General features: G+C 40.8%; 3 protein-coding genes and 1 long non-coding RNA gene across 4 annotated transcripts; 3 read left to right on the top strand and 1 right to left on the bottom strand.

Annotated features, from left to right (window-relative positions):
* Positions 1-5864: 5864 nt before the first annotated feature.
* On the bottom strand, positions 5865-6641 carry LOC307269619 (putative nuclease HARBI1; the record flags this gene model as incomplete). Its single annotated transcript, XM_080052617.1, has 1 exon — positions 5865-6641. The coding sequence occupies one exon, from the start codon at positions 6639-6641 to the stop codon at positions 5865-5867; it is 777 nt and encodes a 258-aa protein (XP_079908743.1).
* Positions 6642-8661: 2020 nt separating this feature from the next.
* Positions 8662-15609, top strand: LOC307269667 (uncharacterized protein). The gene is made up of 2 exons (XM_080052670.1): positions 8662-8782; positions 12467-15609. Exons 1-2 carry the CDS (start codon positions 8699-8701, stop codon positions 12749-12751), a joined length of 369 nt encoding a protein of 122 aa, XP_079908796.1. The 5' UTR covers positions 8662-8698; the 3' UTR covers positions 12752-15609.
* A 14627-nt stretch (positions 15610-30236) lies between these two features.
* On the top strand, positions 30237-132490 carry LOC307270126 (uncharacterized protein). The gene is made up of 4 exons (XM_080053292.1): positions 30237-30328; positions 81786-82097; positions 118933-119153; positions 131065-132490. Exons 2-4 carry the CDS (start codon positions 81797-81799, stop codon positions 131515-131517), a joined length of 975 nt encoding a protein of 324 aa, XP_079909418.1. The 5' UTR covers positions 30237-30328; positions 81786-81796; the 3' UTR covers positions 131518-132490.
* Positions 132491-134518: 2028 nt separating this feature from the next.
* Positions 134519-135804, top strand: LOC307269774. The gene is made up of 4 exons (XR_013845513.1): positions 134519-134703; positions 134821-134857; positions 134937-134978; positions 135717-135804. It is a non-coding gene; the product is annotated as an uncharacterized lncRNA (long non-coding RNA).
* The last annotated feature ends 8375 nt before the right edge of the window (positions 135805-144179 follow it).

The raw sequence follows: 144179 nt of genomic DNA, 5'->3' as shown, positions 1-144179 counted from the left end.
TCTCAACATAAACTACGGTGACGGAGACTTGCAGAACGTTTTACTGGTTTTTATTCAAAGTACATGATATTACAACATCATATAACAGAAAGACAGAAAAGGTTATAAGCCTACATACTTTTCAAATGAGGTATTTCTATTACCCATTTGTTTGTTGACTTGATCTCTTTTCCGAATTTTTGTAAATCTTGAAACGATACACGCATTTCCGCCTGTATGTCACCGAGTTGTGAAACCAACTCCCGTCTCTCCCCGCCGATCCCTGCTTTTTAAGCCAAGAGGCGTCTCTATCCTGAGAAAAAACTCATAGGAAGAGCCTACCTCGTCAGTAGACGCACATTCACCCATCTCTGGCTCTACGTAAATACACCCTGTCACTATCGTAACCTATACAAACAAACACACTTCCTTTGGTTTTTCACAATAAACCCGGAAACCAACTTTACTCACTCCGGACTTCGTGATAAAACAATTTTAGACATGAAATATACGAACGGAACAGTTTTATCATATACAATAACCATAATACATTACAAAGCATGCCAAGCCAATAGTCAGCGGTGACACTTAGCCTAGTAGATAGCTCTTCCGGTACAATTTGATGCATAAAACCTTACTGTAACCGGAAATTAATGCCACTAACGTTCATAAAGCGGTTGGTGTAAGCTTTGGGTTGCAAGTAATGTAAATGACAAGCTTTCTGTCCTCTTATTTCACCGCATTGAACTCGTGAAAACAGAAGACATGCTGATAGTGAAGGGGCTTTGTGAGCGGCTACCTTCCTGTTAGGCGTACTTCAAAATAAAAGTCAACTCACGTGTGTCCAGTGAAATGCTATTAATGTTTAGCCAGTGAAATGCTTTTACTGTGAAGCCGTAGTCTTAATGCTCCATTTGTTGAACAGTAGCCTAACTTAACCGCTGCGCGTTGATAGTGTTTTTTAATGTAGAGAGAGCCGTGTCCCTGGCATATAGAAGTGACACACGTTTATTTTGCTAGAAAAACAGGCAGCACAAATCTTTCCCCAGCCAAAGTGGCGGGTGGTCTCAATAACTTACTGCGGTAATCGCTTGGACTAAATTGGCGAGTGTTAGCCTATATTTTAGCCCTGCACGTCACTCTCCGCTGATCACAGTGATGGTGCCGTGGAGACACCGTGCATGTTGTCTTCTAACTTTATAACTCGCGTGTGGGTATTTTGACAGCAAATGCTATAGACTACGCATATGTGAGGTTGGAGCCGTGACGTCAGCGTTACCAGGGAAAATGGTTTCGGTGTTTACAAGAAACCAAAACCGTTGTGTTTTCCAAAAAATCCTCCCTGGGAGGTGATCTCAAAGACCTGCGGTTTCATGCCTGCGTTTGCTGTTTTCATGTAAATGATATAGTGCATCCGCGAGAATATTTTCGCGTATGCACCGTTTCGTGTTGTCGTGTAAAGTGCCCCTGAGTTTGTTGGAGCCTCTCCATGTTGCATTCATCTCTTCGGACTGAGACAAGTCCAAAAACATTGACTTATAGTACAGCAATACTTTGGTAACATGCCAACAATAAACTGGTTATATAAGTGCAATATTTGGAGTTAGAAATGATCCATGGTGATATTAATGTAGAAATAACTTGATGATAATGAGGTTATGTAGGTTGATATGTTCAACATATTATAGGCTACTTTAAGTGCAAATTAGATGAAACTTCATGGAAATACAAATAGTGTTTTGCCATATTATGCTGACATTCTTCCAAGTCTTTTGTTTTAAACATTTAATTTGGTTTTAATGATACTGTAAGAATGATGTTATTTTCTGCAAACCCTGGACTACTGCTGACATGAAGGCTCTTCTTCAGGACAAACAGAGGGCCTTTAGGTTTGGAAATACAGCTACATGAAGCCTGACTCCCAGCCCATTGTGGTCCTAAAGTGGGTCAACGACCAGGGCCCGGTTTCCCGATAACGTCCTCTCTTAGCGAGCTATGAAGACTCCTACGTTATGACTTACCAAAGTTGTTTACCTCTGTAGTCGTGGTTCCCGAGCGGTGTCTTAGGAGAAACATAGTCATACATTTTTGTTTGTTGAATCATCATCTGTGTTTTGGAACTCTTGTTTTCTAATCTAAGTATCTTTAAGAACACTAATCACGTTACTTGGTGGGTCAGTAATGAAACTGAAAGTAGATATAATATCGCCAATAGCCTATATAAATAAAAACAGACGGCCCAAACAGCGTCCAAATGAGCTAAAATCCTAAATACAATAAACAGTAACATGGCACACTTATTTTAAGGTAAGCTCTAATTGATTATTCATTAATTTTTTTGCACGTTTACATGTTTTGAGGCGGAGGATCCGACGCACTCTGCCCGGCTCAAGCTGAAACCTGCCGGTGTGGAACACAGTGCAGAGGTTCTAGTGTTAACCATGTCAAACATACTACCATAGCCTATACTGATTTTAAAAAAGATATAGAAAATATAGAAACAGCGGAGGAGATGAAGATTGTTTACAGCAATTATTTTCGTCATGAATGACTTGTGGCAGTTCCATGCGCAACAGGGATGTCACTCGTGTCCGTTTTACGCATGGTGCTTTACGGAAGGAAATGTGGGGGTTTGTATCTCTGGCGATGCCACAGCGATCGCAGGGACTTTCACTTGTGTCATTAAACTTATAAATCTGACTGTATTTCATATCACAGGGACACAGCGATGACTGTATTTAATAACAAACTGATAAAAACGATCCGACTGTAGGCTATAGTGTATCACGTAAGTATTTTCATATTGACGGACATCACATCCATTCAGTTAATGCTGATTGTCAAGTCAGTTAGATGACTAAAAAGTAAGCCTACTTTAAATATACGTGATATACACTATACAGTTGGATCGTTTTGAACAGTTTGTTATTAAATACAGTCATCGCTGTGTCCGTTTGATATGAAATACAGTCAGATGTATTAGTTAAATGACACAAGTGAGAGCTGAAACATCCCTACGGTAGAGCTAAGAAGCTTACCAACGTATGACGTACGAAAAGAGATTCGTAGCAAAGAACGTTTCGGGAAACAGGCGAAACGTTAAGTAGGAACTCTACGTAGGGGTTACGAATGACGTAGCGTTAAGAAGGCTCTAAGGGCCTGTTCTCACGGTGAAAACGTGACAGTTTTCCCGTTTTTGGTTTAAAAAAAAAAACCCCCGTTCAGACACAATTTATCTGACATCTTCACCCGTGCACATGTTTTCAGAGGAAACGGGACGAAATCGATGTAGTAAGCATGCCAGGCCAGCAGTGGGCGGTACAAGGTAGTAGTAAATAGCATTTCCGGTGCATCCGGTGTCGGCTGTAAGAATTGAATAAAAAGGCGCGCCTGCGCAAGAACGATTATTTTTCTCAGCTCTGAGAAAAACAACAACAAACATGGCGACCAGTTTTGTGTGGACCGACGACGAGGTGGAGCTGCTTTTAAGAGTGACCCTGGACTACACGACGACGAAATGGCAAGAGAACACTGACTGGGAATCGTGCCAGTCTAAGTATGTGGACATTTTGGCGTCCTTTTTGGAGCAGTATCCGCCGGGCGAAGTGGCTGGAGAGAAAGACTTCCCCCACGACAAAGGGACCATTTCAAAAGTCCAGCTAACATCTAAGCTAAAGGCCATCCGTGGTAAATATAGGAAGGCAGTTGACTCTGGTCGACGGAGTGGTAATGGACGTGTAGTTTTACTTTTCTTCGAGCTGTGCGAGGAGTTGTGGGGTGGTTCGCCTGCAACACGCCCCATAGCGTCCGGCATTGAATCGTCCGATCTTCAGGTCAGCTCGGACCTCCAAATAAAGAGGCAGATGTTGGACCTTCTTAGGGAGTCTGAGAGGAACAACACAGAGAGGTTCAACAGACTAGCGGACAATGCTGCCGCCATGACTAGCACCATCAACAACGGCATGGCTCTACTGAGGCAACTTATTACCCAGCCACAACCCCCCGCTGCATTTTCTCATGGCGCCGGACACACCCATGGGAGAGGACTTCCTCCCGGGCTGGTGCAAACACCTCAGTACCACACGCCTGCACCGTACACACATGCACAGTACACACCGGCACAGTACACACCGGCACAGTACACACCGGCACCCACTCGCACTACTCCCACCTCACCAACGCAATATTCGTACAGACGCACACTAATGGCAGAATATGATGATGTTGTGAGCCAGTAAAACTGTATGCTCCAGGACTCTGACAACTCTGACCAGTCAATGTAAACTCCATTGGCTGGTGCACTGACACTTTTTAAACTCCATTGGCTGGTGCACTGACACTTTTTTAAACTTGAAACTACCTTTGTGTTTACTGTGATGGCATTGTGATACATTGAATATGCACTGTTGTAAAAGTGTAACTATTTTTCACGTACATATATTTAGAGACTTATGCTGCAGATGCTTCTTTGTAAAAAGTGATCCTTTCAATAAAAAAATTGGAACAAGTTCGTACATTTTATTTCACCCTCGACACAGATGTATCTTAACCACTGATATATATACCAGGTGTTTAATAAAAGAAAACTGCAGGGCATTAATTACACCTGCAACAATAACCTGACCTACAAAAAATAATCAACTGCCTTCATAAACCACCTCATGTTTACTGTCCTGGAATAGCAGCACATGGGGATATTTAACTTTAAACTGGATTAAACTGTTTTGCACTGAGTTGGGTCAGTAAATGCTCCACACACTACTGTTCCAAAACCGGATTTTGTAGATTGGAATCAGCTCAAGTAGTCTGGGATGCTGGACAGTGTGTGAATGACCACTCTCTTTTGCCTTTCTACATTTGAAAAACTGCACTTGAGATCACATAAACCACCTGGTACTAACATCAACATCTCAATGGATAAAAATGTGTCATAACTGTTCAGGCTGGGCAGAAGTATGTGCTAACTGTCCTGTGGATGTCTCTCCCCATTCTCTCAAAAGTGCAGCTCAAGTACAAGCCATTCACACAGTAAAGAGGCCAATCAAAGGTTCTGGAGTGATCAGGAAATTGTACCTAAAATACCACTTATTACAGCTAGAAAATATATACAAAATAAAAATATATGATGCTGCAATTCACTGGGAAGTAAATGGTGAAAAAGTTGAGACATGTAACATAGGCTATCTGTACACAATGATCCATATTGACAGGCAAAAGGCACCTGTCAATATGATTTTACAAGTATAGAGTAGAAATACTTAAATGTTACCTGAGTGAAAATAAGTTATCAGGGAAAATGTACTTAAAGTCAATACTCTCACTGATATTACTTTGAGTACTAGATATAATGTCCCATTACATTAGATTACATTAAAAAAATGACTAACTTCAATGGATTTCATGTGCACGTAGGCCTCTACTGTTGGTTAATATACAATATTGCTTAACCTCATGTTTCATGTGCAAAATGTTTTAAATTAAAGTAACCAGTAACTTACATAATAGATTTAGTGGAGTAACAAGGACATTTCTCATTGAAAGTAAAGTACTAGTGTCTTTTAAACAGTACTAGTATAAAAGTGAGTATATGCAATGCCCCTCTGGCATCAATATTGCAGTTTTCCCAGGATATGTCTTGCTTTTAAAATGATATTGGGAAGAAAAGACTGATGCTTCAGATGCTCATTTGAAAATCTTTATTTTTTCTCCAAATGAAAACAAGTTAGGATGTTGCAGTGTTTTCAACATTTCAAAAAAATCCACACAAATAACATTCAAATTGTTATAGATGTCATGTGTTCAATAATAACAAAATCACAATATTCACCATAACCTTAGAAAAAAAGAAACGCAATTATGTTGCTGTTTTTGCAGACTCATAACTCTTAAGGGTCCAGGAACTTGGTGAGGATTCTTCTGACTCTCTTGCCACCGCCCTCGTTACAGCCGGTCAGATAGTTGTTGCTCTGTGCTGGGGGCTGGTAATCTTGATCACACTGTATTGCTCCCAAAACCCTGTGTTCATCCACAGCCTCCTTATTAGCCTCACAAAAATTGTGAAGAACAAAACAGGCACCTATTACATGTGGCAAGTCATCAAGGTTTATGTCCATAGGCCGCCTCAGGCATGCAAACCTGGCCTTCAGGCGACCAAACGCACACTCAATCACCATGCGGGCTCTACACAGACAAAGTCCAAAATACTGTTCTTGAGGAGTAGATCCACCACTAGCATATTCCTTCATCAGGTAAGGCATTAGCTGGTAGGCAGGGTCTCCGAGTAGAAAAATGGGTATGGCCTCCTCGTCATCAACAATTTGCTTTTCTAGTTCAGGGATCTTTCCAGTCTTGAAATAGGTATTCACATTTGAATTGGCAAAGACTCGTGCGTCATGAACACTCCCAGGCCACATCAAATTGATATCCATAAACCTGTACTGGTAGTCGCACACAGCTTGGACATTCAGGGAAAATTTCCCCTTCCTGTTTATGTAGTTCACAGAGCCATGAGATGGCTGCTTTATTTCGATGTGTGTCCCATCAATGGCTCCTAAACACTGAGGCATACCATGAGCACGTTCAAATCCGGACACTAGCACCTCGGCCTCGGGCTCAGTAAAAGGCAGCTTCATGTATTTCTTCACGCGCCAAGCCGAACGCATTAGCAGTTTTGCGTAGTCTTCCTTCGTCGCTTAAATAATACAATGTGCACGCCACATTTTTAAGGACTCCAACTGGTGTTCTCATGTTCGTAGTTTCCCCCTCGATGTAAGGACGAAGTTCTTCGCTCAGAGCAACGAGGCTGGCCTTGGACATTCGAAAGTTTTCCATCCATTCACTGTCGTCAACAATGCCATCCACAAAGTTATCCCACCACTGGCTTGTTCTCCCAGGTCTTGTCCAAAAGCGCCTTTTCGTTGCCCTCCTCCGACGTATAGGTGGATTGAGAATTCGGCCCATGTGTATATTCCGTGTCCGCTGTTCACAGCATTGGTGCAGCCATTCCATATTTTGTTGTCGGAGCGATTGTAGGCGCGATAATAAAATCAGCAACAGCACAGCGAATACAGCTCGGTTGTTGCCGCCATTGTTGTTGTTGTTTTCCAACTGGCGCACATGGACCTACAAAGACGGCGCATGCCCATTTATCTCCAAACGCAATGCGCATGTGTGAGGGTGGAGCCGTGACGTCAGCGTTACCAGGGGAAATTTTTCGGTGTTCCCATGAAACCAAAACCGTTGTGTTTTCCAAAAAATCCTCCCTGGGAGTAGATCTAAAAAATTTGCTGTTTCATGCCTGCGTTTGCTGTTTTCATGGACATGATATAGTGCAACCGCAGGAATTTTTCCGCATTTGCACCGTTTCGTGTTGCCGTGAGAACAGGGCCAAAGAAGGCTTTGGGAAACCGGCCCCAGAACTGTTTCTTCAATACATTTCATCAGTCTTCCACCCTTCCCCCTGTCCAGCCCCCATTGTCTTCACTCTTTTGATACGGCCCTGTCCTCACCTCCACACACCCCCTTGTCTCAACACCTTTCTCTAACTCTCAGCCACCCTGTTATTACTGTTAAACTGTTTGTTTAAATAATTATCTATTATATCAGACCATCCGGTGCTTCACTTTTTATTTTGTTCACAGTTATCTTATTTACCTGACTTTTTTTTACACATTTGTTTACTTTATTTATTTTTATTTTTTACTATTTTACTGTACACCTATGAACTTATTTTATTCGCCGATTTAATTTCATGGACATATAAAGAAATGGACACCGGACTGAAACACGGCGCTCATTCATTCCTATGAAACTGCTCATTGGCGCAGGGAAGCCACAAGGAAGTGATATGCGGAAATTCATGCGGTCCATGGTTCATGGCGATAGGTCCATGAGCATGACGTAGCGGCATTATGGACCTATCAAGAAAGAGGGCGGCAAGCGTAGCAATGACGTAGCGGACTGGTAGCGGATGTAGAATCATTCTCGTTCTGTAGCATCCGTAGCATCTAGCATTGTAAGCTAAAGGTCTTTATTATACTATCTATGGTCTTAGCGAGCAAAGTTGTATTGCTTACCGACCATGGTCGTATAAGTCACTAACCCCCCGATGAACCGCTATATGTGATCTTTGAATTACACTCCGTTTTTGTAAAGTAAAACAGTGGTGAATAAGTTCTAAACTACGACTCTGTTCAGCTGCCCACGGCTGCCCCCTCCCTCCTCCTCCCTCGAAAACAAACTGAAAGCCGTTAAAAGCCGTTGGGCTAATAAGACGCTTGAGGTGGCGTTTTGAAATGAAAAAACTTCAGTTTTAATAGTATATGGTCTAATGATAAGTATGAGCCTATGTTTGATATTCAGAAAAATTTTGCGGAGACACAATCTTGTTCGCCGCTTGTATTGTGTGGACGGGGAAATCTACCTCAGGACAGCATGAAAATAAGCTCCACCCCCCAGCCCCATTCACAGCATGCAGTACTAATGGTTTGGCCACTTGTCCATGCTGGTTGCTCGGAGAAGGCAGTGTCCTGGGGCCCTGTTTAATTTGCGGCATTGTTCCTTTTTTGCCACGAGCCAATCATCTACACTCATTGCAACAGGGGCGGGGTTTAGCGAAGTGGCCGCGAGACTTACTTCGAGATCTCGCAGTTCATTGTGACCGTCTCGTGCTTGAGAGCAGCAGCCACAGAGGAGAACTGCTGGATCTCAGAGAGCAGCAATGGAGGAGGAGGACAACCAGGAACCGGTCCACCGCAGCACCGACGTCCCCACGAGACAAACAGCAGGCTCGCGCGACGCTCAGGTCAGTGATCATGACGTCACACTACAGACACGAGGTACACTGGGTCAGCTCCGGACTGCACCTTTTGTAGCGTGGAGTTAGCGGTTAGCAGTTAGCTCTAACAACAAGTGACACCGACCTATGATAAAACATCATGAACCATCGATAGTGTTTCATATTAAAGTCATCCATATATGAAGGGGAAATAGTGGTGATGTGGAGATGAGGAAGATTAAATCCCTCGTGCAAGACGTTGATTCTTAGTTGAGGTTTGTTTATTGGCCACGTGGACAGAATGAGCATGAACACGAGTACAAAAGAGTAAAACAAGAGAAACTGAACATTCGGAGTGGTCTCTTAATTTTTTTCCGGAGCTGTATATATACAGTCAAAACAGAAATTATTCATACCCCTGGCACATTTTTACTTAGTAACATTTATGAAACCAGCAAGCTTTTTCTTGATTGGAAATGACACAGGCTTCTCCCAAAAGATATTAAGACGATGTACAAGAGGCATCATTGTGGAAAAAAACGTTGAAAAAAAAAATTTAACAAAAAGTGGCATGTCCAAAATTATTCATACCCTTCTCAATAATCAGTAGAAAAGCCTTTCTTTGCTATTACAGCAATCAAACGCTTCCTATAATTGCTGACCAGCTTTTAGTATGTCTCCAGTAGTATTTTTTTCATCTTTAGCAATGAGCTCCAACTCTCAACCCAACTTTTCCACAATGATGCCTCTTGTACAATGCCTTATTATCTTTTGGGAGAAGCCTGTGTCATCTACAATCAAGAAAAAGCTTTCTGGTTTCATAAAAGTAACTTAAGGTCAAAATTTGCCAGGGGTATGAATAATTTAGGTTTTGACTGTGTATACATTATATAGGGGAGCTTTTACAGGAGGACAATTTGAGGCAGGATACCCAAAGATTGTTAAAAATTAATGTTGGCATGTTTGTTTCTCTTTCCCCCCATATACACAGAGTATACACTAACTGACATTGTCTATACCCACTGTCTGCGCATATATTTGATACCTATATCATTTATAACGCATTGTCTAGGCCTATGTATTGCCCATCATAGAGAACAGTATTGTAGCACACATATTCACTTCTACATCAAGCTTTACTCACCGAGAGACTCTGGATTTACTTGACAAAGGTGGAGGAGGAGGTGGTCTCATCGATCGGTGTTTCAAGTGTTGAGGAATTAGCCTTGTTGTCATAACTATAAAACAATAATTAAAAAAAGAAAAACATACACTGCATCAGCACATTTTGAAAAAGCCAATACTAAAATGACACATGTTCAGACGCTGACGACCACATAACATTAGACTAATAATATAGTTAGAAAGGAACATTATTGGCAACATTAGCTAATGCAGCTTGTAATGTGCCTACTAGCCTAGAATGACTGGGGAGCTAACGTTAGCATCGGGCTAATATGGCTAACGCAACATAAATAGCTTCCTTGGCTAGACTTCGCCATAACACACATTTTACAGGAAACAAAACAAAGGCTTACCTGTCCAACAAGAGAAAGATTGCAACCATTGCGTCACTTTCCAAGCCATACAGCATCCTCAGCTGTCGCCATCACTGAACAGTGATTCCAATGTTGACTCGCGTTTGTCCACCTCGAGCTGTATGTAACTGCTCTTTTCTCAATGTCTTTCTTTCTTTTCTTTGCCTTTTGTAAATGGTGAGCAGGTGCAAGTAACGGTGGCAGTGGTAACTTCTGTCTAGGTTTCTCTTCCATTGTGCAGGCTACCTCAACTAGGTCTAGCCCACTGTCATGCACTACTGTCCATGATTACTATGGCAACAACGCTTTCTCTGCCCTCCGTGAACGCGCTCAGGCTCGTACACAGATAGGCCTTTCACACCAAAATTAACCAAGAGTCAGTTCCAGGCTGGTGTTGGGGTCAGTTCAAAACTGGTTACAGCCTTATCCCAGTTATGAACCGGTTGGTTTCACATCGACCGGAGACAGCCATGGAGCCGGCAACGGCAAGAGAGCAACGTCATGACGTCACAGTAAACGTGTGTGTACGTCACCCGACGCCGCTGCTCTTGTGGCTAACGCTAAAGCTACCGCTAGCTTTAAGCACAACAACAGCGGCGAATACATCTTATTTTTACACGTGTTAGCTCTCGCTTTGCTTTCTTAAGCAAACAGGACCCATACAGCGTATTCTCGCCGGTCAATTTGATCGCTACGTTCGGTAATTATGTTATGTTTACGTCTCGTAGTAGCGGTGTTTTTAAATATGGCGGGCATGAGGTTTGAGTTGGTCTGGTTGGTCAGGATAATCCCTCCCCCAACCGTTCGCGCAAGCAGTTCTTATCAAACCCTGCTCAATCCTGGGGTATGAGTTCCCCCGGTTTTTACGGCCCGGAGCAGGCTCTCTGGCGGTGTGAAACCAAAACACTGGCTCTAACTCCGAACAAGCCCAGAACTAGCGCCGATTTTGCGGCGGTGTGAAAGGCCTAAGAGGGGAGAGAACGCGCATGCTTGTGATTGGTTCTTTAGACTCGGGCTGCATGCTTCTTATTGGTCAGCATTTTAACAGGTTTATAGAAGGTACAGAATTTGGGGGGTTTTCGTTTCTTTTTAATTTCCCATAAGTTATTTATTGCTGTTGGGGTGTAAAAAACACTTTTCACAATATATTAAAAAGTGCATATTGCAGATCATTTCCTATGATGCCTTTTAAGGCCTTTACTGGCTAGCCATGCAATTGAGTACTTCGATACATGTGATGGAGCATTGTCCTGCATAAAAATCATGGTCTTCTTGAAAGATGCAGACCTTTTCCTGTACCACTGCTTGAAGAAAGTATCTTCTAGAAACTGGCAGTAGGTTTGGGAGTTGATTTTGAGGCCATCTTCAACCTGAAAAGGTCCAACTAGCTCATCTTTAAAGATACTAATAGTTGCCTTTTAAAGATGAGATGAAGATGAGAAAGATGCTGATGTATTTGATTGTAAATGCAGGGGGACATTGTCTTCATTCAGACTGCTTTTTTTCTTTTCTGTAATTAGACAGCAGTTGTTAAATAAAGTGCATTGAATATTTGTTAGTCAGATTTAATGCAACCCTTTACTGAGTATACTGTAGTGTAGTTTGTCGATTTATGTTACCGCGGTATTGGTATTATTTTTTAATTTTAGAGGTCTTAAAAAGGTATTAAATGTCTTTAAATTTGAACTTTAAAAATGTGCAGATAGCATGGTTACACCACTAGTAATCATTTATTTTGTTTATTTGTTAAACTTTATTTGTTTAGCACCTTTCAAAACCCAAAATGCAGCTCAAAGTGATTTTCAATATAGAAATTACATGTGGGTATTACATTAAAATAACTAGAAACTTGATAATTTATCTTCATTTGGCGAGAACCCGTTCTGTTGTGACCAATATTCATATTCTGAAGATGCACAGACTCTCTGTGTCCAGTCGGATTCTCTGATCATATGTGTGTATGACGTTAAATCAATTCATTACTAGATAAGTGGTTGTATTTGCACGTTGCAGGGGGAAATATCTTCCCTTGCACTGAACAAATCATTCAATGACACACAGCTGCTGTGATACGGACGAGCCCAGAGTAGCTCTGGGGTTTAGCTGGCTTCGCTGTAACATCTCACTAACTGTCTCTCTGTTTCTCTTTCTCTCTGTCTGTCTGTCACTATAGAAACAGAGAGGAAGAAATAGAGTCAAACGTCACCACTGTCAATTCTGTGACACATCCTTCACCATACCTAAAAATTTAGAGGTTCATCAGAGAGTTCACACTGGAGAGAAGCCGTTCAGCTGTGACCAGTGTGGTGAAACATTCACTCAAGCAGGAAACCTCAAACGCCACCAACGTATTCACACTGGAGAGAAGCCGTACAGCTGTGACCTATGTGGTAAAACCTTCACTGATGCAGGAAACTTCAAACGCCACCAACGTATTCACACTGGAGAGAAGCCATAGAGCTATGAAGACTGTGGCCTGAGTTTCAACGAGAGTAGTTGTTACAATCATCACAGAAACTTGGACACAAAGGCAAACATCTACCCCTTGTCAGCATTGTGAGAAAGTCTTTAGTACCTCCAGCGCACAGTGGCGACATGAGAGTATCCACACTGGAGTCAATCCACACCAATGTCAACACTGTGACAAACGGTTCTACTCACCGTCTAGCCTCTCAGTGCATGAGCTAATCCACACAGGACACAAACCGTACTGTTGCGTCAAATGTATGAAAAGCGTCACCACAAACTCCAACCTGAAGGGGCACAAGTGTGTTTAAACCTAGACCCCTGTGTTTCTTTAGTGAGTTGGTAAATGAAATGAAATGCAGAGAGGGTTTTACACTAGGGGTGTGCACGTGTAACCGATGAGTAAATCATAACCTTTTAGGAAAAATCAAAAACTGAAACCTATTTTTTTTTTTTTTTTTTTTAAATGATTTCAATATGTTCGGGAGAGATGCATTCATTCATTTAACATCAGAAATAACACTAACTATTTGGGGAAGATCAAAGCTAGTCTGCAGAATCGGTCTGTCCCTGTGTGTGTGTGCGTGTGTGTGTGTATCAGCCAGCGCTCCATACAAGCAACAGACACACATGCGCGCGCACACACAAATACACACACGGCGTGACGCCGTCGGGCTCCAGTCAAAGCTTCGGAGAATGATGAGATGTAACCTAAACATTAAAGTTACCTAGTTGACGTGAACTACGCTCGTTGGTAGCTTCAGTGCAATAAAGCCGAAAGTAAGAAGCCCACACTTTATAACACCTGTTTAACCTGCATGCACATGGACAAGTAGTAGCGATAGGCTATATTAATATGGAAATTAATGACGGCGAACATTAAATCTTGTATACATTCATATTTAGATTTTAACCATATTTATATATGTTTATTGTAGCCTATATATATACTATACTATAATATTTAATTAATTTCTAACAATTTAACTATTAAATAGCTTAAAGCGGCTACGAGTAACATTTGAATATCTTTTAAACAGCCTCTCATGTTTCCTCTGATAATCATAAATTACCTATAACAGCAAACGAGACCATCAGTGCAAGGAAAGACGTTTTTATATAGTTTTTATTACTGCTTTTGGTCTGGTCGCACACCCAGTCCGATTTTCGGTTTGCTCGTGCAGGTTCTATGGTCACATATCCGTATTGGTCGCAGATTTCAGTGTGGAGCAGCAACGCGATTTGAGAAGCCTATCCCTCCAGGTGAGGGAAGGGGAGCGGGAGCCTTGTAAAAAAATACTTATCAAACCAGCCGGTTAACGCTATATACCGATCAGATGATAGGCAACCAAACAAGCTGGCTGGAGGCTGGTGTGTGATGACACATCATGTCTGGTTTAGGTGGATGTCCATGGCTGACTGACAAGTCCCACCCATTTAGGTGTTCATTTTAATGTTTCATGTGAAAAAGCCAAAGCCCATTGTCATTTACTTTGGTTGGCTTAAACCAGGGGTCTCCAACAGGTCGATCGCGAGCTACCGGTAGCTCGCGGGCGGGTTTTCAGTAGCTCGCCTGATAGGTTGACCGACTTGTAAAAAAAAAAAAAAAATTTTTTTTTTTTTACAAGTTAAAAATCTGATGAAGGTAAATGCACCTCTTCCCATGGTCAAAACTTTGCGATTTGCGGTAAATAAATGTTCACATGTGTCTCAAAGCGTTTCTCTATCAGCTGGTGTGTGTGCTGCTCTGCATGCGGCCATGCATGACTACGGCATGCACTGTCTTTGACCTTTGCATAAATGTATTTAATCATTTTAAGGGGAAAACACATTTTATTTATTATTTCAACTATTGAGTTATTTGTAAAACTGCCTGCTAGTGTAGCCATACAAGATGTATTTTCTGAATTTTCAATGCTGCTTTATTTTTACGTTTTAAATTGGGAAATACATGTTCCAAAACGACCAATAACCTCTGTATTTAAAAAGAAATCAAGCAAGTAGGCTAATAATAACCATTAATGAATTATAGGTTATCACAGTAGGCCTAATTGTCCACAATAATCTCACAACAACCCCCTATCCAAAAAGGAACTTTAAAAATGTACAACTGTAAGGTCAGTTGTCTGTTTTATTCAAATAAGCAGTTGTTTATTTCTGTAGTGCGTATTGGCATCTTTGAGCAAAATACCCCCAAAATTTTCAGCACGCCGCGCCGCGCCTCCTCCACACCTGTGTGGTGACCACCTTCACTAAGACATTTCCTGGGGGAAACACTGTTGCGTCACAATAAGAAGTGTAATAGACATTGATGTCAATTTTCAGTGATATGTGGCCCACAAAAAGTGTAAAGTAATGTGTTCTTGGACCTTTGATGGGAAATGATTTATGAAAAGCATTAGGTAGCAATTTCACACGTGTACAAACAGAAGCTTAATTCATTTGATGTGTGCTATGTAAATAAATATAAGCGATTTGATACAAGTAGCTCTTGGCCACTTACATTTTTTCAAAGTAGCTCTCAGTTGAAAAAAGGTTGGAGACCCCTGGCTTAAACGCTAAACTAACTCCCTCGTGTAGTCTTTTAGCTGTTATATTCAGTAATGATTGGAATATAAATGTAGTTTATTGGAAAATACACTGCAGACTATAGTTAGGCGCACCGGATTATACAGTGCTGTTTGAAAGTTTGTGAACCCCTTGAGCATTTTGGAATTTGATTGTGTTTAACCATTATTAATTGATTTTTATCAATACCAGTATTTTGTATATGAAATAACAGATGTTTGTTTATCAATTCAACATTTTTCCTTTCCAGAAATCAATTGTTAAGAGATAAAACAAAGGATTTGCCAACTGTTGTATCTGCAAAAGTTTGTGAACCCTGAGCTGCATTGCTTAAATCGAGCAGGTAAAAACAATCAGGTGGTCCAAACTGATTGATGAAATAGACCAATGTAATGAGAGATCTTTAGGGAAGAAATTGGGTGGCACAAGGTAAAACAAAGAATAAACCAAGTCAGTTTAGGCTCACCAAAGTGAACCCATACAGGTCAGACATGCTAAAAGGAGAAAAAAATCTCAGAGGATCTCAGGAATAGTTACGATGTTGCACATTTGTCTGGGGCAGGGCTGTACAGTGCGACAGTTTTGATCGCATTTGCTACTGAAATTGATCACGTGCGATGATGAATACAAATCCATTCGCACTCGTGCGACAGGTTGCTAATGAGGAGAGGCTGTCTTGAAACACAGAGGAGCGCTGCACAACACTGCAGAGGGCTCTACATTAATACTCCAAATGGGGGTAAATGTAGACTTAGGCAAGTAAGTTATTGAGTCCACCCTCCACTTTGGCTGGTGAAAGATATGTGTCCTCGGGATCTGTGCTCGTGCAGCGATTCTAGCCCTGCGTTCCAATACCCGTTCAACATGCCCTCGTTCACTTTCCTTAGGCACTTGCCCTCGGGGGAATCCCCGCCGCCATCTTAAGTGTCGTTCCAATTGTCTGGAAACTGAAGTGAACTTCGTGATATAGACCCTCGGAGGGCTGAGTGATCAAGTGAACATCCATGGTCACTCCGAGGTGGATATCACCCACAGTGCATTGCAGTTCGTCTTCTTCTTCTCCTTTTATTTTCCGGTAGACTGTATGCTTTTAGGGACATCGCGGCCACCCGCAGGACAAATATACAGTCATATGAAAAAGTTTGGGAACCCCTCTCAGCCGGCATTATAATTGACTCTGCTTTCACAAAAAAAAGATAAAAGTGGTATGTCTTTAATTTACCAGGAACAGCTAAGTACTGGGATGTTTTCCAAACAAAGATTTTTTGAAAAGCAGTATTTGGTTGTATGAAATAAAATAAAATGTGAAAAACTGGCTGTGCAAAAATATGGGTACCCTTGTGGTTTTGTTGATTTTAATGCCTGTAACAGCATGTAAAACTGATGACTTTAAACACACAGTTGGTTGGATTATGTTGTTAAGCCTTGAACCTCATATAATTGTCTGTTTAATCATGAGAAAATGTATTTTAGGTGCCTAAATGCAAGTTGCACTTCTCTTTGACTCTGCTGAAGTGAAACAGAATGGGATCATCAAAACAGCTCCCAAAAGATCTGAAAAACAAAGATTGTTCATTGTCATGGTTTAGGGGAAGGCTACAAGAAGCTTTCCCAAAGGTTTCAATTGTCAATTTCGACTATAGGGAACGTTGTCAGGAAATGGAAGGACACAGGCATAGTGGCAGTTAAACCCAGGCATGGCAGACCAAGAAAAAAACAGGTGCGGCATAGGTGGAGGATTGTGAGAATGGTTGCACACAACCCACAGATCACCTCCAAAGACCTGCAAGAACATCTGGCTGCAGATTGTGTATCTGTACATCGTTCAACAATTCAGCGCAATTTGCACCAAAACATCTGCTTTTTATAAAGACCAAATAACTTAATTTTTGTCTCATCAGTCCAAAGCATTTTCTTCCAATATGAAGCTGGCTTGTCTAAATGAGCTTTTGCATACTCCATGCAACTGTATCTGTGGCGTGGGCGCAGAAAGGGCTTCCTTCTCATCACCCGGCCATACAGATGTTTTGGTGCAAATTGCACTGAATTGTAGAACCATGTACAGATACACAATCTGCAGCCAGATGTTCTTGCAGGTCTTTGGAGGTGATCTGTGGGTTGTCTGCAACCATTCTCACAATCCGCCGCATATGCCGCTCTTGTACTTTTCTTGGTCTGCTAGACCTGGGTTTAACTGCAACTGTGCCTGTGTCCTTCCATTCCCTGACAACGTTCCTTACAGTAGAAATTGACAATTGAAACCTTTGGGAAAGCTTCTTGTAGCCTTCCCCTAAACCATGACAATGAATAATCTTTGTTTTTAAGATCTTTTGGGAGCTGTTTTGATGATCCCATTCTGTCTCACTTCAGCAGAGAGTCAAAGAGAAGTGCAACTTGCATTTAGGCACCTAAAATACATTTTCTCATGATTAAACAGACAATTCTATGAGGTTCAAGGCTTAACAACATAATCCAACCAACAAAACCACAAGGGTACCCATATTTTTGCACAGCCAGTTTTTCACATTTTATTTTATTTCATACAACCAAATACTGCTTTTCAAAAAATCTTTGTTTGGAAAACATCCCAGTACTTAGCTGTTCCTGGTAAATTAAAGACATACCACTTTTATCTTTTTTTTGTGAAAGCAGAGTCAATTATAATGCCGGCTGAGAGGGGTTCCCAAACTTTTTCATATGATTGTATATATATAAATATATTCCAAAACGCCTCAATTAGGCTATCCTATTTCCATTGTTGCTGCCCTACATGCCACTAGGCATAAAGGGCAGTAAGTAAGTAAAACAAATGTTTTTGGTTGAAACTAACATAAATAAGAAAATATGTCGGAGCAAACAATTTTCATGTGTAAGTAACACTATCTTGATAATCTGAGTTACCGTGTCGAAATTCAATGTTTATTATGCTATGGAAATGGCTTTCTGCAACATAGGCTACCTTAGCAGAATGTTATAATTCTATATTATTTGCATTCAGAACTACCTATGTAACTGACGGTCCATTGCGACTACAAGGGCAAGTGGGTTCCATTTAATTCCCCCTCTCCTCCCCCGCCCAGTCTCCCTCCGCGCTCCAAGTTCCCTCCGTGCAACTACATGCTGTTACGTCATACCAAGGGCTGAGGGTAAATGAACGAGGGGAAGTGCAACTACTATTGGAATGCAGCTTAGGTATAAAAACTTCACCAACGGTAATTACCGGAAGGAGATGGCACATTACCACAGTTAAGTTAGCGCGTGTACAAACAGAACATTTCCTGTGCGCCTTCACATTAAAAGCCTGTTACTAGCCAAACGTGAGTTGACTTTTATTTTGAAGCCGGTAAGAACAGGAAGTTAGCGCTTTTTTCTAGCTTGAAAGGCAACTCCTTCAGCTGCAGCGAGCAGTCAACAGTAGCCTAGTCTATTTAAACAAAGTTTTAAATAAGCCATTGAAAAGCTACTCCCAACACATTCACAACAACCTATTTAATTTATCCTAAATTGTACCAATATGTAAACTTATTTATTTAATAGGCTATGTTTAATGTTTTAAAGTTTGGTTTTAATTAACAGAAGGACATAATAATAATAATAATAATTCTGAATCAGCAAAAAATTGCAATTGGCAGGTTAGATTATTTTGTCTAAATTGCAATCGGTGCACCCCTATTAATTTTTCCATAATTATTACTGCACACACTAGGATATGATATTAATTGAGAATCTCAAATGAGACCAAGATAACATGCTCAAAAGGTAATTAGAGCGAAATGCAAGGGTTAAGGTTATGCAAGTTTTTGATCATACTTTGTGTGCTACCAAATCTATTTTTGTGCTAATGAATTTTTTTGCTTGCTAGCACCAGTGCTACCACCTAAAAAAACAAGCGTACACAGCCCTGGTCTGGGGACAGCTATAAATTCATATAAAAAAGTTTGAGCTCCATCGGTCCACCATGAGGCAAATCATCTACAAATGGAGAGCTTTAAGAATGACTTAACATCTGCCTAGAAGTGGACTTCCTTCAAAAATATCCTCAAGCGCCACAAGAAAAGTGATTTTTCTGGTAAAAGCCAACCCAAACATTACATCTGGAGATTTGCAGACTATTTGCCACCACCGTTCTTCACTTGGGAGAAGGTTCTCTTGGTGGTAGGCAGAGTTGCGTTTTTGCCCAAACATGGCGGTTTTGGTTAGGACCAAACAGTTAAATTTTGGACTAATCTGTCCACAGAATAAGACTTCAGGTATCTCCAGGTGCTCTCTGGCAAAGTTGTGACAAGCAGTTTTGTTCTTTTATGAGCGCAGAGGCTTCTTCAGCAACCCTCCCATGAAAGCCATGTTGACTGCGTGTTCTCCTTATTGTGGAACCATGCACATCTGTCCCAGATGCTGCAAGAGAGGTCTGCAAATCACTAGATGTAATGTTTGGGTTGGCTTTTAACTGAAAAATCACTTTTTTTGTGGTGCTTGTGGATATTTTTGAAGGAATTCCACTTCTAGGCAGATGTTCAGTCACTCTTAAAGCTCTCCATTTGTAGATGATTTGCTTCACGGTGGACCGATGGAGCTCAAACTTTTTTATATGAATTTAGAGCTGTCCCCAGACAAATGTGCAGCATCACAACTCTATTCCTGTGAAAGTGGAGGGTGGACTCAATAACTTACTTGCCTAAGTCTACATTTACCCCCATTTGGAGTATTAATGTAAAGCACTCTGCAGTGTTGTGCAGCGCTCCTGTGTTTCAAAGACAGCCTCTCCTCATTAGCAACCTGTCGCACGAGTGCGAATGGATTTGTATTCATCATCGCACGTGATCAATTTCAGTAGCAAATGCGATCAAAACTGTCGCACTGTACAGCCCTGCCCCAGACAAATGTGCAACATCATAACTCTATTCCTGAGATCCTCTGAGATTTTTTTCCCCTTTTAGCATGTCTGACCTGTATGGGTTCACTTTGGTGAGCCTAAACTGACTTGGTTTATTCTTTGTTTTACCTTGTGCCACCCAATTTCTTCCCTAAAGATCTCTCATTGGTCATTGGTCTATTTCATCAATCAGTTTGGACCACCTAATTGTTTTTACCCGCTCGATTTAAGCAATGCAGCTCAGGTTTCACAAACTTTTGCAGATACAACAGTTGGCAAATCATTTGTTTTATCTCTTTTAACAATTGATTTCTGGAAAAGAGAAATGTTGAATTGATAAACAAACATCTGTTATTTCATATAAAAAATAGTGGTATTGATAAAAATGAATTAATAATGGTTAAACACAATAAAATTCCAAAATGCTCAAGGGGTTCACAAACTTTCAAACAGCACTGTAAGGCGCACCTTCAATGAATGGCCTATTTTAGAACTGTTTTCATATATAGGGCGCACCGGATTATAAGGTGCATAGAATAGAAGATACTGCAGTCAAACGTTTGACTGGGGTTGCGTTATGCATCCACTAGATGGAGCTGTGCTAGAGGGAATGTCAACAAAACAGTCAGATAAAGTCAAACTTTATTAAGCGTTCTGACAACAGTGGATTCCACTAAATCAAACGTTAGTGCAACTCTCGAAATTGTTCAACTTTGTGCATTCACAATGACTCAACGATTCAAACGTTAAATGTGCATATTCACAATATCTCAGAGCCTTGTTCGGTTGTAAACACGTAAAAGAAACACAGTCTGATACCGCTAATTAAAACGTTAGTACATAACTCAACATTGTTCAGTTACGTATAACATGTAGATCTCACTTTTTCAGTTCATTCCCCGTCCACGAATCCCTCGAATTCTTCTTCTTCAGTGTCCGAATTGAACAGTTTGGCGAGTAGGCCTACGGCATCCACCATGCCCAGCTCCCTGTCGTCATTATCCGAGTCAGTGTCGCTGCTGTTGCCTGACAGTTCAGTGATTATTCCTGCCTTTGTGAAAGCTCGGACCACAGTTGAGACTGATATATCAGCCCAGGCATCCACGATCCATTGGCAGATAGTGGCGTAAGTCGCCCGGCGCTGTCTCCCCGTCTTGGTGAACATGTGTTCGCCTTCTGTCATCCACAGCTCCCACGCAGCTCGCAGTCTAGCTTTGAACGCCCTGTTGACACCAATATCTAGCGGCTGGAGTTCTTTAGTTAACCCACCCGAAATGACGGCAAGCTCCGAATTAGTTTGCTTCACTTGTTGTTTGACAGCATCGGTGATATGGGCGCGCATGGAGTCGTAGATCAATAGGGACGGAGCTGTGTGGAAAAAGCCACCCGGTCTCTTGACGTAAATTTCTCTCAGCCACTCACTCATCTTTTCCTCATCCATCCATCCCTTCGGGTTTGCTTTGATGACGACGCCGGCTGGAAAGTTTTCTTTTGGCAAGGTCTTCCTCTTGAAAATAACCATGGGTGGAAGTTTCTGGCCATTAGCCTGGCAGGCGAGAACTACAGTGAAGGATGACTTCTCATTCCCTGTGGTGCGTACAGACACCGTACTTGTCCCTGTTTTCTCCACAGTGCGGTTCACGGGAATATCAAAGGTGAGTGGAACCTCGTCCATGTTGGTGATGTGCTCTGGCCGGATCTTCTTTTCAGTGATCTTCTTTTTGCAGTATGCGCGGAAAGTGACCAGCTTTTCTTGGTAATCTTTTGGCAGTTGCTGCAAGACGCTAGTTTGTGTGCGGATGGAGCGATTACGTCTTTTCATAAAACGAAAGCACCAAGAAGGACCGCCTCGAAATTCATCGATGTTCATGTCCCGTGCTAGCGCTGTTGCCTTCATTCGAATAGTGACTGTAGAGACGCTTCTGCTTGCTGCTCTCTGTTCAACAATCCACTGTTCGAGTTTGTCCTCTAACTGTGGCCATCTCGCTTTGTTCCCTCGGAAACTCTGTTTAGTCTTCTTTACTTGGCGCAGGTCATCTTCTTGCTTCCTCCACTTCCGTACCATTGATTCATTAATGTTGAATTCTCTCGCTGCTGCTCTATTCCCATATTCTACTGCGTGACTGACAGCCTTTAGCTTGAACCCTGCGTCGTAAGCGTGTCTCTTGAAAGGTGCCATTTTGGGGTCTTTATACACACACAAGTGGTGTGGGACTGTGAGTAAGCACAGTCCCACACCACTTGTGTGTGTATAAAGACCTAAAGGTCCTCCACTGTCCTCTCCATCAGCTGCTGTTTCCATCTGTTCAGTTAGTCTTTGATGAAGCTGTGAGGACCAAGGACCAACAACCTCATGTGTTTTGTTGAGCTGACATCCAGAAATCCAGTGGTATTTCAAGGGCTTTTCTCCACCGTCTTCAGTCTCTTCACAATCTTCACTCTTCACAGTTACAGGAGTGAAGGGGAACTTGATGATATCTTGAAGCTGCTCTGCCTCCTGACTGCTCCACACTTTCTCCTGTTCTTCTTTAATGTGTGGGGGCTCTGGTGGTGGCTCCTCCTGGTCCAGACTGGGGCTCCACTCCTGCTGCTCAGGGGGAACCTCTTCTTTAACCACCACCAGCTGCTGGACGTCTGCAGGGAAAAGTCAAACACAAGGAAAACCACATGAGTTTATGTTGAAGACAAACTTAACATGGAGACTCTGATGCAAGAAACAGCTCCTACAAATTCAAAGTGCCGTCATCTGTCTGCTGGGAAATGAAAAGCTAGAAGGGCTGGTCTGAGTATTTCAGAAACTGCTGATCTACTGGGATTTTCACGCACAACCATCTCTAGGGTTTACAGAGAATGGCCTAAAAAAGAAAAAATATCCATTTGTGTGGACAGAAATGCCTTGTTGATGTCAGAGGAGGATGGGCATACTGGTTCAAGATGATAGAAAGGCAACAGTAACTCAAATAACCACTTGATACAACCAGGGTATGCAGAATACCATCTCTAAACGCAAAACAATCTTGAAGCAGATGGGCAACGGCAGCAGAAGACCCCACAGGGTGCCACTCCTGTCAGCTAAAAATAGGAAACTGAGGCTACAATTCACACATGCTCTCCAAAATTAGACAATAGCAGATTGGAAAAGTTTTGCCTGATCTGATGAGTCTCAATTTCAGTTGTGAAAGCATTTGATGTAAACATGAAAGCATAGATCCATCCTGCCTTTCACCATCAACCATGCCACGTTAAAAGTCACTTGAATCCCCTTTCTGATGCTCATTTTTAACTTCAGCATGTTGTCTTGACCACATCTACATGCCTAAATGCATTGAGTTGCGGCCATGTAATTGTAAGACTAGCTTTTTGTTTTTATAAGCTATTGAACAGGTGTACCTAATAAAGGTTTCCGTTTCCCCTCAATCTGTCGTATTGCATTGCTGTGTGTAAAGACCCTTCCTCGTTAATGTATTGTTTTCTTTAGGAAATTGGGCCATTTATGTTGCATCTTTAGGTGCATATTACTATATATTAATACCGCTACATTACCCAGCCGTTTGGTTTTGACTGTAAATATAAGTGTTGTAGACTGTACACTAAATCTTTTCCTACACTCCATCAGCTGCTGTTTCCATATGTTCAGTTTGGTTATTATGAAGCTGAGAGCACTGAAGGCCAACACACTGTGTCTTATGTCTTCTGAGTTGATCTTACCAAGTGAATCTTTGCTCACAAACATCACAGCTTTTGAGTTTTTTTTCCAGTGCGGATGACTATGTGTTCTGTCAAGTGTCCCTTTCATATTTAATTGTTTCTCACACTCAGAGCAGCTGTGTACTTTCTCTCCAGTATTACCTTTTATATCACTCTTTAAACCCAACTGAAGCTCTCTGGTCTCCTCAGACTCATCACCCCTGTCTTCAGACTTAGAGGAGTCTTCAGGCTGGTCTTCAGTCTCAGGTTGTGAATGTGGATCTTGATGGGAGTTCCTGGCTGGTTCTGGTCCGCCACTGTCCTCTCCATTAGCTGCTGTTTCCATCTGTTCAGTTAGTCTTTGATGAAACTGTGAGGACCAAGGACCAACAACCTCAAGTGTTTTGTTGGGCTGAGATCCAGAAATCCAGTGGTATTTCAAGGGCTTTTCTCCACCGTCTTCAGTCTCTTCACAATCTTCACTCTTCACAGTTACAGGAGTGAAGGGGAACTTGATGATATCTTGAAGCTGCTCTCCCTCCTGACTGCTCCACACTTCCTCCTGTTCTTCTTTAATGTGTGGGGGCTCTGGTGGTGGCTCCTCCTGGTCCAGACTGGGGCTCCACTCCTGCTGCTCAGGGGGAACCTCTTCTTTAACCACCACCAGCTGCTGGACGTCTGCAGGGAAAAGGTCAAACACAAGGAAAACCACGAGTTTATGTTGAAGACAAACTTAACATGGAGACTCTGATGCAAGAAACAGCAGCTAAAAATCCAAAGTGCCGTCAACTGTCTGCTGGTAAATGAAAAGATTCATATTTCTAAAAAATGTGCAGTAGACAAGATGTACAAGAGATGAGGGGGGTGGGCAATAGTTAATTATTTTAAAGACTGATATAATGACGGTAGTTTGGAGGAGGAAAAAAGAAGATAGTTAGGGTTGGTGGGTGGATGGATGGATGGATGGTGATTTGAGTGGGTCTGTGGGAAATTCAAAAGGTCCCAAATAAAAAAAACTGATGGAGAAATTGTAGTGTTCCTTTAATGTTGGTGTGATATGGTTATAATTTGTATTCATTTATGTTGATATAATCTAATACTCAAATGAATTGATCAGATTTCAAATTGTATTTGTTTGATCTGAAATCAAACAAATACAATTCTAAATCTGAAAAGTTTATTAGACTACAAGAATGCATTCAAATCTACAAAGTTATATTATTCAATGTACAGAATGATATAGCCCAAAAACATTGTTTTTTGTATTTTCCTTTACATTAGAACATAATACTCATACCCTACTTTTAGTAATTTCTTTGCTTTAGTTTATTTGATAATACATCTCGTCATAACTGCATGCATTGTGAATAAATAAATTATGAAGACGATGAAGTCCGGAGAAGTCTACCCCCTCAGTGGACTCAGTGGAAGTATGCAGTGAACTAGATTAACGCTTGTTTTGGACACAAACCCTGAGGACTCGCAGACTTTCCCGGGGGGACACACGCGCAAAAGCTGTGTTATTCTAGGCTGTGGATTCAGCCTAGATGTGATTTCCTGTATTCTAGTGCCCTTTAAAGCTGGGGTATATAATTTGGGGAGAAAATAGCAGTTGGGATAGAGATTTGAATCCAAATATCTCAACCGCTCCACTTGTTCTCTTTGTTCCCTCCCCTATGGTCCCTCCCTGACAAGCTCCACACCAACAACGTCGGTGCCAAAGTGAATGGGCAGTCCCAACAGCCAATAAGAACAGAGAATCTGATTTTCTGATTGGTCAAAGTGTACCGCTCATGTTCACTTTGACCAATCAGAAATCATATACCCCAGCTTTAACATGTAGTTAGATTATTGGCTGGCTAAAGCAAAATAAAAAAATAAAAGGGAGGCCATATTCTGTAATTTCATCCAAAAAGTGACGCGCGGCTCTCAGAAAAAAATAGGCGAGCCTCCTGAGGTAAAGGGGAGCGTCGCTGAGGTTGGATGTGTGCCCGCTCTAGGTTGATTACACGGTCAGTGACAAAAAGTCAGACGCAGACGCGAGGTAGACGCGCAGTAGAGGTAGGATGTGTGTGGGGGCCGTTAGGCGACGCGCTCCAGAGGTAGACGCAGGATGTGTGCAGAGGCCGTAATGCTGTAAATTTCAGATGGGCTGCTTTATCAGATACGCTCCACTGACATGCTCATGTTATACTGTATGTCTCACAACAAGCCCGGTCTGAGCTTGGAAAGACAGCTTTTAGTTTCAGTGCCGCTGACTCCCGAAACAATTTGAATTCATAGCATTAAAATAAATACGTTCATATCCTTTAACAAATTTAGACATATTATCTTAAATCTGACAAACTCTACTGTAACTGTTTTAATGAGGCTATATTGTACTTTCACTCATTTCATTTTAATTGCAGCCATTCTACATCACTGTCTAAATGTTTAAATTGTTTTGTCTCTCTATCAGTTGATATGTATTTGATGTATTTGCATTTCTTGTGTGTATGCATTGTTGTGTTTGCTTTGCATTTATTTGACTCGACATCATTGCAAATGAGGGTCACCCCCATAGATCTCTCAAGTTTAAAGTTAAATAAATAAAATTATCGAACAAAGTCAAATAAAATCCAGCAGCTAAAAAGGCCGGTGGCCCTTATTCAATTTGTCAATAGACTACATGAGGGCTACATGTTTAGCATTAGCCGTTTCGTTTTGAAAACACAAATAGACAGTATGCCTATTTCCACAGATTACTCTTTTCTTTTTTCCTTAATTATCCAGACACGGAAACGTGTAGGAACCCTGTCCATTGGATGAAAACTACAGTGATAATATGTTTCAGTTGGCAAAAAGCTAACCCTGATGCTAAGTAATAAGTTTCTTATTTCTTAAACAACCATGTCGGAAGAGATACAGGTCGTGGAAAAGATTTCAGACGGGTCAAGGTATTGTCCTGCATCAAGCAAAGGAAACTACTAAGACACTATTTAGGCTTTACCTTCTACACAAACATGGTGTTGGGGGATTAGCCTGATGCTGTCCAGTTAGCCTTTTCACTTCACGCTCACATGTGTTAGCCAGTGATTTCTCTGATTGACTTGTAATGTGGAACATACCTGCTAAGTATAACCGGACTTCAGGCTTCCAAACAGCGTCCAGTAGTTTTTGTTGTCGCTCGTTCTCCTTCTTTAAACGACAACGTTCCTCCTCGTGCTCTGCTATGGTTTTTTCAAACAGCCCAAATATCTCTTCAGCGGCCGCATTCAGTCGCTGCTTCACCAACGCTCTCACCATATCCGCTTTAGACATTTCCCCCACAGTCACGACGACTCTGTCTCCACAAACTCCGTCACAAACTCTTTATCAGTATCAAATCTCCTCTCTCAACAAAACAACTGGACTGTTCTGTTTTGGTTTTGCTTACGACCCGAATGCAAAGAGAAGGACATCCGGTTCCGGGGCAACAGGTTGATTAACATTTAAAAAAAAAAATCGAGGATGTCCACAATGAAGCACAATTTCCTTTTCATGTCCAGTCATCTTATGACTTATGCTAAAGCTGTTTCTTCCATGGACCTATTATAAAAGGTTTCTTGAGTTCATTCACTCTTTGACTCTTGTCTTCCTCTTTGAGTAACTATTGACTCTGAGCGGCGCTACTGTCCTCTAGTGGTTCATTTGCTTAATGTCCATTCCAACATAAAGGACGCATGGAAGTATGAGGGCAGTGACAAAATAAAACGTTGAAATCATGTCTCTATTTACGCACTCAATGGGAGCATAACTGAGCGTTTAGCGGGGAATGAAACAAAATAAATGTACAGAAGGAATCAATTTTTTTTTTGCCTATCGCATGCATGCGCTGGGATCTGCTATTGCTGAATTAATTTTAAAACAAATGATAAAATATTAGATGTTTATTTTAGATACATATAGGCCTATTTTTAGAATGTTTTATTTAATTTTTTCAAACCATTTAGACAAACCATACAATGACATTACATACAACACATGAACATGTTTACTGACATTAAAATAAATTGAAACTTGAAAATACTAATAAACCCTTCTAACTGCAAAATGTAACTGATTTGTACAACTAGCACACACATTACAGACAGGTAGCAGATTGTGAGGAGATATTGACTGGTGCTTGGCTGGATGCTCTTGGGGTGCAGATAGGAACGTGATGTTAATGATTTATAAAGGTATGATGAGAGCAGTTTTCAATATGGGTGTCTTGCATATGGAGGAGCAGCTAAATCCACGCTTTATAAGTTAAATGCTGTTCAGGCTACGGCTTTGAGGGTATATCCCGGGGCATTCTGCTGGTGAAACATAGTGATGGAAAGAGTCAACTCAGGGGATATACGCAGGGGATAGGAGACTGCTGTTTGTGGGGCTGGGCAAGCTGGGAATTGAAATAGTTTTCTCCTAAAACTCTTATGGGTGACAGGCCTTAACCTAAAGAGAGAGCAGTGTAAATAATCCATGTACCTATAGTAGGAGAATATAGGTACAGGAGGAGCATTATAGTGTAGCTGACCAAAAAGGAAAGAGTGAGGATAGAATTCTCCTGACAGTGATATGGACAACCCATAGATAAAAAGAAGAAGTGATGAGGGGTTTAAAGCGCTAATCAAGCTGAAGGGAGGGGCAAGGCTATCTGCTGCTAGTCCCCTTAAATTGACCAATTAAAAAGAGTGATTTGATGATGTAATGCATGCCTCTGGTTTGCAAAATGGAGTGACATCTGTAATATACAAGTCAGCAATACAAGAATCCAAGGTGCTCAAGATAAAATAAATAAAAAATACAATGTGCTGGGTAAGGAAGTGGGGGTGTTCAAACAATGCAAATTAATACGTTTTCTTGTTTACTTTTTACTCTTAGACTTGTTATGTTTGTTATATGTGTTCCAACACTTCCGATATTAAGCATTGTTTTATTGCAGGTTTACTGATGTTTCATTAGATGGAATTATTTTAAATAAAAAAAACATTTTGCCCAATTGTCATTTTATACCATTATATTGGCAATAAATGGTTGGCCAGCTTCAAAACAAATGGGTGTTTCAATTGGTACAGTTCAAACTAAAATAATCCTTACATTTATGAGCTTATTTTTGGAAAATATAAACTAGGCTACTTATGGATATAATTGATTGATAATTGGGCAGCAGCATGCTGCCCAATTATCCCAAGTAAACTAATCGCCAGCAAAACGCCAAAGTCTAGTCTAGTCTACCTAATAAAAGAAGAGTCTTTCATTTTGAAACAGTTACCCAAGTGCTCTTGTTGTATTTCCTCTGAAAATACGAGCGGCGCATGGACATACGGGAGTTCCTACAGTACCGATGCTTATAATTCCACCTTGGATTTTGCCAAATGCTACAGTTGATGTATCATTATTAGAAAACACAAATAAACAAGTAATACAGGAGTACATAGACAAATTCTTTAGCTATGTTCAAATTTATACAGATGCGTCTAAGGACTCAGGTAATAAAGTATAGGGGTAGCTTTTACTGTACCGGAATTTCGAGTGAAAATAGGGAAGAGGGTTAATTGAGGTATCAGTTTATACAGGTGAACTGCTGGCAATATTGTTGGCAGTGCAGTGGGTGGAGGACAACAGGCCATCACGGTCAGTTATTTGCTCAGATTCCAGTTCAGCATTAAAGAGCCTACAGTACAACTGTTCCGAAAGCAGACTAAATATTTTGATTGAGGTTCAACAAACATTATACCGTATTCAAATGATGGGGCCTATAGTTGTTTTTGTATGGGTTCAAGCACACATTGGGATAAGAGGAAATTAAATGGCATTTGCGCACACAGGTCTGAACAGTACACCGTTTTTAATATGAAAACCCGAAACAGGCAGATGTGAATGTGGGCAAGAAGAGACCGTAGAACATGTTCTAATGCAGTGTGAGAGATATGAGGAAGACAGAAGGCAGATGAGGGGAAAATTCAGAAAAGAAAAAGTAAGTTTTGATTTAATAGACATTTTACAAATGCGTGTTATCAAATTATATTTCATTTTCTTAGGTTTACTACTTTGTTTTTGAAAATACAGGTTCTAAAGTATTGTAATAATTTTTATTTATTATTATTATTATTATTATTATTATTATTATTATTATTATTATTATTATTATTATTATTATTATTATTATTATTATTATTATTATTATTATTATTATTATTATTATTATTATTATTATTAATAATAATAATTTATTTTTGAAGCGAGGTTGTTATTTATGCCACACTCCATACCAGTAGATGGCGGTAATGCGTCTTTAACTTGTTTGCCAACCGCCAAAAAACAATACACAAGAAGAAGAAGAAGACCATAGCGGAGCACGAGGAGGAACCGAGGAACGTTGTCAACAAAAACTACTGGGTGCTGTTTGGAAGCCTGAAGTCCGGTTGTACTTAGCAGGTATGTTCCACATTACAAGTTCATCAGGGAAATCAATGGCTCGCACACATGAACCGTGAGCGTGAACTGCAAAGGCTAACTGATGCTAAACTATGCTATCTAATGCTAAACATGTAGCCCTCCTGTACACTGTTAGAAATTTCCCTGTAAAAAAACATTAATCAACTGGCAGCAGGGTTTCCATTATAATTTGTTATGTTGCTGTATGCACCGTGAGCGAAGGAGATGTTATATTTCATTGGGCAGATGTGTTTCATTGCATATAAAAGTTTACTTTGTCCCCTATTTGTTCAAATGCTAAACATAGAGAGCAGCTTCTGTTTGTTACTTCAAGAAACTTGTTACAATATATCAACTTCAATGGAATGATTCATTTCTATTGTAAATTGTCTCCTGAGTTGAACTAGGGATCTGGCTTAAGATGTCCACAAACCGTTTTGTTATAACCAAAAAACAACGGTTATTTCACAAAGAAATGTTTTATGTAAACAAAATGCATAGTGAGGTAATGGAATGAAACATCCCCTTCACTGAGGGTCCAAATAGCAACATAACAAACGTTTAGTCCACTGCAAGTCATTGTGGGAAAAGGGGGCGTCTCTACACTTTGTTGTGCTTACTTGATTTATCTAAGGCAGGGGTCCCCAAACTTTTTTCACTGAGGGCCACATACAGAAAAATCTACGAAGGGCCGGGCCACTTTGCAAAAATAACACATTTATCAGGACATGTAGCTGCTCTGATGTTTAGTTTCATAGTGTCTTCGTAAATTGTAATCCTTCTTCACGGCAACACTTTCCTTGCACATTAAACAGACACATTCCCCCTCTTGTTTATATGGCAATGATACACCCAGTATTTTCTGCCTTTGCGTCCAATGTCCAGCAGGGTGAAAATAGTATCCAGCCGAGGTCCCGACCCTCCTAGGGGGGTCCGGGGGTATGCCCCCCCGGGAGATTTTTTAAAGTTTTTAAAGCGAAATGCATGAATTTGGTGCACTTTGAGAGGGAAATTAAGAGGCTAAATCTGAAGAATTTTGTATGAAAAAAAAAATGGAGACACTGTGTCAGATGAATTAGAAGCCAGTGGCGTGCACAGGTAGACCTGAAGTGGTGCTGAAGCACCTGCCCTTTTCCCCTGGCCCAATCAAGTGCCCTTTTGAAAAAAATAAAAATAAAAAATCTGAAAGTTCGTTTTTTTTTTTTTTTTTTTTTTTTTTTTTTTTTACAAAAAGCCCATGCCGACATTATCATCTATAAATGCTCAACGTTTAAAAACGTTTGACAATAATGCCCCAATAAATATGCCCCCCCTCCTCCTCCTCCGCACACACTTCCTTTGTCAACGTGAACGCGCAGAGTGGACACAAACGGAGGCGCGTTGCCGCAGCAGTTCCCAGCTGCTGCACACACACACCTACTCCCCGGCCTGCCCTGCCCCACCAGCGAGGTAACACATACATGAATGGAGTCAAGAGTGTATTGTTTGCCCCCTAGGCCTCAGTTGCCAAGCTATAACTTGCATTTGCTTGTCTCTGTTATAAAGTAGCCTCTATCATGCAGCGCCACACAGCTGAGCATAAATTAGCCGACTGTCCTGCTTAACAAGCTAGCCCAAAAAAAAAAATAGATATGACGTGATGAACACAACTAATGTTGGCGGAGTTTGTCATTGGTACAGCATGTGAATCTATCAGTATGCTGAATATTTAGTGTTGTTTAGGTTTACTTTAGGCTATATAATTAACACTTGCAGTAATTTATTTGCTAAATGACAAACAGGCAATTCCCAATTGCCTGCAGAAAAAGTAGCCTTGTGCCTTGTTGTAATGTATCCAGTCTTATTCATATGGTTGGTTGGTCTCTTTTTATTTACAAATTGCAGTATAATGCCTAGAAAGGAGAGGTTAAAAAAGGAAAAAGAAAGGGAGCTACAGCAGGCAGCCCAGGGGAGCAGCTCTCTGCTCTCCTGGATGAAAGCATCCACCAGCAGCAAGGAGGAAGATGAAGATGAAAGGTCATAGTCAAGACCAGAGTCATGTTAACTGTTCAGGGCCTTTTAAAGCTCAGATTTTAATGTTGAACTGTTCCTCAAATGTTATTGAAATATCTTAAAAGCTGTCCACACATTTTATTTTAACTACGCAACGTGGTTTGGTGGTACTAAATCAGTCATGAAGCTATATAACAGGGGTGGCCAACCCGCGGCTCGCGAGCCGCATGCGGCTCTTTGCCCAGCTTCGTGCGACTCTTCAGTTCATATCAAATTATGTGATTATAATTTTTTTTTTTTTTTTTTATACTTTTTTTTTGTGGGCCTATGTGTGTGCATGTTCGCAAACGTTTCATGCGGCTCTTACGTTCGTTTTACATGTTGTCTATTATTTAATTTTTTATTGTATTAATGTGTAGGCCCTATGTGTATGCCTGTTCGCAAATGTTTAATTGAGGACGCAACATAACGTTCGCAAACGTTTGGTGCGGACGCAACATAAAACTGCCCGCTCAGCTTGGAGGGAGGTTTTCCCTGAGTAAACTATTTGTGTCAAGTTCGCTCCGAAACAGAGTGGGAGAGTTCATATTTTTTGTTGAACGTTATGCCAAGCCATTCTGCCTTATATGCCAGGTGTCATTTGCGCATTTCAAGGCTTCAAATCTTCAGCGCCACTTCAACTCTCTCCATGCTAAAAGTAAGTCCCACAAAGCAACATGCATAGTAAGAGAAAAACGCTATTTTAAATTGTTATATTTTTGTTTGTGGACTTGGTTGAACTGAGAGTTTGTGTGTGAGGCAGTGCACACAATGTTCATTGTTGAAAATGACTGCCCTGTCGTCTTTAGTCCAGTCCTGTCATTATCACAGGGGCGGCCTTAACGATCTGGGGGCCCGTTTCAAGTCCTAGTGTGGGGCCCCCTGTTTTTTTTTGTTTTTTTTTTAATAAATAATGCTTGTGCATGCATGTGCAAGCTCCCCGCGAAAATAAAAACGCCCCCCCCCCCCTGAACTCTTACTGGCCACCCCAGTGCCCCCCCCCCCCCCCCCAGTTCAAATGTTATTTTTTATTTTAATTTTTTTTTTTTTTTTTTTTACATGTATTTTTATTGCTTGTTAGACAAGATGTACGCTGTCACACATGTTACAATATTTCACAGTAGTTACATTTCTTTTTGCGACAATGTACAATGAAACAAGAGTTAACAATTTACATTTTTATATTTTTATAAACCCCATCCAACCCTAACAATCCCAGTGCCATAAAAAAAAAAAAAAAAAAAAAAAAAAAAGAAAAAAGAAAAAAAAAAAAAAAAAAAAGGGGGGGGGGGGGGGAGTTCTCCTAAGATGAAAGTGATTGCGCTTTACATTAAAGCTTATATACTAATGAGAGGGGAGAGTGACAAGTTTGTCAAAATAAACCAGTAAAGGGTCCCAGACTTTGTTGAATTTTTCGGTTGATCCTCTAAGAAAGTATTTCACTTTTTCAATTTTTAAAAACATCATCATATCAGAAAGCCACACAGATGCCTTCGGTGATAATTGGGATTTCCATTCCAAGAGAATTCTCCTTCGAGCAATTAGAGTTGCAAAGGCAATAACATTTTTCTTGTTAGTGGCTGTCGCAGTGTCGTTATCTCTTACACCAAATATAGCCATTAAAGGGCTAGGTTGTAGATGTAGGCCAAAAGCAACATTCAAAATCCCAAATATTGATTTCCAAAACTCTTCCAACTTGGAGCACGACCAGAACATATGAGCTAGGTCTGCGTTGGTGGCTTTACAGCGATCACACGTCTCATCTAGTTCAGGGTATATTTTAGCAAGTCTGACCTTACTATAGTGAGTACGGTGGAGAACTTTAAATTGAATAAGATTGAGACGTACACAAGAAGAGGTTCCGTTTACACAGCTAAGAGCCCTAACCCATGTCTCATCTGAAATGACTGTTCCTAATTCTTCCTCCCATTTTGTTTTGATCTTTTCTGTTGATACACTACTAAATGACATAATTGAATTATATAAATTAGAGATTTGGCCCTTCAAAGTTAAGGGAATCTTTAGTATGACATCCAAGTTTGAACTTTCAGGTAATTGAGGGAACGATGGGTTGTACGTTTGAATAAAGTGGCGTAACTGAAGATATCGGAAAAAACTGGATTTAGAAATAGAGTGTTTTTTGGCCAAATCTGTGAAAGTAGGAAAAATATTATCTATGAAAAAGTCCTTGCATGTAGTAAGACCCATAGTGTCCCATTGTGTGAATGTGACATCGAGTTTAGCAGCTGGAAAGAGGTGGTTATTACATATGGGACTTAGCATAGAAAGGCCAGACAATTTAAATGTTTGCCTGAATTGTATCCAAATTCTTAGGGTTGAGCGCACTACTGGGCTTGAGGAAAACTGTGATGGGGAGAGAGGAAGTTTTGTTGTTAATAGTGCAGGAAGTGATGACAGATTACAGAGCTTTGCCTCCTCACTGCACCAACCCGTGTCTGGGGCCTGAAACCAGTACATTATTTTTTGCAGATTCGCTGCCCAATAATAAACCCTGAAATTCGGGAGAGCAAGCCCACCCTCTTTTCTTGGCCTTTCAAGCAATGTTTTACGAAGTCTTGAAGATTTACCTCCCCATATGAAACTTGAGAGTAGGGCATCAAGTGAACGGAAGAAGGATTTTGGCAGGAAAACTGGGATGCTTTGAAACAAATATAAAAATCTAGGCAACACATTCATCTTGACGCAGTTGATTTTTCCAGCTAAAGAAAGGTAAATAGCACTCCATCTCTGGAGGTCAGATTTTAGTTTCTCCATTATAGGTGTGAAGTTGGCTTTAAACAATTCAGAAAAAGAAGGGGTGATATTTATTCCTAAATACTTAAAACCGGAATGTGATATACAAAATGGCAAGTCTGTGTCTGGAATCTGCTTTGCCTTATCATTGATAGGGAAACACACACTTTTTGAATAGTTAATTTTATAACCTGAAAAACCACCAAAGTCAACCAGAATCTTCAAAAGTTCAGATTTACAGGATAGCGGGTCCGTTAAAAATATTAAGAGATCATCAGCATACAAGGAAGCTTTATATTCCATCTCCATCCTTCTAATGCCATGTATGGATGGTGTAGTTCTAAGTTTAATTGACAGGGGCTCTATCGCTAAAATGAACAGTAATGGGCTAAGTGGGCAGCCTTGACGCGTGCCCCTAGATAAAGGAAAATAATGTGAACATAATTTATTAGTAACTACTGCAGCTTTAGGAGATGAATATAATAGACGAACCCAGGACATAAATTTCGGCCCAAACCCAAATTTGCCCAGTACAGCAAAAAGATACTCCCATTCTACTCTGTCGAATGCCTTCTCCGCGTCTAGGGAGACCACCACCTCTGGTCCTCCCCCAGACGCTGGAGAATGCACCACATTCAGGAGTCTACGAATGTTAATGAATGAGTGGCGGCCTCTCACAAAACCGGTTTGATCATTTGAAATGATGTCTGATACTATGGTGTTTATTCGAGAGGCCAGAATTTTAGACAGTATCTTAACGTCCACGTTCAGTAAAGAAATAGGCCTATAAGAGCTGCAATCCACCGGGTCTTTACCAGGCTTCAGTAAAACTGTGATGAGAGCCTCTGTGAGGCTCTGTGGGAGAGCTGTCTGTTCAAACGAGTACTTAAACATATTGAGAAGTAAGGGGATCAGTTTTAAGGAGAATTTTTTATAGAATTCGACTGGGAAGCCGTCCGGCCCAGGGGCCTTCCCGCTCTGCATGTCCTTAATTGAGTTATCTACTTCCTGTCTGTTTAGTGGTCTTTCCAGGTTGTCCCTTTGTTCCTGTGCAATTGTTGGAGTATTCAGGGTTTCTAAAAAATTAACCATAGAAGAAGTGTCCTGAGGAAATTCTGAGGTATATAACTCAGAATAAAATGTTTTAAAAGTATTATTAATTTCTTGGGGATCTATTGTCAATTCTTGAGGCGTTTTCCTAATTGTTGATATGAGTTGGGCAGACGACTTAGCCTTTAACTGGTGAGCAAGTAGGCGTCCTGCCTTCTCCCCATGTTCATAAAAGAATGCTCGTGATCTTAACAAGTTATGTTCAGTCCTTCCAGTAGACAATATATCATACTTTGCTTTCAGATTTAATTTTTCTTTGTATAGTTCAGGTGTTGGAGTTGTTGAGTATTGATGATCCATTTTAAGAATAGAATCAATGAGCTCCTCCTGTCTTTGTTTTCTTTTCTTATTACGTGAAGCTGAAAATGATATTATTTGTCCCCTCAGTACGACTTTTAATGTTTCCCATAATATGGATGGTGATACGGAGTCATTCTGATTGGTTAAAATGAAATCATCTATTGCTTTAGACATGAACTGACAAAAATCTGCATCTGAAAGTAATGCCGTGTTAAGTCTCCAAGCTGGCCTTGGTGGGTAATTAAGTGTAAAGCCAATGTCAAGAATAACAGGTGCATGATCAGATTCTACAATAGCCGAGTAGTCTACAGATTTCACTGAGGGAAGAAGACGCTTATCAATGAAAAAATAGTCTATTCTTGAATAAGACTGATGAACATGTGAAAAACAAGAGAATTCTTTTTTGTTTGGATACAAAAATCTCCATGGGTCAATACAGCCAAGGTGCGTCATGAGACTTAAAAGAGCTCTGGACATTTTTGATGGAGGTGCAGATTTGGGACTTGACCGGTCTATGGCTGTGTCCATCACACAGTTCATATCACCGCCAAATATTAGGTGATGAGTATTTAAATCTGGTAATAAGGTGATTATCTTCCTGAAAAAATCTGCATCATCCCAGTTGGGGGCGTAAATACTAACTAAAACCACCGGGGTGTGATAGAGACGACCTGATACTATAACATAACGTCCCTGGGGATCTGAAATTATTTTTGAAGCAGTGAAGAGTACTTTTTTATGGATTATAATTGCAGCACCTCTAGCTCTGTTACTAAAGGTTGAATGGTACACCTGACCTATCCAGGCCTTTCTAAGTAAAACTTGATCTTGTACTCGTAGGTGCGTTTCCTGCAGAAATGCAATTTCAGTGTGCAACCGTTTTAAATGTGAAAAAATTCGCGCCCTTTTCACTGGGCCATTCATGCCTCTGACATTCCAGCTAACAAAACGTACTGCAGACCCTCCAACTAAAGTTGTGCTTGCTCTATTCATAGCTTAATAAACAAGCGGGTTGGGTAATGTTACGGCTGAAATGGATGGTGCTGTATAGCCAGATCGGGAGAATATAAAATGGAGAACGGGAGAGAGAGAAAAAAAAAAAAAAAAAAAACCCTAACCTTGGAACATGTGTGAACTCTAGGTTCGTTCTCTGAACAGTAACGAACCGCAGCTATCTTACTGTGACTAAACTTCCAATAGCCCATACGTTATTTCCCCTACACAATGCTCCCCACTCTCACTTTAACAAGTATACACACTCAGGGCATTGACTCTGAACAGAGATGAATAACATTGTAGTTCCCAGTCAACATAAACAACCGCCATTAATATAACAAGTAGGCAGGCTAACTTTAGTTCACCTCCCATATCACACTTAAGTATGCATTATTCGAACTACTGCATAGACAGGATAGATGGCTAAATGATAAATAAATGCATCTGAACCATAGGATCTGAACAAATAGGCAAATAGTTTTGCTTGGGCTACGCCCCTCTCAGGCTGTAACGTAACGTTAACCAGTTGTCAACAAACATTCTGCTATCGATTATGAAAGTGATACAGACTGATATTTGCTTCACTTAAATTCTAACGGCTCAAATTAACCAACCTTCAGACATATTGATCACTTCAGCTCGATGAAGTTCTGTCGGTCTCGGATTAGTCCATTTGAGTCAGAATCAGTCAATTGGTCCGGCAACCCGACGGTCAAAGAACACCTTGGCAGCTTCTGGTGAGTGGAAAAAGAGAGTCTCATCCTCAAACTGAACTCGGAGACGTGCAGGATGTAGCAGACTGAATCTTATCTTCTTCTCATAGAGGAGCTGCTTGACGTTTTTAAATGCAGCGCGTTTCTTCGCCAGGCCAGCAGACATGTCCGGGTAGATCCTCAGTTTGGAGCCGTTAAACTCCACGTCGTGCGTCCGGGCCCACTGCAATGCCTTTTCTTTCACCTGGAAACGATGGAAACACACCACAAAGGGACGGGGCGGCTGTCCTTCTCGGGGTCTTTGGCCGGGAGAACGATGAGCCCGCTCCAACTCCGGTGGGTTTTCAAAAACCTCTTCGCCCATTGCTTCCATTAGCAGGTCGGATACAAACTTGACGGTGTGCTGGCCCTTCTCGCTGTCCTCCGGGACGTTCAGGATTCTCAGGTTTGCTCTGCGAGAGCGGTTCTCCAGGTCATCCACGCGTTCGAGCAGTGCGGCATTTTGCTCCTCTAGTCGTTTTATTTTCCCGTCCGCTGTGAAAATCGCACTGAAGTTATCCCCAGCCAGAACTTCGGTTGCGCTTAGCCGTGCTTGAAAGCTAGTAACCGTCTCTGTCAGTGCATTCACGGAGGACTGAAGCGGGGCAATTGACTCTTGAATTAAAGCAGAGATGTCCTCCTTGAGCGAAGACCGTTGTTTCGACAACTCGGCTACAAGCTGGCTCACGGAAACAGCCTCCACGTTTGCAGTCGTTCCACCACTGTGTGGGCTAGCACTAGCCATAGCAGCAACCTTGCTAGCTATACTAGTTCGGGTTGTTGGCGGAGTCCACGGCGGCGCACTGGTCGGCTTATTCTTACTCATATCGCCAAAGTTGGTGACCTTTTGTCTGTCTTAGACTGATTTAAGCAGTTAGATGCCCTGAGCGGCGTTTTTAAAGGTTAATATTGATAAGTTGGGTGGGGAGCTCTGCCTTTGCACGTCCTACCCCTGCATGGCCAAACCGGAAGTCCTTAATTTTATTTTTTTAATTACATTTTTTTCCTGATATGTATCCTAGTTCAGAGATGATATGTATTTTTTTTTCTTTCTTAACTTTTTTTGATAGGTAGTTGCCAAGTTCATCACACAAACACTCCAATCCACTGATATGAGATCAGTGATCAGAGATCAGTTTGCAATTTTCAATTACTAAATTAATGGTAGGACTGTGGCCACTAGAACTGGTCTCTGGTCAGCTAAGGTCTTGAAAACAGCATAAGTGTGCTTGTGACATGCGTGCCACCCATGCATGTGTATAGGCACGTGTCCCAGCAGATTTTTGAAATCTGAATAAAAAAATTAAAGTTTGTAGTTAGCGAGTGTAACATGTTCTTAGCAAGGGCAGATTTCCATAAATAAAGGTTTATTTGGTAACACTTTACAATAAGGTACACAAAATTGTAGTAGCTACTACATACCTACTACATAGATATGTGTTACCTACTACATAGGGTTTTTTTTTTGTGCTACCTATGTGTTAGGTAGCACAAAAAAAAAACCTATGTAGTAGGTAACACATAGGGTTTTTTTTTGTGCTACCTAACACATAGGTAGCACAAAAAAAACCTATGTAGTAGGTAACACATAGGGGTTTTTTTTGTGCTACCTAACACATAGGCAGCACAAAAAAAAAACCTATGTAGTAGGTAACACATAGGGTTTTTTTTTGTGCTACCTAACACATAGGTAGCACAAAAAAAACCCTATGTGCTACCTAACACATAGGTTTTTTTTTTGTGCTACCTAACACATAGGTAGCACAAAAAAAAAACCTATGTAGTAGGTAACACATAGGGTTTTTTTTTGTGCTACCTAACACATAGGTAGCACAAAAAAAACCTATGTAGTAGGTAACACATAGGGTTTTTTTTTTTGTGCTACCTAACACATAGGTAGCACAAAAAAAAACCCTATGTGCTACCTAACACATAGGGTTTTTTTTTTTTGTGCTACCTAACACATAGGTAGCACAAAAAAAAAACCCCCTATGTAGTAGGTAACACATATCTATGTAGTAGGTATGTAGTAGCTACTACAATTTTGTGTACCTTATTGTAAAGTGTTACCGTTAATTTTTTTAGCAAGATATTTGGTCAAAAGCTAGTGGTCATCCGTCCCTCTGTCCAGTTGTTAGGCATCTGGCTGCTAGCAAGTTATGTTGTCTTGCTAATTTTACTATTCATCTGAGCTGAAATAAATATTGACTTTTTCCTTTATTATCTTCGCGAGAATGCACCAGAATGCTTAGATTACATGTTAAAAACACAAAAAAATCTTCTGGGGGGGGGATGCCCCCAGACCCCCCTTCAGGGGTTTAGTTTTCTGACAAACATTACAATGGATACTAACATGATTTGGGAATTTGGGATTATAAATCATCTTTGAATTGGTTGTACAGCATATCACATTCTATTCATTCAGGGGTGGATGGCCACCCCACTCTAACTCTGTGGCCCACCTTGGCCACCCCCAGTCAAAATGTACCCGTGTGTACCCGTGTGTACGATGTGGCTCTTTGCAGTAACACAGTAAAAAATGTGGCTCTTTGTCTCTGACTGGTTGGCCACCCCTGCTATATAAGCTAATTATATTATTTACATTTAAATTTTTTCTTTCTGCTTTTTGGTAATTCTGTGTCTTCAAATTATTCCAGAAAATAGTACTAAATAGCCCACATTAACACATGTGATTTAGCCTTAGCTTTCTTCTCAAAATGCACCAGATTGATGAATTTTACTTTAAAAGGTTAACATTTTTCTTCTAGGGGAGCACCCCCGGACCCCCCTAGAAGGTCCAGGGTCAAAAACACAGTCTCCAAATTTCCTTTGAGAGACACTCTATGTGTGGCCGGGTATTAAAAGTCATTAGGCCAGGGGGGGATTTAAGTACCCTTAAAATGATTTGGTCATTCATCGATAGAATATATTGTGCCCTTTTTTTACACTGAGCACCTGCCCCCCAAAATGTCTGTGCACGCCACTGTTAGAAGCTATTGGAGAAGGACGCATAGATTTTCCATAATAATATTAATTTAAAATAAAATATTATGCAGGGTCCTCTGGGATGGGCTTGTTGCTCATTTTCTTTTATGGGACATATTTGTCTGTAATATAATGAGTGCATTTAAATTATTTAAAAGCGCCATATTACATTATATTTTTAAAATGTGCCACGGGCCAATCAATCAGTGTTTGACACCCCTGCACTAGTGGGTTAACTAAGAAATGCAAAAAAAAAAAAAAAAAAAAATTACATTATCTTTTTAAAATCGGCCGCGGGCCAATAAAAAGCGGGCCGCGGGCCGCATGTGGCCCGCGGGCCGTAGTTTGGGGACCCCTGATCTAAGGCAATCCGTGTCCTTAATTCTACTGCGTAAACACCACTCTTCAGTTGAGTAAGACTAACTTGGTTTAATTACGGTAACTGCACTTTCCATTTCCAAGTAAATATAACTCAACTTTAAGAATTAAGAATTTAGACAGTGATGTACACTGTGCACAATTATTAGGCAAGTTGTATTTTTGAGGATTCATTTTATTATTGAACAACTACAGTGCTCTCGGTCAATCCAAAATGTTAATGAACCTAAACCTGAATGTTTACGAAAGTAAAAGTGAGGTTTTGTCTTTCTTATGAGAATATATATATGTTTTGCTATTATTAGGCAACTATTAGTATGCAGAATTATTATGCAACTAAGTAAAAAAACGAAAATTTTCCCATCTCACTTGTTTATTTTCATCTGTTAAAGTGAGAATAATAAAACAACTCAAAATTTACAAATAAAAATTTCCGACATGTAAAAAAAAATAATCTGTGACCAATATAGCCACCCTTCTTTTCAATAACTGTCACAAGCCTTCCATTCATGGAGTCTGTCAGTTTCTTGATCTGTTGACGATCAACTTTTTGTGCAGCAGCAACCACAGCCTCCCAGACACTGTTCCGAGAGGTGTACTGATTTCCTTCACTGTAAATATCCCATTTAAGCAGGGCCCACAGGTTCTCAATAGGGTTTAAGGGGCCACTCACACTAGGGCCGCGGCCCCGTGCCAAAGCTCATTAGCATACTAAAGTCTAGAACGTTTGGCTAGTGTGACCACGCCATCCGTATTCCAGCACGGAACAGCCCCTTGGCCACGGCACACCTGGGAGAGGTGTGCCGTGGCCAAAGTACAGATGCTAATGAGATGACACGCGCACAAGCAAGCGCACAGGCGGCGTTCCTGACGTGAATTTATTAAGGATGCATTGTCCGTTAACGTCCGCTGCCTTACTAGTCGGCACCAGAATTGCCCACCACTTGGACTTGTAGCTATAATGTGTGAGAATTAACGTGTGTGTAAGCCTAGGTGTGGGCTAATAAAAGAGGGAGAGAGCTAATTAGGTCGGCTCAGAAAGCACAGCAAAAAGGTTTTCGTGTTTACTCACGTTCGTCAGATGATTTTTTTTCTTTTTCCTCCCGTCAGCTGTCATAACTGCATTTACGCATGGCGGTGGAGACGCACCCAAAACAACACACCGCAGCCCGGTGATAAGGAAACAGTAGCCTACACTAAGGTTTAACAAGAAACTTTATAAAGACACTTAAAAAAACGATCTCTGCCCATACAAAAAGTTCTGACTTGGATTTGATGGAGCGATCGATGTGTACAAAACCATCCGGATACATATGGTCTGATGACGGGCCGTTATATTAATAATAAACAGCGTGCTGCACAAATATGAGACTGTCCACCGCGACCTATTACGTCAAGACTACATTTAAAAAAAAACAATAGCTTAAGGATTCTCGTTGCTCTAATGTGGAAGTGGAATATTTGATGCAAATTTGGCCGGATGAAAATATTCACAAACAGTCGTATAGCCTACAAGTAGACTAAGCTCCAAATCCTAAACGTGCACGGTGACGTAGGCAAGGTGCAAGTGTGCCCAGGCCACGAGCAGTGTGAGCACGGGCCTGCGGGGGGAGTGGGGAGGGGGGGGAATCGTGCTGAATCGTGCTGAGCACGGAACAGGCAAACGGCACTAGTGTGAGTGCGCCCTTAGTCAGGTGAGGAAGGGGGTCATGTCATTATTTTTACATCCTTAAGGCCTTTACTGGCTAGCCATGCAATTGAGTACTTCGATGCATGTGATGGAGCATTGTCCTGCATAAAAATCATGGTCTTCTTGAAAGATGCAGACTTTTTCCTGTACCACTGCTTGAAGAAAGTATCGGTAACACTTTATAATAACTATCCGTTGTAACTGGTTAATAGATCATTAGTAAACTCTTAATTAATGATTATTGATGATTCGTTAAGTGTTTGTTAGCAGTTTGTTAAGGATTTATAACAATGGTAGATAGTTAATAGCTTAATAATTGAATCAGTTCATCTGGGAGGTAATCCGAGATTAACTGATCACGTCACGTTCAAATCCATGGCATGCACAGTGTGTATTGAGTTTATTTAAAAATATTTGAAAATGGGGCTGCCCTCAGTTGCCCATGCACTGTGTATAGTCTATAGCCTATTTCAGCCTCGTCCCAGATGAACTGATTCAATTATTAAGCTATTAACTATCTACCATTGTTATAAATCGTTAACAAACTGCTAACAAACACTTAACAAATCATTAATAATCATTAATTAAGAGTTTACTAATGATCTATTAACGAGTTACAACGGATAGTTATTATAAAGTGTCACCAAAGTATCTTCCAGAAACTGGCAGTAGGTTTGGGAGTTGATTTTGAGGCCATCTTCAACCCGAAAAGGTCCAACTAGCTCATCTTTAATAATACCAGCCCATACCAGCCCAGTATCCCACCTCCACCTTGCTGGCGTCTGAGTCGAAGTGGAGCTCTGTGTCCGTTACTGATCCAGCCACGGGCCCATCCATCTGGTCCATCAAGAGTCACTCTCATCTCATCAGTCCATAAAACCTTTGAAAAATCTGTCTTCAGATATTTCTTGGCCCAGTCTTGACGTTTCAACTTGTGTGTTTTGTTCAGTGGTGGTCGGGTTTCAGCCTTCCTTACCTTGGCCATGTCTCTAAGCACTGAACACCTTGTACTTCTGAGCACTCTGGGTAGGTTGCAGTTCTGGAATATGGCAGAACTGGAGGATAATGGGTTCCTGGTAGTTTCACGTTTGATTCTTCTCAAATCTTTGGCAGTTAATTTGCGTCTTTTTTTCTCAATACGTTTCTTGCGACCTTGTTGGCTATTTGCAACAAAACGTTTGGTTCTGTGGTCACGCCCCAATATCTTAGCAATTTCAAGAGTGCTGCATCCCTCTGAAAGACTTTTTAAAAAATTTGACTTTTCAGAGTCCGTTAAATCTCTTTTTTGGCCCATTTTGCCTGAGAAAGAGAAACTGCCTAATAATTATGCACACCTTGATATAGAGTGTAGATCTCCTTAGGCCACACCTTAACTCTAGATACTAGATCTGCAACAGCAGGACAAGTTGTGCTCCCACACTGTAGGAGGAATGCAATGAGGAGGACATCCTTCTGTAGATCCATTTCTTTGTGGAACGTACTCCCTTCGCACATTCGTGTTATACCTGTGAAGAGGGAATTCAAGAGGCAAATTAAATCCTATTTTATTTATGGTAAATAGGAACTCGGGACTCTGGCTTGGCTTGGTGCTCAATGTATTGTGTTTTGATGTGGGTGTTTGCGCGCTCTGAGGCGCCCAGATGCCCATTTATTTTTTTGTTTGTTTGCAACTGTTATGTATTTGTAGTCTTGTAACTGTACTTTTTACTGTATTTGAGTGAATGTGATGATTTGCTGTTTGTGTGTTCAGATTTTAATTGGACCCCAGGAAGACTAGTCTGCCGCTTCTGCGTCAACTAATGGGGATCCACAATAAACAATAAACTCATTACACAAATACACATCACCTGGTATGCTTAAATCCAATAAGCACTTAGGTTTATACGGCTTGAAGTTGGGAAATATGCATAAAAATTATGATATGTCCTCAGTTGCCTAATAATTGTGCACACAGTGTAGAATGACTGCTATTAAAATTAAATGAGTGAAAGAACAATATAGCCTCATTAAAACAGTTACAGGTAGAGTTTGGCAGATTTAAGATATGTCTAAATTTGTTAAAGGATATGAAGGTATTTATTTAAATTCGTTGTCATTTCTGTAAATTGTTCCAGAGGGGTGTACTACGAAGCAAGATTAACGGCTGAGCTAGGTCTGTTGAGTCTAAAGCCAGAGTTTTCTATACTATGAAAGGTAGCTCTCTTTTTACCTAGCTAGATCACCGTGGTAACAGAGGCTGCACAGCTAACCTGCTGTACCAGTTTTTGTTCCAGAGTTTGAGCTTAAATTAAGCTCTTAAGGTACGAACACACTGCACATCGCCGCGCGGCGAGTTCACATAGAAAGTCAATGTATTTCGAGCGCCGCCGCGCGAATCGGCGGCCGGCGGCGAGCGGATCACGCGGCGCGGCGCGAATGCTGCGGCCGCCGCAGAAGTTGAAAATATTGAACTTTTCGCCGCCGGCCGCGATAGCCAATCAGCGTTGAGCTCCTCCCGACATCACTCGGGTGAGTCTGCTGAGCTACAAGACACGTGAAACCTGGCTGGCGGTGCAGTCGGGAAAGGAGGGATGAAGGGAAAAAAGAAGGAAAAGACAGAGAGAGAGAGAGAGAGAGAAAGTTCCAACACATCGATAAAATGTATGACAGCAGTTTAATGAGACACCTTTTAGTAAAAGGAGCAAGGAATAGACTCACATTATAGAAGAGAGAAGGAGAGAAAGCCAGGGAAGATGTACTGCAGATGAGTGAATATGCAGAGACAATAAAAACTAAATACGACAACTGACACTTCCAAACATTTCCCTAAACATCTGAAAATCTGTTTGGGTTTTCTCTACATGTTGATATGCCGGCGTGAATGTGTAGCCTATATGCACGGCCATGGATACATGTGTGCGTGTGTGCGTGTGTGCGTGTGTGTGTGTGCGCATGTGCGGAACACGCGGTGCGGAACCTGCGATTCGCGCGGCCAACCGCCGCGCCGCGCTGTGCAGTGTGTTCGCACCTTTAGAGCGCTGCCCTTTAAGGAAACTACACCTTTGGAAATCTCGATATTGTCTGAGCGATAAATTCTCACTGAGGAAACCCGTTATAATATCAGTAAACTTTTTGATCCATACGTTAATGTACGGAACAAAGCCGTGAACTTACAACAGAGTGAACAGCATTGCGCTGCAGTTTTTATTTTATTTTTTACATGTGTTCATTTACTGCAGAAAATATAAAATAGCCATCTGTATGCAAAGTTGTTCTTGCTCTAACTCGGGGCTCTAGACTGGGACCAAATGCTCGCATTTTGCAACCATTTTTGGAGACAGTGTGAGTGCCATTTCACAACTAGGGGCACGCGCGCGACCGGAAAATTCGCTGATTTTTTTAAAATTATTATTATTAGTGCTTTGAGAGAGAGACAGTGGACAGTCCGCGAGTGATCAGCGACACAATCAACTCCGCGGATCACGTGACTTTCTCTCCTCTCAGTGTCCCGCTGTCGTCACGTCTTTAACATGTTGCCAACTGGCGACTTTCCCTGCTATATTTGCCGACTTTCCGCCATAGTGCTAAGGCTGGTAAAGACCAGAGACATCTTGTGACTTTAAAAAAAAAAAAACGCGGTCACCAGAGCCGAGTACAGGGTTCGACATAACGTATAGCCCGATGGCCCGGGGCCAGTAAAATCATATGCAGGGCAAGTTGATTGGCCAGTCACTGTCCTGCCCGGGCTAGTGACTGGCCAATCACAGTTCAGTATCTTTTTGTAGACTACATCATGGTTCATTGAAATGTGCGTTGAGAGTCGTAATGAAAGCAGTGTATATATACAATATAATAAACCTAATATAAAATATATTTTTTAATGAAAGGCCAGTGGACAACCGATGCGTGGGCGTTTTGACAGGCGGAGCAACAAGCGGGTGCACTCTCGCTCCGTTGGCAGAGCTGCCTACCGTCCGCCTGCGAGTCGACAAATTAATCGACTTGCTTTGCCCCCTTTCTTTCTTCCCACAGCAGAGGTTGAGGTGCAGAAAATGATAACTGCGCTTTTCCATTATCTGCCGCCGTAATGTTACAGTATTTGCATCCAAGCCCCAATGGTAATACAAATGAGAGGCGTTATTTAAACGCTGTGAATGCGTCTCCGGTGATTGTGTCGGTTGTAGACAGAAACGAACGGAGGGACTCCGCTCACTGTACAGTTCCTATAGTCGCGCAGTTTGGCACTGTGTTTTCAGGCTCGAGACATTCAATCAGATCGCGGAAGTCTTTCCCATTGAAATCGCTAACGGGGAGAATATCCCCGGTTATTATTTTAGCCACAAACCACAGTTCATCTGCGCGGCGGCTCACTCGCTGGCGAGATCACACGGTGAAACGCTGCTGTGATCGGACGAAGGCATTGTGTGTTTCTAAGGTGATTTAACGTCATAGTCTTAGACGAGCTTTTAACTTATGCTGCATATTTTGCACTGCATTGTTTTTTATCAATAGTTTGAAAAAATGGTCCCACACCGGACTCTTATGTGAAGCTGACACTTCATGGAGAAGTGACACTCCTGCAGCGCGCTCAAGATCAGACGTGAACTCACATACACGGTCTATTCTATTTTTAAAGTCAACTTGAGCGCAAGTGGAAAACCGGTCATTCGGTCGACACATTCACATCCCTAATGCATATAGAGAAAGTAATAAAAACAGCCTACCACACCACAAAGAATGATCAGACCTTCATCTCTTATTTTTTTTTTTATGTTTGAACATGACTTCTGCAGGTGAACTATTCATTAAACTGCCCAAATTCAAGAATAAAAACAATCATCAAACTATTGGACTTTAAAATACTGGCCGACTCTTTCAACATACTTTCAGTTGTAGGCTTCTAATTCAATATGTTTGCCTGGTTTTATATTATGTGTATGAGCAATATCAACATTTCATATAATTAACTAAAAGAAAAATAACCAAATCTAAAGGGAATATCTATACTGTTACAGTATAGATATTCCCTTTAGATCTGGTTATCTTTCTTTATTTTTCTAATACAGGTATTATAATTATTGACACTAAATTATGAAGAAAAAAAAAGTGTGTGCTGTGTGTCCAGCAGACAGACAGCACCATGTCCGCTCCGTGCAAGAGATGCCAGGTGGTCAATTGTTTCATAGGTCCACATTCAATAAGCCACTGCATTCCTATAAAACAGCTAACCTTATAATTATATGGCAACAAAAAAGTTTGTAAAGTGAGTTTGTAAATATGTTAATGGTCCAAGTTAATTTGTTAACTATCTGGTCAGCATTTTGTATTAATTTAGCCTCTTTCAGAATTGCATATTATGCAAATTAGTTGATAAGTTCATCTAGCTTTTACTAGTTACTTTTGGGCCAATTACTACAGGAAGCAGAGATAGAGGAAAAATCTGAGGGCTCAGATGTAGAAGGGATTGTTGTGAAGATGGGTAAAAAAAAAATCCCTTTTCCTAAAGGAATGTCTGAAGGATTTCACATGGTGATGCTAAATCAAAAACACAATGAACTGTATCACCTGTTGTCAGTGTGCTCCAAAACATGCTGGCAATACAATATCAGTAGGCCTAATAAAGTTAAAATTGGGAAACATTTGAATAGATGCGTTGCAGGTGTGCCCCTAAATTTTCTGGATGCGCCTCTAAAAAATCTGAGTTGGGGGCGCCAGTGCTCCTAGTAAAAATGGTTAGTCTGGAGCCCTGCTCTAACTGAATATGGTTGTAATGTTACCTGGCCATTTACACACACACTGGGTATTAAATAAGCATAAATTCACAGGTTGCAATTGCATCCAATTAGTAGCCTACACTGTGTTTATTTTTTATTTTTATTTTTTTTAAGTAGCGTCAGGTTTGGGACTTGACAAGTGACAGCTGTCACATAAGACATTGCTGCAGACTCACAGGTTCACTGAAGCTCATATTTGTCCGAAATATTTACAGACAGCACATGCTTTATATTTAGGCTCATTAGTTTATTGTGTATTTACCACAAATAAATCAAAATAATTTAAATTTTGATTTGATGTGGCCCAAAGGTATTCCCTGGGCAGTGTTTCCCCTACCATTATACAGGCCTGGCGGGGCCGCCAGGCCAACAGCAGCCTGACTTAAAGAGATCCTATTATACTCCTTTTCTGGTCTTAATTTCTTGTTAACTGCTATAGAGCAACCTGACATGAATCACATCACAAAAAACTATGTAGATTTTTGGGACACTCTTCCTAGCGAGCACAGCAGTCTCTCTCTGCTCTCTACACACTGCTTTGAGCTTCTCCGCCCCTCCCCCCCTGCTGCAAACCCCACTCCGTTGTGATTGGTTACCTTCCTTCCAGTAGCGGGAAATTTCAGAAAATTTCCAGGAAGGTGGGGGCATGCAGCCGGAGCTTGCCTGAGCGGCAGCATTACCATACATGGAAACATGACAGAAACGATCCCAGCGTGACTCACACATACCGGAAATTTGAACAAGTTCGGCTCGACCGGCTGCCATAGTTTTTAGTGCTCTGCATAGCCACCCCAGACGGTCAGCAGGGAATACGTCGAAATGCATGTACGTAATTATTTGATACTCTAGTATGGTTAAACATGACTATAAATCATTATAACAACTTTTATAGGTCATAAAAGTCGAAAAGTATCATAGGTCCTCTTAAAAAAATAAAAAAAAAAATAAAAAAAAATGTATTCTATTTTTCATTGATTCCGTAATAATGATTTGCGAGCGTCTGCGCGGCACTGTCGGTCTACCCCTCGTGTGCGCCTGTCTTTACAACCTCTCGTTTGATCATCCCATCATCTGATCTGTGTGTCTGCGTGTGTGTATGTGTTCTGCGCGCGGCGCGATGCGCGTGTGCATTCGGTGCGCACTTTTTGACACGGAAGCCAATGAGCAGTAGCATGACTAGCCAGCAAACGTTGAACTAGTGGCGAAAATAAAACCAGCACCTGCTCTATGGAGATATTAAGGACTCAGTCGTTGAACAGGAAAAAGTGCTGAGCAAAACGTAGAAAGTTTATTTTCAGGCGACATATTAATTAATGTATTGTTTTAACTGTTAAGTTATCTTAAACAGCAGGCCATAGTAGGCCTACAAGCTTTATTTTTTTGTATTTTCAATGCTAGGCCTAGCCTACTTTATTTTTATGTTTTTAAATTGAGGAATAGGCTAGATGAAATATAATGGTCGGAATAGGGAATTTGCCTTATGTGCGCATGTTGATAGGCTAATCATGATGTGTAGCCTATGTTAATTCATTTATTTTCAACAAGGCTATTTGCATAAAAAAATATAAAGAAATGTTTTCAATAGACTAGCTTCAAGTAGAGCTGAAACGATTCATCGATTGATTCGAGTAATTCGATTACAAAAAAGGATCGATTAATTTTGCTTACCTCGAGTCATCGTTTATTTAATTTTACAGTTGAGGTCACGGTTTTCCGCACGGACCATTTTTAGTGTGACACAACCCACAGAACGGTTTTCCGCACGGACCATTTTTAGTGTGACACTGAGCAGACAGACGCGGCCATAGACGTTATACAGCTGCTGCGAACGGCGAATCGCGACCGTTTGATAACGTGCATAAATTATAACTTATACAGCGATCGGGAAACCCCATGCACTTACTCAAACAGGTGATGCAAAACAAACTCAGGGGAAGCACGTTTCAACCGTGGAATTATAGTTTACTGCGCCAACTTGCATGCGAGGGGAGAAGGAAAAGGAAACTTCACCTAACAGACGCTCCGGCTGACTGACAGCTATAATGTCATCCGCACTGAACAACTCACATCTTAAAACACTATACGAAAATAACAAACACTGTGACCTATAAAGAGCAATCAGTTTTTCATACTGCGACCGTGAGCGTGTTGAACACTGGTTTACGCGCGCCTCAAGACGGTCGGGCTCGTTCTCGTCACTCACAGCCCGCTGAGAAATGCTCCTCGCGGTGTACAAAGAATTGCATCCGCGAGGGGAAAAGCTTCATCCAGTCATGACTTAAAGAGCGACCAGTCTGACAAACTACAAACGTAAGCGAGTGTTGAACAACACTTGCGCGCGCCTAGAGAGGGCCAGGCTGCGCTCCTCACTCACAGCCTGGTGAGAAATGCGTCCTCGCGATGAAGCTTGTCCACTCGCGGAAACTGTTCTGTGCGCGCAAGGTTTTCATGTCAGTTTTTATAAAAAATAAGCACCACACAAGGAGTTTAAACTGAAATGAAAGTTAAGAGATGATAGAACCATAAACCGATTGTAAAAGAAAAGGCAGCCACCAGAGCATCAGCAGCATCCCCAGTTAGTCATAGTCAAATCAAACTTACTATATAGAGTCATTTTCATACACAAAAAGTCAGCATAGAGTGCTTTACATATAAAAACATATTGACTCCCTCCCATACCCATCCACAGAGCAGAACATTGCAGATTGCACAATTAATGTTGTTTAAATCCATCTGTAGGGGAGACTGGGGGGCAAGTGTAACACTTGTTTTTTGATTAGTCAAAAACATCTTGAACAATTTGGATAATTTATTCTGTGTTGTGTTACTGTGCTCTACTAGTAAATACAAATTGTATTTATTTTATAAGCAATAGATGTCCTATTAATACAAGAGTATAGGCCTATAGTAATAGCAAGTATTTTACCTCTTCACAAGCATTCATTTAAAGATAAATGAAAATACCGTGATATAATACCGTTACCGTCTATGCTTCAAATTATACCGTGATATACATTTTAGGCCATACCGTACAGCCCTAGGTTAAGTCCTCAGACATGGAAGATGATATACCCGAAAGCTTGTTTTAATCGGAACCACAGTCTTGCAGCACTGACGCGTCATTCGCCAAAAAACATCAAAAACGGACCTCATTGTAAGAGCCAATTTTAGTTTATTTCCTATTTGTAAATATGTGTTATTATTCTTGCTATATTTATATGTAAGGAAACATTTTGAGTAATATTTATAGTTTTGCATTTAGTCAGTTTACGTTATCTATCATTGTTTTACGACCTATCATGCCGTAACTGGGAGCCATGCGCATGACTGATAGGATAGTTCCTGCTACGTGTTATTGACAACAAAAAGAAGTTTGTCGGGCATGGTTCGATATAAGTTTTTGAGCGTAGTCGTCATCATGTCCATTGTTGGACTAACATGTTATTGGAAGGACATGTGAGAAGCCAAAAAGGAACATACGATCATGTATATATTCGGTATTGGACCGGAGGAACTGTGAATGTGGATTACTTTTGCTTTTAGACAATAAACCCTTAAAAGCTATCCTGCCTCTCTCGTGGATTTATGGGTTTTTTACAAAGAACTGGATATGTGACACACGCGTCAAGGCTTCGAGTGTAGCAGCCTACAAGCTATACGGCCATTAAGGTTGGTTGGCCATAACATTAAGTCAAAAACTTTCGAAATGGACGGACGGCGTTTGGATAACGCGCCCGAGGGATCAGGCTAATTATTGGAGCCGTTGGATAGCGCGCCTGACTACTTTGGATTGCCGACAGTGATCAAAGAAGAATACAGGAGTATAAAGCGCTAAATGGACAGTGGATACATTCTTACCTTTTGTGGCTGGACGTTGACTGTTTGCACGTAAGTTGCTGTTTCCAATATTCATAAAAGAGCAACTGCCGTGAGCTAATTGAAGCCGGCTACGTCATGGCTGAGAAAGGTGCCGGCGGTGAGGCAGTTGCAAATGGTGCAGTTGCGTATGATGACCAAAAGAGGGCGGTCGAAGACACAGGAAAGGATGTGAGTAAAAAGTTACATGACTGTATTAATGCAAGAAGAGGAAGATTAAGGCAATTTACTGGAACATCTAACAAAGTTGAACAGTTAATGGAAAATGGCCTTAACTTGGAGGAAGTTAAAGACAGGATGGAATATTTCAAAACGCTTTTTGAGGATTTCAAGGAATGTAACAACGCAGTTCTGCTTTATCTTAATGATGAAGAAAAGAGTGCCGACCAGGATGACTGGTACACACCTAAAGCAGATACATTTGAGAGCTTTATACAAGCAGCTGATGTGTGGATTATGGATGTTGAACTTACTAAAGCATGCCCTCAAGCATGTGATGATGGAGTTACTCAAATGGACAGTGTTTCTTTGGTGACACGTTCCAGTGGTTCCAAGTCTGGCAGTAGACGTTCCAATGCATCATCAGCATCGTCTGCACGCTTAAAGGAAGAAGCTAAGCGTGCAGCTCTGGAAGCCAAGGCGGCTGGGCTTAAGCAAAAACAAGCTTTGGAATTAAAAGAGGCACAGCTCAAAGCAAGCAGCAAGAGGAGTTGAAAGTTAAAACAGCTTTGGCTATGTCTAATGCTAAAATCAAGATTTATGAGGAATATGACGCCCAGGAAAAGGGTGATATCACCAACATGTATGCTGATGCTGCCAACAAGCCATGCATTCCTGCAGCCAGGCAAGTAGTGCATAGTTCCCCAACGAAAACATTGGATGTAAAGCCACCAGTCAAGTCCTATACATTTGCTGGAGACCAAAGGTGCTAAAGGTGGACAATACTTACCAATCAGCCAGCGGGCTCCCTCAGCAACAAAGTAGCGCTGCAAATGACATCTGCAACGTCATGAAGCAGCAGAACGATATCACAGAGCTGCTTGTAAAAAGTCAGCAGTTGGCTCGCTTGCCACAACGGGATGTTCCTGTGTTCAGTGGCGACCCGCTTGACTTCAGATCGTTTCTGAAAGCGTTTCAGCACACAGTGGACTCAAGAGCTGACAACAGTGCAGATAAGTTGTACTTTTTAGAGCAATATACAAAAGGTGAGCCACAAGACCTTGTAAAGGGCTGTCAGCACATGCCTGCTGACCATGGTTACCAGCAAGCCATGGACCTGTTGGAGGATCGCTATGGCAACCCACTGAAAATCGCCACTGCGCTATTGGAAAAGGTGTTTAAGTGGCCGCAAATAAAGTCAGAGGATGCAAAGGCACTCAACAACTTTTCAGTTTTCCTTCTGAGTTGCCATCATGCCCTGCAGGATGTGGATTATATGGATGAGCTTGATAACCCCACAAACATGAGAGTTATTATCTCTAAGTTGCCCTACAAGTACAGAGATAAGTGGAGGTCGCAAGCTTTTGACATTCAGGAAAGGAACCGGCGGAGAGTAAGATTCAATGACCTCGTCGCCTTTGTAGACAAGCAGGCTAAGATCGCCACAGACCCTCTCTTTGGAGATTTACAAGGCGCCTTAAATGAAAAGAAGGAACAAACAAAGTTTCAGGAGGGAAGAAAGCATGAAAGGCTAAAAAGGAGCAGCTTTGCTACTAATGTAGCTGCATCAAAACAGGAGGAAAATGACCATTCAAAAAGGAATGGAATGCCAATCTTTGCTGCTCTCAATAGGCCATGTTTGTTCTGCAAAAAGAATCATGCACTAGTGGACTGCCATGGTATCGCAGAAAAACCGCATAAGGAAAAGCTGGATTTCATCAAGAAGGCTGGTCTCTGCTTTGGATGCCTAGTTAAGGGGCATGTAAGTAAGGACTGTAAGAGGAGAATGACATGTCAGGTATGTTCACAAAAACATCCGAACATGCTGCACATTCATAGAAAGGATGCTGTTTCCCAACTGGCAGGTGCAGAAAGTCAGGAAGCCACCTGTTCAGAACAAACAGTAGTGTCAAGCGCACTGGTAAGTCTAAATCAGAAGAAAATTACCTGTGATGGGGCCGGAGACAAGTGTGTCCTTGCTATTCTTCCAGTCTATGTCAAAGCAAAGAGAGGAAGCAAAGTTGTGCAAACATATGCATTTGTAGACCCTGGGAGCTCTGCTACATTTTGCACGGACTCCTTGGCAAGGCAGCTGAATCTTCAGGGAAAGAGTACTGAGCTCGTCTTAACTACAATGAGTTCAACTAAACGTGTGAAAAGTTGCCTTCTCAGAGACTTGGAAGTCAGTGGACTTCAGGAAAATAACTTCATCGACTTGCCTAAGGTTTTCACCCAAAAAAGCATCCCGGTAACAAAGGAGCACATTCCGTCGCAGGAGGACGTGGGAAAGTGGCCATATCTTCAGGAAGTGAAGTTGCCATGCATTGATGCTGAAATAGGGCTCCTCATAGGTAATAATATTCATGAAGCTTTTGAGCCATGGGATGTTATCCACAGCCAAGACAGCGGCCCATATGCTGTGAAAACCGTTCTTGGTTGGACTGTTAATGGCCCGCTTAGAGAACACAGAGACAGTGAGTTAGACAACAGTGAACTGCATCCAGTCAACAGGATTTCCCTAGAGTCAGTGGAAGAACAACTCATCCAACAATACAATGCAGATTTTCCTGAGCATAATTGCAACGACACTCTGGAAATGTCGCAAGAAGACAAGAGGTTTATCGGCTCTGTGTCCGGGTCAGTACGTCATACAGATGGGCATTATTACATCAACCTCCCCACGAAGAAGCCTGTGATCAATGTGCCAAATAACAGGAGTGCTGCAGTGCAGCGTGCGCTGAATCTCAAGAGGAAGCTCAGCAAAAACAGTGGTTTTCACCAAGAATACACAAGCTGTATAGGTGACATGCTGAAAAAGGGGTACGCAGTCAAGGTACCAGAAGTTCAGCTGACCCGACAGGACGGGAGATTGTGGTACATCCCGCACCATGGGGTGTACCATCCACAGAAGAAGAAGCTGCGTGTGGTCTTTGACTGCGCTGCTAGTTTTCAGGGGACTTCACTAAATAAAGAGCTGCTTCAGGGTCCGGACTTGACTAATTCCCTTATTGGAGTGCTGGCACGCTTCCGTCAGGATTATGTCGCTATGATGGCTGATGTGGAAGCCATGTATCACCAAGTGAGAGTTCCAGAAGAAGACACAGACCTTCTGCGCTTTTTGTGGTGGCCGGAAGGGGATCTGGAGCAGGAGATGGCAGAGTACAAAATGGTTGTCCACCTCTTCGGGGCCACCTCTTCTGCTAGCTGTGCCAACTTCGCTTTAAGGAGAACTGTGGAGGAGAACAGATCTGGGGCCTCATCCGAAGCAGTGGCCACTGTTCTCAAGAATTTTTACGTCGATGATTGCTTGAGGTCAGTCAGTCACGACGCTGACGCCATCGCACTGTATAGTGACCTCACAACCTTGTGCGCCTCAGGAGGTTTTCACCTGACAAAATGGACGAGCAATAGCCGCACCTTTTTGATGGAAATTCCAGAGGGTGAGAGGGCCAAGGAGGTAAAAGACCTAGATCTGGCTAAAGACGTGCTTCCTGTCGAAAGAGCGCTAGGCGTTCTCTGGTGTATCGAGTCTGACTGTTTCAAGGTCAGAGTCAACATAAGCAGGAAGGCAAATACAAGAAGAGGAGTCTTGTCAGTCGTAAGCTCCATATACGACCCACTAGGGCTCCTTGCTCCAGTTGTGCTTCCAGCCAAGATCTTTCTCCAGCAGTTGTGCAAGGAGAAGCTTACATGGGACGAGGAAATACCAGACCACCTTGCACGTTACTGGAACGCTTGGATTAACAAGCTGTCTCAGTTTACCACCTTTCAAGTAAGGAGATGCATTAAGCCAGAGACATTTGGACCTGTCGTTACTGCACGGCTGCATCATTTCTCGGATGCAAGCGAGACTGGCTATGGAACAGTGGCATTCCTGAAACTGATAAATGGTGAGGGACGTGTGCATTGTGCCTTCATGATGGGCAAGGCGCGGGTGGATCCGCTAAAGCAAACCACCATTCCACGCATGGAGCTAACTGCCGCTGTGGTAGCTGTCAACATGGACAAAATATTGAGAAAGGAGCTCCAGCTGGAGTTGCAGGACTCAGTCTTCTGGACCGACAGCGCCGCTGTGCTGAAATATATAGCAAATGAGTCACTGCGTCTTAAAACCTTCGTTGCCAACAGGGTTGCTGCCATCAGAGGGGCAACTGCAGTGGAGCAATGGCGGTACATCAGCACCACAGACAACCCAGCCGACTGTGCCTCCCGTGGACTATCTGCAAAGCAGTTTATGGCCAAGCAGTGCTGGATTGAAGGGCCGTCAGTCTTAAAGGTTCCAGACGCTCAATATTCAGAAGCGCTTGACTCGGAGAAGCTTTCGGAGGATGATGATGAGGTGAGGAAGGCTGTCATCGTGCACCGCACTGCGGTCACCGAAGGCTCTGATACTGTGGACATGTTAATGAACTACTATTCCAGCTGGCATTATTTAAAAAGAGCTATAGCATGGATGCTCCGACTCAGAGATAATCTGCTGCTTTTGAGCAAAAAACGTCAAGAGTTGGAGGTTGCAGCTACCCAGGATGATGCTGGCTCAAGCAAACATGTGAAGGATAAGAAAACCAAGATGCAACAGTACAAGTTGTCATTGAACAAAGGGCCACTTACAGTGGAGAACTTGAACAAAGCAGAAATGGAGATCGTCAGTTACTGCCAACGCCGCAGGTTCCAGACAGAAATCTCCGCACTGGAACAAGAGAAAGGGCTAGTTAAAGGGAACAGCCCAATCCGCAAGCTGGACCCAGTGCTACAAAATGGCATTCTGAGAGTCGGGGGTCGCCTCGGTAAGTCAGCTATGCCTGAGGAATCAAAGCATCCCATTATCATGCCAAATGACGTGCATCCCACAATGCTGCTCCTGCGGGACATACATGAGAAGATTGGACATGCTGGGAGAAACTTCATGCTTTCTCGCCTACGCCAGAAATTCTGGGTCCCAGCAGCTAACTCAGCAGTGAGAAAACTCATATCCAGGTGTGTCACGTGCAGAAGATTGCAAGCAAAGGCTCTTGGGCAAAAAATGGCAGATTTACCACCAGATAGACTGCAAGCAGACAAGCCACCTTTCACCAATGTGGGCGTGGACTATTTCGGGCCTATGGAGGTCAAAAGAGGTCGCAGTATCGTTAAGAGATACGGTGTGCTGTTCACCTGTTTGACAACCCGTGCTGTGCACCTAGAGGTCTCTCGCACACTAGACACAGACTCCTGCCTCAACGCCCTACGTCGCTTCATGTGCAGGAGAGGTCAAGTTTCCATCATGAGGTCGGACAACGGCACAAACCTAGTCAGTGCAGACAAAGAGTTGAGGGTGGCTATGCAGCATTGGAATCGAGCCAAAATACAGGATGCTCTTGCGCAAAAGGGTGTGCAATGGATTTTCAACCCGCCTGCTGGTCCTCACTTCGGAGGAGTATGGGAGAGGCAAGTAAAATCTGTAAAAAAAGTCATAAAGTCAGTGTTGCATGAGCAAACAATAGATGACGAGTGTCTACAGACACTGCTATGCGAGGTCGAGAGCATACTTAATGACAGACCACTGACTACGTCCTCGGGAGATCCAAATGATCTGGAAGCGCTGACGCCAAATCATCTGCTGCTACTAAAGAAACAGCCCTTGCTTCCCCCAGGACTGTTTAACAAAGATGACAACTACTCTCGTCGCAGATGGAGGCAGACTCAGTATCTTGCCGACCTGTTTTGGAAGAGGTGGGTGCGTGAGTACTTGCCCAGCATACAGGAACGCCAAAAATGGTTTAAAGTCAAACAAAATCTTGTGCCAGGAGACATAGTGATGATCCTGGATGACAACGCACCCCGGAGCTCATGGCTTCTGGGAAGAGTGGTACAAACCACATCAGACGCTAAAGGACTTGTTCGTCGAGTGCTGGTCAAAACCAAGTCCAGTACATTGGAAAGGCCCGTGGACAAGCTTTGCCTTATATGTGAAATGGACAATTGATTGGTGTGCTAAGTTACAGTACACTTTAGGGGGTTAGGCATATTGCTGCCTCATATGCAAATGTATTTTGAATTTTTCAATGTGTAAAATGGCTCTTGTTGTTTGTGTTGCATTTTGTATAATTATCAGTCCTATTGCCTCATAATTAGGGGCCGGAAATGTAAGAGCCAATTTTAGTTTATTTCCTATTTGTAAATATGTGTTATTATTCTTGCTATATTTATATGTAAGGAAACATTTTGAGTAATATTTATAGTTTTGCATTTAGTCAGTTTACGTTATCTATCATTGTTTTACGACCTATCATGCCGTAACTGGGAGCCATGCGCATGACTGATAGGATAGTTCCTGCTACGTGTTATTGACAACAAAAAGAAGTTTGTCAGGCATGGTTCGATATAAGTTTTTGAGCGTAGTCGTCATCATGTCCATTGTTGGACTAACATGTTATTGGAAGGACATGTGAGAAGCCAAAAAGGAACATACGATCATGTATATATTCGGTATTGGACCGGAGGAACTGTGAATGTGGATTACTTTTGCTTTTGGACAATAAACCCTTAAAAGCTATCCTGCCTCTCTCGTGGATTTATGGGTTTTTTACAAAGAACTGGATATGTGACACACGCGTCAAGGCTTCGAGTGTAGCAGCCTACAAGCTATACGGCCATTAAGGTTGGTTGGCCATAACACTCATGAACCCTTTAATTAATCATAACTCAGGCTGTGTTACACCTAGATGCACAATATTTCATATAGCGATGTAAAATCCCAGGACAAACAAAAAAGCCTCTTGAAGCCCCACCCCAAAATTAACAGGAAGTCTTTTAATGTGAAATATTCGCCAAAAAAACAGGAAGTTGGCCTGAAGCTGAAACCCTCGTTCAACATAAGAGGTTGATAACCGCCTTCGTAGTACCGGTCAGCTCTGAGCGAGGTTTTTTTTATGTTGAACCAGATCGAGAAAAGAGAGCCGGGCTCTGTTGAGTTTGCTTCGTAGTACACCCCTCAGGAGTCAGGGGCATTAAAGCGAAAAGCTGGCTTTCCGAGCTGAGACCAGAGGGGTATACTACAAAGCAAGATTAAGGGCTGAGCAAGATCTGTTGAGTCTAAAGCCAGAGTTTTCAGTATCACGAAAGGTTGCTCTCTTTTTACCTGGCTAGATCACCGTGGTAACAGAGACTGCACGGCTAGCCTGCTCCGACCAGTTTTTGTTCCAGAGTTTGAGCTTAAATTCAACTCTTAGAGCGCTGCCCTTTACTGATACTACACATTTGGAAATCCAGCGGACCTGACAATATTGTCTGATCAGTAAGGTAATGAACAAAACGAAGCTGTCACATTAGGCTTACAGCAGAGTGAACTGTAACATTGCGCTGTGGCTTTTTACCACATGCATACAGTTATTGATGCAGAACATTTTAAATAGCCTAGACCTACTGTATGCAGCACAGTGTTTCCCCTAGAATTTTTTTTAGGCCCGGTGGTAAGAGCTGATAAAGAGTATGTGCGTACCAAATTTCTAGAAGAAATTGACCAAAACTAACCCCATTTGGGATGAGCCTCTTTTGATAGCCCGTTAAAAATGAGGGCATAGGGTTATGCTTTCACATTCAGTACGTTTGTACATGTGGTGTTTCTCACAGGATTTTTAGATCCTGCTGGGTGAGAATGGACCTTCTAGGGAGGTCTGGGGGCATCCCCCTGCAGAAGAAACCTTATCCTTTTAAAGTTAAATGCATCAATCTGGTGCACTTTGAGAGGCGAAATCTGATTAATTCTGTGCTCTGTAAACAACATATGCCCTGCCTATAACTATTTCCTGTAATAATTTGGAGACACAACCCATATAAACTATTGAAGAAAAACACATGGATTTCAATAAAAAAACAATAAACACTCAGATCTAATATAGACAAGTCCTGTCTAGGACTCATTTCTGGAATAATCTGAATCACCTCACCTTGAAGCTAGCCTATTGAATTTTTTTTTTATGCAAATAGCCTTGTTGAAAATAAATTAATAAAACATAGGCTACACATCATGATTAGCCTATCAACATGTGTGCTACATAATGCAAATTCCCTATTCCGACCATTATATTTCATCTAGCCTATTTCTCAATTTAAAACAAAAATAAAGTAGGCTAGGCCTTGCATTGAAAATACAAAAATATAAATCTTGTAGGCCTACAATAGCCTGCTGTTTTCAAGATAACTTAACAGTTAAAACAATAAATTAATATGTCCCTTGAAAATAAATGAATGTTTTTCTGAGAATGTCAAAGGCAGTAGCAGTGTGGCATTTCTGTAAACTTACTGAAACGAGTGCATGCCTTTTTTTTCAGCGCTGTCTCTGCTGTTGATACAGATTGGTTGTGTTGCCACGGTGACGTAGCGATTTTAACTTTCTAAACTTTGCGCAGCACTTTTTCCTGTTCAACGTCCCTGTTACTGAGTCCTTAATATCTGCATAGAGCAGGCGCTGGTTTTACTTTCGCCACTAGTTCAACGTTTGCTTGCTAGTCATGTTTCTGCTCATTGGCTTCTGTGTTTTAACAAGTGCGCACGCAGACACACAGATCAGCTGATGGGATGATCAAAGGAAAGGTTGTAAAGACAGGTGCACACGAGGGGTAGACCGACAGTGCCGCTTAGACGCTCGCAAATGATTATTACGGAATCAATGAAAAATTGATAATAATTTTTTTTTTCTTTTTTTAAGTTAGGCTGCTGTTGGCCTGGCGGGGGGTCCCGTTGGCCTGGCGGCCCCGCCTGGCCAACGGGGCCCCCCGCCAGTGGTGCTGCAGTGTTTCCCCTACCATTGTACAGGCCCCTACTAGGGCTGGGCGATATGACAATATCATATCGTGGACGATATGAAAGTGTCTACCGGGAGAGATTTGGCCATACCGTTTATATCGCGGAGAAACAAAGTTCATGTGGCGGGAGCTTAGATGGAGCGGGAGGCAGCTGTTCCTCCGAGTCCCTACAGTTACACTGCAGTTATACCGCCGCGCCACACGGGGGCTCTGCAGCAGAGATCTGGGCTGCAATACAGCTTCTCTACCCGCAACAGAAGAAGCCTTATCTGTTGCTCTAGCTGTCTAGCTCATGGTCTAGCTTCGGTGCGCCGTCACTAAAGTAAACAAACCAACTCCGTGTCACGGTGGCAGAGCAGCTGGTTTTAACGATCAAAAATGTCATCGGGCAAAGGAAACTTGCTTGCTGCTTCAGCGTGCTGTTGCCGTGACGCAGAGTTGGCTTGTTTTAAGCCGCAAACTACATGGGTTAGCTCTCGTGAGCTAGCTGGCTAATAATGACATCTTCAGCCTACTCGGGGCTTCACCCCTGTGCTGTTATTGTTGGAGCAAGGCTGGTTTTATGTAACTTTAAAACATGTCAAACTTGAAAATATTATTTGTGTTGAAGCTGGAGTTAAAGTATTACCAGACATTTGCTCATTAGTTAATGTTGACAGCTTTTTTAAATGAAGATGAGCAAATAGTATACTGCAGGAAAATTCAAGTCTTTCATTATTTTGATATAGGCTACTATCAATTGGAAAATGTAGGCTCTTTGGTTGATGCTGTCATTTTTATTTTGCACTGACTGACTAAAGCCAGACTGGTGTGGTATTTTGCACCAGTTTTTCTTTTGTATGGAATTTAAGTTCCAAGTGAAATATGAAAATAATCTAATGTGATTAAAGTTCAGTACAGTTATTGTAATCCATTGAATTTTAAGGAAAAATACTATATCGTGATTTATATCCATATCGTGATATAAAATTACCTATATCGTGATATAAGATTTGGTCCATATCGCCCAGCCCTAGCCCCTACCATTGTACAGGGCCTGTACAATGGTAGGGGAAACACTGCAGCACAACTCTCACATCAAATGATTTTACCTGGCGATCTACACACACTGGCTCTTAATGAAGTAGAATTCTAAGGGGCCCTTTACATGGTGAAAACGTGACATTTTTCTAGGGCTGGCCCGAATTATTCGAATACTTGTTCGGAAAATTAGTATTCGGAGCTTAAATTAGTATTCGGAGCTTAGTTTTTTAATTTTTTTATTATTATTATTATTATTATTATTATTATTATTATTATTATTATTATTATTATTATTATTATTATTTTATATTTTTTTTTTTTTTTTTTTCAAAAAAAAATTAGCAAGAAGCTAGTACTCTAATATAATGTCATCAAATAATTTTATATTCGGATATAAAAGTTAGTAATATTGTAGTAGTAGTAGTATTGCTCATTTAGGAGGATATTACATCAGTGTTTCCCCCAGCGCTTTAAGGCCAGGACACACCGACCCGATAATCGCCGTCGTAGAGTCGGGAGGGAGTGGGGACACGAATCTGTTTGGTGTGTGCCGTGAAATCGGTCGTCGTAGATGTCGTCGGGCTTCTTTTGAGCGGGCAGTCTTTCAGTTGGAGCAATTTGATTTGTGGAGGGCTAGCGAATCAGTCAGTGCGGTTACATGGCACAACTAGATTGGATTATCACATATATCGAACAAGACACTCGAACGGACCGTGTCACTTGTCTGAGTATACATGGCCTTTCAGAAATCGGATAAATGTCCGATGCATGGTTGTCTCCACTATGCTAGGTGGCGCTGTAGCCCTTTCAACCATGCTTTCAACAAGTGGTTTTAGAGCCACGTCCGGTTCTCTTCCGCGATATCCGATCCTTGTATACATGCAGAGAGAAAGCCGACAATGAACGAATTATCTAGGTGTTCTTATCCGACTTCTCTTGTCCGTTATTGTGCCGATTTGTGTCCGAAGTAGATCGGATAAAGGTGTTTACATGCAGTTTAAAAGTCCTGTTGAGGTCTTATTCGTTTAGTTATCCGATTATAAGTCTGCATGTAAACGCACTGACTGAAGCCCGGAAGTGAGGCGGGTAGCACAAACAGCTAACAACAGTTAGCCATCGTTTTAATGTGTTTGTTTGTTTCGTTCAGCGAGTACTCACATGCATCAACCCTTGTTGACTGCTCGACACCATGCTTGACACTCTCTGCTAAAAATGGTGCTCTTTATGGTCCATAAATATAAATACGTAGTTCTATCTATGTTTATGGTCTAGAGAGCCGTCCCATCATTTCCAGCTTCTGTATTTTTTCGGGCCACAATACAGATTAGCGCCGCCTGCTGTTATGGAGACATTACGTCCCGCGCAAGCGCAGAGCGTACGGAAAGTCAGCAGTCGGTTTGGTGTGTTCTTTGCACTTTTTCGGCCGTGACAGGAAAACTGGAGCTCCCTGAATCGGCAGTCTCCATTTTCGGGTAGTCGGACTGGTGTGTCCTGGCCTTTATAGTTAAGGCGGCCGCCTTAGCAAAACCAGCCCCCCGCCTTGACTACTGACCGACCAAAAATAAATAAAAAAATCTTACATTTTTTTATTTTTAGTGCTGCACAATTAATGTACTAGCAAGCGCGATGTGTGATTTTTCATGGTCAGAAATGCGCGAAAGGCCGTGATTTGCGGTAAATAAATGTGCACATATGTCTCCAAGCGTTTCTCTCTGCTCAGACTATCAGCTGCACTGTGTCGGGGGCTCTTCGCCCGACATGTGCCACGCTGCGTGTGACTACGGCATGTACGCGGGAGGGTAAACGAGCAGCAGCAAACCGACATTTAACCGGTGGCGATAATAAACGCAGTGCCGTTCTATGGGGATATTTAGCTGAACAGAAAGAAGTGCTCTGCAAAACTAGACTAGTTTAAGACTCCACATCACCGTGGCAACACAATTTATCGGTTCATACAGCGCAGAGAAAAGTCTGATACATGCATGAGAGTGATGGCCCAGGCACCTTTCAGTAAGTTTACAGAAGTGCACACTGTAACTGTCTTTGAAATGCATTTAGTCATTTTAAGGGGAAAACACATTGTATTATTTCAATTATTGAATAATTTTTCAAACAGCATGCTTGTGTAGGCCAACAAGATTTATTTTTCTGAATTTTAAATGCTGCTTTATTTTTATGTTTTAAATTTGGAAATACATGTTCCAAAACAACCAATAACCTCTGTATTTAAAAAGAAATCAAGCAAGTAGGCTAATAATAACCATATATGGGGGCGCCTTTAGCTCAGTTGGAAAGGCGTCCCCCCTCCCGGGCCGGGCCCAGCAGCAGACCCGGGTTCGATTCCCACCCGCGGTCGTTCTCTGCATGTCACTCCCCTCTCTGCCCCATTTCACCTCTGTCTCTCTGCACTGTCAATAAAGCATAAAAAAATGCCGAAAAATATCTTAAAAAAAAAAAAAAAAACATTGGGGCTGTCAAGCGATTAAAAAAATGTATCTAATTAATTACAGGCTCTGTGATTAATTAATTTAAATTAATCGCACACTTATATGACACTTTTATGCCTGTTTATAAACAACTGTAGGCCTATAGGCTACCGTTCGTCTCTCTCTCTCTCTCTCTCTCTCTCTCTCCGTCTCTCGTAACTTCTGTCTCCTCCCCTCAGCCAGGCTTCTACATTAAATATATTAAGGAACTACTAGCGCCGAAAGAAAAAAACACAAAAAAACAAGCAGGCTAAATGACGCACACACACACACACAAAGGAGGAAAAAAGACAGGCATATGCTAGGAAGAGTGAGAGGGGGCAGGTGTTCCGTTGGGACGATCGCAACTAGCTAACAAAAGTGAGACACGAGGAAGATTGAGAGATAGGCCTGCTGTTTTGAACCTACATTGTTAATTAGGCACCCACTAAATCAATAATGCACAGACACTGCGAGAATAGCATAAAACGTATTCCTACCTTCATGCTTATTTGCCCTCGGCCCCTTTCCCCTGCTTCTTTCTTTACTCTTTAATCCCGTGCGGGCCGTGTCCGCAAGATACAGGTGCAGCTCCGCTATCATCTCACCTCTTTTGCACCGGGTCAAAGGGCAATATAGAAGTGCGATTAATCTGCGTTAATTTTTTTAATCGCGTTAATTTTTCTGTGATTAATTAATCGAAATTAACGCGTTAATTTGACAGCCCTAATAACCATATATGAATTAATCGCATCACAGTATGCCTATTGTCCACAATAATCTCACAACAGCCCCCCATCCAAAAAGGAACTTTAAAAAGCACTTTGATGTGCATACACATGTTAAGTGTATTTTTATTTAGTGTGTCTGCACCAAAACAGTAGAATTTTTCTTTAATTGTATTTTGTACCGTCTGCATGTTTGCACAAAATGTGCACATAGCAAACAAAATTGCACAACTGTAAGGTCAGTGTCATTCAAATAAACAGAACTATTTTGTGCATCCCTGGCAATAAAAACTTTGGATCTGGAATAAACTGTTGAAGAAATATAGCTTTCGGAAAAAAAGTTGTCTTGATGCACAACTTGCCCCTGGTGTGGTGTAAGTTGTGTGGTTGGAGAGAATACCATGGGGTGAATTGTGCCATTGATATATATCTCATAAACTGTAATGCAAGACAAATCCATTAGACAATCACTTATTTAAGGTGTATTTAAAGTAAATAAAGTAAATAGTTGACAAAGATTGAAGGACAATTTTCTTAAACAAGGCCTAGCAGATCTAATGGTTTTACCTGCAAAGCTCACAATGACAAAGTCACCATCATCATCTTTCTGGCCATCTGAACTCTCATCAGTGGTGTCGTTAAGTGGAATTGAGATGTCACTCTCTTCTGAGCTACTGTAGACAATCACTTTCTTTTGGTGACCAGCGTATACAGCCATGCCACTGGCACAACTCTCAGAAATGTACTTTGCACTAGTTGCTCCGTGCTTGTGGAACCAACTGCCACCTGACAAATGTGATTCCCCTACATTTCTGCCTTTAAATCAAGGCTCAAAACCCATATATACACCCTGGTGTTTCCTCCCCATTAACTATCTTACCTCTGCACTACTATCTGTGTTTATGTGGATGTATGGGCTTTACGTCTTTTATTTTGGTTATTTTTATTTTACCTTCATTGTTTACCTACTGAATGCACTATGTACAGCACTTTGGACAGTGCAAACTGTCATAAATGTGCTTTTATAAATACATTTTACTTACTTACTTACTTATAACTCACCCAGGCCCTTTGGCACAAATCACCCCAATCCCAGAAATTTGGATAATAAGCATGATGCATCAATGTAGGGCTGACATCGTGCTAACTGTATAGACTCAAAATGTAGCATACCAAAGCACTAAAACATGTGTCAAATGTTTTCAAACTTGTCTATAATTGTTCAGACACAATAATCAAAAAACCTTGATCATGGAAATTTTACTTTGAAAGGCAAAACACAGTTTTTTGAGCTTAAATGTGCTTATATCTTATTCCTTGTGTCTCCCTTCTTTACAGGATTAGTCAAATGGATGGCTCTTCTTAAATATGTGGTCACATTTCCAATTTCTTCCACGGTTTTCTAGAAACAAGGGGTGGCACAACTTCCAAAATGCACAACTTAGGCCACTCTCCCCTATCTAAAATTAAGGCCTTAAAAAAGTATTAAATTCATTAAAAATTTGATGTGCTGGTCTTAAATCCATTACTCAAAGGTCTTAAATTTGTCGGGGCAGGACTATTCACTGTTGTATCTTTTTTTTCTTCCGCGACTTTCTGAGAAGGAGATGTAGAGAGGCTACTTTCTAACTAACTGCTCATATAAAAGTCCGACACTACGCTAGAGGCAGTACGGCCGTGTGTGGCTGTGATCCGCATATAAACGTAGCATAGAAGAAGTGTCCCCTGCCTCCGAATTTGAAGTCGGGTCGCGTGAAAGCAAGAAAGGGGAGAACGACCCAGCGAAATACATGCCCTGCCTTTATATATTCAGTGAGAGGTGGAGGGTGGACGACAAATATGGCTGGCTTTATTCACCCCGCGACCACACACTACTGCTACTCCGTAGGTGTGCAACCACCCGCCCGCTGGCGATGTAGGTAGGCTATGACCCAAACGCAACTCGCACAGAAACAAACAGATTTATTGTGTTTAATAAAATGTTTTATGTATCTATATTTATTAATTAATTGCTGCTCATCAGACGGTCATTCGGGTCGCGTGGCCGTGAGCTCACAGAGTGAGACGCGAGTCGCTGCTTCTCTCTCTCTGTCGCTTTCTTTCTCTCCACTCTGCCCTCCCTCTCTGACAGCTAGTTAGGAACTATTGCCGATTGTCCCGTCAATTGCAGACAGTATGCTATGCTTACTTTACAGTAGCCTATTTCCCGATTTTAAAAGTGCAAAAACATTCACCTGTGGAACCAATTTTTAAATAGTTTCTGCCATAAGTTCTGAAAAATAAAGTTAATGGACTAAGTTTGTTGTTTATTGAATAAGTAGGCTAATTAAAATTACCAGGTTTTTGTATTTCTTTCTAATAGGCCTACTGCATGCTGCAGCTAACACATTTTCTTTATTGATTAAACTGTTCTTGTGACTCGATTAATCAGAAAATGTAAATCAATTGATATAGCTCTATAATAGGTTGAAAAGGTGGTAATGATGGGTTTTCACGTTGCCTTTACAGTGATCTTATATTTATTTGATGTTAAATGCGGGGGGACATTGTCTTCATTCAGACTGCTGAAATTTTTTTATTTTCTGTAATTAGACAGCAGTTGTTAGCTAAAGTGCATTGAATATTTGATATCCAAACTTAATAAAACTCTTTACAGAGCATATACTGTAGTGTAGTTTGTAGATTTGCCAAGGTATTGGTGTTCATTGGAGGTCTTAAAATGTGCAGATACCCTGAGAGGCTACTTTCTTCCTAGCTTCTGATATAAATGAGTATCACTTTATGTTCAATAAACAAAGTAAACTTGAATGAGTCTCATTGAGTGACACACAAGCTATGCTTGGGTTGTAATAGGCCTACAGCTAGACCCTTCAAATATCGCCTATATGTATTGTGTTTTAAGTCTTAAATTTCATTCAAGGTGGTATTAAAAAGGTCTTAAAAAGTATTGAATTTGACATGCTGAAACCTGCAGATACCCTGTGATAGTGAAGGGGCTTTGTGAGCGGCTACCTTCCTGTTGGGCGTACTTCAAAATAAAAGTCAACTCACGTTTGTCCAGTGAAATAATATTAATGTTTAGCCAGTGAAATGCTTTTACTGTGAAGCCGTAGCCTTAATGCTCCTTTTGTTTGAACAGTAACTTAACCGCTGCGCACTGATCTGTAGAGAGAGCCGTGTCCCTGGCATATAGGTGGTGACACTCATTTATTTTGCTAGAAAAACCGGCAGAGCACAAATCTTTCCCCAGCCAAAGTGTCGGGTGGTCTCAGTTACTTACTAATCGCTTAGACTAAATTGGCGAGTGTTATATTTGAGCCCTGCACGACACTCTCAGCTGATCACAGTGATGGTGCCGCGGAGACACTGTGCATGTTATGTTGTCTTCTAACTTTATAACTCGCTTGTGGGTACTTTGACAGCAAATGTTATAGACTACCCATGTGTGAAGTGGAGCCGTGACGTCAGCGTTACCAGGGAAAATGGGAGTTGATCTCAGAACTTTGCGGTTTCATGCCTGCATTTGCTGTTTTCATGTGAATGATATAGTGCATCCGCAAAAGCAGTTTCGTGTTTTCGTGTAAACGGCACCTAAAAAATCACAGGTTGCAACATTATTTCACTGTGGGCTTCTGTCTTTTCATCAGTAGTGTATGATGTTTAACATATGAAAAGGGGCTATACATAGGCTATCACTGGAACATCAGGGGGAGATGAGGGCGATGAAATAATGAACACAGTTGGGAAGTGATAGGTGACAGCTGGCACAGTTCGGACATCGATGCAGACTCGCAGGTTAAGCTTCTCACAGTAGATTAATATTTGTTCGAAAAATACAGACTACATGCAGTGTTTCTCGCAGGATTTTTTTCAGCAGCGGTGCTGCCCCCTCCACCCAAATTTTTTTTGTGCCCTGTACATTGGAATCCATGAATCTGGTTCACTTTGAGAGGAGAATATGCACTTAAATCCTATTCACACAGCAGGGTTTTTCCTGGCTCAGAATGGGCCTTTGGGGGGGTCAGTACTAGGGATGTAACAATATACCGTAAAACGGTCGTTCGCGATATGAAAATGCCACGAATGTCAACCGTAAGTTTTTTCATGTTATACCGTGTTGCGGTATAGCTGCGAGATTATATGGTAAATGCGCACTGTCATTGTGGGGTGTCTGGTGAGGGACATAGTCATTAAAACGTTGCACTCAACTTAACACTGTATGCCCAGGCAGCCCACACCACACAAAATAATAAAGCATTGACACAACACCACCTATATATGACTCCAAACTTGAAAATCAACAGTCCCCTCTCACGTGGATCTTTGTTTGTAAACACCAACCAGCTCAATGTTGCAGTGTCCGTTACAACAACATTACGCACATAGCAGCCAAGAAGAGAAAACGCAAGCAGAGATAAAGAGAAAGAATAGCGATTTAAACTAGCTTACCTGTTGGAGCAGAAAGTGGTTCATCACGGGTCAGTAATTATGAATCCAGGCGAACTAGAAATTGCAGAAGGAGAGGACGCATCTCCGCTATTTAGGCCAACAAAACGGACCAGGTCGGCAGTGTGGGAATTTTTCGGCTATCCAAAGGATGAAGATGGCAACATTCTTGAAGATGGAATGCCGACTTGCAAACGCTGCAAGAGAAAAGTGACTTGCAAAGCGGCAAACACGTCCAACATGGCATATCATCTCCGTGAGAAACATCCACAAGACCATGCCAAATTCGTCAAATCTACGGTAAGGTTGGTGAACATCCGTGACAGATGAAATACATATGTCCAATGATCCTTGATATGTTCATCATAACTTTACGTTAGCTTGTTTACTACCAGTATGAATCATTACTAGGTCGCACTTAGGTGACGTTGCCCACCTCCGATAGTGAGAGGGAGGGAGGGGTGAGAAGAGTGCCCTGTAAAAACGTACATTTTGAGACATAATTTTTTAAATAATAATTAACGAATAAAAATACCCCACTACTTTTTTAATTTTATTTAGTCAGAATGTATTAAGATAAAAACAGTGTTAAATAAAAATAGATTTGATGGGATAATAGGCCTACATAGATACATACACATTATAACAACACTATTGTTAAGTCATTTTAATTTGAAAGATAATTTTTAAATCACAGACAAGTGCCTAAATTAAGTTGCATAACCAAATTGTGCTAATAAAGGCATACCTTGTTGAAATTGTATCTGTAATATGGGCTTCTGTTTTGTTTTTCTATTAGGAGAAAGCAAGTCCTTCAAGTGCGCCATCAATCAGCCAGCCTAATATAAAAGAATCCTTTGCCAAGGGAGCAAAATATGCTCCCAAATCAAAAGAGGCAAAGGAATTAGATGAAGCAGTGGCATTTTTTATTGCAAAGGATATGATGCCTTACCAAGTGGTTGAAAAGCCTGGATTCAAGCATTTGATGCAGAAGACGGCCCCACGCTACAAGCTGCCATCTCGGGTTCACTTTTCGGATTCACAGATTCCCCAGATGTATGAAAAGGTGCGTGCGAGTGTTCAGAAAAAACACTGTAGTGGTAAATTACAGAACCAAGATCCAACATTTTAATTTTGTGAAGTTGTCGAAGTCGAGAACGGTCTTTGCTGTCAGTCGTTGCGGTGGCTGCCAAAAAGTGATTTCAGTCCACAGTCTCAGCATGTTACCACTATGTAGCCATTTGTACTGATGCTTTATTGGACCAGAGCCCACTTAGTCCCATTTACGTTCTGAAATCATGGACATACACTCAACAAAAATATAAATGCAACACTTTTGTTTTTGCTCCCATTTTTCATGAGATGGACTTAAAGATCTAAAATTCATTCCAGATACACAATTGTACCATTTCTCTCAAACATGTGTGATAGTGAGCCCTTCTGCTTTGCTGAGATAATCCATCCCACCTCACAGGTGTGCCACATCAAGATGCTGATCTGACATCATGATTAGTGCAGAGGTGTGCCTTAGACTGTCCACAATAAAAGGCCACTCTGAATGTGCATTGGGTCTGGGGACTCAGAACCAGTCAGTATCTGGTGTGACCACCATTTGCCTCATGCAGTGCAACACATCTTCTTCGCATAGAGTTTATCAGATTGTCAATTGTGGCCTGTGGAATGTTGGTCCACTCCTCTTCAATGGCCGTGCGAAGTTGCTGGATACGGCTTATGGTGGAGAAATGAACATTCAATGCACGAGCAACAGATCTGGTTGACATTCCTGCTGTCAGCATGCCAATTGCACGCTCCCTCAATGCTTGTGGCATTTTGCTGTGAGACAAAACTGCACATTTCAGGGTGGCCTTTTATTGTGGACAGTCTAAGGCACACCTGTGCACTAATCATGATGTCAGATCAGCATCTTGATGTGGCACACCTGTGAGGCGGGATGGATTATCTCAGCAAAGCAGAAGTGCTCACTATCACACATTTAGACAGATTTGTGAACAATGTTTGAGAGAAATGGTACAATTGTGTATCTGGAATGAATTTTAGATCTTTAAGTCCATCTCGTGAAAAATGGGAGCAAAAACAAAAGTGTTGCGTTTATATTTTTGTTGAGTGTATATTGGCTTAAATACCTTTTGTTATTTGACTGAAAGACCATTTTGGGAGGATCACTTTTTGGCAACATACCAACATACTCAAACTGTAATCTGGCAACCTAGCAATATTGAAAATCTCTGGTCATACACAAGCTCAAGAATGTATTTAAATATATAATATCCAGGCATACATTTATACATATTGTTATAATTCAGCCCGGGGAAAAAGGGGTGCAAAGGCTGTATTTGCCCTTTGTTATTCTTATATGTTTCTTACATGTAGTGTGTGTGTGTGTGTGTGTGAAATAAGTTATTAATTAGTAACCATTTCCTACATCAAGACCTATTGATTACCATTATGGCATTTTCGACCGAATCACAGCAGCACTGATATAGAGTGACAATATGGTCCATCTCATGTGATATTGCTCAAGTATAGTCATGTTGTTATTAACCTGATAGATGGTCATTTTGGGCATATGAACGAAACTGATAAAGGTCTCCTTAGGGCCATACTGCAATTTGGTGATTGTCTATACACATTATATTATGAACACTCGCATTTTACAGATAAGGCAATGTATGAAATCATAAGCATTTATTTATATACTGTATATATTTAAAGCTTCGGCTTCCTGTTGTTATCTTGATAGTGCTGGAAAAGTGCTTGAATTTTACTCTTAAAAAGCTGTACGAACCCTGAGTGGGCTTTAAGCTGAGGGCCCTAGATTTAGTGTCACTTCAGTTGCTGCTTTAACATTTTTTTCTCAGGTAAAAAAGCAGTAGAGAATCAGTATTTTTTTTTGGTAATTAGTTGTTTGAATAATTGTTGTTAATATTGTTAAATGTTTAAATTGTTAATAAATATTTTCTTCAGAGCAAATTCTTTTTTGTATGTCTTATTTTAATCAGCAGTGCTACATCTAATTGACAGCTAAAAGTTAATATCGTATCGCAATATCGTGATATTAATTTTGATATTGTATCGTATCGTACTAAAAATTTCATATCGTTACATCCCTAGTCAGTACGCGACCGACTTTTTTTGGGGTCGCGACTATGTGCAACAGTAAAGGCAAACGGTTTGTGTATTTTAAGAGGGTGTGGGGTTGGGAGAGGGCAGTTTCTGTCCAGATAAAGAGCATTTCAGTCAGCCTGTCAATCAATGTGTTACCATGGAGCTCACTGACGGTTATGAAATCACAATAAACAACCTGTAGATATGAAGTCAAAATACTAATAATGACTAGGCCTACCTATTTAATACTTGAATTGTTTCTAATTTATTCTAAACCATGGAAATTGCAAGAAGGTAGGGCTGCTTGATCATGAAAAAATCATAATCATGGTTATTTTGAGTAATCACATTGTGTTATCACGATTATTAAAGACAGTTAATCATTGATTTAAAACCATTATGCATTTATTTAACTTTTAACAAGGTTTTTTCTAATAACACCATGACTGTGGACTTTAAACAAAGGCCTAATTGAACTGAAAACAGGGAGAATAGAAATAGGCTAAATAAGTGAAACATATTTTTAATAATTGAATAAAGTAAATATGTCAAAATAAAAATAACCAGTTGTAAATGGTGTTGATAGGGCACGTCTTTTGATAGCATAATGTAAGGGCATGATTTATTTATGTCAAGGAGCAGGGTGGATAGGCAGTTGCATTGAAGTGTTGACAGTTGTGGTGGCAGGAGTCAAGGAGCTTTACCTCCTTTGTTTTTTATTCATTGATTGCTTGGTCATAGACCACTATGATTCGACTTAAAGTGAATAAAGAAATTGGTCGGGATGTTTAGAGGTGCAGATCAGGTCGTATATGCCTTTTTTTTCTCTCTCTGTCTCTCTCTCGCGCGGTCACGTTACTCGCGTGTCCACGCGTGACATATCTTGCACATTATTTTAGTTTGTTGTGAGTCTGAAGTGTTTTCAGACAACACAATTAGTTTTACCTTTATTCTCGTCATCTAGAAGTTTTTCAAAACACCCGGCAATGCGTAACATCTCCCTCGTACTATCTGGACCAGCCGATATAACTGTCAGGTGAGGGAGGGGCCGAGCGGAGCGCATAGCAGAAGGGTTCGCTGCATTTACAAGCCTGCATGCCCCGGCGTGCGGAACAATGATAGTTTAATAACGATTATTTTGTTTTCATGATTGAGGGAAGCCGTAATAGTGTAATCGAAAATGAAATGCAAGTTATTGCCCAGCCCCTCAAGAAGGATGACTTAAATTGGGCTGAATTTGGAGAGGTTTTAAATAGCTATGTTATAGCTATTCTCAATCTTCATAATTTTGGCGCTCCTGATTTTCCTTTGGCGCTGGATAAATCCGCCTTTGCGCGCGCCAAAACTTTCTCTATGCAGGAAAAACCCTGAACAGTCCTGTGTATTACTGTAGATAGGATTATTGGTGTTGTAACTTTGCCTTTTGTGTCTTCATTTACAGATTTTGACATTTTTGTATAGAAATTAATAATTAAACAAAAAATGCCACAACGCAAACATTATTTGCACAATTTATTTACAGATTTTTGCCTACTGCTTAAACACTAAAAGTGGTTGCTATGCCCAAAGCATCACAACCTCTAACTTTGGTGACCATGCCCAAAACACAAGCACCAACCCTACAAACACAATGGCCCTCATTTATCAATCTTGCGTAGACCAGAAAAATGTGTGTAAGTACATTTCCACGCAAATCTCGGCATTTATCAATATGGACGTGAGCGTAGGGTACGCTCAAATCCCACGCCAGCTCTCAGCTCGTGTACGCAAATTTGAAAACAGCTTGGACTCGCAGTGCAGGCTGTGCCGGGTAGCCGATGACTTTGTTGGACAATTATTAGAAGATAATACAAATGCAGTGCAAATAAGACCGAAATAAAGATATTAATCACTTAAAAATGAGCAGCTTATGGTGTGCAACTGAGTAGGAGAGCTGATTCAATAGTGCGCACACCGGCCACTTAGGAGGGCTGCATGGGACTGCGTAAGGGCAGTTGTCTCCGTCTTGGAGCAGCTGGGGGGACACTGAGGCACGGGGGCTGCATTCATTCAAAATGTTATCTTAAGTATTAAATATGTAGTAGACATACACTGCTCTTTATGATACAAAAAAATACACGGCACAACATTCAGCTTAACATTTTATTTAATTGATGCACTTTGTAGATGTTAGTTCCTCTTTTAATGTGTCATTAATGCTAAAGCGAGCAATGTATTTCCACCATTAACCGGCACGTTGTTCCTATCTGCTGGTGGAGCAGGGCGGTGGGCGCTCTCACAGCTGATCGCTGCCGGGTCGGCTTGTGCAGCTGACGGCCGGGCTGACCACTCGTGCCAAGCTCATGCTGTCATACAGTAAAACGCTAAATGTGTTATTTTTAGTTTTTAAAACCCTTTTGAATAGTGCTATCTAAAAGGGCCAATACATTCTAATCATTCAAATCTCTGCAGACGTGTATTAACACAACAAACTGTTTATTTTATGGGGACCATTATCGGACAGTTGGTGCGTCTTTTTCTCCTCCACCACTTATATTATGCCTGCAGCCCCGCACCCCCAGTTGGTTGCATTTCAGAACAGCAACACGCTTTTTTTAGTGGCGATTTTGAGTCAACACCAATGCTGTTGACCGCAGCAGTTATTTCCTTCCTAACTGCTGCCTTCTGTCGTTCTTTGATGCTGCTTGTAGGCTAATGCTCCGAAATGAAACTCTTTTTTTTCTACTTTCGCTGTTATTCTGTCAATTTCTACTTCGGGGAAGTGCCGTATTGCGCATATCCATGTTGTAAAACCTCTGGGCGAGGCCTCTAAACTGAGAAAATATAGGGGCGTGATACACTAGTTTTCATCCGCCGCATTTATCAATAATGGCCTGGCGTACGCTGAGATTGGCGAGATACGCCTGTTTGATAAATCCCACGCGATACCTGGCGTAGGGAGGTATTTGCGCCAGAATCTGCACCAGTTTCCACGCAAGTTTGATAAATGAGGGCCAATAAGTGCATTGCACTGTGTTTGAAATTCTCCAACACACTTCTTTCAAAACACTACACACTGTTTTTTACACAAGACACATGTTCAAAAATTAAATCTCCTACAATCATGGGCAAAACACCTTAACAGCTTGTACCAGCCTTTTAAACTCTGAGCCCTAAGCCATTTTTGAGATGTTTTGGTTTGCCTGGATTTATTCTCTTATTAAGATTGCATTCATCACCCCTATAATGCATAGCTGTCAAGCTATCATTTATTTGGGCCACAACCTGGACTATAAGAATATGTGTGCTGCAGTGATGTCGTTTGAATGTAGGAAATTATCAATTAGACAGTAAAAAAGCTAAAAATATCTCACAATTATTTATTGATATGACACAAAAAGGCACATTGATTAAGCTTGTTGCTTAAAACACTTCTTCTTAGTCTTGGGAGTCAAAAAGTGATGAGAAAATTCTAAAATTAATATAAATTATACATAATAGTAACTATTCATAATCTTTTAAAAAGTCCATAGGCTTTTTCCATGCATTTATGCTAATGACCACATGCTTACAGGCGATTAGCATAAATCCCTAACTAAAATACATACTCAGCAGCGGCGCTCCGCCGCTTCTGAGTGAACGTGCGGGAAACACTGACATGATAGGCTATTTAATGTAGGCCTATTGGTATTTGTGAGATTCAAATAAAAGGCTATTAGCCTAAATCAAAATGTTATTCATTTTGATGTGGCCCAAAACTAAAGTGATTTTCCACATAGGCAATTCATTTGGGGACAGTGTCAGACTTAAATTACATTCTTAAGTGTGGTACTATAGGTGTAGTCCCGTAAATATAGCAAAGTAGCCTATGCATCTATTAGGCTAAATGGTGTAGTGTTTAAATCCGAGTTCAACGTTTAATTGTTTTATAATGTCACGTTGTGCACTGCGAGAACGATCGATAAGATAAATATATCAATTCCATGCTGGCAGCATTATTTTCGGCTCTCTGTTTTCTGCTGTTCTGTGATAATTCAGACTGACAAACTCTTCCTCTTGAGTGATTTCAGCGACACACTTCTTTTTTTCTACTCAGCTGCTCGCAATCAGTCCGTTTGTGTAAAGTTAGCGGCACAAGATCAGTCCATTCTGTGTGGAAGCAGAGTCAAATGACGGGTCAAACGCCCCCTTTCATGGGGACGCGCACAGACTCTGAAGCTAAAACCCTAGTTCAACATAGGAAGTTGATAACCGCCTTCGTGATACCGGGCAGCTCTGAGCGAGGGTATGTGTTATGTTGAACCAGATCAAGAAAAGAGAGCCGGGCTCTGTTGAGTTTGCTTCGTAGTATACCCCTCAGGCTTGTTGTGGAACATACAGTCATATGAAAACGTTTGGGAACCCCTCTCAGCCGGCATTATAATTGACTCTGCTTTCACAAAAAAAATATAAAAGTGGTATGTCTTTAATTTACCAGGAACAGCTAAGTACTGGGATGTTTTCCAAACAAAGATTTTTTGAAAAGCAGTATTTGGTTGTATGAAATAAAATAAAATGTGAAAAACTGGCTGTGCAAAAATATGGGTACCCTTGTGGTTTTGTTGATTTTAATGCCTGTAACAGCATGTAAAACTGATGAATTTAAACACAAAGTTGGTTGGATTATGTTGTTAAGCCTTGAACCTCATAGAAATGTCTGTTTAATCATGAGAAAATGTATTTTAGGTGCCTAAATGCAAGTTGCACTTCTCTTTGACTCTCTGCTGAAGTGAGACAGAATGGGATCATCAAAACAGCTCCCAAAAGATCTGAAAAACAAAGATTGTTCATTGTCATGGTTTAGGGGAAGGCTACAAGAAGCTTTCCCAAAGGTATCAATTGTCAATTTCGACTGTAGGGAACGTTGTCAGGAAATGGAAGGACACAGGCACAGTGGCAGTTAAACCCAGGCATGGCAGACCAAGAAAAAAACAGGAGCGGCATAGGTGGAGGATTGTGAGAATGGTTGCACACAACCCACAGATCACCTCCAAAGACCTGCAAGAACATCTGGCTGCAGATTGTGTATCTGTACATCGTTCAACAATTCAGCGCAATTTGCACCAAAACATCTGCTTTTTATAAAGACCAAATAACTTAATTTTTGTCTCATCAGTCCAAAGCATATTCTTCCAATATGAAGCTGGCTTGTCTAAATGAGCTTTTGCATACTCCATGCAACTGTATCTGTGGCGTGGGCGCAGAAAGGGCTTCCTTCTCATCACATGGCCATACAGATGTTTTGGTGCAAATTGCACTGATTTGTTGAACCATGTACAGATACACAATCTGCAGCCAGATGTTCTTGCAGGTCTTTGGAGGTGATCTTTGGGTTGTGTGCAACCATTCTCACAATCCGCCGCATATGCCGCTCTTGTACTTTTCTTGGTCTGCTAGACCTGGGTTTAACTGCAACTGTGCCTGTGTCCTTCCATTCCCTGACAACGTTCCTTACAGTAGAAATTGACAATTGAAACCTTTGAGAAAGCTTTTTGTAGCCTTCCCCTAAACCATGATAATGAATAATCGTTGTTTTTAAGATCTTTTGGGAGCAGTTTTGATGATCCCATTCTGTCTCACTTCAGCAGAGAGTCAAAGAGAAGTGCAACTTGCATTTAGGCACCTAAAATACATTTTCTCATGATTAAACAGACATTTCTATGAGGTTCAAGGCCTAACAACATAATCCAACCAACTTTGTGTTTAAATTCATCAGTTTTACATGCTGTTACAGGCATTAAAATCAACAAAACCACAAGGGTACCCATATTTTTGCACAGCCAGTTTTTCACATTTTATTTTATTTCATACAACCAAATACTGCTTTTCAAAAAATCTTTGTTTGGAAAACATCCCAGTACTTAGCTGTTCCTGGTAAATTAAAGACATACCACTTTTATATTTTTTTTTGTGAAAGCAGAGACAATTATAATGCCGGCTGAGAGGGGTTCCCGAACTTTTTCATATGATTGTATAACATGAGCAGTGGAGCGGGACTGATAAAGCCCATCTGAAATTTGCATCATTGCAGTCAAACAATGTGGTAGCTTCCCGGTCAGGGCTTTATAGATACAATGTGCGTCACATCTCTCTTTTAAGAGAGGACCACCCAACCTTCCCATATAAAACCCAATGGTGTGTGTCATAAGCATCTCCTGTGTTGAATACACTCACTGACTGACTGCAGTTGTCCTCTTCACTTACTGTAACTCAGTGACTTTATGACAACCTAAATTCACTTCACATACATTGCATGACATGCAAGCTTAAAGAGATCCTAATTTTTTTTAAACAATGAAAGGTTTAAGATGGCTCTGAATTATTCATCAAATCAATTTCTGTAGTTAAAGCTTTGTAATAGTATTTTCAAATATGTGATCTAACTGGGGATAGGGCTGGGCGATATGACGATATCATATCGTGGACGATATGAAAGTGCGCCATTACTACAGTTAACAAACCAACTCTGTGTCACGGTGGCAGAGCAGCTGGTATTAACGGTCAAAAATGTCATCGGGCAAAGGAAACTTGCTTGCTGCTTCAGCGTGCTGTTGCCGTGACGCAGGGTTGGCTTGTTTTAAGCCGCAAACTACATGGGTTAGCTCTCGTGAGCTAGCTGGCTAATAATGACATCTTTAGCCTACTCGGGGCTTCACCCCTGTGCTGTTATTGTTGGAGACAGCCAGCAAGGCTGGTTTTATGTAACTTTAAAACATGTCAAACTTGAAAATATTTTTTGTGTTGAAGCTGGAGTTAAAGTGTTACCAGACATTTGCTCATTAGTTAGTTTTGACAGCTTTTTTAAATGAAGATGAGCAAATACTGCAGGAAAATTCAAGTCTTTCATTATTTTGATATAGGCTACTATCAATTGGAAAATGTAGGCTATTTGGTTGATGCTGTAATTTTTATTTTGCACTGACTGACTAAAGCCAGACTGGTGTGGTATTTTGTATGGAAATTTAAGTTCCAAGCAAAAGATGAAAATAATCTAATGTGATTAAAGTTCAGTATGGTTATTGTAATCCATTGAATTTTAAGGAAAAATACTATATCGTGATATATATCCACATAGTGATATAATATTACCTATATCGTGATATAAGATTTGGTCCATATCGCCCAGCCCTAACTGGGGATAAACATTTTTTGGATGAAATTTACAGAATAAATAGTCTACCTTTTTAATTTTTGCTTTAGCCAGACAATAATCATGTTGAAGGGCACTAGAATACAGGAAATCACATCTAGCCTGAATCTAAACGTGTAGACTTCAGTGGAACTGCGGATTACACAGTTTTTGCGGGTGTGTGTGTCGGGGAAAGTCTGCAAGTCCTCAGGGTTTGTGTCCAAAACAAGCGTTAATCTAGTTCACTGCAGACTTCCACTGAGTCCACTGAGAGGGTAGACTTCTCCGGACTTCATCGTCTTCATCATTTATTTAATCACAATGCATTGCAGTTATGACGAGATGTATTATCAAATAAACTAAAGCAAATACATTAATAAAATTAGGCTATGAGTATTATGTCCTAATGTAAAAGAAAATACAAACAAAGCTATTAGGCTATATCATTATAAATGTACATTGAATAACATAACTATGTATATCTTAATGCATACTTGTAGTCTAATAAACTTCCAAGATTTAGAATTGTATTTGTTAGATTCCAGATCAAACAAATACAATTTGTAATCTGATCAATTCATTTGAGTATTAGATTATATCAACATAAATTAATATATACGTTTATTATAACCATATTACACCAACATTAAAGGAACACTAAAATTTCTCAATCAGTTTTTTATTTGGGACCTTTTGAATTTCCCACGGACCCACTCAAATCACCAACCATCCATCCACCCACCAACCCTACCTCCCTATCTTTCCATTTTCCTCTATCTGCTTTTTTCCTCCCCCAAACATTTTTTAGAAATATGAATCTTTTCATTTACCAGCAGACAGATGACAACACTTTGGATTTGTAGATGCTGTTTCTTGCATCAGAGTCTCCATGTTGAGTTTGTCTTCAACATAAACTCATGTGGTTTTCCTTGTGTTTGACCTTTCCCTGCAGACGTCCAGCAGATGGTGGTGGTTAAAGAAGAGGTTCCCCCTGAGCAGCAGGAGTGGAGCCCCAGTCTGGACCAGGAGGAGCCACCACCAGAGCCCCCACACATTAAAGAGGAACAGGAGGAAGGGTGGAGCAGTCAGGAGGGAGAGCAGCTTCAAGATATCATAAAGTTCCCCTTCACTCCTGTAACTGTGAAGAGTGAAGATTGTGCAGAGACTGAAGACCAGCCTGAAGACTCCTCTAAGTCTGAAGACAGGGGTGATGAGTCTGAGGAGACCAGAGAGCTTCAGTTGGGTTTAAAGAGTGATGTAAAAGGTAATACTGGAGAGAAAAGTAGGGGTGTGCACGTGTACACGTGTACACGTGTAACCGTTTAGTAAATCATAACCGTTTAGGAAAAATCAATAAACGAAAACCGTTTTAAAAAAAAATCTTCAAATTTAAAATTTTCTTTTTTTCAAAGTTTTTAAATATGTTCTGGAGACACACATTTATTGATTTTACATCACTACTAGGCCTAAACTAATTGTGGATGATAAAAGCTAGTCTGCCGAATCGGTCTGTCCCTCGGCGAGTGTGTGAGTGTGTGTATCGGCGCACGCACGCACACACACGGGGAGTCGCCGTGCCGGTGCTCGACTCACAGCCACGGAAGAGTGATGAAAGATAACCTAAAGATTAAAGTTACTCGGTTGACGTGAACTAAGCTCGTAAGTAGCCCGAACTTTATAACACCTGTTCAACCTGCATGAAGGTGGACATGTAGAAAGCGATAGGCTATATTAATCAGGAAATGAATGAAGTGCGATAATGACGGCGCACATGTCAGGCGAACGTGTGTTTGTGTTTGTGCCATGGACTTATTATAAGAGGTTTGTAAACGAGCGTAGTTCATTTCAACTGTGTTTACAGGCGAACGCGTGCGTGTGTGTGTGTGTGTGTGCGTGTGCGTGTGCGTGTGCGTGTGCGTGTGCGTGTGCGTGTGCGTGTGTGTGTGTGTGTGTGTGTGTGTGTGTGTGTGTGTGTGTGTGTGTGTGTGTGTGTGTGTGTGTGTGTGTGTGTGTGTGTGTGTGTGTGTGTGTGTGTGTGTGCCTACAGGACGGCGCGCGCGCGAAGACAATGACGTCACGGTTAACCGTGAACACGAAAAAAATTCCGTTGTGTACACGGTTAGACATTTTTGTAAACGTTCACACCCCCTAAGAGAAAGTACACAGCTGCTCTGAGTGTGAGAAACACTGAAAAAAAACTCAAAAGCTGCGATGTTTGTGAGCAAAGATTCACTTGGTAAGATCAACTCAGAAGACACAAGACACAGTGTGTTGGCCTTCAGTGCTCTCAGCTTCATAATAACCGAACTGAACATATGGAAACAGCAGTTGATGGAGTGTAGGAAAATATTTAGTGTACAGTCTACAAAACTTATATTTACAGTCAAAACAAAACGGCTGGGTAATGTAGCGGTATTAATATAAAGTAATATGCACCTACAGATGCAACATCAGGGGCATATTGCATAAAACTAAGATAAGGGATTAACCTAGGATATTTCGGTTATCCTGGCTTGCGTTAGCCATGATCCGGTTGCATAAAAGCGGAGGGACATAAATTACCAAAGGATAAACTTATTCTGTTGTCTGATTGGCTCAGTCAGCTGTCACTCCGATCTGAAATCAAGGTGTTTAACAGTTATTCCATGATCTTCTGTGTAATGCTTAAATTTCAATAACCTGTTTTAAAATACCACATTAAAGACTACATTGTCATTTAGTTAAATAGTTCTTCTTTTTTATTATTTAACCTGAACCATTTATAATTAACTTAATTATAATTACATTAAGATGAAATTATATAAATTATAATAATTTATGTGATAGTCTGTTCATATTGCAGGCTATATTTAGCAATTGATTATCGATGGCAGATGACGTTGCAAATGTGGGTCAAATAAATTCACTTTGTACTCATAACCATATACAAGTGCATCTGAAACAAAATTAAATATCAATGAAAGTTTCCTTTTTTCTGTAATTTAATTAAAAAAGTGAAACTTAAATATGTTCTAGATTCATTACACATTAAAGCGGCTACGAGTAACATTTAAATATCTTTGAAACAGCCTCATATTTTCTCTGATAATCATAAATGACCTTTAACAGCAAACGAGACCATCAGTGCAAAGAAAGACGTTTTTATATAGTATTTATTACTGCTTTTGGTCTGGTCGCACACCCAGTCCGATTTTCGGTTCGCTCGTGCAGGCTCTATGGTCACATATCCGTATTGGTCGCAGATTTCAGTGTGGAGCAGCAACGTGATTTGAGAAGCCTATCCCTCCAGGTGAGGGAAGGGGAGCGGGAGCCTTGTTTGAGACATTTATTTGTCATCATAATGACTGATAACGGGGCTGAACCATCAAAGGAAAAAAAGAGAATGCAATGAAGAAAAGCTAAAAGGGAGCGTGATATAGGCTACGGGCGGGACGAGGGCGTTGCCAAGCAACGTGTATACAATTTCACGAGAGCGAAACTAGACTGCAGTGTTTACTCCTAAATGAATGAGCGGTTGGTACTAACACAATGTTTGCTTTGCTTCACCATCATCGGATAACCATTATCTGAAATAGTCATTATTTACATCAACAGCACAAACACATTGCCTTATCGTGATCCATACTAACTACCGTCTCTCGTCCATTCGCTTTCTGTGAGGACACGTAATCTTTCAGCTCCGTCAGAGAGAGTAGTTAGGTGACGCTGCTGCATCAACTCATTGCAATCAGTTGTGTGTAGACTGGCATTAGTTCATGCAGTGTCAAAACCACTCTCACGGAGCCGAATAGAGTCCTCACACTTTCAACACACGGACATGCACTATATTGCGCCCTTCTCAGTTCACACTCGCACGCCTGGCACGAGCTAGAAAACAGCTTTGCGACAGCGGGCGTCATAAAAATACTACCGCTTTTGTCCAAAGGGGACGCCAACGTGCCATGTTACTCGTAGTGGCTTTAAGTGAAATTAATCTAGAATCATATTTTTCAGAAGGTCGACATTTCTGATTGGTTGTATGCAATATTCTAATATTTTGAGATACTGGGTTTTTTATTCCATGATCAATCAATAATCTAAAAAGAAGGCCTGACATATTTCACTTTGTGTAATGACTCTATGAAAGTTTAACTTTTTGAATGGACTTTCCATGATATTCTATTTTTTAAATGCACCTGCAGACTGCTCACTGTCAACTATTTTATCATAAAACAATGCAGGGACATCAAGATTAGTTTGCAGAGATGACATCCGCTGTATAAAATTAACTGCCCCCTGAGTTACGGTTTAAACTAGCAAGGCATTGTGGGAAAATGGGCCGTCTTTTACATTTTTACATCAGTAAATCTGTGTTCGATCTCTGGGTCTACTTCTGAAAGCTGTGGGCTGGCACTTAACAGAATGACTTACACCTGGCCTGACAAAGCAGCCCCTTTTCATCCTGGATTGGCGTTTATGCAACTGACTAATCCAAAGTGCCCAGGCTAGACTTTGTCAAGGCTGGCTTTATCAATCATCCTGGATATCTTAATACCAGTTTTATGCAATAGGCCCCAGGGCTGTACAGTGCAACAGTTTCGATCACATTTGCTACTGAAATTGATCACGTGCGATGATGAATACAAGTCCACTCGCACTAGTGCGACAGGATGCTAATGAGGAGAGGCTGTCTAAGTTAGCACGTGTGCAAACAGAACATTTCCTGTGCGCCTTCACATTAAATGCCTGATACTAGCCAAACGTGAGTTGACTTTTATTTTGAAGCTGGTAAGAACAGGAAGTTATTGCTTCACAGCCCTGCAGTCCTCTAGCTTGAAAGGCAACTCCTTCAGCTGCAGAGAGCAGTCAACAGTAGTCTATTTAAACAAAGTTTGAAATTCACAACAACCTATTTAATTTATCCTTATTTGTACCAATATGTATACTTGTTTATTTAATAAGCTATGTTTAATGTTTTAAATTTGGTTTGAATTAACAGAAGGACATTTTCTAAAAAATAATTATATGTATATACAAAAAATAAATAGATATAGATATTATTTTTATGAGGAGAAATAATTCTGAATCAGCAAAAAAATGCAATTGTCAAGTTAGATTCTTTTGTCTAAATTGCAATCAGTGCACCCCTATTAATTTTTCTACAATTATAAGTGCACACACTAGGATATAATATTAATTGAGAATCTCAAATGAGACCAAGATGACATGCTAAAAGGTAATTAGAGCTCAATGTAAGGGTTAACCTCTTAAGCTCTAGCCTATTTTTTAGGTTTCTGCTCGAAAATGACATACCCAAAATGAATAGAGCAGTGTTTCCCCTACCATAATACAGGCGGGGGGCCGCCAGGCCAACAGGACCCCCCGCCAGGCCAACAGCAGCCTGACTTTAATTTTTTATTTATTTTTTATTCCGTAATAGATTCCGTAATAGATAGACCGACAGTGCCGTCTGCGCGGCACTGTCGGTCTATCCCCTGTGTGCGCCTGTCTTTACAACCTCTCGTTTGATTATCCCATCAGCTGATCTGTGTGTCTGCTTGTGTGTGTGTGTGTGTGTGTCTACGCACGGCGCGCGACGCGCGTGTGCATTCGGTGCGCACTTGTTAAACACGGAAGCCAATGAGCAGGAGCATGACTAGCAAGCAAACGTTGAACTAGTGGCGAAAATAAAACCAGCGCCTGCTCTATGGAGATATTAAGGACTCTGTAACAGGGACGTTGAACAGGAAAAAGTGCTGAGCAAAACTTAGAAAGTTAAAATCGCTACGTCGCCTTGGCAACACAACCAATCTGTATCAACAGCAGAGACAGCGCAGAAAAAAACGGCATGCACTCGTTTCAGTAGGTTTACAGAAGTGCCTCACTGCTACTGCCTTTGACATTCTCAGAAAAGCATTCATTTATTTTCAATGGACATATTAATTTACTTATTGTTTTAACTTTTAAGTTATCTTGAAAACAGCAGGCTATTGTAGGCCTTCAAGCTTTATTTATTTGTATTTTCAATGCTACTTTATTTTTATGTTTAAAATTGAGAAATAGGCTCGATGAAATATAATGGTCGGAATAGGGAATTTGCCTTATGTAGTACACATGTTGATAGGCTAATCATGATGTGTAGCCTATGTTAATTCATTTATTTTCAACAAGGCTATTTGCCTTAAACAAAATTAAGAAAATGTTTCAGTAGGCTAGCTTCAAGGTGAGGTGATTCAGATTATTCCAGAAATGAGTACTAGACAGGACCTGTCTATATTAGATCTTAGTGCTTATTGTTTTTTATTGAAATCCATGTGTTTTTCTTCAATAGTTTACATGGCTGGTGTCTCCAAATTATTACAGAAAATTGTTATAGGCAGGACATATGACAGTTGTTTACAGAGCACAGAATTAATCAGATTTCGCCTCTCAAAGTGCACCAGATTGATGCATTTAACTTTAAAAAGGATAAGGTTTTCTTCTGCAGGGGGATGCCCCCAGACCCCCCTAGAAGGTCCATTCTCACCCAGCAGGATCTAAAAATCCTGTGAGAAACACCACATGTACAAACGTACTGAATGTGAAAGCATAACCCTATTTTTAACGGGGCTGTCAAAAGAGGCTCATCCCAAATGGGGTTTGTTTTGGTCAATTTCTTCTAGAAATTTGATACGCACACGGCGCGCATACTCTTTATCAGCTCTTACCACCGGGCCTAAAAAAAATTCTAGGGGAAACACTGTAGAGTATATCTCTGCATCTACAAGGTCTATTTGAATAATTGTGGTGTCATTATGAAGGGAACACTTGTGAAATGTGTTCAGATGTGAAAGTATCAGTATTTATGTCACTGGCTCAGAGTAAATTAAGTTTGCATACAAGCATAAATGACTGATTTCATTTCCGCCTAAAGAAAATCACACTTTTTCAATGAATATCTCTTTGAAATGATGCTGATGGGGCTAAAACTCTACATCTAAGCATAGCACAAGGTGTTACCATTATCCCTGCAAAGTTTGATCCTCATAAAGTGAAGCAGAGCAGAATTACAGAGGTTTTAGTACAGACTAGTCAGGCGGACTCTCCAAAATGGTCATTTGGCACACTTTGGCACTAGCTGTGCCATTTGAAGTTTTTGATGTACTGAACTATATTTTTCACTTTTATGTCATTATCTGTGATCATCACATACATTTTCAAGAGTTTTTTATTTTTTTTTTATTTATTTATTTTTTTTTTTCATAACCAACCTAAACTATATACAATTTTCAAAGAACCATAAAAAGCAACTGAAGTTTGCATCAAAATGAAACATATTTATTTATCAACAATTATAAACAAACTGTAAAAAAATAAATCACACAAAACTATTTACACTGACTGTGAAGTCCAAATAAAAACAATATATCAACAATAAGTCCAAACTAAAAACAGAGTCTCCTTTTCCTCTCTACTTGTTGTCGTGCCAGAGCTGGAAACAGTTCTTTTTTGCAGTGAGACAGTGGTACCTGACATTTCCTGCAATACATGGATGTCTTCACCCTCGGGATCCCAGTATTGAGGCACCACTTGCAATGCTTGCAAATTTGCGAGTCATAGTAGATGGGCATGCGTGGGGGTAATGCAAGCGGTGGAGTAGCTGCTGAGCCTTCAGCAAACACCAACTTCCTAGCTGCATCTGAGAAGGCAATGGCTCTGTCTGGGAAGATGAAGCTGCTCATCATCACTGCAACACCAATTGTGGAAGGAAACAAATATTATTTAGTGGCCTTATTTTGAAAGTGTAATACATTCACAGTATATTCACAAAAGCTATCACAATAGATGTGTGATATTAACAATCTTGGAAGTAAAACACACACACAATACATGCATTCACAAAAGCAATAGACATGTGATAATAATAATCTTGGAAGTAAACATAACATAAAAAACACACTCCCTCCCTCCCTCCCTCCCTCCCTCCCTCCCTGCCTGTCTCTCTCTCTCTCTCTCTCTCACACTCACACACACAACCACACACACACACACACACACACACACACAGGCCGGCACACACACCTTTCTACCTTTTTGTGCCGACGTCTCTGTCGTCTGAGCTGGAGTCCCGTGCAGAAAGTTCATCAGCATTGTCAGCAGTTATCATTTCGATCAACTTATCCATACTGCACTTGGTTCGGCGATGTTCTGCCATTTTTGATAATAAATGACCAAAAAACAACGACAAACTCTCTCAGAACTGCTCACTATCCGTCTCACACCGTGCGCTCTGCGCACTATGCGTAAAGATGGCTACTGCTGGATGTAGGCTAAGAAGGTTACGCAGACGAATAACTCAGCCAGTGATTGGTCGTTTTGGATGATTGACACCTTGTTTTAACCGTAAGAGCCAATAGATTTTAGGGGAGGTATCGAAATGTGTGCCAGACACATGATTGGCTAGCAGTAAGGAAGCAAAATGGTACCCGCGGGAAACTTTCTCTGATGCATGCTGAACCAACGAGACTCATTGAAAGTAAAAAATACGTCAGATTCACTTGGAAATGGTTGGAAACGAAAGGGGACATGTTGGATTTACTATAACAGGAGTTTTTTGCTCTGAAGTACAACTTTTCATCAAAATATCACAAAGGTAAGAGTGAATTTATGTTGGTCTCTGTAAGTAAGTGATTGTTTACCTTTGTATTCTTTGGCCGCTAATTCACTGAGTTTTTCATGGTCTTAGCTTTCATTAGAGATGATATTAGTGTGTATACAATGAAGTATCGGAGCGGTAGCAATGGAAATGTGGAGAGAGGGTTGACTTTCTGACGCTATTCGGATTTTGACATTTGATCATTAATATGCTTGGTGTTTGAGTTGTGTTTGGTGTGTGTAAAATGACTTATATGTGCTTGTAGCTGAGTTTCTCATGTTTAATTTGATGTGCAGTATGACTATTTCTACATTGTTATGGAAGTGGTGTATGCCTTTTGCTGCGAGAGTGATCACAAAGTCCCCTATTTAGGGGACCCTAGAGTTTAAGAGGTTAAGGTTATGCAAGTTTTCGATCATACTTTGTGTGCTACCAAATTTATTTTTGTGCTACTGATTTTCTTTGTTTAGGTGCTAGCACCATTGCTACCACCTAAAAAAATAAGCGTACAGCCCTGAACATAAATGGCCCAATTTCCTAAAGAAAACAATACATTAACGAGGCAGGGTCTTTACACACAGCAATGCAATACGACAGATTGAGGGGAAACGGGAGGTACAGAAATTTAAGAGGGTACAGACAAGGCGATGTGCAGGTAATTTCTACTGAAAACCTGAATGACAATGAATACAAAAATAACTAAGATAGAACTTACGAATACAAAGTTTAAATGAAAGTGCATTTATTTAATTTTCTTATTGAAGGTTCTGGCAATAGTCACATTAATTACTGAATATATATATATATACAGGTCCTTCTCATATAATTAGCATATTGTGATAAAGTTGATTATTTTCCATAATGTAATGATAATAATTGAATTTTCATATATTTTAGATTCATTGCACACCAACTGAAATATTTCAGGTCTTTTGTTGTTTTAATACTGATGATTTTGGCATACAGCTCATGAAAACCCCAAATTCCTATCTCAAAAAATTAGCATATCATGAAAAGGTACTCTAAACAAGCTCTTAACCTAATCATCTGAATCAACTAATTAACTCTAAACACCTGCAAAAGATTCCTGAGGCTTTTAAAAACTCCCAGCCTGGTTCATTACTCAAAACCGCAATCATGGGTAAGACTGCCGACCTGACTGCTGTCCAGAAGGCCATCATTGACACCCTCAAGCAAGAGGGTAAGACACAGAAAGAAATTTCTGAGCGAATAGGCCGTTCCCAGAGTGCTATATCAAGGCACCTCAGTGGGAAGTCTGTGGGAAGGAAAAAGTGTGGCAGAAAACGCTGCACAACCAGAAGAGGTGACCGGACCCTGAGGAGGATTGTGGAGAAGGGCCGATTCCAGACCTTGGGGGACCTGCGGAAGCAGTGGACTGAGTCTGGAGTAGAAACATCCAGAGCCACCGTGCACAGGCGTGTGCAGGAAATGGGCTACAGGTTCTGCATTCCCCAGGTCATGCCACTTTTGAACCAGAAACAGAGGCAGAAGCGCCTGACCTGGGCTACAGAGAAGCAGCACTGGACTGTTGCTCAGTGGTCCAAAGTACTTTTTTCGGATGAAAGCAAATGTTGCATGTCATTCGGAAATCAAGGTGCCAGAGTCTGGAGGAAGACTGGGGAGAAGGAAATGCCAAAATGCCTGAAGTCCAGTGTCAAGTACCCACAGTCAGTGATGGTCTGGGGTGCCATGTCAGCTGCTGGTGTTGGTCCACAGTGTTTTATCAAAGGCAGGGTCAATGCAGCTAGCTATCAGGAGATTTTGGAGCACTTCATGCTTCCATCTGCTGAAAAGCTTTATGGAGATGAAGACCTGGCACCTGCTCACAGTGCCAAAACCACTGGTAAATGGTTTACTGACCATGGTATTACTGTGCTCAATTGGCCTGCCAACTCTCCTGACCTGAACCCCATAGAGAATCTGTGGGATATTGTGAAGAGGAAGTTGAGAGACACCAGACCCAACACTGTGGATGAGCTTAAGGCCGCTATCGAAGCATCCTGGGCCTCCATAACACCTCAGCAGCCACAGGCTGATTGCCTCCATGCCACGCCGCATTGAAGCAGTCATTTCTGCGAAAGGATTCCCGACCAAGTATTGAGTGCATAACTGAACATAATTATTTGAAGGTTGACTTTTTTGTATTAAAAACACTTTTCTTTTATTGGTCGGATGAAATATGCTAATTTTTTGAGATAGGGATTTTTGGTTTTTCTTTGCTTTTTTGCCAAAATCATCAATATTAAAACAATAAAAGGCTTGAACTACTTCAGTTGTGTGTAATGAATCTAAAATATATGAAAGTCTAATGTTTATCAGTACATTACAGAAAATATTTAACTTTATCACAATATGCTAATTATATGAGAAGGACCTGTGTATATATATATATATATATATATATATTAGGGCTGTCAAACGATTAAAAATTTTAATCAGATTAATCACAGGATTCTGTGGATTAATCACGATTAATTTTACCATTCGAAATATGCCCGAAAAATTCGAATTTTCTCTGTATATTGTTGTATGAACGGAAAGATAAATGACAGAAGGTGGATATGTACTAGTGGTGGGCCGTTATCGGCGTTAACGTGCTGCGTTAACGCAAAACTCTTATCGGCGATAAAAAAAATATCGCCGTTAATCTCTTATTCCACCTCCTGTTCGGCTCAGGGGAGATGGTTCCCTCCAGGGCCGATGGCTGTTCGCCGTCGGGGTGAACCCCCTTCCGTGTGTCCTCTGGTCGGGTAATAATAGCCGGGGGCCGTTGTTGACACTTGAGGAGCCTTTATTGCAGGAGCGAAGCTTCTCTCACACACCCGCCGCTCTTTCTCTCCATCACTTTCCCACGACACACACCACCTGGCTGCAGGATCGCTAATGTAACACAGCGCCAAACCCCCTTCACAAATCTGTCTATTCAATGTTTACTTATGAATGTATCCATGTACGTAACTCTGACATGTACATAACTTAATTTATTGTTAATAATATGGTCTGTTTATAAATTCGGCATATGATTAAAGCATCTAAACGCCCGTAATCATGTTAAACGTTTACTGTTTTTAAGTTATTAATGCCACTCGCTCCCGCAGATACACAGCAGAGGGAGGTCTTATATTCAGCCATTGCTAAAGGGAGTGCTGTATTATGGAACGGCCGCTGTGGTACGAAATTCCAGTCTCAACAATGTTTCCTACACGAAATTATAACTCTAGCGTCTACAGCCCGTTGTTTTCATGTAGTGTAACTTGTGTAATGTGTTACATTATTCAGCTGTTGCCGTGATGTCGGCTGACGCTGATGCTAATGATAACTAGCTCTCCGTCGCACAATAGACTGTAGGTTGGTGTTGCAGCCAGCTGTTAGGTGAAGCGCTGTCCCACAGGTAAAAGCCATGGACCTATAAAGCCTGTCCAATATTCACTCTAGTCCAGCTTCTTGAAAAGTTTATAAGGACTTTATTATTTATGTAAAAATTATATTTAATGTTTCACTTGAAGCACAAAAGTAATGGCTTTATTTTCTGTTATAGCCTATAGCCTACCCAACAAATTAGTTTTTTCGTTTTTTTTAAGCACAAAAAACAGTGCAATGTTGTGATTTTTAGCCTTATATCTGATTAAATTGTTAGAATATTATTTGTTCGCAATAATTAGACACTCGTTCTGATGACGAAATGAAAGCCACCTGGCTTGAGAAACACGTTCTCAAAGACTTACTTTGAGTCATTATTTAGGGAGCACACACATATTATGAATGAATTCAAATGAGCCATTTTAATCTAGATTAATCTAGATTAATTCCAAAATTAATCTAGATTAATCTAGATTAAAAAAATTAATCTATGCCCACCTCTAATATGTACATTTAAAATTAGTAGGCTATGTTTATTAAAGGCATCATAGGAGATTATCTGCAATATGCACTTTTTAATATGTTGTGAAAAGTGCTTTTTACACCCCAACAGCAATAAATAACTTATGGGCAATGAAAAAGAAACGAAAAACCCCCAAATTCTGTACCTTCTCTAAACCTATAAAATGCTGACCAAATGGAGACGATGGACCCTTATCTAAAGAACCAATCACAATCCTGCGCGTTCTCTCCCCTCTGTGTACGAGCCTGAGCGCGTTCACGGAGGGCAGAGAAAGCGGTGTTGCCATAGTAATCATGGATAGTAGTGCATGACAGTGGGCTAGACCTAGTTGAGGTAGCCTGCACAATGGAAGAGAAACCTAGACAGAAGTTACCACTGCCACCGTTATTTGCACCTGCTCACCATTTACAAAAGGCAAAGAAAAGAAAGAAAGACATCAAGAAAAGAGCAGTTACAGTACATACAGCTCGAGGTGGACAAACGGGAGTCAACATTGGAATCACTCACAAACAGTCAGTTATGGCGACAGCTGAGGATGCCGAATGGCTTGGAAAGTGACGCAATGGTTGCCGTCTTTCTCTGGTTGGACAGGTAAGCCTTTGTTTTGTTTCCTGTAAAATGTGTGTTATGGCGAAGTCTAGCCAAGGAAGCTATTTATGTTGCGTTAGCCATATTAGCCCGATGCTAACGTTAGCTCCCCAGTCGTTCTAGGCTAGTAGGCACATTACAAGCTGCATTAGCTAACGTTGCCAATAATGTTCCTTTCTAACTATATTATTAGTCTAATGTTATGTCGTCGTCAGCGTCTGAACATGTGTCATTTTAGTTTTGGCTTTTTCAAAATGTGCTAATGCAGTGTATGTTTTTTTTAATTATTGTTTTATAGTTATGACAACAAGGCTAATTCCTCAACACTTTAAACACCGATCGATGAGACCACCTCCTCCTCCACCTTTGTCAAGTATTTATCCAGAGTCTCTCGGTGAGTAAAGCTTGATATAGAAGTGAATGTGTGCTATGCTACAATACTGTTCTCTATGATGGGCAATACATAGGCCTAGACAATGTGTTAAATGATATAGGTATCAAATATATGCGCAGACAGTGGGTATAGACAATGTCTATACTATGTCTAAAATGAATGCATCACTAAACTTACAATACTTCTTCTTATGCCAGGTATGGAAAAGTGTACAATAAAAAGTCTAGGAAGTGGAGCCTGTACACACTGAAGGAAGAGAAGGACTACCGCTACATCATAGACCTCCAGGGTGAAATTCTCCAGGAGAATTTGTCTGGGTTTGGGGGCTTCTGTTGGGTGTCCCTGCACCAACCAACCAGGAGCTGCTGCAGACTCAACTAAGCAAAGGACTAGGTTAGTATGCTTAAATTATTGTATGAGCATACATGTTTTACTTTGCTATGTAACACAGCATATGACAATCCATTTAACTCTGGTCTAAGGAATGCCAAAGTGTAAAGATTTGTGTCCGGGTTCCACCAACCATCATAATATTATAATAACCATCTGTAATTATAATATTACAGATCCAGAAGTGCTGGTCAACCTATTATCTGAAGAACAACAATAATAATAATAATAATGGATTGGATTTTTATCGCTTCTCTATGCAATCAAAGTGCTAGGATAAACCACATGTCATGAAGGCTTTTCTCTGCAGCTCTTTGTAAAACCCCTAATACTGTTATTCATTGTGTGTGTCTTCTGATGTTCTCTCCTAAGGACAGTCACTGCCACAGCTGATGCAGCCGTGTGCAGAACCAGACCAGACCTGTCTGCGAAAACTGGACCCCTTGCCAAAGTTTATGACCATGTTTATATTGAATTAAAAAAATATATTGTCACACAACATTGGTTGTAATTATTTTGTGCAACATTTACAGAGACGATAAATGTTATGTCTTGATATCCGTAATAACAACATTTTAAAGTAATTTTAAATTTTTTATTCAAACATAATATCAAAACAAAAGGACTAAGTATCTTCAGTTCCTCCTGGGAATAAATAGAAATATAAAACTATGTACATTGAAATAAATAACTTATAAGTACAGATACAATTAAACTATTTGTTTATTGCAACCTGTTGGGTATAAATCCTTTGAATTGTCCATGTGGATCTGGGAAGCGGCCTCTTATTTTCTACACTCAGCAACTAGGTATGACCACAGCACTTGCGCTCCACATCTGTTGGCACTTCTCTGCAGCTGTGGCAGACGCACCTGGTGGGTTTATCTGTCTTTTGATGGCCCGATGGAGGAGGATCTGCTGATGCCAATGTTAGCCGGTCCAACATGAGGCTGGGGTCGCATGTCAAGCAGAGCTGGAGCAGATGATGCAACATTTGTACATTTAGTCTTTGAATTCTTGCCTGTAAAGTAATACATGATTATTAGTTGTATTTATTGAATACAGTTTTGTATTGTCCTCTAATAGGTAGGCTATTGTGTGTTCATGGTACATGGCATCTCAGTATACAACGTTGCTGGTAAGGTTTATGTCTCAGATACAGTCAGCTCATATGCAATCCTTAGAGTTTTGCAAAAAAACTCACCTTGTGAGCTCTGACAAGCCAAACAATGAATGATAAATAAAGTGTCACGTAGCCTACTACACAAAACATGTGGGTAAACTGTGATAGAAATAACATGTATTGCTGATTTATTTTTATTTGTATTACATTTCTGATAGCAGTCCATCTATGCATATGTGCTAGCTTGACTGCTGTGAGTACTACTACTAACAGTAGGCCTTATCATGTTTGTTTTAAACATTTAGCATTGCAATATTAGGTGTGTTCTTACCGGTGAATGAAAGATTGCGCTCGTGCACGGCTGTGTACAGAGGGTTGGGGGGAGGAAGTCCTGGGGGGTGGGGGAGTGGTTAAACGGAACTCCGAGGAGAAGCTAATTTCAAATCATGCTAGCTCTCTCAGATTGTATAGTATAGCTTTAATTGAAAATCCAAATTATGGTTTTAATACGGAAAATAAATTTAAACCAAACCATAATTCAATTGGTCTGTCTCTTTACTATGTATTTGGGCAAATATAGGATAGGTTATAGAATGCCATTTATTTGGTGAACCTATAGGTTGTGCATTCTTAAATACAACTTGATTACAGTCTGCGGTGTGTGTGTCTGTGCGTGCGTGCGTTTGTAGAGGCGACCACGTCCTAGGGGACTGTTCATGTGTACCAGGAAGCCGACGTTATGTTGATGTCTGATCACACACACCTCTGAAAACTGCAGACGTTTGTGTCCTCGCGGGCTCTGAACAGAGTGGACAATGATGATGACAGTTGATTTTATATACTATCTATGCCCCCGACACAGATGTGACTGTTAGCAGTTCAAAACTTTAAAACACGGCACAGGCTAACGTGCTGCTATGTTTGGCTGCGCGCAGCTACTGATCCTGGGTCAGCCACAACGTTAGATGACTGTAGTACAGAGCCGGTGGAATGTACGGGGCGGATCATTCTGCGCATGCGTTAAAAAAATGTACGCCGTTAATTCCAGAAATGAATCACCCTGCGTTAACGCGTTAATTTTGACAGCCCTAATATATATATATATATATATATATATATATATATATATATATATATATATATATATATATATATATATATATATATATATATATATATATATATATATATACTGAACCATATTTGACAGTTGTTTGCTTGCTTTAACAAAACACAAAAACAGCAGGGGACAAGACATCAAAATCAAGATACAAAACAAAATAAATAATGTGAGAAACATAACAAAAAACAAACAAACACATACACCACCAAATGGACATGTACATTCACATAGAACAACAACATCCAAGACAGGCTGCCATATGTCAATAAATCCCTCTGCATTTTCATGAAGGGTGTATGTACATTTTTCAAGAGGGAGTACTCTCAATACATCCTCTGAAATCCAGAATTTGAGAATAGTCTTTCTTGCTATGTATAGCAGTTTTCCAACCAGTTTGGTATTGTTCCTTGCATTGTCCACTTTAAATGCCAGAATACACTCAAGGGGTGACAGCACCAGGTTATATCCAAGCAAAGCAACAATCTCATCCATTACATTCACCCAAAATGTTTGTATCTTTGTACATGTCCAAAACATTTGAATATACACTCAACAAACATATAAACGCAACACTTTTGTTTTTGCTCCCATTTTTCATGAGATGGACTTAAAGAGGACCTATGATGCTTTTTGACTTTTATGACCTATAAACGTTGTTATGATGATTCATAGTCATGCTTAACCATACTAAATTATCAAATACTGACTTACATGCATTTCGACGTATTCCCTGCTGACCGTCTGGGGTGTCTGTGCAGAGCACTAAACACTATTCTAGCCAGTCGAGAAGTCACGTGTTCAAAGCGGTCTACCCTTTGTAACTTCGTGACGTCGCATGTAACTCCGTGACGTCACCACGCGGATGTTTCCATGTATGGTAATGCTGTCACTTCCCTGTTCGCGTCTGCCTCGCGCCCTTATAGGTCCATGCTCGCGCTTCCCGCCACTGAAAGTGTTCCGGAAGGAAGGTAACCAATCACAACGGAGTGGGGTTTGCAGGAGGGGGGAGGGGAGCGGAGATTGCCGAAGCACAGGCGGAGGGAGCGGAGATGGCCGAAGCACACACACTCAAGTGTTGACAGGACGTGCTGGATCGCCAAAATAAGAGAAAGAGCTTCCCGAAAATCTACATAGTTTTTTGTGATGTGATTCGTGTCAGGTTGCTCTATAGCAGTGTAAAACAAGAAATTAAGACCAGAAAAGTAGTATAATAGGTCCTCTTTAAAGATCTAAAATTCATTCCAAATACACAATTGTACCATTTCTCTCAAACATTGTTCACAAATCTGTCTAAATGTGTGATAGTGAGCACTTCTGCTTTGCTGAGATAATCAATCCCACCTCACAGGTGTGCCACATCAAGATGCTGATCTGACATCATGATTAGTGCACAGGTGTGCCTTAGACTGTCCACAATAAAAGGCCACCCTGAAATGTGCAGTTTTGTCTCACAGCAAAATGCCACAGATGCCACAAGCATTGAGGGAGCGTGCAATTGGCATGCTGACAGCAGGAATGTCAACCAGATCTGTTGCTCGTGCATTGAATGTTCATTTCTCCACCATAAGCCGTCTCCAGCAACTTCGCACAGCCATTGAAGAGGAGTGGACCAACATTCCACAGGCCACAATTGACAATCTGATAAACTATGCGAAGATGTGTTGCACTGCATGAGGCAAATGGTGGTCACACCAGATATTGTGGACAGTCTAAGGCACACCTGTGCACTAATCATGATGTCAGATCAGCATCTTGATGTGGCACACCTGTGAGGTGGGATGGATTATCTCAGCAAAGCAGAAGTGCTCACTATCACTCATGTAGACAGATTTGTGAACAATGTTTGAGAGAAATGGTAATATTGTGTATCTGGAATGAATTTTAGATCTTTAAGTCCATCTCATGAAAAATGGGAGCAAAAAGTGTTGCGTTTATATTTTTGTTGAGTGTACGTTCCAATATGTGATTTGCATTTAATACATTCAGGAGAGCCTCGACCCAGTCTGCTTCTCAACAATGTTGAGCAATAGAGTCTGTGTACAATTTTAAATTGTGTCCATCTGTCAGTATTGCAGCTCATTGTAGTATTTGTGTTTTTTATAACTGATGCCCATTTATCTTCGTTAATCTCACATTCAATATCAATCTGCCACTGCCTTCGGATGTGATCCGTAGAATAATTAGAATTTGAACTAAAAGCATCATAAATATAAGGAATAAATCGCTTCTGTATGGGCTGTTTGAGAATTTCTTCCAAAAAGATTAAATTTGGAGCATATAAACTTTTTGGTATGTAATGTCTTACTTGTAAATAGCGAAAGAAATGAGACTGTTGTAAGGAGTATTTACTTTTCAAGCCCTCAAATGACTGAAACGTATTTCCCTCATATAGTTTTGCAAGCTGATCAAGGCCCCTTTCGTGCCATAGCTTAAACACTGAGTCTTGGCATGAGGGGGGGAAATCTGGGTTTCTCCAAATGGGAGCTAGAAGTGAGAAATTATTCTTAAGTCTGAAGCTGATCTCAATCGTATCCCATGTATTTAATGTGTTAAGAACAATGAAGTTGTTTTGAACCTCCAGTTTTGCTTTTTTATAGTTCACAAAAAGGCAGTCTCTTAGTGCTAGTATACCACAATTTCTAGATTCCATATCAATCCATGTATTTGTAGCATCTGGGTTAGCCCATTCATATAAATATTGCATTTGTGCTGCCCAATAGTACATTCGCATGCTTGGAACCCAGACCCCCCTGGTCCTTGCAGTGTTTCCCCCACGTTCACACAGCAGCGGCGCGCCACCGCTGCTATATTTTCTCTGCCGCTGCTATTAAAATCCTCCTCCTCCTCATTATTCTACTTTTTTTTTTGGTACGTAGCTCATTTTAGAAACGGGGCAATGCCTAACATAAACGCTGACCATGCGTCGGAGGTGAATGTAACTTACTCGGCGGAAAACAGAAACTAACGGAGGGGAGCGGCTCACTGTAGAGTCCCTTTAGTCGCGCTGTCAGTTTTCCGTCAGGGCTCTGTGTATCCGGGCTCGAGACATACAAACAGATCGCGGAACATTCACTAACGAAACAGTTAGTGGCTGAGCGAAGAATGTGGACTACTGTAGGCTACTGGTGCAAATTCCACAACTCATTACTTGTGTTACAGTTTAGTACAATATGTATTCATTTATATTTCAGAATCGGAATCAGAAAAAGCTTTATTTATCCCAAGAAGGGCAATTTAGTTTACAGTTCCAGTTCGCAGTAAAAAATCATTTGAATAAATACTATAAAAAGCAGTACGAGGTAGAAAATAACATAAATAGACAAACAGCAGTCCAACACACAAATTCAACTCACATTCATTTCAACTCAACCTGTCAGAACAACCACCCAGCTACACTGGTGCTCTCCACCTACTCCTGACCCTTGTGATCATTCAGTAACCTGATGGCTGCAGGAATAAAAGAGTGCGAGTACCTCACTGTTCTTGCCCTGATTGAAAGATAGCGCCGCCCGGAGGGCAATAGTGTGAATTCCTCACTGAGGACATGGTCAGGCTGACTCATAATGCATTTGGCTTTCTGGACGGCATGTTTGTTCCACAATGAACGTATGCTCTTCAGCTGGATTCCAGTGATCTTTGAACAGATCTTTACAATGTTATTTAAACTGTTCTGGTCCTTCACTGACAGACAGTTAAACCAGCATGTAAATTAAAAAGTTAAAAGACTCTCAATGAAAGACTGATAAAAAGTTCTCAAAATAACTTTGGAGACACTGAAAGAGTTGAGCATTCTCAACAGGTGAACTCTTTGTTGTCCCTTTTTCACAATGACCTCAGTATTTGCATGAAATTTAAGCTGGTTATCAAATACTGTGCCTAGATATTTGTAGGTGTCTACAAGTTGGACTTCCTCCCCATGGATAACACTCGGTTCAGGCTCTCCCTTCACTTTCCTAAAATCTATGACTAATTCCTTTGTTTTTTCTACATTCAGATCTAGGAAGTTGTCATCACACCATTTAACAAATGATGTCAAAGCAAGGCCATGGTTGCAGTGTGGACCTTGGAAAAGAGACAGCAACGCAGTGTCATCTGAGAATTTAGCTAGATAACTTCCCGGTTGAGAGGACCTACAGCTATCTGTGTACATAATGAACAACAGGGGTGACAGTACACACCCTTGGGGTGAACCAGTATTGGAAATAATGGCCTGAGACAAGTGCCCATTTACAGAGACCCTCTGAGTTCTGTCTGTTAAGAAATTTAAAGCAACAGCAGAATCTGATGGGGTAACTCAAACTCTGCAGCTAGTCTCTCAATTAAAATTGGCTGCATCTTATTAAAAGCAGAAGAAAAGTCTGCAAATAACAGTCTAACATGAGATCCAGGCTTTTCTAAATGTTTATACATTGTATCTAAAATAAAGAGCTTTGCATCATCTACACTTTTTCCAGTTTGATAAGCAAACTGTAATGGGTCAAGTTTTCCACTAACCACAGACATGATTTAATTCTTAATAATTTTCTCAAAAATGTTCATTATCAAGGATGTTATTGCTACAGGTCTGAAATCTTTAAGTTCTTTCGGATTTTTTGATTTTGCTACTGGAATGATAGTGGACCTTTTCCATATCTGAGGTATCTGGCCTATCTTAGCACACATATTAAAAAGTGAAGTGAATACAAAACTAAGCTGGTCAGCACAGTAATGCAGCGTGCGTCCACAAACAGCATCAGGGCCAGCAGCTTTGCTAATATTCACTTTCCTTAACAGAGTTGTTACTAGTTCCTGGGCTATCACAATGACATTGTGAGGGACAAGAGATTCTCTCAACATAGAAATATTCTCAGAGAAATCAGATGATTCAAAACGTGAGTAAAACACATTAAAAACATTTGGCAAATCAGAGACATCAACACCTTTAACAGCTATCAGCTGCCTGGATTCACAAGAATTCTGATTTATGGATGCCATTGACTTAATTCCCTTCCAAGCAGCTCTGAGATCGCCCCCACTATACAATTTTTCAACCTTCTCTCTATATTTCATTTTGGCCTTCCTAATCTCCTTTTTCACTTCCTTGGAGACAGCTTTTTTCTCCTATAGGTCCCCAGTGTAAAATGTCCTCTTTTTCTTATTTATCACGGATTTTAGTTCTTTAGTAACCCATGGTTTGTTATTTGGGTAATGGACAGAGTTCCTGGTTGGGATGACTGAGTCGACACAGAATGTAATGTATGATGAAACAGTGTCTACTAATTCATCAATATTATCTGTGCTATCCTGAAAACAGTCCCAATCAGTACACTCAAAACACGCTTGGAGAGAAGAGATACTATCCTCCGACCACATTTTCACCGTTCTCTCCTTGTGTTCTAAGCGTCTGAAGGACGGTTTATACACTGGCATGAGGTAAACACTGTTGTGATAAGAGGCCCCAAGGGCAGGCATGGGTATGGAACGATAAGCTCCACCTATTGAACCATAGCAGAGATCAATAGTGGTATTTTTCTGTCTTGTGCTGCAAGTTACATATTGTTCATATGTTCTCAAAGTTTTACCCAAGTCACATTTATTAAAATCCCCCAGAATTAATTTGGGTGCGTCGGGGCAAATTTCGTCCAGTTTGTGTGCTGTGTCAGCGATCAGCTGGGCAGCAGCTGACGCGTTGGCTCGCGGGTGAATGTAAACAATCGTGTAGAATAGTTGTTGAAACTCCCGAGGGAGGTAGAATGGGCGGAGTGAGATCGAAAGCAATTCTACATCAGTGGTACATATCCTCTCCCTTATTTTAACGGTGTTACAGTACCTCTTGTTGATGTATAAACACACTCCTCCTCCACGGCTTTTCCCAGTTATTTCCGGTGACCTGTCAAGACGAATTGGGCTTCCAAACCCAGTTAATGTCAAGTCCTCGTCCCGGTCTGAATCGTTGAGCCATGTTTCTGTGAAAGCAAGTAAACACGATTCTCCGATATCCCGTTCGAACTTGGCCCATGATTCCAGTTTGTCTATTTTGTTGCGGATGGATTGTGCGTTTGAGAGCAGTATGGTAGGGAGCGGTGGTAACTTGCGGCGATCATCCAGCCGAAGTCTTTTGATTCTCCGTCGTAGGCCACCTCTCCTTCCCCTTTTCCGAAGCTTTTGGGCCGGCTTGTACAGGTCACCCGGGATGTTATCTGGAATCGCGCCGGCTGTTGAGGTCCGTAGTGAGAGGAGAAAATCTCTGCTGAGAGCTCTTCCCGGAGCTCCGCGTCCACTCGCCTCACAACAGGTGGATCCCGATAGAAGAGTTACCGTGATAATGATCACAAAGAGTTCCAGGAGTGCTCCCGTAGTTAGCATGGTTGAATCACTGACAGTTTTCGCATCCACACACAAAATAAACATTCAAATAGGCCTTTCACACCGCCGCAAAATCGACGCTAGTTCTGGGCTAGTTCGGAGTTAGAGCCAGTGTTTTGGTTTCACACCGCCAGAAAGCCTGCTCCGGGCCGTAAAAACCGGTTCAACTCATACCCCAGGATTGAGCAGGGTTTGAAGTGAACTGCTTGCACCAGCAGCCGGGGGAGGGATTATCCTGACCAACCAGACCAACTAAAACCTCATGCCCGCTATGTTTAAAAACACCGCTACTACGAGACGTAAACATAACATAATTACCGAACGTAGCAATCAAATTGACCGGCGAGAATACGCTGTATGGGTCCTGTTTGCTTAAGAAAGCAAAGCGAGAGCTAACACGTGTAAAAATAAGACATATTCGCCGCTGTTGTTGTGCTTAAAGCTAGCGGTAGCTTTAGCGTTAGCCACAAGAGCAGCGGCGTCGGGCGACGTACACACACGTTTACAGTGACGTCATGACGTTGCTCTCTTTCCGGCTCTATGGCTGTCTCCGGTCGATGTGAAACCAACCGGTTCATAACTGGGATAAGGCTTTAACCAGTTTTGAACTGACCCCAACACCAGCCTGGAACTGACTCTTGGTTCATTTTGGTGTGAAAGGCCTAAAAGAGTACAAAGTAAAAGCAAAGTTTAAAAATTACTACGAGACTGGGTAGACTGCTGGGTCGCACGCTGCGGATTTGGCTGCTCCACCAGTCCAGGCAGGACAGGATAGTTCAGTTTCGTTTTTCATCTCCGTGTCGGACAGCTGTTCGCTCAGCTGATGGGCTCGAGCCTCACGGAGCAGACAGCGGGAGTCAGTCTAAAGTCAGCGATGATCACTCTCACAAATCAAAAAGCTAAATTATAAAATAAAGCTATCTCTTCCTCCCTCTATCTGTCGGTATAGGGCCTATATTTCTCTCTCCACTGCACACTTAGTCACTACCACTAGTTTTAAGGAAGCAGAAGGAGGATTATCCCCTCATTTTGCACTTTATTATTTTTAAATATTAGAAGATTGCAGGCAAGTAAAATCACCAGCCACTACATTCTCAATGATAGAGACGAATAATTACCTTTTTTTCTTACAGTCTAAATCAAATATTTGAACAATACAGGAGAATAAATATTTGAAAGCAATACAGAATGCATGATATTACTGCATTGTATTGTATTCTATTTTTGTCACCAGGAACCTAAATGTTGTCAATTAGCCTACTTTACATATATTTGGTGCATACAAATTCACCAGAATGCAGGAAATGAAGTGTTGAATGCTCAAAAATGTATGGGGGGACACCCCCAGACCCCCACATTAAAATGTGTCCCAAACCAAGGTTTAATCACAACCTACACCCTTGAAATTCATGAATAGTTTTGTTTTATTTGTATCTATAGGCCTTTGTATAAGGATACTTTGTAATTTTTATCACATTATTTTAAATTAAAGTCTTAGGTCCTGCTTATCAATTGCTCATAATAACCAGTAGGTCTACTTCTGTGTTGGACATTACTGAACATCTTCCCATTTATAGCACCCAATGTCCCTGTCTAGTTCCATGTCCCCAAAAAATCAAATAAAGGAAACCCCCCCCCCCCTCCCCCCTGATTTACCGAGTCGTCTTGAGGGGTCGGGTGTTTGGCACCCTTTTCACCTCTTATGAGTTTGCAGGTCTGGTTTAAGCATTAAGCAAGAACTGTAAATACATTGTGCAAATCATTTTCTGCGTTGTGGCATTTTGTGTTTAAATATTAATTTCTATACAAAAATGTCAAAATCTGGAAGTAAAGACACAAAAGGCAAAGTTGCAACACCAATAATCCTATCTACAGTAATACACAGGACTGTGTGAATAGGATTTAAGTGCATATTCTCCTCTCAAAATGCACCAGATTCATGGATTCCAATGTACAGGGTACAAAAAAATTTGCCCGGGGGGGCATGCCCCCGGACCTCCCTAGAGGGTTCAGGGACCAGAGCGCTGCTGAAAAAAACACTGGCTCTGCAGACAGCCAATCAGAGGTCTTTGAGTCAGAACAACCAGCCAATCAAAGCCTTAGCGGCAGAGGAATCAGCCAATCACAGACTAGTATAATGACGTTTACTGATATTGCTAATGCTAATGCTAGCGCAGCGAGATTCAAACTTAAACTAACTATTGTCTCTGAGGTGGAGAAAACACAGAGTAATCAGCCAAAGCATGGAGTTAACTAACACAAGCAGAACCATGTTAAAGACACAACCCTCATATGTTGGAGAGGGACGATATACTAAACGCTGTGCACCGCGAGAGGCTCACTGAAGCCCTGTACAGCAGCCCTATGACAGCAGCAAAGCACAGCTACGTCATGAGCGCTAGTTCGCGGGATAACAGTTCAACAACCAATTCTATTGATTAAAAAGAAAAAATAGATTACAACCAATGCTGATAGTGTTTTTTCTTTTTATGCAACCAGCCACCTGACAGTGGGTTAAATCTGCCTATCATAGAACAGGCTCATATTGGGTTTTTTTCTTTTAATAATTCTTATAAGAAACCAAAACAGCACAGAAAATATGTTTTGGAAGTAGCCAAAACATATTCTTAATTGTGTGTGTGTGCGCTAGAGTATCTCGGTAAGGTTAGGGGGGCGTTTGCTCAAAAAAGGTTGAGAACCACTGGTCTATAAGAAGCTGGGTCTTCAGGGTCCTTACTTTTTTTCAAAATCAGACTGATGCTAACCAATGACATTGTTTCCGGCAAGTGGTCTGCAGTGTTGAAACTGTAGTTATAGGTTTTGACCAGACGGGGACATAGCTTGTTTTTGAAACTTTTAAACCATTCAGTCGGGAACCCGTCTGGGCCCGGGGCTTTTCCACTGCGCATTAGGCCAATGGCCTCAAATATTTCATTTTCCTGAATCGGCCTCCCCAGGGTTTTTTGATGGTTGTCTGTTAATTCTGGTAATTTAATTTTTGAAAAGAACTTGTCAAGCTCCTCCTTAGTGCTATTGTTAACAGATTTATTTAATGATTTGTAGAATGATGCAACAACTGAACTGATGTTTTTGCGGTCAAAGTGCCTTTTCCCAGTCCCATCTCTAATCCTTGCTATGGTATTACAATTTTGTTTACTGTTTATAAGACGTGCTAAGTATTTGCTTGGTTTGTTCCCATATTCTTAAAGTCGCTGTTTTTGATAAAATAATGACCTGGAAGCCTTCTCATTCAAAATTGAGTTTAGTGCTGCTTTAATAGTCTGTACTTTAATGAGGTTTGTTATAGTTGGGTTGGATTTGTGAACACACTCTACCTTTTTTAGATCTGTTTCCAATTTGCTTTGTTTAAGTTACAAAATGTTCTTTCTGTGTGACATATATGATATAGTGAACCCTCTGATGTAAGCCTTGGTAGATTCCCAGAGAAACTCCGGATTAGTTTCTTTGTTGTCATTGATATCGAAAAAAATATCTATTTCCGCCTCCTTTTTCCTAAATTCCTTGTCATTTAATAAGTATGATGGGAATCGCCATCTCTGCATACTAGGTGTTGTTTCACTAATCATAATTTCCAGGTAAACTGGGGCATGGTCACTGATGTGAATAGATCCTATACTACATGCCGTCACTTGTCCCATGATTTGCGGTGGCAAGAAAAGATAATCAATTCGAGAATAGGAATTGTGTGGATTGGAATAAAATGTAAGTCCTCCAAACATCTATCAGTGAGATGTCATCTAACCAGTGTTTCCCCTAGAATTTTTTTTAGGCCCGGTGGTAAGAGCTGATGAAGAGTATGCGCGCCGCGTGCGTATCAAATTTCTAGAAGAAATTGACCAAAACAAACCCCATTTGGGATGAGCCTCTTTTTTTTTCTTTTTTTTTTTTCTTCTTCTTTCAAAGGTTTTTTTATTAAATGTTAATAACAACAAAATTGTAGCACAGCGAGTACAAATTTTTTCCCCTTTTTCTCCAGAACATACCCCACCCACATCCCACCCTCACACCCAACAACACAAAACCCACACCACAAGAAACAAAAACAAACAATCAATATGAAAAAAAATATATATAAAAAAAAACACACAAAGAAATAAAATTGAATCAAATAAAAAAGGGGAGGGGGTAGCTACTCTTCAATTAATGTGGTCGGTTTCTTAAAATAGTCTAGGAAGGGGCGCCATATTTTATGAAATTTAGTCTCAGATCCCTGGGTAGTGCAACAATTTTTTTCCAGATTCATACATGACATAATGTCTCTAATCCAATGTGAGTGGGAAGGAGGAGCAGGATCTTTCCACTTGAGTAGAATAGTCCTGCGAGCAAGTAGTGAGGTGAAGGCCAGTACTCTCAGCTTCACTTTGGGTAAGCCCGAATTTGGTGCAATGCCAAAAATTGCAGTGAAAGGGTTCGGCTTAATTTGATGCTGAAGTACTTCAGAAATTGTTTGAAAAACTGATGTCCAGAACTCAGTCAAGGTGGGACACAACCAGTACATGTGAAAGAGTGATGCCGGTGCACTCTTACAGCTATCACAGGTCGGGTCTACATCGGGGAACATACGAGCTAATTTGGTTTTAGATATGTGGATACGATGTACTACTTTAAATTGCACAAGAGCATGTCGGGCGCACATGGAGGTAGAGTGTATCCGATCCAGGACTGAATCCCACATGTGATCTGTGAAGGCAGAACCTAGGTCCTGCTCCCACAGGGTTCTTATAGCTGCTAATGAGGGGCTATGCAACTTCGAAATAAGGTTGAAAAACACAGAAATTGAGCCTTTTAATGTGGGGTTTACAGAAAGAAACAAATCAACATGATTGGCTGGCGGTTTATAAGGGAATTGGGGAATTAACTTCTGCGTAAAATGCCTGATTTGCAGAAATCGGAAAAAATGTGTCTTTTCGATACCAAAATGTTTTGTCAATTGGGAAAAACTAGCAAATAGATCATTAATAAATAAATCACCGATGCATTTTAAGCCTTTTTTATGCCAGATCTTGAATGCACCATCCACCGTCGAGGGAATAAATAAATGATTAGCTGCAATTGGGCTGAAAAGTGAAAAATTCTGCATTCCAAAATTCTTTCTAAATTGGGTCCAGATTCGAAGGGAGTGCTTAATCACGGGATTACTGTTGGGAATAGCCGAAGAGAGTGGAAGTGCGGCGCTTAAGAGGGCAGATAGAGACAATGGGCTAACAGCGCTGGACTCCATTGTTACCCATACTGGGGCTGAGTCGTCAAGGTGAAAATGCACCCAATACACTAAAGAACGGATATTAGCAGCCCAGTAATAATTAATAATAATAATTGCTTGGATTTATATAGCGCCTTTCATGATACTCAAAGCGCTTTACAGGGTTCCAGACAATTCGTTCACACACAGTCATACCGGTGGTGGTAAACTACCATAGTAGCCACAGCTGCCCTGGGGCAGACTGACAGAAGCGAGGCTGCCATTCAGCGCTCCGACCACCACCTCAAACATACAGCAGTCATACACATTCACACGAGACAAGGTGGGTGAAGTGTCTTGCCCAGGGACACAACGACCATGACACAAGTGGCCGGGCTGGGATTGAACCGCCAACCCTAGGATCATTGGCCAACCAGCTTAACCACCTGAGCCACAGTCGCCCAATAATAGTATTGGAAATTAGGGAGGGCCAATCCGCCTGTTTGTTTTAGTCTTTGAAGAAATGCTTTCCTTAACCGAGGGTGTTTACCATTCCAAATATAATTTATCATTAAAGAGTCAAGGGCCTGAAAAAAGGATTTGGGGAGAAAGATGGGGAGACATTGGAATAGATATAGGAACTTTGGGAGTAATGCCATTTTAATTGAATTTATTCTACCTATGAGAGAGAAAGCCAGAGGAGACCACTTCGATAATATTTGCTTCGCCTGATCCAATAATTTGAGGAAGTTCGATTTAAATAGGTTTTTAAAATTTCTGGTGAAACATACCCCAAGGTAACTCAGATGGTCTGTCACCACTTTGAGTGGGAGAGCTGTGTAATCAAGTTTAAGAGCTTCTTTATTAATCGGAAAGAGTTTGCTCTTGCTCAAGTTAAGTTTATAGCCAGAAAACTGACTAAAGACCTCCAACACAGAAAGTGCCTCCGGTAAAGAGGTGGCTGGCTTGGCGACAAACAAAAGTAAGTCATCGGCGTATAATGATACCTTATGTTCAATTCCTCCTCTCCATATCCCCTGAATCTGTTTGTTACCTCTGATGGCAATCGCAAGTAGTTCGATTGCAATAGCAAAAAGGAGTGGGCTCAGAGGACAACCCTGCCGGGTCCCACGGTGCAGATCAAAACTACTTGAGTAACGGCTGTTTGTTAATACTGAGGCAGAAGGGCATGCATATAATAATTTAACCCAAGAAGTGAAAACAGGACCCAAACCGAATTTCTCAAGGGTGAAAAACAAATAATTCCATTCTACTCTATCAAATGCTTTTTCAGCATCCATAGAAGCGAGGCATTCTGATTCAATATTTCTGGGGGAATATAAGATGTTCATTAGCCGGCGGATATTATAAAATGATTGGCGTCCCTTTATAAACCCAGTTTGGTCGGGGGATATGATAGAGGGGAGAACATCCTCCAATCTGTGGGCGAGAATTTTAGCAAGTATCTTCACATCCGTATTTAATAGTGAAATTGGTCGGTATGATGCACAATCTAGAGGATCTTTATCCTTTTTTAACAACAGGGAAATACAGGCCTGGTAGAACGAAGGCGGGAGTTTACCTGAGTCAAATGAGTCTGAGAATACTGAACATAAAAAAGGCGATAATTCGGCTGAAAATTTCTTTAAAAAGTCAGATGGAAGTCTGTCTGGACCAGGAGATTTGCCTGATTGCATAGATGATATTGCTGCAATAATTTCCCTCTGAGTAATAGGTGCCTCAAGGCTATGTCTCAGGTCTTGAGAAAGGGAAGACATGTTTAGGTTACTGAAAAAGGTTTCCATCACCGCTGCGTCTACTGTACAGTCAGAACTATACAAATTTGAATAGAATGTTTTGAACTTTTCGTTTATTGATTTCTGATCTGATGTTGTACACCCACTGTCAGTCCGTATTCCAGGGATGAGTTGCTTTGCTCTAAATCCGCGCAGTTGATTGGCCAGGAGTTTGCCAATCTTGTCACCATGCTCGTAAAAAGTACTTCTGCTCCTAAGCAACTGGTCAGCAACCTGACGAGAGGAAAGAAGGTTGAATTCTGTCTGAAGTTTTAAACGTTCTTTGTAAAGTTCAGATGAAGGTGAATTAGCATACTGTCTGTCTATGTTCAGAATCTGATCAGCAATTTCAGTTTGTTTCTGTTTTGTACACTTATTTTTGTATGCTGCAAATGATATAATTTCACCTCTGAAATAGGCTTTCAGGGCTTCCCAAATTGTTGCATTGGACACATCTGGTGTTTTATTTATACTCAAAAAAGCTTTAATATGTGTAGAGATGTGTGAAAGAAAACTCTCATCTGTGAGCAACAATGGATCCAGTCTCCACTGCCTTCTTGTATACTCAACGTCAGAGAAAGCCAGTTGAAGGAGCAGAGGAGCGTGATCAGAGATCACAATACTTTCATAACTGCATGACTTAAGGTCTGACATCAATGAATTATCAACAAAAAAATAATAAATTCGGGTGTAAGTGTGGTGGACATGTGAAAAGAATGAATATTCTCTTCCTGTGGGGTATAAAAACCTGTATGGATCAGAGAGGCTATAATCAGCAAGAAATGATTTGATATAACCTGCAGATCTGCTAAGAGTGGCAGGTTTGGGGGAAGAGCGATCTAAGACTGGATCTAGATAACAATTAAAATCCCCACCAAGAATAAGAGAATGGGAATTGAGATCGGGGAGTTGAGAAAAAAATCTCTTAAAGAGGACCTATTATACTACTTTTCTGGTCTTAATTTCTTGTTTTACACAGCTATAGAGCAACCTGACACGAATCACATCACAAAAAACTATGTAGATTTTCGGGAAGCTCTTTCTCTTATTTTGGCGATCCAGCACGTCCTGTCAACACTTGAGTGTGTGTGCTTCGGCAATCTCCGCTCCCTCCGCCTGTGCATCGGCCATCTCCGCTACCCTCCCCCCCCCCCCCTCCTGCAAACCCCACTCCGTTGTGATTGGTTACCTTCCTTCCGGAACACTTTCAGTGGCGGGAAGCGCGAGCATGGACCTATAAGGGCGCGAGGCAGACGCGAGGCAGACGCGAACAGGGAAGTGACAGCATTACCATACATGGAAACATCCGCGTGGTGACTTCACAAAGTTACATGCGACGTCACAAAGTTACAAAGGGTAGACCGCTTTGAACACGTGACTTCTCGACTGGCTAGAATAGTGTTTAGTGCTCGGCACAGACACCCCAGACGGTCAGCAGGGAATACGTCGAAATGCATGTAAGTCATCATTTGATATTTTAGTATGGTTAAGCATGACTATGAATCATCATAACAACGTTTATAGGTCATAAAAGTCAAAAAGCATCATAGGTCCTCTTTAAAGAATTCTACATCGTCGACGTTAGGCGCGTAGACGTTGGCCAAGATGACTGACTTATTGTAAAGTTTGCCTGAAACAATAATAAAACGTCCATTTTTGTCTGATATAATGTTTGAGGACTCAAAAGGAATATTACTATCAATAAGGATAGCTGTGCCCCTGGCCTTAGCCCTGAAATTAGAATGAAAAAATTGTCCACGCCAGCATTTACTTAGTCGCCCATGGTCAGAGTCATGTAAATGGGTTTCTTGAAGGAAAACTATTCCAGCCCTGAGCCGTTTTAGGTGAGTTAAGACCTTACCCCTTTTCACTTGGTGATTAAGCCCCTTGACATTCCAACTAATTAAATTAAGATTGCCCTTCATCTAGCTCAGTTATAGTGAGAGTAAAAAGAGTTGCTCCGATAACAAAAAGAGTAGCAAAATACAGAGGAAAAAAAAAACACACAAAAAAAAGGAAAACACAGATAACTGAAAACACAGCAGGTGCTAACCCATCAGCTAAACCCCCAGTTGACACCACCCCATCCCACCCAGAACCCACCCCATATATTGCTCTCAACAGCAAACCCCGAAAGACCCTTACTAGTCTCACAACAAACATTCCAAGCCTTAACTTTCTAGCCTATGCTAGCTTTCCACATAAGTCTTGTACAATTCACCCCATAACAGCTAGTAACACTATGAACAATCCAGCAAACTGTCAAAATGACAACACACCAAACATACCGTGCTCAACCAACAAATTCGAAATACAAAAAAAAGAACAAGGCGTGAGTTAGACAATCTGTCCAAATGGCAAAAAAAAAATTAAAATAATAAAAAATAAAAAATAAAAAATAAAGAACAGACAGCTTATCTAGCCGTTTTAAAATAGAGATATAAATAAATAAAAAAGCAAGTGAGCTAGACAATACGTCAAAATGACAAGCAACAAAAATGTCACGTTCACCCAGCTACTTTACTCATTAAAAAAAAATATAATAATAATTGCGTATAGTACCATCAGTCTGAGAGTTTGGCTGGGGATATGAAAAGAGCATTTGTCCACATTGTATACTCACAGCAGGCAATCGTATTTACTACGGACTCACACCCAGTGTAGATAAGTAGTTAGATGCTTCAGAGACAGACCGCAGCCACTTTCTCTCGCCGCTCTGGAGAGTAATGCGAAGCCTCGCAGGGAAGAGGAGAGAGGGACGGAGTCCGCACTGATAAAGTCCAGCCATGACCCGCTTGTATTCAGCCCGCTGCTTCACGACTTCCGCGCTGTAGTCCTCGTAGAACCGGAGCTTGTGGCCGTGGTACTCCAGCTCGCCCTGTTTACGTGCCTCCTTCATGATCAGGTCTTTAGTCTGGTATCGGTGAAAGTGGATAACGACGGATCTCGGCCTCTCATGCGGGCCCGGTTTGGGTGCCAGAGTGCGGTGAGCCCTGTCCAGCTCCGGTGGAGAAGGGAGAACTTGATCACCAAACACCTCAACGAGGAGCTCGGAGAAAAAGGCGGCGGGGCGCGCACCCTCAAGTGACTCTGGTAAGCCCACGATACGGACGTTCTGTCTCCTGCTCCTCCCTTCCAAATCCGACAGTTTAGCTTTCAACAGCTTGTTATCTTCCTGCAGCGAGGAGCACGTAGCCTCAAGTTGCTCCAGACGTCCGCAAACAGTTTCTGCATTATCCTCGAGATCGGTTATACGCCTCCCCTGGCCTGAGACCACGGCCTGGATGCTGTCCAGCTTAGCGTCCATGCTGGCGAAAGATGATTTAAACTCGGCGGCTATTGCTGCTCTATGCTGTTCAAGCAGATCCGGAATAGAAGCCATTGAGCTAGTACCAACGTTCATGCTAACCACGCTGTCCGAGGACATATCTGACTCTGCCGAATCTCTTTTTGCGTTTTTCTTGCTTCTAGGCATTTCTCCAAAACAGTATCAGTGTTACCGGCAACACAAGCACAAAAAAAATTGACAAGAATAGGGTTTAATCAGTTAGGTTTGAAATATTTTGTGGGAGCTATCAGCGATCGTGCCTACCCCATGCTCTGTAACCCGGAAGTCTTGGGATGAGCCTCTTTTGACAGCCCGTTAAGAATGAGGGCATAGGGTTATGCTTTCACATTCAGTACGTTTGTACATGTGGTGTTTCTCACAGGATTTTTAGATCCTGCTGGGTGAGAATGGACCTTCTAGGGGGGTCTGGGGGCATGCCCCTGCGGAAGAAAACTTTATCCTTTTAAAGTTAAATGCATCAATCTGGTGCACTTTGAGAGGCGAAATCTGATTAATTTTGTGCTCTGTAAACATATGTCATATGTCCTGCCTATAATTATTTCCTGTAATAATTTGGAGACACAAGCCATGTCAATTATTGAAGAAAAACACGTTGATTTCAATAAAAAACAATAAACACTAAGATCTAATATAGACAGGTCCTGTCTAGGACTCATTTCTGGAATAATCTGAATCACCTAACCTTGAAGCCTACTGAAATTTTTTTTTATTAATTTTTTAGGCAAATAGCCTTGTTGAAAATAAAATAATTAACATGGGCTACACATCATGATTAGCCTATCAACATGTGTGCTACATAAGGCAAATTCCCTATTCCGACCATTATATTTAAGCTAGCCTATTCCTCAATTTAAAACATAAAAATAAAGTAGCATTGAAAATACAAAAAAATTAAGCTTGTAGGCATACAATAGCCTGTGTTTTCAAGATAACTTAAAGAGCTATTTTACCGGTGGAAATATGAAGGTACCTATGTAGAGAAAAACCTATGTGTTATAAATGTGCAAAAAATTTAAAAATCGGTTCACCCTAGCCTGAGAAACGGCAAAAAGAGTGTTTTTATGGTCTCTCTGACTGTCTCTAGCTCAAAAGGCAGAAATCCTCCGGCTACCACAATGCACTGCGCCAGCAGCACTCCAAGACCCCGGCCACATTTTCATAGTCTCGTCTCGTCCGACCTCTGACTCCGATGAGAGTTTGTAACACTACTTACCATTACAGTTATTGGCGATACCTCGACCCACTATGTAGATTCCACAATGAATAATTTTTTTCTAAAATAAGAATGTATAGTTTCCGGTTTCACTGTAAAACGGAGGGAAGGAAACGCGCACTAGTCTAACTTTTCTTCAGTTTACAAGATAGTGAGCTGTTTTCAACAATGCCTGCGGCTAAAAAAAACTAGCCTAGCCTTCAAACCAAACTGGAGGACTCTGAAACGAAATATTCTGACCTGGACGTGAAGAGGACAATCTGGACTGGAGTGACGTATCTTCGCTGTGGACCGGGCCTGCAAAAAGCACTCGCGTACAGGTAAGACTTTCAATGTATTTGACTATATTTCTGTTCACACAGTATGCAATTATAGCTGCTGTCAGGGGGGGGCTTGCTAAACTGTTTCAGAAACAAACTAATGCAGCAGCAACCATTTGTGTGTTTGTAATGCAACTAAAGAAAAAACTTTTCATCAGACTATCATTTTTAGTGAGTGCTCACAGCTAACGTTTCACTTATAGAAGCCTAACTGTTGTATTGTATGGTGACATTTCAGAATCCGATGTCTACACCCTCCATGTCAGCTGTGATAGTGCGGTAAAAAGTTGATCAATGGCTGTCTCCCACTCAACTGCAACCAAGGCAGCTGCAGTGACGCTTCTGAGAGGAAATCTGTCCCCTACATCAAATTCAGGAGCATCCCATCTAAGGCTAATACTCTGTCCTCCTCACACCTCAACCTGTGCCCTATCAGCCACCAGTCACTCATTTCAGGCTAAATTGTAAATATTTTTTGTTTATACATCTTTTGTATCTTATATTTATCATGTTCGTATATTGGACATTTTACTTTTAAGAATGGTCTCATTGTGTGTTACCTGGTTTCTATAGCATTGAGCATGATGCCACAATATTTCCCTTTGTAAACAATAAATATATATTATGTTGTTGTTACCTTACCTTGGACTCCTGTCCCATGTTCACAGATTACTGTATGTCATATTGTTTTTAAAATACAATTTATGAGGTAAATGTTATAAATTCACAAGGATGCAAGGTAGGTTCATCATACTGAAGCACAGGAAAAACAGATACACAGAAAAATAACTAAGCTATCAGTTTTCCTACCAAAGCTAGCCAGAATATATTTCAATTAAGTACTTCAGGTCACATTTCTATATGGATAGCATAAAAAATATTTGCTTATTTATTAAATACAGTAGCTGAGCATCTGAAGTTTGTCCTCAACCTTTTTCCCCAGTAGAAATTAGTATTTATCTAATAGTACTCCAGTTGAATAGCACTCTGGTAGACAAACCACATCAACCAACTTGAATTCAAAGTTTTAATCGCAAAAATATGAACAACTATTTATAAAAGTAAAATGTGTAGTGTGTTGGCTCCGGTCATTCTGGTCACAGCTGCTCGATCTTGTTTCTTGATAGCCACGGTCCTGGGTCTCTCTCTTTGCAGGATTCACGCCAGGAAACTGCATGAATCGGCGATATTGTCTATAAAACATTGAGCAAAACATTAGTAAGACAAGCTCATTTTAGCCTGCAGTAGCTCGCATACATGAAAAAGAACGTCACGTTGGATTTGCTGCCCATGTTACCAACCACAGGAAAATGTAGTGCCAATAAGACATTTTAGAACATGATTCAAAACTTTAATAATAAGATATAACACTTGTGCCGTGTTTACGCCCGGGTCACATCCTACGTATGTGCAGTATCTAGCTCACATTTTTTTCCCCCACACTCACTGCTGCAGTGCTGCTTTTCGATACAGATTGGTTGTGTTTCCACGGCGACGTAGCGATTTTAACTTTCTAAGTTTAGCTCAGCACTTTTTCCTGTTCAACGTCCCTGTTACTGAGTCCTTAATATCTGCATAGAGCAGGCGCTGGTTTTATTTTTAACAAGTGCGCACCGAATGCACACGCGCATTGCGCCGCGCACAGACACACGCAGGCACACAGATCAGCTGATGGGATGATCAAACGAGAGGTTGTAAAGACAGGCGCCCCCTAGCACTGTAAAAAGACATTTAAATTCCTCCAAGACTGCTGCTATACCTGTCCAGAATGAAGGGGAAGGTGTATTAGGGGCATATATGTTCATCTTAGTTACATGCACACCATAAATTGTGCCATGAACAAGGACATATCTGCCGTCTGGATCCTTTTTACATGTGTCGAGTACAAATGGGATGACCCTGTGGATCAAAATAGCAACCCCCCTACTGTTAGAAGAAAATGAGGAATAGTAAGCCTGGCCTACCCAGTCACGCTTAAGTTTCATGTGTTCTTTATCCACTAAATGGGTTTCTTGAATATAAGCTATCTGCACCTTGTCTTTTTTGAGAAAGCTGAGTATTTTCTTCCGCTTTATAGGATGATGGATTCCTTTTACATTTAGTGTGCAGAACTTGATGTTATTCATTCCTGACATTTATTTTTGTCATAGAGATACAGTGAGTGTCCCCTTACCAACGTTCTGGACATCTACAGCTGACCCCAGTCTAGTTAGTTCTCGTAAATATTCCCTTATGGTGGTGGGATACAAAAAACAACAAAAAACACTTAATAACGAGAAAACACTTAAGTACACATACACCTACTGTAACATTAACTTAGCTAAAGGGCACATGTGAGCCCTATTGAACTCTAACCTCTTTTCTTCTATTAACATGGAAAACAAACTTGTAGGATTGAACAAAGCTTCCCAAACTTTCTGCTGTATAAACGCATCTTAAAGGGATAGTTGTGGTTCACTGTACACCACTTTACTTGCACAAACGGAGTTTCATAAAAAAATTATATAATAATAAAATAAAGAGTTACATAATAAACCCTTGCCACTATTTAGCCTGTCCACAGTAAGGAATACTTAAATCAGTGGATAAAATGTAAAAACCAAGAGAGCAGTGGATCATTCGGCCATAAAGGCTAATAACAAAAGTAAGGGAGAAAAAAATATATAAAAGATAGGTGTTGGCCTTCTGCATCTCTTCCACATACCTCTGTGCCTCAGCTGGAGTTTTAAACAGCTGGACCTTGTTGTCATGTGCGATGCGCAGCGCGGCAGGGAAAAGCATCTTGTAGGGAATCCCCAGTGCTCGGAATGACTTCTTTGCCTCCAGAAACTCACGCATTGTTTTATCCACCACGGGTGAAAAATCCTCAAAGATATGTATAAGGTGGCCGGAGACAGTGATTTCACCCATGTTTTGTGCGCTCTGCATGATCATCTGTTTATCCGCGTAGTTGTGGAGACGAATGTACACGATCCTCGGTCTTGTAGTAGGCTCCGTCCGCAGCTGTCCGGGGCTCCGGTGGCATCTGTCTTTCTTTATCCGACCGTTTTTTACCGTGAGGTGCAGGGTTTTTGGTAACCACGTTTCAAATAATTATTTGGCGTTGGCCCCCTCCGTGCGTTACAGCAGGTTGACGATCTTTATGTTGTTACATCTGGACTGGTTCTCTGATCATCTAGCCTGTTGGCAGCCTTGCTCAGACGCGCCTCGGTGCGCTCAAGCTTAGCTAGCAACTGGGTTACCGTGTCTTCCGTGTCGGAAATCCTCTGCTCCGCGGCGTCTACCCTCTTCTCAACAACTTTGACACTTTCACACACCGAGCTCACTGATTTGGCAATCTGGTTGAGTTTAGTATCAAGGCTGGCGCTGAACGTTGCAAACACTCCTTCACTTATCTTAGCGGCTAAGCTATCTACTTCATCGCCGTCCGCCATGTTGTCCATACTGTTGGTCTCTGAGCCAGACGGATTGCTTCGAGTTACTGGTCGCAGAACCCTTCCACTGTCCGGTGTCTTTGTCCAAAAGTCACGCAGTGACATTATCTCTGTGGCCAGCCTGTTTTAGCAGTGAAAAACTATCCCTTAATTGTTCAGAAAAGTGTTTAGTCTGGGAGCTCTGCGCTGGTGCTCCTACTCTCTTCGCAACACGCGACCCTCCCCAAAAGTGCATTTCTAACTCTGTTACACATGTGCTTTGAACACAGCTTTTAATGTGTGTGTCTGTTGTTTCTTTGATAGGAGAGCTGCTTGCTGTGGACTCCCTCCTGAGTCAGACAGGAGCCCTGATGATGTACCCCGACACTGAGGAGACAGAGGTCATGATGGAGGAAGAAGCTGGTTCCACTCTAGCAGGTTTCCTCCATGACCCACATTCCTCTGCCATTTCCTCCCAGCCTGCTGCCTCCATACCACCACCAGATGTCTCGTCACCACCACAGACACCTGCTGATGACTCTGGGGTACGTAGAAAATGTGTAATAATGCATAAATACAGTAATATAATAATAATAATAATAATAATAATAATAATAATAATAATAATAATAATAATACATTCTAATTTGGAGGCGCCTTTCAAGACTCTCAAGGTCGCCTTACATTTAAAAACATATACATTATAAAAAGCAAGGCAGGTACACAAATATAATTAAAAACTATTTCAAATAAGTAGACAATGGGTGATGTGGTGATGAGGAAGGGAAGATCAGGGTTTGAAAAAGTGAGTTTTGAGTTTGGATTTAAACAGGGATATGGAGTCAGTGTTGCGGATGTCGGGTGGTAGTGCATTCCAGAGCAGGGGAGCAGAGCGGCTGAAGGCTCTGCTCCCCATTGTGGTGAGACGGGCAGGGCCCTATGAAATCCGTTTTATTTTTTTCCAAATTCTGTTTTATTTTTTCACAAATTCTATTTTTTCCGTTTTAATCTCATGACTTCTGTTTTTTGACGATTAACACTAATTTAATCATCAAAACGAGTGTCTAATTAATGCGAACAAATAATATTCTAATTCTAATTTAATCAGATATAAGACTACATTTAAAATACATCATAAGATTGCACTGTTTTTAGTGCTTCAAATAAAAACAACTAGGCTACACATGACTGTAAAACGAAAAAACAGATGTGTTGGGTATAACAGAAAATAAAGCCATTCATTTTGTCCTTCACGTAAAACATTAAATAATTTTTTGCATAAAAATTAAAGTCCATATAAACTTTTCAAGAAGCTGGACTAGAGTGAATATTGGACAGGCTTTATAGGTCCATGGCTTTTACATGTGGGACAGCGCTTCACCCAACAGCGAGCTGCAACACCAACCTACAGTCTGTTGTGCGACGGAGAGCTAGTTAACGTTAGCATCAGCGTTAGCCGACATCACGGCAACAGCTGAATAATGTAACACATAAACACAAGTTACACTACATGAAAACAACGGGCTGTAGACGCTAGAGTTACAATTGTGTGTAAGGAAACATTGTTGAGACTGGAATTTCGTACCGCAGCGTCCGTTCCATAATACAACCACACTCCCTTTAGCAATGGCTGAATATAAGACTTCCCTGTGCTGTGTATCTGCGGGAGCGAGTGGCATTAATAACTTCAAAACAGTAAACGTTTAACATGATTACGTCCTTTTAGTAGGGATGGGGCCGATCCGATCCAGTATCGGGTCCGATATGGGCGAAATCTACGGATCGGATATCAGACTGACAGCTCCGATATAAAATCCAATAAAAAAATATTTAATTTAATTTAATTTTTTTTTTTTTTTTTTTTTTTTTTTTTTTTTTAACTATGAAAGAGCGAAAGCCCCGCGCGAGCAGATGCCGACGTTCGGTGGAGTGAGATATCATTTGAATACTCGTTCTAAAAAAACACACCAAAGTCTGAGTTTCTTACTTTTTCCCCGTGGAAGCGAATAGAGCTGTTGTTCCGTTCCAAATCAGCTGTGCCATCGTAGCTTAAACGAGTTTATTAATCCATCCTGGAACATGCATTTTCGGGGATTTATAAATCCATACAAAAGATCCAATATTGATAGTCTTTTGTATCCATATTATATCCATTATTGACCGCGTATTCCTATGATGCAAGGCAGTCACTGTTGATTGGCAATAGCAGCACTGCACAGGGAATTTAAACAAACAGCTAAACTAAGCTAACGTTAGCATTTCGCCGAGCACTGCTTTCCCTTCCGAGATCACGCTAATGTTGTGGTATAAAGTTAAGGGAAACACATATGCTGATATTCTTCCTCCCTCTCTGTATTCCTACTGCGCTTGGTGCCGCTTTTAGTTTGCCTCGCTCTGACAATGTCACGTAGCCAACAGCTGGTGTATCACCGATTGCTCTTTGAAAGGACGGTGGCCAACTAGGTCAAAGTTCAAATAATTTGATAATTGAGCATTACATTTATATTTTAACAATTGTTGTATATATAACGTGTATATCTGAGTAGTAATATTTGCTGACAACATGTATTGCAGTTTAAGCTACTTGTGCAAAAAATAAAACATAAAATATATATAGAAAAATATATATATTTGGAATACTGAATTGAGCTTCGAATACAAACTTAACAAACAAGTTTTTCGATATTCGAATTATTCGGCCCGGCCCTAATGCATTCGTGTATATTTCTTGTTAAGAATTGCTTAAGCCTTCCTAGCCTTACACATAAAGTCACCACAAACAAAGAAATGTAGAATAATTATGATATCGTATCGGACAGTATCGGTATCGGCCGATATCCAAAACCCAGATATCGGAATCGAATCGGAACTAAAAATAGTGGATCGGTGCATCCCTACCTTTTAGATGCTTTAATCATATGCCGAATGTATAAACAGACCATATTATTAACAATAAATTAAGTTATGTACATGCCAGAGTTACGTTTATGGATAAATTAGTAAGTAAACATTGAATAGACAGATTTGTTAAAGGGGTTTGGCGCCGTGTGTTACTGCAGCCAGTTCTGCTTTAATTTCAACCGTGTTGTATCCCTTTGCCTTGAAAACTGAATTTCACCAAAATAATGGCGAATTTCGTGACATTCCGTGTTAACAGTAGATTCCGTGTTTATTGCCCGATTCCGTCCACGTTTTCGTTATTGCGGAAATCATAGGGCCCTAAGAGGGGACAGTGAGGTGAACAAAGGAGGAGGAGCGGAGTGCACGGGAGGGAGTGGCAATTTGAATGAGGTCTGTTAGGTATGTGGGTGCAAGGTTATGGATGGTTTTGAAGGTGTAGAGGAGGACCTTAAATTGAATGCGGAAGTGAACCGGGAGCCAATAAAGCTGGTGAAGGACAGGGGTGATGTGGTGAGAGGAGGGGGTTCTGGTGATGATTCTTGCTGCTGAGTTTTGGACCAGTTGCAGTTTGTGGAGGGTTTTTTGGGGAGACCAAAGAGGAGGGAGTTGCAGTAGTCGAGCCTTGATGTGACCAGACTGTGGACAAGGATGGTGGCAGTGTGGGGGGTAAGGGACGGGCGAAGGCAGTTGATGTTTCGAAGGTGGAAGTAGGCAGTCCGGGTAATGTTATTGATGTGGGGTTGGAATTGATAGTGTGGTGTCGAGAATGACACCCAGACTCTTAACCTGGGGGAGGGGGAAACAGTGGAGTCCTCAATGGTGACAGAAAAGCTGCCGGTTTTGGATAACGTGGATTTGGTGCCAATGAGGAGAACCTCGGTTTTGCTGCCGTTTAATTTCAGGAAGTTTTGAGTGAACCAGGTTTATGTCATGAGATGCAATAAGTAAGGGAAGTGGGCGGGAGAGTGGACTAGGGCTTGGTAGAGAGGTAGAGCTGGGTGTCATCAGCATAACAGTGGAAATGAATGTCAAATTTGCAGAGGATATTGCAGAGGGAAGGAGGTAAATGATGAAGAGCAGGGGCCTCAGGACAGAACCCTGGGGAACACCTGAGGTGACGGGGGAGTGGATGGATTTAAAAGACTTTAGTTGGACAAAGTGCTGTTTCAGTGCAATGGAGTGGGCGGAATCCGGACTGGAACTGTTCGTAAAGGTAATTGTCAGATACAGTGGAGGAAATAAGTATTTGATCCCTCACCGATTTTTTAAGTTTGCCCACTTACAAAGAAATGAGCGGTCTATAATTTTAAAGCTAGGTTTATTTTTACAGTGATAGACAGAATATCAAAAAGAAAATCCAGAAAATCACATTAAAAAAAATATATAAATAATTTTGCATTTCATTGAGTGAAATAAGCATTTGATCCCCTACCAACCATAAAGAATTCTGGCTCTCCCACAGATTAGTCCTCGTGCTTTAAAAAAGTATTCCTAATCTCAACTAGTTTCCTGTATAAACACACCTGTCTCAACTTGTTTCCTGTATACAAGACAGAGTCAATCAATCAAATTCCAACATCTCCATCATGGGCAAGACCAAAGAGCTGTCTAAGGACATCAGGGACAAGATTGTAGACCTGCACAAGGCCGGAATAGACTACAAGGCTATTGGCGAGAAGCTGGGTGAGAAGGAGACAACTGTTGGTGCGATTATTCGAAAATGAAAGAAACAAAAAATGACCATCAATCTCCCTCGGTCTGGGGCTCCATGCAAGATCTCACCTTGTTGGGTTTCTCGCCAAAACCTCAATTTCCCATTCCTTTACACTTGAACGCATCATGATAACCTATTAGTCGTTTTAATGAGCCATCCTGAACACATCATCACGTCTGAAAACTTTGTTTACTAGCTTGTATGTTGCCGATTACAACACGGATTTCACAATTGGATTACTATTTTTAACTGACGGGACAACAAGCTACACAGTCTGTGTGTGTGCGTTTACCGCTGGTACTTTGTGGATGATGAAGACGGGCCCGTTTGTGGTGCGGCGGCAGCAGCAGGAGGAGGAGGAGACAGAGTCTTTTCAATCCGGAGACAGTCGAAGGTACTGCATTTGGCCTTTATTTGATGCACAATGCTGATGTGCTTGGCCATTGAGGTTGTGTTCCCCCCTTTACAATAAATGATTGTGCAACACAAGTTGCATTTCGCTTCTGCTTTATCTTCGAGCTTGGTAAAATAAAGCCAAACCATAGACCTTTTCGCCCGTTCAGCAATCCTCGTGAGCGAAGTTAACTGCCAGACTTCACTTGTTTTACTTTTAATAGCCTACCTAATAGTTTGCATTTAATTCATAAACATTGGCGGACACGCAGCAGTGATTGGTTTGATTTGATTTAAATGCCGTGACGCGACTCGAGGGACACAAAATTGCGTTGCAGGACCTACGGGAGAAAAAAAACTACGAGACTCGATAGTGGTATCGATAAGCCCAAACGTTATTGATTTTCGGGTTTTGAAAAAAGTGGAACCGGGTCCTTGATAGAACCGGGTTTCGATCCCCACCACCATTTTGGATTTATGCGGCTGCTTGATTGGTCGAATGTGAAGCACGTGACAAAAACGTCACCATTTGGAACAAAATATTGTTACGCTATGCAAGAAATAGTCCCGACTTTGAACACTAATTAAAAAAATACTGCAGGATTTCAAGAGGAGAACTTTTTTTTTCTCATTCACAACCAATACAGGGTTCAACATAACTTTTTTTTCCTACTGGCCCGCCGGGCCAGTGGATCCGAGTTTTACTGGCCCCTTGTATATTTTCACTGGCCCTGCACACACTTTTTTTTCTTCATAATTTAGTGTCAATAATTATAATAGGGGAGAGTGGCCTAAGTTGTGCAACTTTTAAGTGACTTTAAAGTGAGGCCTTGACAGTAAAGTCTCCAACTCAAATACACTCAACAAAAATATAAACGCAACACTTTTGTTTTTGCTCCCATTTTTCATGAGATGGACTTAAAGATCTAAAATTAATTCCAGATACACAATTGTACCATTTCTCTCAAACTTTGTTCACAAATCTGTCTAAATGTGTGATAGTGAGCACTTCTGCTTTGCTGAGATAATCCATCCCACTTTACAGGTGTGCCACATCAAGATGCTGATCTGACATCATGATTAGTGCACAGGTGTGCCTTAGACTGTCCACAATAAAAGGCCACCCTGAAATGTGCAGTTTTGTCTCACAGCAAAATGCCACAGATGCCACAAGCATTGAGGGAGCGTGCAATTGGCATGCTGACAGCAGGAATGTCAACCAGATCTGTTGCTCGTGCATTGAATGTTCATTTCTCCACCATAAGCCGTCTCCAGCAACTTCGCACAGCCATTGAAGAGGAGTGGACCAACATTCCATAGGCCACAATTGACAATCTGATAAACTCTATGCGAAGAAGATGTGTTGCACTGCATGAGGCAAATGGTGGTCACACCAGATACTGACTGGTTCTGAGTCCCCAGACCCCCAATAAAGCAAAAAAATGCACATTTCAGATTGGCCTTTTATTGTGGACAGTCTAAGGCACACCTGTGCACTAATCATGATGTCAGATCAGCATCTTGATGTGGCACACCTGTGAGGTGGGATGGATTATCTCAGCAAAGCAGAAGTGCTCACTATCACACATTTAGACAGATTTGTGAACAATGTTTGAGAGAAATGGTACAATTGTGTATCTGGAATGAATTTTAGATCTTTAAGTCCATCTCATGAAAAATGGGAGCAAAAACAAAAGTGTTGCGTTTATATTTTTGTTGAGTGTATGTACATATATTTCAGGGTGTTGTGCATCCCTGGCAATACAAACTTTGGATCTGGAATAAACTGTTGAAGAAATATAGCTTTCGGAAAAAAAGTTGTCTTTTTTATTTTATTTATTTGTTTATTGAACAGGGACAATGTACAGCACATAAACAGTACCAGATTTAGCTATAAGCTAATTTTCATCTGTAGTCCCTGGCCAGGAAACAGAGTATTACATCTCTGTCAAGATGGGAAACCTCACACTGAAGTATAAAAACAATAACACACAATTTCACAACAGTAAAACACAACAACACAATACGAACAATAAAATCACAACATTTAGGACACCACAACAACAACAACAACAACATCACAACAGTAAGACACCAAGAAAACAGGACATCACAACATTAAGAAAACAATCTATGCATGATGGGTACATGCTTGGGTTGATTTCAGCCATGATTTCATCTTACATTTAAAACCAGCAAAGGTGTTCCACTCTCTTATCTCGCTTGGTACTAAGTTCCAAGACTTGGTGGCTCTAACTGAAAAAACGGATGTGCCAAACTCAGTGGATCTGTGCTGTACTACACAGTCCCCTCTGTTAGATGTTCCTAGTTCTCCTTCCATTGTCTGAGCGCAGTGACACAAACTCATTTAATGGAGGGGCGGCCAAATCATTCATTATTTTATAAACTAAACATACATCCGCAAGAAACACAAAACTATCAAAAGTCATGAGATTATGTCTTTGAATTATGTTACAGTGGTGATATCGTAATGGCTTTTTGTCCAGTACCTTGAGTGTTTGTTTGTATAGTGTTTGCAGTGGAGCAAGTGTTGTTTTTCCAGTTTGTGACTAGCTTGTAATACAGTATGAGATGTGTGAAAAGATCATGGAATGCATGTAAAGTTTTGCTGCATCTAGAGGGAGCTGGTTCCTGATGTACCTAAAATTCCTTAAATTGAATTTGACTCCATTACACACCTGCTTCACATGTTTCTTAAATGAGAGCTGTGAGTCCACAGTTATTCCTAAATATTTAAAATGTGAAACAGTCTGGATCCTTTCTCCATTTACAATGATATCAGGCTGATTTCCATTTTTCCTATTATGAAAGTACATGCATGCTGTTTTACTGATGTTGAGTGTCAGGCAGGACTTTGAGAGCCAATCAGAAATTTTGGCCATTGCTTCTGTTAATTTGGCTTTCAAATCTATTCTTTCCATGTGCGAGGATGACCGTGTCATCTGCATACATTTGTACGTCCACTTCTGGACATACAAGTGGCAGATCATTTACATATAAACTAAACAACAAAGGTCCTAAAATTGAGCCCTGCGGGATACCAACAGAGCAGCCAATGAAAGATGAAGTCCTATCCCCAACTCTGGTGCCTTGTTTTCTTCCAGTGAGATAGGACTCCATCCATTTCATTGTTTCCACAGACAAATTAAAATTGGACACTTTTGAGAGCAGAACGCTATGATTAACAGTATCAAATGTTTTGCTCAGATCCAAAAATACCGCACTTACAGCACTCCCACTGTCAATATTTGTTTAGATTTTTTCAATGAGATAGCAGGTTGCCATCTCAGTTGAATGATTTTTCCTGAACCCGAATTGCATGGGATGAAGTGAGTCTTGTCCTGAGTTTAAAAAGGCAGTTAGTTGTTCAGCTACCACTTTTTCAGCGATCTTTGATACAACAGGCAAGATACTGATAGGTCTATAATTTTTCACTTCAGTTGGTTCCCCTGTTTTAAAAATTGGAACTACAACTGCAGACTTCCATGCATTTGGGAAGCTTGACTGTTTGAATGACATATTAACCAAATGTGCAATTGGGGTGCTGAAGGATTGATTATTGCTTTTAATAAAAAAGTTGAGTCCCACTCAAACACATCTTTTGCCTTTGAGGACTTTAAAGTGCTTAGGATTTTTAAAATCTTTGCTTGAGGAACTTGAGTTATGTTAAAAACCGGTTTGGTGTGATTCGGCGCTGAGATTTGCACCAAAGCTGTGTGACAAATTCTGTACTGAGTCAATAAAATATTTGTTAAATGTGAGGGCAATTTCATTAAAGTCATTTGTAATAATTCCCTGTACTTTCAGTTCACGTCTGTGTCCTTGATTTTGCTTACTGTCAGTCTTTGTTAATTTATTAATATTTGTCCATATTAATTTGCTATTTCCTTTCCCTTCTTTAATAATAGTCATGAAGAAATTGGCTTTTGCCTTTCTTAATTCATTAACCACTTTGTTGCGGAGATTTTTAAAAACTCGTCCATCATTAATTGATTTGGACTTAAGTGCTATCTTTAAAGCAAAATCACGCTTTTTCATTAAATCCCACAGTTTCTCATTAAACCAAGGTAAGTTACTCTTAGCACGTCTGTTTTTAAATGGTTTGTTGATTTGTAAGTGCTTTAAGTTTCTTTCTTGTGTTTTTTTCTGCCCAGTTTAAATTAAAATCACCTATAACTATACATTCTTTCTTAGTATCTAATTCTTTAAGCAGGTTTTTGAAATGTTCAAAAAATGTAATGTCAGATGAGGGAGGTCTATATACACCAATCACATTAAAGCGGCTACGAGTAACATTTAAATATCTTTTAAACAGCCTCATGTTTCCTCTGATAATCATAAATGACCTTTAACAGCAAACGAGACCATCAGTGCAAAGAAAGACGTTTTTAAATAGTTTTTATTACTGCTTTTGGTCTGGTCGCACACCCAGTCCGATTTTCGGATCGCTCGTGCAAGCTCTATGGTCACATATCCGTATTGGTCGCAGATTTCAGTGTGGCGCAGCAACGTGAATTGAGAAGCCTATCCCTCCAGGTGAGGGAAGGGGAGCGGGAGCCTTGTTTGAGACAGTTATTTGTCGTCATAATGACTGATAACGGGGCTGAACCATCAAAGAAAAAAAAGAAAATGCAATGAAGAAAAGCTAAAAGGGAGAGTGGTATAGGCTACGGGGGACGAGGGCGTTGCCAAGCAACGTGTATACAATTTCACGAGAGCGAAACTAGACTGCAGTGTTTACTCCTAAATGAATGAGCGGTTGGTACTAACACAAAGTTTGCTTTGCTTCACCATCATCGGATAACCATTATCTGAAATAGTAATTATTTACAACAACATAAACACATTACCTCATAGTGATCCATACTAACTGCCGTCTATCGTTCATTCGCTTTCTGTGAGTCGGACACGTAATCTTTCAGCTCCGTGAGAGAGAGTAGTTAGGTGACACTGCTGCATCAACTCATTGCAATCAGGTGCGTGAGGCAGTGACTGGCATTAGTTCATGCAGTGTCAAAACCACTCTCACGGAGCCGAAAAGAGTCCTCACACTTTCAACACACGGACATGCACTATATTGCTCTCTTCTCAGTTCACACTCACGCCCCTGGCACGAGCTAGAAAACAGCTTTGCGACAGCGGGCGTCGTAAAAATACTACCGCTTTTGTCCAAAGGGGACGCCAACGTGCCATGTTACTCGTAGTGGCTTTAAATGACATTTGCTGAGACAAGGTGATAGTTACGGCAATACATTCCATGTCATTTGCGCATGCCAGGTCAATCTGTTTACATTTAATGTCATCTTTCACGTAGATGCCCCTTCCTTTATTTCTGTCTTTTCTAAAAACATTGTAGCCAGGCATTGTGAAGGACGCTACAGGCGATGATGTGGTCAACCATGTTTCAGATAAACACAGGAAGTCCAGATTTGAGTCGGTGAAAAGTGTTTCAAGTTGTTCGGTTTTTGCTTTAACGCTACGAATGTTCAAATGTCCCCCAAGAAGACCTCTCGGTTTTGCTTGTGGATCCCAGATGATTTTGGAATGTTGGACAGTTTGGAAGAGACCAATGTTAAAGTGTTTTGTGATTGCCGGGTTTCGGGATGAATGTCCCTGTTGATTGGAATTACCTTGGTCCGAGAGTATCACGGCTGGAGGCTGCAGATCGTGCGTGGTGACGGGCCCCGGGTTCAGCTGCACATCGCCGGCCAGGAGATGGGTTGTCAACAGGTAGGCGAGTAGCTTTCTGTATGTTCGTGAAGCTTTATCTCGCGCTGTGTTCGTTCGTTCCGATGGTGCAGTTGCTCGACCATCACGTAAGATAGTAGAGTAGGCGGTGAATTAGCTCCGTTCATTTAGTGTAGCAGGTTGTATTGGTAAGGCGGTTTCTCGTGAGCTAATCAGCTGATTGATCCCGCAGCAGCGGACCGAGAAGAACAATAGCAGTATAGAGTAGATTAAAAGTACAGATCTCTCTGTAAAGTTCTCAGATATCTGCCTCTGAATGGCCTTGGTGGCTCGGATGAGACCATGGCTTCTCTTTGCTGGTTTGTAGAGTGCAGATGAAAGCAAGACTGAGGATTTGGTCGGCGTGGCTGCGGCTCCTGCCAAGCCACCAGTCAACTCCGCCATTGGTTGTTGCACAACGATGGTTGTGGTGTAAGTTGTGCGGTTGGAGAGAATACCATGAATAACCATAAAACGGTTATATAAAATATTGAGTTCGTTAGACGGGTCAAAGTCGGTTGACCCATTCCAAGCAATGTCATGTTTTTTTGACTGCATCCCCATCATGTTTTTCACACCCTCCCATGCCGGGCGTGAGTTGCCAGTACTCAGTAATTTATCAACTTTGTCCTTGTATGTTAGCTTTGCAAGCTTGAGTTCCTTTTTGACCTGTTTTGACAGATCCCTGTTCTGTGTCATACCCCCCTGAAGGAAGCTTATCTCCTTGCTGGGACAGGGGGTTGATGTGAAGCAGGTTTGGTATGACCTTCCCAGAGGGGGAAGGGAAGAAGAGCTGTACGCATCCTTAACATTAGCATACAGCCAGCCCAGGTTCGTCTCCTCTCTGCTTGAACAGCTGGGTGAAGGTAGGCATAGCTGTTGCCATGGTGACATGGTTGAAGTCACCAAGATATTGATGAGGGCATCCGGGTCTAGAGTCTGTAGTTTCACTATGGAGTAGTGGATTATGTTACACCGCTAGTCATAATACACTTTATTTGTTTAGCACCTTTGTAACACAAAATTCATACATGTGAGTGCTTTACATTAAATAAATAGAGACTTGATAACAATTGTTAAAATATAAAAGAGTGAAAATACTGCAAGCAACATATCAGCAATGGAGATGATTTGGTTAGGTTAGGTTAGGAAGGTTCTGTTGGAGTAGATTCCCATTGCATTATTAAATACATTCTGTTTTCAAATATAACCAGCTTTGGTTGAAGGAAGTTGGATGTAAAATATAAATTGAAAGTTCCAAAGTTTTTAAATAATGTAGTCTGGCCTCTTCTAGAGATAATGCTCTCAGGTCTGATGACCAAGGACTTTGCTTTCCCCAGTAAAAACAAACCTCAGACAGGCTCCACCCACTCTGTTTCAGAGACTAACTGAGTTTAGAAATGTATTTGTTTTAGAAAATGCATAGACTCACTGTGTTCAGTTGGATTCTCCGATCAATTGTGTGTATGACGTTAAATCGATCCATTTCTAGATTAGTAGTTGCATGTTGTAATGTGAAAGATGTCTTCCATTGCACTGAACAAATCATTCAATGCTGCTCCTGACACACAACTGCTGTGATACGGACGAGCCCAGTGTAGCTCCTGGCTTAGTCTGTGGTATAGCTGGCTTCACTGTAACATCTTACTAACTTTCTCTCTTTTTCTCTTTCTCTGTCCGTCTGTCACTTTTTGAAACAGAGAGGAAGAAATGGAGTCAAACGTCACCACTGTCCATTCTGTAACAAATCCTGCCCAAGATCTGCAGATTTAAAGATTCATCTGAGAGTTCACACTGGAGAGAAACCATACAGCTGTGACCAATGTGGGGCAACTTTCACTCAGGGAAGTTCCTTAAGAGCCCACCGCCGTATTCACACCCGAGAGGAACCATACAGCTGTGACCAATGTGGGGCAACTTTCACTCAGTCAAGTACCTTAACTGCCCACAAGCGTATTCACGGAAATAAAACATACGACTGTGATCAGTGTGGAAAAAAATTCGGAAAGTCAAGGGACTTAAGTACCCACCGTCGTAGACACACTGTAGAGGCAGTGTTCTGGTGTGAAGAATGTGGGAAAATGTTTTCTCGCGAGTCTACCCTTAAATCCCACAAACGCATCCACGCTGCATCACCCAAAACATTTCAATGAGCCACGCTAGCTGCTATTTCCCCATGTCCACAATGTCCTTTTTTGTCCCATTATTTTTTCTCATTGTAATGCTCTTTTCACACTGTAACGCTCTTTTCACACCCATTCTCTACACCCTTGTAATTCGGTGTATTTCTTCTAAAATATCATAATTTCCAATTCAGTGCAAATAGACAACAATGTAGATATCCCCCCCGCCCCCCACCCCTAGAACAGCATACACAAACATAATTGGAACTTCCTTTTTTATTTAAAAACCAAACCATAAAACAACATAGGCTAGCCTATATAAAACAAATTAGTATTAAGGTGGTTGCTGCCTAAATGTTTTGGGAGTCAGACTTTTTGTGGAGTGGACACACCATACACTAACACTTGTGTGCTGGTGGTTGGTTGGCATGCCGCTGCTGCAGCCGAGGCTTAAGTCACCCTTGATAGCGAAAATTGAAGTGAAAATGAAGGACTGGAGGTTTTGGTGGGGGAGCAGGGTTATAAGTAGGACTTGTTTATTGCGCGATAAAAAAATTGACGCCGTTAAAATGGGTTTGCGTTAACGCGTTTAACTGACAGCACTAATAATAATAAAAAAATAACCAACAAACTGGGCTTTATGAGGTTGAAACTTCTTTGCTAAAACCTTGATTTTCATTAAAGTTGTGAGAAAAAGTTTGATTGTTTTTCTGCCTGATTCTATTATGTTATTGTCAAACCTTAACATGGAACAGAGCAATGCATTTCTACAGAGTTTATTTAAAACAGACCAAAGTGTAAACTGATACTTTACTGATTTGATGAGTGAATTTTATTTGTGTTTGTGTTCTATCACTAATTATTTCCACGTTTCAAACAAAGTCGGCGAAGAATAAAATGTCACTGTTTATACTAATTTCATGTATTTGCTTCACAGACAGTAAAGACTTCAGTTCGACTGTAAATCAATCAATGAATTAATAAAAGCTTCTTAGTGAGTGTCCATGTTGTCTTAGCTCTTTCCCTGCGTTCCAATCCCCATACTATCTACTATTTAGTATCGTAGAAAAAACATTTAGGATGGTTAGAAAGACCCGGATGTCTACAACATCCGGCCAAGATTTTAGTGTTGAAAACCACATCCTATTTGGGTGATTCTGACCCATAATCCAGTGCAAACCTGAAGCGACGTCACATCAACTGAGCTTCCATATGAAAACAAACGGGGATGCGACGGATATAAAAGCAAGAGGCAAGATCAAGGCACAATGTTATGATGAAATAAATAAGTAAAAGTATGTCCCAATAGTATGCCTGCTGCATCCTAACTAGATTATTTTTATCATCGGATGTAGAATGTAGAATAGAAAAAAGAAAGGGTATGCAATTCGGAACGCAGGGTTACTGTGTGTCCAATCAAGGTTATTCAGAATAACTTTAGATGTATTTGGTTTGATAAAAGCCTGGTAAATATTTTGGTGAATTAAGTGAAAATTAAAATATTTCTATGTTTTGTTAACTAAATGTAGGGACCTCCTAAAATACAGTTAAATAAATACAAGGTGATTTATTTAATATATGGGTAATTACTGCTTAATAAATAAAGTATTTATTTTATAAGTGGGTAAACTGAATGGAAACTGCATTTTCATTAATCCATTGTTTTTTTGGTAACTTGTAAATTATTTTCAATGTGTTTTAAGCTGAGTACCCATAAGCCAATAAGATTCATGTATGAAGAACTCTTAGCGAATCACAGCTCATCTTATTGGAGAGTACAAGTTTAATGAGGAAGTGAAAACGGTAACATGTGCGCATTCGGGAGAGAGACTTTCAGCAAGCGGACGAACAGGACTGAGAACTTAGTTAAACGAGGAGATTGATTATTTGTAGACGCAATACCAAGTATTGGGCACAAATATCTGTTACGGATAAACTTTGTGTATAATGTGTAGTGTTGACTTAGTAAAGTAAAGTAAAGTGCTCCACCGGGAGATAAAGACTTCACTTAAGTGCCGTATTGGATGGACGCTGTTTGCTGCCTCGTGAGGAGGAATTCCACCGCCGGACCTGCATTGCCCACCGGAGGACTATCCGTGTTTAACTCGCCTGCTATCCTTTCACCGTAAGCTGAGCTGTTTCGTCTCGCCTGCCATCGTTTCACCGCAAGACCCGTTGCCGAGAGGGATCTTCTGTTTTATCTTGCCTGCCATCGTTTCATCGCCGGAGCGGCGCTGACGCTGTCAGCTTTTCTTCTTGACCGCCATTGTTTCGACATCATCCCAGCTCGTTGATTTCGGCCGAGCTGGTGGATATGTGAGTAGTTTCCGACACAGAGAGTGTCGCCGCAAAGTAAAGGAATTATTCATCATAAGTGCACCAACTTAGGGGCCCCAACTAATGCAAACCCAAGCGCTTGGTATATTTAGAGAACATTTAAAAAGGTTGAGCTGGTTAACCAAAACATTTCATTTATTTTAATGTGAAGTGTGTTTGAATTCAAGTGTGCTAAATGTATTGGTAGTATTGTTAACCCTGGTATCTTTCCTGTTAGGGGATATAACTATATTTCAGGTTTAAAGGCTACATGCCTTCAATTTAAGTTTATTTCTTAGACTTTTACATTTAATGTGAAAAGGTTTAAAGGGCTCTTGCCTGTACATTTATTTGCATTTAGCACTAGTAAATAAATCCCGATTTGTTATGCATTCTACTTGATTGTCCTGAACATTTACTTTTATACATTTTCTGGGGAAATACCATTATAGCTCATAGAGTGTGAGTTAAGTAATTCCACAGTGGAGGCACTGCGCTATTATTTCTAAATCATTTATTTGTTACATATGCCTGTGAATAATATTGTCTACTGCCCAGATAGCAGCTGACTCTGGACCGGATCCGCTTTCGAACCGGCAGATCCGTATAACAGTCGCAGCTGTTTTACAACTCCGTTCCGGATGTGGAACGCGTACAGTATTCATACTCTCAGCAGTTGGCGTTCCAGGGTCAGTTAGCGGAATTAAACCGACTCTGGACCGGAGCCGCCTTCAAACCGGTAGACAGTTGGCGTTTCACTGTCAGTTAGCGGAATCAAACCGGCTCCGGGCCGGAACAGCAAATTCGTTCGTTATTTTTTCAACCGACCGTTTGGTTTAGTCCGGACCTGAGACGAGGCACAAACGGCAGCAGACGTCAGCGCACGTTGATCATCTATCGGTAAGTTGTTGTTGTTGTCAAACAGATTGTTGTTTTACTGTTATAGATATTGTACATACTTTCAGAAACTTTTGCCGTTTTAAATTGATCTTACCAGCTTGTTTGTTTGTTTTCTAGCCGCGCTAGCTAGAAAGCTAAATTAAGCTACTCACAGGTAAATAAGCTACCATCAATGCTAACGGTTAACAAGATTGTGAATAGCTTCATTTGACAGCTTAACCTCTCTATTTCAGGTTAACATATCCCCAGGAAAGTATCATGGATGGATAAAAAGGGTAAGTCATTTATTTCTGCTAAGGTCTGCCTTTACGGTACATTTAAAATGGGGTATTTTTAGGTCAAACCATAACGTTCATTTTAGTCAACTGTCATTAACGGTCTGTTCACTGTGTACAATTTTAAAAATGTGTAATTGAGACTAAAATGTAGTGTCCTGGGTAATGTACTGCAATAATCCTTTTGCATTTCTCACTTCACAACAATGATAGTAAACCACAATTTATAACATAAGTTTTTCTCCTTTTGTAGTGCTACTGTTAAGATGTTGTCACTGATAGTTGCATTAAAATACTTGTTGGCAGGTGTCACTGAGTGTTAGTTACCATAATGTTGCTTTAAGTTTGTTGGGTAGCTATCATTAGGAGCCTTTAACACCAGGCAGTGAGATGTGGTGATGGACTGCCGATAATCTGCAATGCAGTTTTTTTTTTTCCGCATTTCAACTATTCACACCGGCACATATCACTGCCATTACACCTTGACACTGCCATTATACGTATATAAGTAGTCTAATAGGTCTAGAGGTCACAATATGGTTAACTTTTACACCTACATCCACAGCTATACCTACATCTCACTTGAAGGCACTTTTGGGTGTTGTGGTTGATCCCAGTGAAACATTTTTCACATATTTAAATTTAAGTTTCAGGCCTGACATTGTAAGCCAACAAAATAATTGCACAATTGTATTCAAGTGTTGTCTTTTTATCTGATAAACCTTTCTGTCTTGTCAGATTTCTGCTAATGGTGCTAGGAGGACAGAACACCAAAAGAATCACCTGGAATATACTGTCAAGGATTTTGCAGATGCAGTTGCAAGAAGTCTGTTGATCAGTAAGTATTGTAGAACACAAGTGGGGCATGGCTAGTAGTAAAGAACAAAACCGTTTTGTTATTTTAAATTTCACGCTATAATCAATATTTCTTTATTATCATATTCACAACAATTACATACACAGCCGTTGGCAATAACATTTTCAAATAAAGTGTTTACAAAAATGACTTGATGTCTATTCTGTAAGTAATTGTAGAAGACAGAGAATTTCTCTTGGTGACATTCTCTCTCTCATTCTCTCCAACAGAAAGGAGGAACCGCGCTGCTAGGAGAGATTCAGACAGGAAATAGAGACGGTTTAACCTGGTTGTGATCGGCGAAGAACGTACTGAGGCCAAAGAGACATCTACCGAGGTAAGTTTCGGTTAAAGCAGTGTGCTAGTATTTTGGAGCAACATTTGTTTTGTGTTTTGAACTTTACATTTTGTTTTAGGCATCACAGCATTCCTCTGAACAATATTGGCTGACCTCATAATACACTGTATATTGAAGTCTAACAATAATTCTTCCCAGTTTGCTTTGTTATCAAGGGACAATTTGTATACTTAATTCTACACATCAACAGTCAATACAAATATCTGCATGACTTTTGGGTCCCAAAGGACTTTGTCTCTTACCCATATGTAATATTCTATTGCAATTTGACATGGTTACAGTATTAGGTTTCCATTTATTTAAAAATCATATATTTGATCAGTTGTTACTGATTAATGAAAATGATCAACAGTCCCAGTCAAAATAAAAATAAATGTGGATTGTACTGCATGTTTGGCATTTCATTCTGACACAGCAGTTGTCAATTTCTATTACAGAAGCAGCACTAAAAACATGCCCACCTGGCTGTGCTGATAACATATTATTTATTATTATGTATTACATATTATTATAGGGGGCGCTAAATTTACACTCAACATTGCAAAGGTAAACGTATGATTTGAGGTTAATAAGTATAAGTAGAATACACTTTGACTACTGTCCAATTTTGCAGAAAGCTAAATTGTTGGAGGGTCAAAGCACATGAAATTAGAAAACTATGGCCCTGGAAAAGCTACATGTGCTTAAATTGTGTAACTCGATTTTCCCATCCTGTTACCAAATCTGTTGTTTATTCACTGTAAATATCAGTATAATTGTTCTGAAGTGTACCTTACCCATTGTGCATTAACCACAAATACAGTGGCATGTCAAATCACAAGCCCTATTTGCTTTTTTATTGTAAACTACTGATAGCACATTAAAGTGGGATACCACAACCTCATCGAAGGTGGGCTGTCTCACATATGGGAGGGACTTTCTTTAGTGCTGCTTCAGTCTGTATGGCTGTTGACAGATTGTTGAGGATTGTTGTGGCTATAACCCATGATATTAACGGTTGTAAGGCTTCACTACATACATTGATCATTCACAAATCTTTGTATACTCTAATCATGGTCACATGTCACATACTGGACGCGGAAGCGCTTCGAAATGCTCTGAAAATCATTTGGTTGTGCACTTTGGGATATCATTTCTGAGCGCCAAGTCAGCTCCCAAAGCGCTGGTCTTACCGTGCTTTATTAAGAACCTCATGAATTTACATTGTGTGTTTGTATTTGTAACTGCTGTGCGTAAATGTACACACCTGCTCTCCTTGTGTTCCTCCTATACACTTAATTCTTATTATTACTATTATTATTATTATCATTATTATTACTATTGTTATTGTTGTTGTTTTTTATTTTTATTATTTAAGTCTTACACTTCTTATTGCCCTGTTGGAGGAGCCCAAGACTTAAGAATTCCATTGCCAGCGACTACTCTGTAATTGTTGTGCATATGACAATAAAACCATCTTGAATCTTGAATCTTGATGCATCATTTTGATATGTTTTAATCAGTTATCTTATTTTTACAGTTTTACAGTGTTTGTTGGGAGAGGGGATAGCCCCTGCTCTTCCCCTGCTTTAATAACACATTATAATCCCAATAACGTGTTTGTTTATCCAGTTTAATTGGTTTACTGTCCAATTTGCCACGAAAAAAATAGAGCAGACGCCGAAACCATCAATGTTGTGTACGCAAGGTGCGCGCCCAGTGTGGCCAACCAATGATATTCAGAGCTATTTGCGCGCGTGTGTTGCGTTATGAGGCACTTCCACGTCCAGTGTGTTTCCAGCATAAGAGGTTATTGTGACTACATCTGTAGAAATACTTTTGATTAGGTTTCAGACTGGGATGTTGATGCCATTATCAGTTTAGTAATTAATGTTTATTTTATCCTTTGCAGGAATGACGCATCAATGAGTTCAGCAGGACGTCATTAATTGACATTCACTTGACATGACCTGTCAAGTGATGTGTATTGCCCGGTATTGCCTTGTCTTAAATATTTGGTTTTGGACTGTTAATTGAACTGTTGTATGGATACAATAAAAGCAGTTTGAAGAATGTGTCATGTCACTTTTCACTATATTCTGATCATGTTTAACATTAATGAGAACAATAAATAAATTACCAGGACTAACAGTGAATACATGTTTTTGTTAAAATAAAATGTAATATGAGTTTCAAAAATAGTTGTATCTAGAGTTGTATCCATTTTTTAAAATCCAATGTATGTGTATGAAAAACAATGCAGTCTTTGGAGTAGGCTACTATAGAGAGCATTATACACAGATAAAATAATAAGAACTAGGAACATTGTTTATTTGATTTTTTTTAAAGTAATTTCATGACAGAAAAAGGGCATTACATGTTATCCTTTGTAATATAATGTGAATGTGTGAAGTGTACAAAAACATAATTAGAGAAATGTATAGCCAAAGAAGAATTTAATTTTAATGTAACTATGTACCAAAATCACTATTTTTGTATACATTTTGGGTATGAATTATGACAATGCCTGCTGGTGGTGTGGATCAAACCGATTATTAATTAAAATTTAGCCCATAATAATCTACAAAAGGCTGAGTGCCGGTTTGGATCCATTTTACAGATCCGGTCCAGAGTCAAATAAACTCTGGGCCAGTTCCATTACGGACGTGCTCCAGGTCTGGCCCACCTTCGGACTGAATGACTACAAAATTACCACATCCGTTCCGGAGCTGGCCCAGTACCGGCCCAGTTGTGGAAAACGGATCCGCGACGGTATTGGCCCGTTGTGCGTAAGGACACCGGGCCGGGTCCGTTTTGCGGATCCGGCCCGGAACTTCTGCTACCTCCGGGCCGGATTTGGGCCAGATGATTTTTGCTATCTGGGTGGTAACGGGAGATTTAGCCAAATTCACCATTCAACTGCTAAGTACTCAGGATCCTGTTGGTTAGAACATTTATATAGTAACCTTATTTAATCATATTATACTTCCAGCGCCAGGAAGGGGTTACATAAATGAATGATGGTTATTGATATTATATAAGTAAACCTAACATTACATTTGTTGAGACAAGGACACTAGAACTGTTTGACCGAAATGGACTGATATAGTCAAAAATGCTTTGATGCGCTTCAAGTATGTAAATAGTATGTGGTATTTGTTCATGCTTAGTGTGAAAGAAAAGTATTTGATTTGATTCTATTACATTTTGTAACCATAGCAGCCTCCCTCACTCAAACACTACAGATGATGTCAGCTTAAGTCTGTAAGGCTTTAGAGCTGTAAGGGTTTTGCTGGGGCTGCTGTACTGCGTTATGGCATTAAGCAACTTCTATTGTTTGTGTCACATTTTAACAACCTAGCAGCCTGTCTACTGTGGAAGAAGTTTTTTGTTTAAGAAAACTTCACTATGAAATGAAAACAAATCTTTACTTAGTTTCAAAAGACAATACAGATGATTATGGTCAGCATTCACGCATTGAGAGAAGACCAAAGCATCCTACTCAGAGCAATGCCAGGGTCTTGTCTAGTCCTGGACAAAAGGCTTGTCACTTATCCATTTTGTAAAAGAACAGCTTATAACCTGACTTTTAATTAATCCATTGGTTTTAGAAATGGCTCATATGAAAGCTAAAACCCTCCCAAATTATGTTAAATTTACTAAAATAAATTTGCTTCACTGAAGAAATATTGATCATTTAATGAACACTGAAAGGTCAGATGTTGGCAGGACAAAAGTTGTGTCGCCTACAGAGAGTAATGTGAAAATTTAACAAATAATTTACTTCAAATACAAAAATATGTTGCATAACATCAGTGAATTAAGTAGTGGTGCTGTGAGATCATATTTAATATCTTGTATGACTTCCATGAGCTTGAAAGACTGCATCCATGCGGTTCGACAATGATTCATACAATTTATTGATGAACTCAAAGAAAGCGTTCTTACATGCCTCCCAGAGTTCATCAAGATTCTTTGGTTTGGTCTTCCATGCTTCCTCTTTCATTCTACCCCAGACATGCTCAATGATGTTCATGTCTGGTGACTGGGCTGGCCAGTCCTGGAGCACCTTGATCTTCTTCGCCTTGAGGAACTCTGATGTAGAGATGGAAGTATGCGATGGAGCTGCAAAATTTGACCCCTTTTATGGTTGGGAATGTAAGAGGTAGCTAATTCTTCTTGATATTTTAGGCTATTGCTATTGCCTTCCACCCTGCAAATCTCCCGCACACGCCCATACACCGTGGCGGGCCGTCAGGGCCAGCAAAGCCTTCTCTGCTGGCCTAAAGACTTTCAGAAAAACGAAATTTATATTACCGGTATTAATAAATTATTATATTTTCTATTAAATATATAATTTATAGATTTTAATATATAAAATGTTTTCATTAATTCCATCTATTTTAAAGAGTTTGTTCACGTAAGTCTAAATACGTAATTGAATTGTTTTCCTTCGGCTGCGCTGCCTCTGGTGTGCTGCTATATAGTAGAGCTCTTATCCAATCAGATAATGCGCTGTCTCTGGGTAAAAAAATATCTGGCCAAGGCCTTTAGAATTCCGAGAGAATCCCCTCTCTGTTGTAGTGTTGTTTTTGGCGGCCTGTTTTAAGTTTAGTTTTAGTCCAGTCTTTGTGTCAAATTGTCATTTTAGTTTTTATTAGTCTTAGTCACGTTTAAACTCTTTTTAGTCTAGTCAAGTTTCAGTTGACTAAAAGTCTTGAACATTTTAGTCTTCTCTTAGTCATAATTATCTGGGACTATTTTCGTCTAGTCTTAGTCAACAAAAGCTGATGACATTTAAGTCTAGTCTTAGTCGATGACATTTGTATTTTAGTCTTTTTAGTAATGCAATTATACCCAATTAATATAGTACAATTGCCTAGTATACTACAGACAAAATCAAAATGTTCTTTAAGTCCCCCATTTCACAAGTCAAACAAGGTTATCTTATCTTATTATATTATTTTTACCTTATAGACTCAAGAATACATGCAATTCCAGACACGGAAGACGCTCTGATTTAATTTACATCATATTTATTTGAGCTACCAAACATGTAAGAATGTCGGATTCCTCAACCTGACAGCTTCTCTTTGCGATTCAAAATCTCCTGTCTAATGACGTAGCCTACATTTATATAAAATAAATAGGCCTAAATAAAATAGCTTCAAATGACAATGCCAGAAAAAATGTACATTACATTCAAGTTTAATTAAGAGAAACAAGGTGCTTGAATGCTAGAGCTACAATAACATAATAACAAAGTGCAAATAAAATGTTTGTATGACTTGTATTGCTTGTAAACTGAAGTCAGATTTTGTATTACAAGATATAACACACATGGTTTTAACCATGCGATTGGTAGCACAGAGGGCATACAGTGGAATTTGTTGACAGAATTTATTACATGGCACTTTGAAAATCCTATGTAAATCACGGCATTCTACAGGTCTGTTATTTCCAGCAAGACAGACCGCTGTCAAGGGTATAATGACCGTCCACAAACAGGGCTACTACTCGTTCAGAAAACAATGGAATACTTTTTCAACATGACTTTGCATGTATCAGGAGAGCAGGGAACACAGGAGTCATGGTTAATGTCCGACAGGAATCCAGTCTAGTCGACGTGAGTACTGCATATTGACAGTTAGCCTAACTTCAGGCTGCAGGCTGCAGCCCGCAATGTAAAGGACCTATGGTTAAGGAGTTATGGCCAATTAGTTAATAAGCCCCGCCCCTGCGTCAACGTTTTGGGCAATGGCGGCGAAAAAAATAATCATGGCTGACCCCTATTGTCCGAGAGGCTATATTGTAGAGCACCATGAGCTGTACATGTGTAAGAAATTTGAAGTCAATCAGAGTCAGGGGGCATTTGTGGCGCCCCCTATGGGTTAATCTCGATAAGCTTCGAGGGACATGCTATCACATGACTTCTGCACATACCCAGCAAGTTTGATGATGATAGGAACAATGGTTGAGGAGTTATGGCCAATTTGTGGATAGGCCCCGCCCCTGCGTAAACTTTTTGGTCAATGGCGGCCATGTTTTTCAAGTTGTCCTACTAATCTTTTATGGGTATGTTTATTGTAGTCCCCTGGGGCTTCACAAGAAATTTGGTGTTGATACAGTCAAATTTCAGCAAGTTGTGGATAACACCCTGTTTTTCAGTTTATGCTAATTAGCGTACAATATTTCCTGAAGAATTTTTATGGTCCCAGAGGCTTTTTTGTAGAGCACCCTAACATACACCTGTGTGAGAAATTTCAAGTCAATCGGAGTTACGGTGTGCGGGGCGTGGCCTCTCAAACTTTCTTCAGTCGGGGCTTTATAACAGCGCCCCCTAGCGGAAATTCAAAAAACTGTATAATAGTACACCCCGTGGGGCAGGGACGCACGTGTGAAATTTTTGCGTTTCTACGTGCAACAGTGTGGGAGGAGAAGCAGCTAGAAAATGTGAGGAAGAAGTCAGAAGAAGTAAGAATAAGTATGGTGGAGAGTAATAATTACGGGCCCTCAATACATTGAGTGGGCCCGTACTTAACAAGTCGCCATCATCAGAACAAAACATATTTGGTACCATCATTTAATAAAATAAAAAAACAATTATAGATAGAATTCTGCTAACAAAGGCTGGGCATAAACATTATACCATGTCTAACCCTAACCAGTTTGAGGGTCAGTACAATACAGTATAGGCCTCTATATGCATAGACATTATAAAGGATAGACGCCGCGTTGGCCGCTACTGCCTATTGGCGCTGACGAGCCGTGGGGCCGCCATCTTGAACCGGTCACACGTTCCACTCAGTGTAGTCTGTTTGGCAGGTGCAATGAACTGTCAGCACATGTAATTAATCATATCTCATTAAATACCAAACTGATTTTCACGTGGTTTTCTTTGCTGCAAAGATCATACATGTAGCTAAGATACAGGGCACAAGTTTTGACGTATTTTAATATTCATAGTGGGCTTAACAGTCATAGAAGATTCTGATATGATATAGGCTAAGTAACCAGACGTCCGAGATCAAAACGAGGAACATCCCCCGAAAAGGGGGAAAACGGAGACATTTCCAGTTTGACTAGCAATCTGATTGAAAAACCTAATGAGGTGTCAACAAAACGGGAACAGGTAGTTGTTTCTGTTTAGCCAGGGACAGGCAACCAACAATGGGGACGTCTGGTCACCTTTATGATATGTGATGTAGGCTATGATAGGTATTTTGCAACAAAAAAAAAGGCAGTTATTCCTAAACTGGAGTTAGCTCGGGGCAATTTAGGAGGAGTAGTCGAGCATGGTACATATGAAGGGTGGATGTTTCCCATGAAGGCATTAAATATAAATAAAAACCAGTGTATAGCCTATAATATCTCATTAAAAAGAAGGACAACATGAGTGTTCATGTAAAAATATGTTTTATTTCTCTAATTTAAAACACAAGCTTGTTAGGCAATTGCCTCTTAAAAGAGGACGGGATTATTTAAAAGCAAAGTCTTCTTGGTTGTCCAATGTTCTATACTAGGGGGGAATACCAAATTCAGTCTAGTCTCGAGTTGGTTCCTCAGACACAGACAGGAAATCAATGCGTGCCTTGCAGCGCGGTACATTTAAAAACACATTCAATACAAAACCACTGCAATCAAAAGGGAAATTAAGGGAAAATCAAACAACAGCAAACAATAATACTCAAATGCATAAAATAAAGTTAACCATCCTTACAATCGCATTTTACTCCGAAGAGAAATTCAAGCGAGGCGAGTTTGGCAATGTGGTGCAGCCTTAATTTGTGAAAGACAGACACAACCAATGACAACAAGTCGGAATGGTGGTTGTCGATGCCAAACTGTGTCTCCTCAATATGTTCCCCAAGCAGAAACACATCCTCCGTTTCAATCTCCTCCCGGACGAAGTGTGTGACTCGGACGTCTGGTTACTTATATCATATCAGAATCTTCTATGACTGTTAAGCCCACTATGAATATTAAAACACGTCGAAACTTGTGCCCT

Source organism: Ammodytes marinus (assembly GCF_949987685.1).
Source record: "Ammodytes marinus genome assembly, chromosome: 24".
NCBI lineage: Eukaryota > Metazoa > Chordata > Actinopteri > Uranoscopiformes > Ammodytidae > Ammodytes > Ammodytes marinus.
This window is presented reverse-complemented; position numbering and strand designations above follow the sequence as displayed.

Bases quoted from the DNA above. Each gene is read 5' to 3' on its own strand.
- LOC307269667 (XM_080052670.1), top strand. From the start codon at position 8,699: ATGGAGGAGGAGGACAACCAGGAACCGGTCCACCGCAGCACCGACGTC. The intron at 8,783-12,466 runs GTCAGTGATCAT...CTGTCACTATAG, and splicing joins CAGGCTCGCGCGACGCTCAG to AAACAGAGAGGAAGAAATAG.
- LOC307270126 (XM_080053292.1), top strand. From the start codon at position 81,797: ATGGTGGTGGTTAAAGAAGAGGTTCCCCCTGAGCAGCAGGAGTGGAGC. The intron at 82,098-118,932 runs GTAATACTGGAG...TTTCTTTGATAG, and splicing joins TTTAAAGAGTGATGTAAAAG to GAGAGCTGCTTGCTGTGGAC. The intron at 119,154-131,064 runs GTACGTAGAAAA...TTTTTGAAACAG, and splicing joins CACCTGCTGATGACTCTGGG to AGAGGAAGAAATGGAGTCAA.